The sequence below is a fragment of the Trachypithecus francoisi genome, unplaced genomic scaffold, assembly GCF_009764315.1.
Source record: "Trachypithecus francoisi isolate TF-2019V2 unplaced genomic scaffold, Tfra_2.0 Contig01461, whole genome shotgun sequence".
Lineage (NCBI taxonomy): Eukaryota > Metazoa > Chordata > Mammalia > Primates > Cercopithecidae > Trachypithecus > Trachypithecus francoisi.
Genome location: NW_022681433.1, coordinates 16,958,608 through 17,072,730, shown reverse-complemented (window position 1 = coordinate 17,072,730; position 114,123 = coordinate 16,958,608). Strand labels below are relative to the sequence as shown.

Sequence of the window (114,123 nt, the reverse complement as noted above, 5' to 3'; positions counted from 1 at the left end):
AGATCGAGACCATCCTGGCTAACACGGTGAAACCCCGTCTCTACTAAAAAAATACAAAAAAAACTAGCCGGGCGACGTGGCGGGCGCCTGTAGTCCCAGCTACTCGGGAGGCTGAGGCAGGAGAATGGTGTAAACCCAGGAGGCGGAGCTTGCAGTGAGCTGAGATCCAGCCTGGGCGGCACAGCGAGACTCCGTCTCAAAAAAAAAAAAAAAAAAAGAGCAAATAGGGGTCTCCCATTATTTATACCCAAGGATTTTGAGTGTTTGGGAGTGACAGTGCATTCTACCAGTCTCAGTGAAGGACATGAGCACACACTACAGTAGTTGGAATCTTAGTCATAGGTGAAATCAGGAAAAGCAACTCTTCTTGTGTTTACTTTTAGTAGTGTCATAAGAATGAACTAGTTCTTCCTGTGTGACCACAGATGCTCCTGTTTGAGAAAATGCATACCCACCTGGAAGAGCAAAGCACAGGGAAATCTGTTAGGAGCACTAACACCCAGTGAACATTCTGGTGACAGAGACGAAGACTCCAACTGGATTGGATATATTGGATACATCAGCCAGGCAAGCAACTGGGGCAAGGAAAGTGGCAGCTGTGATGAGGGTGCGGTGACGGAGTGGTCTGCAAACCCGGCCATATTAGAACTACTTAGGGATATGTTTAAAAATATCTATTTCTGGATCCACAGTTGCTTTGTGGGGAGCTGGATGTCGGTGTGTGCTTTTAAAAGCTCTCCCAAGGATCCCAAGGTACATGATGTCCTACACAGAAAACTGCTGTCCTACAGGATGCAGCCTGGCTAGGGCTATGTCAGTCTTGCTCTTTTGACCAACTTGGGCACTTGCTAAGACTGTAAGGGGGCAACTGTTCCTCTCTATGTGGCCGAGCAGTGGCCTCATGGGCCCCTGGCTTCCTTTCCTTACCACTATTGGAGAGGAGCAGCTCTGGAGATGTCTGAATCTTGAAACTAACACTTGTAATTGGAACCCAGAAAAGTAATTTACAAAACTGAAAATGTGCTGGGGGATGACACATAATATTACATTTGGTAAAGACTCCATCATGCTGGAAACATCCCTGTCTTAAAACCTGGATGATTTAAATAGGTTTTCAAAGTGGTTTGCACACGTTTAAATAAATAATAAGACATTCCCAGAAGTGTCAATTCATTGGTAAGCACAGTGTCCTCTGGAGGAGCAATCTTATAATCATTTCTGAAAGTAGTTCAGGCACTCAGTGTAACTCACTACAGAAAGCTAACAAGTGTTCCTGTCCTTCTGTAACTCTTGATCTTGATAGGCTGAATAAGAGAGTGGCCACCCTCGAATAATACATTCCGATTAAAACACAGCACATCAAGCTAGACAAACACTATTTCCACCCACATGTATCTAAGGTTTATCGCTTGGCTCATTAATGACAATGGATTTACTAGCAAGCCGCCACGCTCTTTGAAAGAAGAAAAATAAATTATACATGGAACTTGTATCCACATGTTATCTGCTGAATTATTAATTAAATGAAACGCTTCTGTGTGGAAAGAAGGCCAAGTGCTCTGCAACCTTCTCTGTACATTAGAATCCCCTGAGGATTTGGGAAAACTCGGAGTAGCCTCCCCAAGCACTAGACCAGCAGTTCCCCCAGTGAGCACCAGGAATTCACCTGGTGATGGCGGGGCCCCAGCTTGAGTTTCTGAGTTAGTGAGTCGGAGGGGGGTCCAACAACTGGCATTTCTAACAGCTTCCCAGGAGATGCATCTGTCAGAGGTGTTTGAACCACAGCGACTCCATCTTGAATAGGGGATGGGAAAATAGGGCTGAGACCTAATTGGCTGCATTCCCAGGAGGTTAGGCTTTCTAAGTCACAGGATGACATAGGTCAGCACAGGACACAGGTCATAAAGACCTTGCTCACAACACAAGTTGCAGTAAAGAAGCCACTAAAACCCACCAAAACCAAGATGGCGGCCGGGCGCGGTGGCTCAAGCCTGTAATCCCAGCACTTTGGGAGGCCGAGACGGGTGGATCACGAGATCAGGAGATCAAGACCATCCTGGCTAACACGGTGAAACCCCGTCTCTACTAAAAATACAAAAAACTAGCCGGGCGAGGTGGCGGGCGCCTATAGTCCCAGCTACTCGGGAGGCTGAGGCAGGAGAATGGTGTAAACCCGGGAGGCGGAGCTTGCAGTGAGCTGAGATCCCTCCACTGCACTCCAGCCTGGGAGACAGAGCCAGACTCCGTCTCAAAAAAAAATAAAAAATAAAAATAAAAATAAAAACCAAGATGGCAACGAAAGTGGCCTCTGATTGTCTTCACTGCTCATTATATGCTAATCGTAATGCACTGGCATGCTACAAGGCACTCCCACCAGCACCAGGACAGTTTACAGATGCCATGGCAACATCAGGAAGTTACCCTATATGGTCTAAAAGGGGAGAAATCCTCAGTTCCAGGAACTGCCCACACCTTTCCTGGAAAACTGAGGAATAATCCGCCTGTTGATGAGCATATAATCAAGAAATAACTCTAAATATTTCTGGTCAAGTAGCCCATGCTGCTGCTCTGCTTATGCAGTAGTCATTCTTTATTCCTTACTTTGCTAATAAACATGATTTCACTTTATACATTTGCCTCTAATTCCTTCTTGCACAAGAGCCAAGAACCCTTTCTTGGGGCATGGATTAGGACCCCTTTCATGTAACACATCTGCTGCTTCCTAGGACTGTGCATGGAGAGCCACTGTTTTAGGTCAAGGTCGTCACAGTCTCTTGATGGACACCGTTTATCAGTATTTCCCAACCCTTTGGGATTTCCTCCCTTCTGACTTCTTTTCCTCCTTCCTTCCCACTGTATCCGGAATTGGTGGGTTCTTGGTCTCGCTGACTTCAAGAATGAAGCTGCGGACCCTTGCGGTGAGTGTTATAGTTCTTAAAAAGATGGTGTGTCTGGAGTTTGTTCCTTCAGATGTTCAGATGTGTCTGAAGTGGTGGGTTCGTGGTCTTGCTGACTTCAGGAGTAAAGCTGCAGACCTTTGCAGGAAGTGTTGCAGCTCTTAAAGGCAGCACGTCTGGAGTTGTTCATTCCTTCTGTTGGGTTTGTGGTCTCCCTGGCTTCAGAAGTGAATCTGCAGACCTTCGTGGTGAGTGTGACAGCTCATAATGGCAGCACAGACTCAAAGTATGAACAGCAGCAAGATTTATTAGCTGCAAAAGAACAAGGCTTCCACAGCATACAAAGACACCCAACGAACCTGGTTGCCCCTGCTTGCTGGCTGGGGGGGTTGGGGGAGGGGGGCGGCCTGCTTTTATTCCTTTATCTGGCCCCACCCACATCCTGCTGATTGGTCCATTTTACAGAGAGCTGATTGGTCCGTTTTATAGAGAGCTGACCAGTCCATTTTGACGGAGTGCTGATTGGTGCATTTACAAACCTTTAGCTAGACACAGAGTGCTGATTGGTACATTTACAATCCTATAGCCAGACACAAAAGTTCTCCATGTCCCACCAGATTAGCTAGACAATGCTGATTGGTGTGTTTACAAACCTTTAGCTAGACACAGAGTGCTGATTGGTGCGTTTACAATCCTTTAGCTAGACAGAAAAGTTCTTCAAGTCCCCACAGGTCCCAGAAACCCAGCCGGATTCACCTCACTGGCACTCCGGGCTGCACCCTGCGGCACCCAGCCCAGGCTCTCCGGCAGCCCGGGTTCCAGACAACCAAGAGGAAAAGAAGGGAAGCGAGAAAGAGATGGAGACCCGCCATCGTGACCAACGACCCCACGAAGAGGGAATGGCAGTCCATGCCCCCGACCCAGCCTCAGACCAAGCCCAGCAGGCGCCGCCGGCTGGCAGCGCTGATTGCGGGCCCGCCAAGCCCACGCCCACCAGGAACCCGCGCAGGCCCCAGCGCGGCGCACAGCCCTGGTTCCCGCCCCTGCCTCTTCCTCCACACCTCCCCTCCAGCAGAGGGAGCCGGCTCCGGCCTCGGCCAGCTGCAAAGAGGGGCCGCCACAGCGCAGCTGGCGGGCTGAAGGGCTCGAGCGCGGCCAAAGTGCACGCGGAGGCCAAAGAGGCGCCAAGAGCGAGCGAGGGCTGCTAGCATGTTATCACCTCTCACCACTTGAGGAAAATGTCACTTAGAATCTCCAGGTGGAACTTTAGAGTTTTATAAAAGCACTCAGGTGTTTTTCGGAATAGCCATGGATGAAGGACAAGTGGTTCGGAAACAGCACGAAGCAGGAGGGAATGCCGGCGGTGAGAGGGGACTGCCTGGGGGAGCGGGGACAGCACCGGGCCTGGGTGTGGTGGGAAATCCATGAGGAAGGTGCCCTGAGCTCCGCGTGTGAGGAGGGCCCACGCTAAGCCATGCAAACAACCATAGTGGGAAAATGGCCGTCCCTTCTATTTTATTTTTAATGTTCTGATCATAAAAACATTTAGGACTATAAAAATGAGCAGATAAAAAAATATTCCTACTCCCTCTTAATGGAAGATGTGTGCGCATTTTAAATAGTCTCTTCCCCAAAGGGAGAAACCAAAGTTCTCTTTTTGCCAGGCCCATTTCCCTGCTTTTCATTCTTGACCTAATACCAGCAGGGAGCAGGATGGCTGGATCTGGCCTGAAGGGAATGTTTCTCCTCCAGGCCCACCAAGACGCATGCGCACGGGGACTTTCCGGAGCTGATTGTTTCTGCTGCATCACCCCAGCCAAGGCTCTGGGCGATGTTTTGGAATTTGTCAGCTTTTGTACATTAGTGAAATATGATTATGTCTTTCTCATTCTAAATAAATATATATATTTGTTTTTGAACCTAATCTTGCATTTATAGTTTTGTATTCTTTTCCTAAAAAGGGTCCTGCAACTACATAAAGTTTTGGCCTCACAAAACCTAGTTCTGACGTTTATCCAGAGGCCATATATATCATTTGGAAACCAGAGCTGTTTTCCTTTTCACAGTCTCCGAAGGAAGAAGAATGAGAGCTGACGTTAAGTGGGAGAACGGAAATCCAGGCCAGCAGCCTCCGCCACACCTGACGAAGATGCAGACCTGCTCCCAGGTCTTCCTACTGAACCTTTAACTGCCATTTACATTGAAACGGGGAGCTCAGAGGAAGCCTCCAGCTCTTTGCATTCCCCACTTTGATTCATCTTTCGGTAAGTCCTTACACCCCGAGAGTCTTGATGGGGGCCTGGAGGGAGCCCTCCATGGACCCAACAACTGTGAACTTTCCCTGGCTGGCTTCCTAATGAATCTGCGTCCTCAATACTCAGCCACGGCTGAGAATATGAGAAAGAGCTGGCATCTTGCAATTAACAGAGAATGTCTCCCTTTTGTTTCTTATCTGAGTTGCTTAAGAGTGCTTTACAAATTAAAGTTAATATGTGGTATACTGCAGAAACACATGCAGGATCTAAAAAACTACAAACTGGCTGAGGGTCTTCGCCTCAAGCAACAAGGAAGAATGTGAGGAGAAAAAACACTTAGCATTTTACAAACCTTTAGCTAGACAGAGTGCTGATTGGTGCGTTTACAATCCTTTAGCTAGACAGAAAAGTTCTCCAAGTCCCCACCGGTTCCAGAAGCCTAGCCGGCTTCACCTCTCACCGGCACTCCCTGTGGGAGCCTGCGGCACCCAGCCCAGGCACTCCAGCAGCCTGGGTTCCAGACAACCAAGGGGAAAAGAGGGGAAGCGAGAAAGAGGTGGAGACCCACCATTGCAGCCAACGACCCCACAAAGAGGGAACGGCAGTCCACGCATGGGACCCTATTAAATTTAAAAATAGTAAGTCTTGAAAATAATTTCTTCTTACACGTGAATAACTTAAAGCAATTGAATTTTTTTTTTCTGTTTCTCAGATGCATTCGATGCTATTCTGAGGTCATTCATTTTTATTTTTTTTTTATTTTTTATTTTATTTTTTATTTTTTTTTTGAGGTGGAGTCTCGCTCTGTCGCCCGGGCTGGAGTGCAGTGGCCGGATCTCAGCTCACTGCAAGCTCCGCCTCCCGGGTTTACGCCATTCTCCTGCCTCAGCCTCCCGAGTAGCTGGGACTACAGGCGCCCGCCACCTCTCCCGGCTAGTTTTTGTATTTTTAGTAGAGACGGGGTTTCACTGTGTTAGCCAGGATGGTCTCGATCTCTTGACCTCGTGATCCGCCCGTCTCGGCCTCCCAAAGTGCTGGGATTACAGGCTTGAGCCACCGCACCCGGCCTGTTCTGAGGTCATTCATGCTCTCCATATTATATTGGTTTTAGGATGGTATGGTTCTTGCAGAAAGCACTTACTCCTCTATTTAAATCCAGATATGTATGGCCTTTTACATTTCACACTGCCTATAATGATGCCAACAGCAGGAAATCTCAAAAGGGTAGAGACTGAAGCTCAGAGATAATGACTAACTTGCCTAATGCCCCACAGCTGGTTAAGCAGGAGACCTGAGATGCTCATCTATCTGATTTCCATGTCTCTGCTCTGGAACTGAACAATGTAACACTTTGGAGCGAGGCAGACTGAAGTTCCAGACTGGGCTCCACCAGTTAGTAGCTATATAATTGAAGGCAAATGATTTAAACTTGCTGGGCCACCATTTCCTTCTCTGTAAATGGGGATCCATGCAGTTATTCTTTTATTCAACAAGGATCTATTCACTATCTCCACATGGTATCTCGAAAGATTTAGTGCAACAAAGGAGCTCAAAGGTTTAACAGAGGGCCAAGCTCGCAGTATGTCCTCAGTAAGTATCAGTTCCATTTTGCCCATATTTATGGTTTACAATGGAGAGATGGAAGAAGGAATGGGTATCTGTTAGCATGTATAATTTAGCATGGAGTGTTAACTGATAAATTAGTTCATTCATCTGACACAATTTTTGTTGTGCACATACTATGTACTGGGCATTCTTCTATATGCTTGAAATAAATCAGTGAAGAAAAAAATGCTGTCATGGAGCTTACATTCTAGCAATGAAGACAGATAATAAGCAAGGGCATAATAAAAAGCTAATCATGTAGTACCCAAGAGCATAATAAAGAGCTACAAAGGAAAGAAAACAAACTGGAGATAGAGGGTGGGAGTTGTATAGAGCAGTGAGGGTGGGCTACACTGAGAAGGTGATATTTGGGCAAAGATGTCAAGAGAGTGAGGTGAGTCAAACCAAGATATGAGAGATTAGCAATCGAGGCAGAGGGTAGATCCAATGCAAAGGCTCTAGCATTCCTGGTACATTATGAGAAGAGCACAGAGGCTCGAGTGGAATGAAGGAAGAGCAAGAAGAGTGGGAAATGACACCAGGGAGGTAATGGAGCCTGGATCAAGGAAGTCCTTGCTGGCCACTGTAAGGGCTTTGGCTTTACTTTCAGTGTGATGGATAGCCATTGGATAGCCGAGTTTTGAGCCAAAACCTGATGTGCTTACTCTGATGTAATATACATGGGTTACTTTGGCTGCTGCATGGAGCTGCGGTGAAAGCAAGAAGACTTGTTAGGAGGCTGTCGTGGTAGTGAAGACAGAGATGATGGTGGTTCAGACCGCAGCGAAGTGGGTAAGAAGCAGTCCGGGTCTGAATACAATGTAATGGCAGAGCCAATGCAGTGGCCTAATGTGTGATTCATGGATTTTGGCCTGAGCAACTGGAAATATGGGGTTGTCATCAGCTGAGAGAGACAAAGCTGTGGATGGCACAGGCTTGGTGGAAGAGAAAACTTGGAGTTTGGTTTTGGACATGTGAAGTCTAAAATAGCTGTTAGATAACCAAACGGGGATACTGAATGTGTAGTTAGATGCTTGAATTTGGAATTTGAGAAGAAAGTGTGGGTGGGCTGCATATATAAATTTGGGGCTTATCAACATAGAGTTGATACTTAAAACCATGAGACTAGATGAGATTATCAGTGGCGTATAGACAGAGAAAAAAAAATTCGAACGGATCCGTAGGCCATTCAGATATTAAGAGATTGGGGAGAAAAGGAGGAAGTCAACCAAAATAAAAAAAGAGTGACCTGTGAGGTAGGAGGAAACTCCAAGTGTGGTACCCTGGAAACCAGGTAAAGAAATGTCCCAAGGGGGAGAAAGCCACCTACAATGTCACCTACTGCTGGTAGATCGATTGGGATGAGGAGCAAGAAGGGACCAGCAGATTTTAGCAACATGAAGGTCATGGGTGACCGACATCAGTTGAATGGTGAGAGTGAAAGCCTGAACATAGTGGATTTAAGAAAGAGTGGGAGAAGAGGAGCTGGAGGCAATGGACACAGATGCTTTTATCAAGAACTGCTACTGCAAGGGAGTGTAATGACATGAAGTGAAATCTAATGGGTAACATGTGGTCAAGAGAAAGTTCCACTTTTTAGGACAGCCTGTTGTGTGTGCTGGTGTGAATGATCCTGCAGAGAGTGGAAAATGGATGATGTAGAAAATAGGAGAGAATTGCTGGAGTGGTGTTCGCAAGAGTGGTTGGATTCGATGGTGCAAATAAGATGGGCTTTAGACAGGTGTGGATAGCAAAGCTGTGGGAAGGCAGAGCATGTGGGTAGTTATTCCTGGAAGGAGAGGTATAGTGAGAGCACAGGAGAGGTCATTTCTTGTTCCAGTTTCTCAGGGAAGTAAAAATTGAGGTCACAGTTGGGAATGAGAATGGGAGAGATGTAACCTAAATCCCTAAGATTCATGCTCTGCCTGATGTGTTCTTGTCCTGGTTCATTTTTCACCTTCTGTTACCATGCAGCTGTTTCTTCCTAAATGTGTCTAGGGAATTCAGAAAAGTGAAGTAGTGGGCATAGGGCAGGCTGCAGGAGCAGTGTGTGTATGTGTTTGTGTTTGTGTGCAACAGAGACATAGTGATCCATCCAAAGAGGCCTAAATCTCAGCAATACAAAAAAAAATCAATCAGATAACTTAGAATTTTAAAATTCTGCAACTTTCAGTGAACACCTTGGTCCCCAAAAAGACAGGGAGTAAGGAGGTCTTATTTCCAACAAATACCAGGTGTTCTTTTATTGTTATTACCTTTTTGTTTGACTTTTCTCTTTCCCAGTAAGGCATTCAGCATGCACATTGCCTAACTCAGCTCACACAGGGCCTCTGAGCCTTCTATTGAAGCACTTTTTAGAGGTATTGCTTATTAAAGGAGGGGGAATGGGGAAAATGAAATAACCTTAGAAAGAGCACCCATGAAAACTTTTTTACATACCAAAAAAGTGTATGTAAATTTTCTTTTGGTAAAAATTATTTGGAGTCAAACGCCACTTTTACCTATAAAATGGTATATTGGGAATCTGCTAGAGGATGTTGAAACATCAGGATTTCACATTTAAGAATTTTTTTTTTTTTTTTTTTTTTTTTAGTACTTGAAGTTCTAGGGTACTTGTGCACAACGTGCAGGTTTGTTACACATGTATACATGTGCCATGTTGGTGTGCTGCACCCATTAACTCGTCATTTACATTAGGTATATCTCCTAATGCATCCCTCCCCTCTACTCCCTTCCCACAATAGGACCGGGTGTGTGATGTTCCCCTTCCTGTGTCCAAGTGATCTCATTGTTCAATTCCCACCTATGAGTGAGAACATGCGGGGTTTGGTTTTCTGTTCTTGTGATAGTTTTCTGAGAATGATGGTTTCCAGCTGCATCCATGTCCCTACAAAGGACACAAACTCATCCTTTTTTATGGCTGCATAGTATTCCATGGTGTATATGTGCCACATTTTCTTAATCCAGTCTGTCACTGATGGACATTTGGGTTGATTCCAAGTCTTTGCTATTGTGAATAGTGCCGCGGTAAACATACGTGTGCCTGTGTCTTTATAGCAGCATGACTTCTAATCCTTTGGGTATATCCCCAGTAATGGGATGGCTGGGTCAAATGGTATTTCTAGTTCTAGATCCTTGAGGAATCGCCACACTGTTTTCCACAATGGTTGAACTAGTTTACAGTCCCACCAACAGTGTAAAAGTGTTCCTATTTCTCCACATCCTCTCCAGCACCTGCTGTTTCCTGGTTTTTTAATGATTGCCATTCTAACTGGTGTGAGATGGTATCTCATTGTGGTTTTGATTTGCATTTCTCTGATGGCGAGTGATGATGAGCATTTTTTCATGTGTCTGTTGGCTGTATGCATGTCTTCTTTTGAGAAGTGGCTGTTCATATCCTTTGGCCACTTTTTGATGGGGTTGTTTTTTTTTCTTGTAAATTTGATTGAGTTCTTTGTAGGTTCTGGATATTAGCCCTTTGTCAGATGAGTAGACTGCAAAAATTTTCTCCCATTCTGTAGGTTGCCTGTTCACTCTGATGGTAGTTTCTTTTGCTGTGCAGAAGCTCTTTAGTTTAATGAGATCCCATGTGTCAATTTTGGCTTTTGTTGCCATTGCTTTTTGTGTTTTAGACATGAAGTCCTTGCCCATGCCTATGTCCTGAATGGTATTATTTAGGTTTTCTTCTAGGGTTTTTATGGTTTTAGGTCTAACATTTAAGTCTCTAATCCATCTTGAATTAATTTTCGTATAAGGAGTAAGGAAAGGATCCAGTTTCAGCTTTCTACTTACGGCTAGCCAATTTTCCCAGCACCACTTATTAAATAGGGAAGTACATATGCAGGTTTATTGGTAATATTGTGTGATGCTGAGGTTTGGGGTATGATGGATCGCATCATCCAGGTACTGAGCATAGGACCCAATAGTTTTTCAACCTGTGCCCTTTTCTGCTGAGCCCCCTCTAGAACTCCCCAGTGTCCATTATTGCCACCTTGATGCCCATGAGCACCCATTGTTTAGCTTTCACTTATGAGTGAGAACATATGGTATTTGGTTTTTTGTTCCTGCATTAATTTGCTCAGGATAATGACTTCCAGCTGCATCCATGATGCTGCAAAGGACATGATTTCTTTTCTTTTTTTTGAGATGGAATTTCACTCTTGTTGCCCAGGCTGGAGTGCAATGGCGCGATCTTGGCTCACTGCAACCTCCGCCTCCCATGTTCAAGCGATTCTCCTGCCTCAGCCTCCCAAGTAGCTGGGATTACAAGTGCCCGCTATCATGCCCAGGTAATTTTTGTATTTTTAGTAGAGATGGGGTTTCACCATGTTGGCCAGGCTGCTCTCGAACTCCTGACCTCAGGTGATCCACCCGCCTCAGCCTCCCAAAGTGCTGGGATTACAGTCATGAACCACTGCGCCCAGCCATTGTTTTGTTTTATTTTTTTATGAATGTGTAGTATTCCATGGTGTATATGTACCACATTTTCTTTATCCAGTCCACCATTGATGGGCACCTAAGTTGATTCTATGTCTTTCCTATTGTCAGTGGTGCTGAGAAGAGCATACAGTGCATGTGTCCTTTAGGTAGAACTTATTTTCCTTTGGATGTATACCCAGTAATGGGATTGCAATGTCAAACCGTAGTTCTATGTTCTCATATGTTTGTTGGCCACTGGTATGCCTTCTTTTGAGAAGTGTATGTTTATATCTTTTACCCATTTTTAATGGGGTTATTTGTTTTTTTGTTTTGAAAATACAATCAATTTATGATCCTGGGAGAGCAAGAAGCAAGGAGCCAGCAAGTCTGGACACATTCCACAGGCCACTGAGGGGTTTTATGCCCCGAGTCCTGGATTCCATCCAAGCCACGAAGGATTTTATGCCTGGGCTTAGGCTGTAGTGTGGTGGGGCAGCCTTCCACCCTTAAGCACAGAGCCTGGTGTTCCATAGGCCACAGGAGGTTTTAAACTCTGGACTCAGAACATGTTCCAAGGCTCTTTTCATATGATATCAGACTAGAAGTCTTGCCTCACTTTTTCTCCCAACAATTGGACTGATGGGATGCTCCACTGTGCACAAGCTTCATGGGTTCTTAAAACAAGGCCCTGCACAAGCACCAAATATGTTCCTGTCACCACAGTCCACCAGCCCTTCAACTATAAACATGCACAGGAGTCGCCTGGGGGCCTTGCTAAATAAAAATGCAGCTTCTGATTCAACAGCCTCTAATGGCCTGTCTTGATGAGCTCCCGAGTGAGGCAGACAATTCCAGTCCACAGACTCACACTTTGAGATAGGCCACCTGGGCCACTGTGTTCAAATGTGCTTGATAACCTGGAGCACTTATTAAATGTCCAAGTTGCCAGGACTTTCTTTTGGAAATCTTGATTCAGTATGTTTTGTTTGGAGCATTGGACGTTTGAGAAAACTAGAATTTCTTTCTCTCCCTTTAGACAAAAGTCAACTACTGTTGAGGCATCATGGGCTTAATAAATGTTGACTAAAATATCCAACTCAACAACCAATCCTGTATAATTTTCAAACTGTATCAGTAACTTGCCAGGTCCGACCTGACCCTGGCTGTGCAATGGATGAAGAAATGCACTCAGACACAGGTATCCCATAAAAGAGCAGGCTAGGGGACCTGGCAGCTCCCAGACGCCGAGGATGGTGCCCTAAAGAGTCAGCAGCCAGGGCCCTGACAGGCTGGTGGCTGCAGGCTTTTATTCAGTACGGATTTAATGACAAAGGTTTCAAGTAAACACCACTAGAGGGTAATTAACATTGCTGACCTCCCGAATAGAGAGCAGTCACGTGTCTGCAGATGATCAAAGGTGGGTCTTAGGACTACATGAGTAAACAAGCTATTCAGATAAACTCCTCTACATTCCTATGTATCTACGCCCTAAGCTTTTAAGAGAATTCAGCTGCCTTCAGCCAAATCATTTACTGAAGCTTTGCAAACGTCCCAGCCTTCCAAGAAGTTTTGTGTCTATTTCCTACAACTTAATTTTTGTAATTTCTCCCACCACCCTGAGAGATCCCCTACAAAAGGCCATGTTTCTTCCTTGCTTGCTCAGTCCAGCTGAGCCAGTTTTCCACTGGACTCCTGAATGTGAGAAGAACACAGGCTCCTAGGACCATCCACAAGCATCTCTCATCACCGTAAAGCTCTGAAACACTGGCTGGGTGCAGAGGCTCATGCCTGTAATCCCAACACATTCAGAGGCTGAAGTGGGAGGATCGCGTGAGGCCAGTAGTTCAAGACCAGCTGAGGTAGCATAACAAGACCCCATCTCTACCAAAAGTACACCCCAAAATTAGCTGGGTGGGATTACATGCCTGTAGTCTCAATTAATTGGGAGGCTGAGGCGGGACTATCCCTTGAACCCATAAGTTTGAGGCTACAGTGAGCTATGATCGCACCACTGCACTCCAGCCTGGGAGACAGATTGAGACCAACAACAGGCTGGCGCAGTAGCTCATGCCTGTAATCCCAGCACTTTGGAATGCCAAAGTGGGTGGATCACCTGAGGTCAGAAGTTCGAGACCAGCCTGGGCAACCTGGTGAAATCCTGTCTCTACTAAAAATACAAAAAATTAGTAGGGCGTGGTGGCAGGCGCCTATAATCCCAGCTACTCAGGAGGCTGAGGCAGGAGAATGGCTTGCACCCAGGAGGAGGAGATTGCAGTGAGCTGAGATCACGCCATTGCACTCCAGTCTGGGCAACAAGAGCAAAACTTTGTCTCAAAAAAAGAAAAAAATATAAAAAAAAAAACAACAACAACAAAAATGAGACAGAAAACTGAAATATTTTAAGTTTCATTTTATTATTGCTTGTTAGTTGTTTAAAGTAATTCTACTTCCACTTACTTCATTTTTAAGGACACTAATTTCGACACTGAATAAAACCTTAATGAAGTTTCATTATAAGTATCTATTATCATTTGATTATTTTATACATAGAAGCATGCAAAAAGCTTAAAATTCAGTTTCATTTGATTTAGCCTTGACTGTAATGAAGGACTCTATGAAGAGGGGACACAGTGTCTGTGGGCTGAGTCCCAGCAACTGCTTGGTGGCAGAGTCCCAGTCTTTCCCCAGTTCAAGCCATGGGCAGATAAATGGGTACTGTCCTTCAGTTCTTCTTACCCATTCACTTGCTTTCTTTATTGCCTCAAAAGCTGAGGGAATATTCCTAGATTTAAAAAAAAGTTTCAGATTTCAGAATATAATAACATGTGAAATGTAATGTGGTACTAAACCCATCACATGATATCAGACAAAATGATTCTGCCAAAAATTAAGATATTCAATGAAAGCAGTTTTCCTTGACATCTTACGGGACTTCTTCTACCCGTCTGATCTTGAGCGTATGCACTGCATTGTCAAGTGTCCCGTGCCCACCACTTCCTGGCTTCCGCGTGCCTCCAGGCATCCCTGCTGCCTACAGGACAGCTCGAGTTCCAGCCTCTCTACAGTTGTTTATGGTTGTCCCCTTTCCATGCTTCTCAATCTAAATCCTATCCATTCTTCACGCACAAACTCAAGTACTGTTTCACAAATGAGGCTTCTGTTTCTGTCTCCTTCCCACTGCACCAACTTGATTAGGTACCTTCAGGATATCTGAGAGTCCCCCATGAAACTGGCATATATTCAGTTGTGTCACGTAAAGCAGGAACGACTTGCTAGAATAAGCATATTGAGTCAAGTCTGTGTCCACTAAATGGTGTCAAATATTTGAGACTTGAATATTCAAGTCTATTCAACACTCAGAAAAATTCTGAGCTTGTTCATTAATATTAATTAGTTACTTCCTCATTTGTTCTGTCATCTGCTAGAACTTGTTAGTGAACAAGTGGCAACATACACCAAAGTTCTTCAGAAAATTCTATGGGGGAAACTTAATATTTTGAAAATTCTCTCCCTGTTCCTGATTTTTCCCTGTAAACTGGGAAAGGGCCGTCAGTATAGCGTGGTAGTTCAGAGCTGGGTTTGAGTCCTGACTCTGCAATCACATGATATTGGTCATGTGATACTGTGTGGTTTCATTCAACACTGGGAATCTCAGTTTCCTCTATTACGAGAATAACATGAGGTCCTATGGGTTTGTGGTGGAAATTACAAAGCTTATAAACTTAACATGCTTACTAGTTCCTGGTACACAGTAGGCACTCAATAAATGTTCACTGAATGTCATGATAGAATGAACATACTAAATAAGAAGCATGCCAAAGTGGGTAAAAGACCAATATTTCCTGGTAAATATTCATCTACTTATAGTTACTAACTGCTGAAAACAACAAAACTGGCTTTGAATATTTTCACTAATTCAGCTGGCCTCCTTCAGTCCAGTGGCCTCTACACTTTTTGGTTCACCGTTCCACTAATAAGAAAATCTTGTAACTACACCCCCATGTAATGTGCTCCTGCATCAATGTTACGTACATCTTGAAATAGAAAATATAGAAACAACTTCAAATATGCAATAGGGAGTAAAAAATATCTATTTATTTATTTATTTATTTTAGATGGAGTCTCACTGTGTCACCCGGCTAGAGTGCAGTGGCACGATCTCAGTTCACTGTAACCTCTGACTCCCTGGTTCAAGTGATTCTCCTGCCTCAGCCTCCTGAGTAGCTGAGATTACAGGCGCGTGCCACCATGCCTAGCTAATTTTTGTATTTTTAGTAGAGACAGCCTTTCCCTATGTTGGCCAGGATGGTCTCAATCTCTTGACCTCGTGATCTGCCCACCTCAGCCTCCCAAAGTGCTGGGATTGCAGGTGTGAGTCACCATGCCCAGTCTAAAATCATTTTGTCTTACGTACTAAAGTGCCAACAAACCATTTTGCTGGCACAATAGCAGTAATGTGGTAAGAGCAGTATGCTGGAATATACTTGATCAATTTTGAAAATCTTGCTTTAATACTTTTGTGATATTACAGTTCGAAAGCAGGTTCAAAGTTTATACTTGTTCTAACAGCTATGATATTAATAATTGGCAGTGATCTAAATAGAATAAGTGCCTCTTTGGATGTGCCTATTAAGTCAAATACTAATTTGTTAGTCCCATCTCCTAGCTGTTCAAAGTGTTTTTTCTTTGATATTTATTCAGTTAATCCTCTTGGCAAGTGGCACTGGTTTATTTTAAAATAAAATACAAAAATTAGGCTGGTGCAGTGGCTCAACTCCTGTAATCCCAGAACTTTGAGAGGCCAATGCAGGCAGATCACTTGAGGCCAGGAGTTCGAGACCAGCCTGGCCAACATGGCCCAAAACCTCATCTCTACTACAAGTATAAAAATTAGCTTGGCATGGTGGTGCACACCCGTAATCCCAGCTACTCAGGAGGCTGAGGCATGAGAATTGCTTGAACCTGGGAGGTGGAGGTTGCAGTGAGCCAAGATCATGCCACTGCATGCCAGCCTGGGCGACAGAATGAGACCTGGCCTCAAAAAATAAATAAATAAAAACAGAAAAAAGAAAACCCCCAAAATAGAAAAAAAAAAAAAACACATTCTCATCTTTCTTGGCAAACTAATGAGAAGGTATTGTTTTTTTAAAAATGGAAGTATACATTACATACAGTAAATTATGATTTTTCTTTGTTTTAGACAGGGTCTCACTTTGTCGCATAGGCTGGAGTACAGTGGCAGGATCACAACTCAATGCAGCCTCGACCTCCTGGGCTCAAGCAATCCCCCCACCTCAGCTTCCTGAGTAGTCACACACTACCACACTAGGCTAATTTTTAATTTTTTTGTGGAGACAGGGTCTTTCTATGTGGTCAAGGCTGGTTTTGAACTCCTGGAAGCAAGCAATCCTCCTGCCTTGGCCTCCGAAAGTGCTGGGATTACAGGTGTGAGCCACTGTGCCCAGCAATGCCTGGGTAATTTTAAAAAGTTTTTTGTAGAGATGGGGGTCTCATTGGTTACCTAAGCTGGTCTTAAACTCCTGGGCTTGATCTTGCTGGGCTTGATCTTGCTGGACTCAAGTGATCCTCCCATCTCAGCCTCCCAAAGTGCTTGGATTACAGGCATGAGCCAATTTGCCTAGCTCAGAACTTCCTGAACACCTGTTTTGTGTTTGAGAACTTTTTCTTAATCATGACACTTAAAAATTGTTTTAATTTTTAATTAAACAATTAATTAATTTTAATTTAATTAAATTTTAATTTAATTTAATTTCCCCTGTCTCATTTTTTTAAAATGCAGTGGGTTTTGTTCACATCAGGATCTAAACAAGGTCTACCCTTGCTTTTGGTTGATATGTCTCTAAAGGTTTATTTACAGGTTCTGATCCTCAACCTTTTTTTCTTTATTGCCATTTATTTCCCCACATTTCAGACTTTGCTGACTGCATTTGCATGGTGTCATGTAACATGTTCCTCTATTCTCTGATCTAATTCCAGTTTAGAAATCAAGGAGTTTCGTTTAACTTGATTTTATACATATTAGTTTCTAACAATATTAATATCTACCTTCCAAAATAGCAAATCAAAAGTATTAACACCATGGCTACTCCCAGTGAGATTTCTTCGTAATATTTTTTAATCCTTAGGTACTATCCCACTAGGGAGATATAGTCAAATTATGTACTAAGTCACCTTAAATTAATACCCAGGCCGGGCACGGTGGCTCACATCTGTAATCCTAGCACTTCAGGAGGGTGAGGTGGGAGGATTGCTTGAGCTCAGGAGTTCGAGACCAGCCTGGGTAACATGGTGAAGCCCCGTCTTTACAAAAATTACAAAAACTAGCAGGGTGTGGTGGTGCACACCTGTAGTCCCAGTTACTCAGGAGGCTGAGGTGGGAGGATGGCTTGAGCCCAGGGGGTGGAGGTTGCAGTGAGCTGAGATTGCACCACTGCACTCCAGCCTGGGCGACAGAGCCAGATGATCTCAATAAATAAATAAATAAATAAATAAACATCAATCTTATCCATTATTATGTAAAATATCTACATAGTTCCAAAGTCAAAACTGCAAAACAAAGCACACTAGGAGAAACCTAGCTTCCATCCTTGTCCCCTCTACCAAACCCCCCTTGCAATAATAATATTTTTATTAGTTTGATGAGTTTTCCCCTTATCTTGCCTTTAAAAGAACATAAGCCAATTACATGTGTATATGTGTATGTATGTACATATGTGTATGTATATACTTATATATATATGTATGTCAGAAGGATCCTGCTCTGGTCTGGTCTTGCCCCTGTCGCCATGGGGTGGGGGTCTGCAGGGACAAGAGAATGTGCCCACCCCAGAGCCCATATCCTCCTGTTTAGACCCTGCAACTCCAGCGTCCCTGACCACATGGCCCTAAGTCCACTTCCAGGGTCTTCCCTGGGTCTGTCACCCTGAGTTTGAACAGTACTGCTATCTCACTGGTGCTGCAAGGTGGCTGGGGTGAGGGGGCACTGGCATGGGGTCTGGATGGCATTTTGATGGGTAGGGTGGGGTATTCATGTGTGCATGCAAGGCCTCTTAGGGTCCTAGGGGTCAGCCAAGGGCCGAATTTGAACCTGGCCTTCCAGGTGGTTATGAAGTTGTATTTGCCAAGGTAGGAGATTAGAACACATTTAATCTAATAGTTTGCTGGTTTGATTTATAACTTTTAAATACTTAGACATATAGTATGTGGGTTTCCATTTGTATTCTTGTCTCAGGCCCTGCCATTGTTGGGAACAGGGCTGGGCCCAACAGTCATATTGTGGGTCTTATGGAGGCACCCAGGATCAGCGCACTGCAGCGAAGGGTACCATATCCAGAGCCAGAAGCGCCGAGCTCCAGCGCCCGGGATCAGCGCACTGCAGGGAAGGGTACCACATCCAGAGCCAGAAGCACCGGGCTCCAGCGCCCAGCCCAGGATCAGCGCACTGCAGCGAAGAGTACCACATCCAGAGCCAGAAGCGCGGGGTTCCAGCGCCCGGGATCAGCGCACTGCAGCCAAGGGTACCACATCCAGAGCCTCAAGCGCCGGGCTCCAGCGGGAGCTGCACTGAAACTCTCCGAGCCTGTTTCCTGTGCAGCCGCGCCAAGGTACAAATACCACATCAGCCCTGCCCACCACAGGAGACTGTGGGCAAGCTCTCACCTGCAAACAAACTCTCTTCCTACATACTTAGAAAGCAGTCTACACATGTAAGATAATTCCCTATAGCTGTTCGTAAGGTTTATTAAATAAATAGTTGAAAACATAAATAAGTTACATAATACTATAGTTAAAGCTACCTGGAAGTAGAAGCGTCATCCAGTTTCATCAGTGATTTGAACACTATTCCCTCTTTTTCCAACTTGGTGCGAATAAACTGTAGTACCAGCATTGTGGCAATTAGGTCCAGGAGACGTTCTCTTCCTTTTACACCTGAAAGGAAGAAAACTCCATTAAGTCTGTTGGAAATTCTGCATCTCAAACTGTGCCTGTTTATAAAATTCCCATTAAATAATTATAATATGGTTAAATCACAGTACATGAGCAGATCATGAAACTCTCTAATACTCTTCAAGGTCCTTAATTAGCTTGCTATTTAAATAAAAAATGAGGACGGTTGGAACCATGTGCCTATCATATTATCCTGATGGTTGTCAGGAAACTGAACTGTACCCAGAGTGCCCCTTGCTTGCCATCTTCAATACACAGAGAGCCATGAAGTTCAATGAAAGAAATCCAGTTTTCAGGCTCCTGTTACAAATAGCTTAGAAGAGTAAACCTAAATATTCAACAGATAAACAACAGATATGACCAGCTACACTGGTGTATCAAATTATTTCTAGTGGTTAGTACCTATAGGTATCCAAGATATTTTACTATATTACAAAATGTCAAAATTGAAAAATGAATGTTTACATGTGTTGAACTCAGAATTAACAACCCATTTTTATTTAAAAAATGCAAGCAGCTTTTTTTGCTTTTTTTTTTTTTTTTGGAGAGACAGCGGCTCACTCTGTCATGCTGGAGTGCAGTCGGTGTGATCAGAGCTCACTGTAGCCTCCAACTCCTGGACTCAAGTGATCCTCCTACTTTGGCCTCCCAAAGTGTTGAGATTATAGGCATGAGCCACAGCATACAGCCAAAAAATGGTTTTAGGGAAGAAAAAAAAACCCAAATCTCTGTCTTATAATTAAGAATATACAATTACTTTGAGTAAAGACAAAAGGACCTGGCAGAGTATGCACATATCTGCATATACACCATTAATTTTACATCGTTGAGGTAGCCAAAACTGCTCATAAGAGGGCTTTTATTGGCCGGGTGCGGTGGCTCAAGCCTGTAATCCCAGCACTTTGGGAGGCCGAGACGGGCGGATCACGAGGTCAGGAGATCGAGACCATCCTGGCTAACACGGTGAAACCCCGTCTCTACTAAAAAAATACAAAAAAAACTAGCCGGGCGACGTGGTGGGCGCCTGTAGTCCCAGCTACTCGGGAGGTGGAGGCAGGAGAATGGCGTGAACCTGGGAGGCGGAGCTTGCAGTGAGCTGAGATCCGGCCACCGCACTCCAGCCTGGGCGACAGAGCCAGACTCCGTCTCAAAAAAAAAAAAAAAAAAAAAAAAGAGGGCTTTTATTAAGTAATATAATGTTCTTAGTAGACAAAAAAGGAATTGAATAAATTTTTAAAAACACAATAACAAAACCAAGCCATTGTCCCACAAAAGAAAAATCAATGGCGACAAAGCAGTTTAATTTGCTGGATTCTTTTGTGGCTTATTTTTTGGGTATTATTTACAAAATGTTAGACTAATTTTTAAGCAATATTCATAATAAGCAACATACAACTCCAAGAATAATATAATAAAGAGTAAACTGATGAAATGCCTAATGTGGATCAGCGTCACTTAAAAAACAAATTCAGAAGAAGGGATGATAAAAGAGAAACGAAGAAGAGCACAAAAGACAAAGTTGGGTACAGATATAAAAACAAGTCTGAGAAAAAAATCAGACAGCTTGAGACTATGTAGAGGAAGAAAGGCAGAAAAACACATGCTTTCAGAAAAATAACACGGATAACACAGAGCAACACAGAGAAACACAGGAAAAGCCCATGGAAAGGTTACATCCATGAAATCCCATCCCCTTGCATCTGTGACTCAATTTTCTCCAGTTCTCCTCTTGTTTCTCAGTCCGCTCCTTCTCAGCGTCTTTGCTGTTTCTTGTCCAGTCTGAACACTAAACACTGTCGTGTGGCAGGCTGGTCCTAGCACCTGCTCTGCTCAGACTACCTTCTTTCTTTGGGTGACCTCATCCAGAGCTAGGCTTTAACTACTACTCACGTTGAGAATTCTCCCAGTCTTTTCCAATTCTGACCTCTTCCCTGAGCTCCAGCCTCACGTGACAATATATTTATCTTGAATTTTTATCTCACTCTGTCACGTGGGCTGGAGTGCAGTGGCACAATCGTGGCTCACTGCAGCCTCAACATCCCAGGGCTCAGGTGATCCTCCCACCTCTGCCTTCCCAGTACCTGGAACCACAGGTACACGCCACCATGCCTGGCTAATTTTTGTATTTTTGTAGAGATGGGGTTTCACCATGTTGGCCAGGCTGATCTCGAAATCCTGAGCTCAAGTGATCTTCCCGCTTTGGCCTCCCAAAGTGCAGGCATTACAGGTGTGAGCCACCGTGCCTGGCTTATCTTTGGTTTTCAACAGTTTGACTCTGGCCTATCTAAATGTGGTCATTTTTGTATTTATCGTGCTTGGAGTTCTGCTGAGTTTCTTGGATCTGGAAGGTGCTGTTTTTGGTCAATTTTACAAAAGTGTTCAAATATTTTTCTGTCTACCCTTTCACTTTCTGAAACCCTAGTTACACAAATGTGAAATCTTTTGATATCATTCCACAGTCTTGGCTCCTCTGTTCATTTTTCGTTCTATTTTTTTCTTTCTATATTTCAGTTTAGATAAGTTTACTGAGTACATTGTCAATTGAATTAAATGATTTTTTTTCCTGTTCTGTCCATTCTGTTGTTAAGCTCATTCAATGACCTTTTCATTGCAGATACTATATTTTCCAGTTCCAGGATTTTCATTTGGTTCTTCCTTATAGTTTCCATCTATTTGCTGAGATTCTGCCATTTATTCACCCATTCCATCCTTTTCTGGTAAGTCAATCCTTCACTATATTTTTAAAAGCAGTTTTAAAGTCTGTGTCTGCTAATTCTAACATCTGGGTCATCTGTGGGTCAGCATTTATAGCCCATTTTCCCCTTGATCACAAGTCATGTTGTCCTGCTTCTTCGTATGTTATTAAATTTTCATTCCATACTGAACATTAAAAATGACACCTTGTAGACTCTCAGCTATCTTACTCTAAAGAGTGTTCAGTTTTGTTCTGGTGGATCCTGTGTAGGCTTTGTTTTAGGTTTTATTAGGATGGGTCTATTTTGGATTATCCCTTTGTCCTGGGGTATAGTCCTTGATCATGAGATACGATGCTTATGACCCTTTTACGGTTTCAATGGAAAGATATTCATAAGTCTGATTTGGTGCAACTTGAACTCTAAACTCTGGCCAGTACTAGGCAGCAGCTGCAATCTCTGGTTAGCTCTGTAGCTTCCCAGCTGTTGCTTTTTTCTGGATTCCTTGAGGTTGCACTCTGTATACGTATAGGTTAGGAGAGAGCCAAGGATCTGAGGGGCATTTGGATGCAGATTTCAGAGCTCCCTGCTCTGCGGTTCCCTCCTTTATAGGATTTTAATCCTTAACTTCCAGCCACATTGGCAACCTCAAACTCCAACCCTGTGTCCTCATCCCAGAAAGACTTTCTGTTTTAGTTCAAACCTCCCACTGTGTCTCATGAGCTGAGAAATGCCTTTAGGTGACAAGCTGGATACACGTAGAGCCCACCTAGTTGGCTTGCTTTCTTTCAAAGATTATGTTCACTCTAGTTTCTGCCTGTTTTTGATTATTCTCCTGGCCTTCAAAGAATGGTTTTGAACATTTTATTCAAAGTTAATAACTGTTATTGGCAGGACAGTTAGTCAGATACAGGCTCTTCTATTATTCCAGGAACAAGCACTCACTCGTCAAGTAAATTGTCATCACCCCTTTTCAGCCCCATGCAGGTCAAACAGGTTATGCATTTGCCCACCCACTCAGTCTGGAATATGAAAACTCTGGCATTTTAGAGGTGATGGTGGGCCAGTGAGACACTGCTATTCTGTCTATCCATGCATATTGGCTAGTTGTTTAATAATGTGTATTTTATTTAAAAAAAAAATCTCCAGGCTGAGCACGGTGGCTCATTCCTGTAATCCCAACACTTTGGGAGGCCAAGGTGGGCAGATTGCTTGAGCTCACAAGTTCAAGGCCACACTGAACATGGCAAAACCCCATCTCTACCAAAAAAATACAAAAATTAGTCAGGCATGGTAGCAGGTGCCTGTAGTCCCAGCTACTCAGAAGGCTTAGGTGGGAAGATCCCTTGAGCCTGGGAGGTGGAGGTTGCAGTGAGCCAAGATAGTACCACTGCACTCCAACCTGGGCAATGGAGCCAGACTTTGTCTCAAAACAAACAAACAAACAAACAAACAGCTCCTGTCCTAGGGCTAGCATTTGACCTTTAAACCACTTGCTGGGTCAAGGGTGCTCAGGACTTCCTCACTATCCCCTTTGTTGTCATGAGAGGAAACATCCAGAGGTTGAACAACTGCTTCTGGCAGAGGCTGGCTAGGTGCTCATCAGAGCTGTTTTCTCCTCCTGGACACACAGCTTAACTGTACATTTCTCAGGCCTTCGTACATGGATGGGGCTATGTGACTAGTGTTCTTCCTCTTGTCTAGAAGGGGGACGATGCCAGGGTCATATTTGTTCTTCTCTCTTACCAGCATAATTTTAAAGACATATATTCAAGATGGTGGAGTCACAAGGAAGGAGTCAAGGTCTCTAAATCACCACATCAGTGGAACTTTCTTCCTGACTGATATTTTACTGTGATAGGGACAAGAAAGTCATCTTTGATTATGTTAAGCTTCTGAGATTCTTTTTATAGCAGTTGGTGCTATTTATGCTAATAAATTTGCTCAGATAATACCCTAATTAGTGGCAAAAATATGACTAGAAACCCATCTCCCATTTCCTTTGATGGTTAAATATAATTCCATTCAAATATAACTTTCATAATTATTACATTAGTATACTAGTTTACAAAATATCACAATTAGGAGCATGCTTATGAATGAGTGAAAATAATGACTTAATAAATGGAAAGAGAGTGACTTACCCAGAGATTGAATGCCTTTTTGTTTAAGAAAGCTGTGCAAAGCATTTGTATCAAGATTTAATATAAGTCCCAGTTCTGGTGTAAGTTTCCAGAAGCCATCCTACAAAATTAAGAAAACGAATGCAAGTTATGTTATTCACATTTTATCACATAAGAAGTTATGTAGTGGGGGAAGGAGAGAGGCAAGGGTTGAAAAACGTATGTTCACTACTTGGGCAACAAGATAATTAGAAGCCCAAACCTCAGCACCACACAGTATGCCCATGTAATAAACCTGTACATGTACCTCTGCATCTAAAATAAAATTTTAATGAATTAAATGAAAAAAGAAGTTATGTGATAAATATGTTTCCATTAATTTAATTTCAGTTAATCAAAGCGTTTCTAATATTTTTATTACTGTAAAATAAAGTTCTTCATACACTAGTGACACAGTGTATGTTGGCACCTCATAAATGCTATGAATACTACGTATCTGCGGGCATTTATAAAAAGTGTGGGAAGAGGCTCATGTGTAGAGATTGTTTTAAGTGGTACTTTTTTTTCTTCTAGCAATGCTTTATTTCATTTTTTATTGATACATAATACTTGTATGTATTTTGGGGTACACATGAAATTTTAATACATGCATAGAATGTGAAATAGTCAGGTCAGGGTATTTAGGATCTCCACTGCCTCGAACATTTATCATCTTTTTGTTGGCAACATTTCAAATATTTTCTTCTAGCTATTTTGATGTATTCAAGGTATTGTTAGCTATAGTCACCCTACTGCGTTGTCAACTAGCAATGAGCATTGAACTAGTATTTCTCAAACTTTTAAATAGCATGATTCCCTCTTTAAAAAAATCCCACTTTATTGAAATATGATTGACCTACAAAAAGTCACCAATATTTAATGTATACAACTTAATGTGTTTGGAGATAAGTACACACCCGCGAAACCACCAAACCATCACTTATCAATGCCATAAACTCAGCCACCACTGCCATAAACTCAGCCACCAATGCATAAACTCAGCCACCACTGCCATAAACTCAGCCACCAATGCATAAACTCAGCCACCACTGCCATAAACTCAGCCACCAATGCATAAACTCAGCCACCAATGCATAAACTCAGCCACCAATGCCATAAACTCAGCCACCACTGTCATAAACTCAGCCACCACTGCCATAAACTCAGCCACCACTGTCATAAACTCAGCCACCACTGTCATAAACTCAGCCACCAATGCCATAAACTCAGCCACCACTGTCATAAACTCAGCCACCAATGCATAAACTCAGCCACCAATGCATAAACTCAGCCACCACTGTCATAAACTCAGCCACCAAATGCAAAAACTCAGCCACCACTGCCATAAACTCAGCCACCAATGCATAAACTCAGCCACCACTGCCATAAACTCAGCCACCAATGCATAAACTCAGCCACCAATGCCATAAACTCAGCCACCACTGTCATAAACTCAGCCACCACTGTCATAAACTCAGCCACCACTGTCATAAACTCAGCCACCAATGCATAAACTCAGCCACCACTGTCATAAACTCAGCCACCAATGCATAAACTCAGCCACACCACTGTCATAAACTCAGCCACCAATGCCATAAACTCAGCCACCACTGCCATAAACTCAGCCACCAATGCCATAAACTCAGCCACCACTGTCATAAACTCAGCCACCAATGCATAAACTCAGCCACCAATGCATAAACTCAGCCACCACTGTCATAAACTCAGCCACCAATGCATAAACTCAGCCACCACTGCCATAAACTCAGCCACCAATGCATAAACTCAGCCACCACTGCCATAAACTCAGCCACCACTGCCATAAACTCAGCCACCAATGCATAAACTCAGCCACCACTTCCAGAACTTTTCTTCCACCCCTTTTGTTTTGTTTTGTTCCCTTTTGTGGAAAGAGTACTTAATATAAGATAGACCTCTTAGCAAATGTTTAAGTATACCATATCGGATTATCAGTCATAGGCCCTATATTGTACAGGCCTATGACCTCCAGCATGATTCCTTTTGTTTAACCTAAAAATGTACCCTGATGTAGTCTGAAATATGAAAATGACAGTTTTTTTCTAAGTATAAAATTGTTACATTAAACATGTAATTTAAAACTACCTTCCCTGCATCCCCCATCATCTGCCTGCCCCATCACATGCAGAGGAGGGTGTGCTAAGCCTGAGCTTGGGGGGATATTAACCTCAAAGGACACAGAATCCAGGCCCTAGGGAAACTAACACAGGGAGCAGAAAGCAGGATGTGGCCCTCCGCAGGTGCACAGGTTGAAGAATCTATGGCAATACCTTGAAAAATGACAGCAGTGATAGTATGTACCAACCCATAGAGAACTGGTACCAAGTGCTGTTCTTTTATATGTTTAGCCACTTCCTGCAGAGCACTATTGTTGGGAAAAAGCTGAGTGTTAGGAGGGAAACTGAGGCAGGGCTTGCATAATGTCCTCTGGAATGTGTCTAGACTTGCTGGCTCCTTGCTTCTAGCCTTCCTAGGCTCCTATTTCCATTATCTCAAGTAGCAGAACATGTTCCATATAAATGCTAAACCATCACAGGTGTAAATCATGTGCTTAATGCAACGTGTCCTTTCGACCTCCACATTCCCACCGCCTGTTTCTTTGTTGGATTACGAATAAATACTGTGGGCTCCCAGAGCTCGGGGCCTTCGCAGCCTCCATGATAGCGATGGCCCACTGGTGTCCCACCTTTCTCTCTCTGTCTTTTTCTCAATCCTTTGACTCCACCGGACTTTGTCACCCCCATGACCTGGTGTTGGGTCTGATCACCCCAACAGCTATTATCACACCCACACTGGAGATGAGAACATGGTGGCACAGAAAGGTGAAGCAATTTGTCTAAAGTCACATAGCTAACCAGCAGCAGAGCCAGGAGTGGCCATGGGATCCACACTCTTCACCACCGGCAGTATGCTCGCGGCAGGCTTGTGCATGCACTGTCTCAAGTAGGGAAACTGGGCAGCTGTCATTATCCTGTTTGAACCTCAAACCCACTCTGTGAAGTAGACACTATCATTATCTCCACTATATGGATGAGGAAACTGAGGCTCAGACAGGTTACCTGACTTGCCCTAAATCACAAAGTGGGCTGGGACTCACACTTACTTTTATGCTACATCAAGGCGTTTCCATTTCACTAAACTACTTTACATCAAAACAAATAATCGCAGGTGCAAGATTAGGTCTTAGTACCAGTGCAGAAGCCAAATCTACAGGGTGTTTATTAGCGTAACAAACGGAACGATAAGCTCTAACACAATATACATGCTGAACAACAGCTGTATTCCCATGACCTTATGTGAAAATATTTAGAGTATATGTACAAGTGCTTGTGCTCTACTTCACAGTGGGAAATTTAAATGGATTACAATCCATTAGTTCTAGAATCTGGGAAATTAAGATTTCACCCCATCATCTGTTCGGGGATGTTCATTTTCATGTGAGGAACAGTAACATTCACCAGCATGAGGTTCTGGTCTAATGTTGGTAGAGAAACACCAGCCAGCATCAAGCACACGGTTTCGTTCAGCTGTCTTTTGTTTTGTAGCAAGAGTTCCTCAATGAAAGCAGCAGTATGATTTAGACCCCAGTGCACAAGCCCCTTACTTCACTACAGACTGACGATAGATGGTTCCTTGACCGGCTGCTTTGAATAGCACTGTTCTAAACTATGAAGCCAGCTAATCACAGGTTTAAGGAAAAATAAGACACATACCTCTGTCTGTAGACTGAAGAGTTCTGTCCAAGGCACAGCATCCTGCCAGTGTTGTGTGCACACTATTTCATCCTCCTCTATTACTTCCGGAAAGCATGGGATACTGTCATCTGCTGTATCACATTTTATTTGTAAAAAGCAGCTGTCTAGAAGCACTTCTGATAGTTCAGGACTTTCTGTTTCAGAACTTTGAAAACCAAAGTCAGGGCACTGACTTCCTTCGAGACTGCCTACTGATTCTTCTAGAAGACAGAGATCTACTGGGGTAGTCCAGGACTGACTGCAAAGAGTCTTAGGTAAGGCAGGGGCTATTGGCACCCTACGGCTGGCAGTCAGAGAGGCTGCGGAAGGTTGAAAATGAAAAGGAGAGGAAACAGAGGGATGATAAGACCCAAAACCTCTGATGGGATCAGGATCTGTAGGAAGAGAGAAATGAAGCTGGGGAGAATCTAGGGCAGGGAAGGTGCCAGCAGAAGGCCTGGGGGTATAGCCTCCAGGAAGTGGTGGCGGCTGTGGAGCAGGCTGTGTGGAGCTCAGTGAGCCCTCTGAAAAAGCAAAGCCACAGAAGGGTACACAAGGTAGGTTCTGGGGAGGTCCTGTGGGACAAGACGCCGACTGTGGGATCCAGTCAGCACAACTGCCAGGCACAGGGCCTTGGCTGAATTGAGATGCATCCAACTGTCTGGGAGGAGGAGCAAAACCAAAACCAGCTATCTGACCATGTGAGGCAAAAAGCATGGGAGCAGGACTGTGAGGGCGGGCAGCCGGAGGAAGAGAGGAACCAAAGGCTGGAGCAGAAACACCAAAAAGGCTAGAAGTAGATGGTTCCAGTAGACTGACTTTCCGAAACAGCGGTTCCGTTGCTGTTGGTTTACATGACTCTGTCCAACTTAAATCCAACAGCTTTTCCACACTTCCACATTTCAAACTTGATGTAAAAGCTGGTAGTACACCTAAGCCATCCTCTTCAACATCTTCAAAAACTTCTGGCTGAGATAATTTCTTTCTTCTTTTAGCCCTAAGTTTTCGTTTGGATGAACGTACTTCTTGCCACTCAGAGGATGCTAAAAGAGACTGCCCAGAAGAGAGAATTATTAATGTAAGGGGAAAACACAGAATAAAAAGCACAGTCAAGCACACATTCTTCCTAGCACTTGACTTCCCACCCACCAGGCAGTTGCTCATCCAGAATCAGGATCATCGATGTGAGCTGGGATGCTGAAAATAACACTAGTGCTGGGTGCGGCGGCTCACGCCTGTAATCTCAGCACTTTGGGAGGCCAAGGAGGAAGGATCGCTTGAGGCTAGGAGTTTGAGGACAGTGTAGGCGACATAGCGAGGCTCCATCTTCACAAAAAATAAAAAATTAGCCAGGTGTGCCTCCCACCTATAGTCCCAGCCATCTGGGAGGCTGAGGCAGGAGGAGTGCTTGAGCGTGGGAAGCTGAGCCAGCTATGAGGGCAGATTTGTACCACTGCTCTCCAGCCTGGGTGAGAGGGCAGCACTCTGTCTCAAAAAAGAAAGAGAGAGAGAGAGAAAATAATGCCATGAGAGACATTCAAGATCATTTTAGTACAAGGCCCTCTTTTTCTAGACATGGAAGCTGAGACCTGGAGAGAATATCAGCAATCAATATATTGAAAGACCTTCTCTCGCAGTTCTTAGAATTGTGGAATTTTAAACACCCCTCATTTTACACAGGAGCGAACTGCGGAGCACAGAAGTGGCTTGCCCAAGATCTTACAATGAGCAGTATCACAGTGGGTAAGTTAGGCCTCAAATAAGACAGTCATGTGAAGTAAATTATTCCAGTCTTTTACACTGCTGTACAGCAATATTAAGAAAATGGAAGAACCTTCTCAAAAGCTTTATTTAGTTTTGAGACAGAGTCTTGCTCTGTTGCCCGGAGCTGGAGTGCAATGACGCAATCACAATCACTATAGCCTCAAACTCCTGGGTTCAAGCGATCCTCTCGCCTCAGCCTCCCCAGTAGCTGGGACTATGAGCATATGCCACCACGCCTGGCTAATTTTTAAATTATTCTTTTGTAGAGATGTGGTCTCATTATGTTGACCAGGCTGGTTTTGAACTCCTGGGCTCAAGTGATCCTCTCAGCCTGGCCCCTCAAAGTGCTAGGATTACAGGCGTGAGACACTGTGTCCAGCCAAAAGCTTTAAAGTAATTAAATGAACATATAATTATACCAGAATATGAACAATATGTATGCAAAACAAATTTTGAGGGATGCTGTATTGCTATTATTGTTTCAATGTAAATGTAAAGAGTGTTCCTTTAAAAGTTGCATGTATAAAATCCAGTTTTATATGGATGACAAGTCCCTGATATTTTTGAAATAATTAGCCTGTAATTTTACCTGTGAATATGAACTATTTAAAAAAGGAATAGTCCTTTCCCAACTCAGTCAAATTTCAAGTATACATCTGAATAATTAATATTATAGAACATATGAAAAGATGTATTTAAAAATAATGCTAACCAGAGGTTAAATTTTTAAAAATTAGAGAAGCAAACTGGAAAAGACTAATAGTGATAGACTAGAACTATCACATATTAAAGTCTCTTATAAAATTACAATAATTATAGTAGATGAATCAAGGAACAGAGTAGGTAAGTCCAGCAATAGCTCCTAAAACTGAGAATTACTACATTATGAAGGTGGCGTTTCAAGTCAATAGGAGGAAAAGGAGTAGCCATCTGGAAAAGAAAAACGTTGGTTCCATATCTCTTATCGTATGCCAGGAAAATTTCAATCGGATGAAAAATTAAATGTAAACATGAAAACATAAAACTATTTAAAGAAATAATGAGAAAAATTTTTTAAATACAATCTCTGACTAGGAAAGGTATTTCTAAGCATGATGAAAAGCAAAACAACACTAAAAAAGAAGAAACACAAAGATTAAAAATTTGACTGCATTTAAAAATCTGCATGACAAAAAGATAATAAGCAACATCAAAATAACATGTGGAAAACTGGGAAACACATTTTTACAACGCATAGCACAAAGGGCTAATTTCCCTAACATAAAAAGTTTTCCTAAGATAAATAAGAAAATGACTGAAATCTCAATACAAAGATAAAAGACATGAACAGATAACACACAGGGACACATAGGGCTGTAAGAATATAAAACATGCTCCTTTTCATTCATAAAGAAACAAAAACTTACAAGTCACCAACCAACACATGTTTCACCTGTAAGATTTGCAAAGATCAAAAATTTGATTAAGTCAGGTATTGTGGAGCATCCCAGCTACTCAGGAGGCTGAGGTGAGATGATCGCTGGAGGCCAGGAGTTCAAAGCTGTAGTGCTCTGTGATACAGCCTGTGAATAGTCACTGCACCCCAGCCTGTGTGACACAGCAAGATTCCATCTCAAAAAAAAAAAAAAAAATCATACTGAGAAATATGAGTTATTTTTGTTTAATTTTATAAAATTGCTTCTTGGATAGTATTTTGTATTTTTTAGTAGAGACAGGGTTTCACCATGTTGGCCAGGCTGGTCTTGAACTCCTGACCTCGGGTGATCCACCCACCTTGGCCTCCCAAAGTGTAGGGATTACAGGTGTGAGCCACCGTGCCTGGCCTCATTATGACTCTTCTATTTGCCAAAATCACTCACTTGCTTCCTCTTTCCCTTCCCCACCTTGATCACCTAAGGTGTGGCCCCCAACCTTTATCGCAGCAGGGACTGGTTTCATGGAAGGCAATTTTTCCATGGACAGAGGTGGGGCAGATGGTTTTGGGATGAAACGATTCCACCTCAGATCATCAGGCATTAGATTCTCAGAAGGAGCACCTAGACCCCTCCATGCGTAGTTCACAACAGGGTTCGGGGCTCCCATGAGAATCTACTGCCACTGCTGATGTGACAGGAGGCGGAGCTCAGGCGGTAATGCTCCCTCACTGCCCCTCACCTCCTGCTGTGCAGCCCGGTTCCTAACAGGCCACGGACTGGGGGTTGGAGACTCCTGATTTAAGGAACAGCGTGGGCTCTGGACCCTCAGCTTCAGTGCCTTCAATTTCTTGCTAAGAGTTATAGCATTGAATTTTACAAATGAGTTACTTTTAAAACTTGGATTAGGAGCTAGGTTTTAAAAATCTCTGCCTCTTGCTTCTTCTCAATGTGCTTTCATGAGCGGGAGGGAACAAAGTGGACTTGGGGTTGGTGCAGAAGACACTGAGCCTAAGTCCAGAGGTAGCTGCGGGAGGGCACAAGCCCCCAGCACAGAGTGCTGTTCTTGCTGAGCGCGTCCCAGCAGAAAAGGTGTTGCACTCCCTGGAAGGTCTCATTTCACAATGAAGACGTATCAAATAAGGAAATGCCCCAAGTTTCAGTGAGTCGAGAAGGACCAAACAGACCCGGTTGTCCCGGGCTCTATTGTGGCTGGCTTCTGTTACTGAATTCAGTGGCATGACTCCATGCGGAATGCTGCAGGTGCCACATTTTGGTAAAACAGATACCGAGGGACAGTAACAGAGGCTTGACATTTTTGCTAAATTAGATGGTCCATTCAAAAAAATTATTGCAGGTAATATAAACTTTCAAGTCATCAAGCTAATGGACAATATTTTTCATCTGATATGTTTGGATCTGGAAGTATTAAGATCCAAAGAATTTGCAAATGTAGTATGAAATAATTTATCACCACACTGTATTAAAATGTAAATTAATTTAGAACCAAATAACTTCAAAAATTTCTATAAACAGTCCAGGCATGGTGGCTCACTCCTGTAATCCCAGCTACCTGGGAGTCTGAGGCAGGAGGATCTCTAGAGCCCAGGAGGTCGAGGCTGCGGTGAACTATGATCGTGCCGCTGCACTCCAGCCTGGGCAACAGAGTGAGACCCTGTCTCAAAAAAAAAAAAAAAAAATTTATAAACAACACATGTGCACTATGAGAAAATTAGAAAATACAAGCAGACACAAGTAGACAGACACAAAGAAGAAAATAAACACCATACAGAATGTTGTATCTGATCTCTGGCATACATCCCTCCGGACCTTTGCTGTGAACAAAGTACTTATGTGTGTGGCAGAGTGTAGGGGACTATCTCTTACTTTGTTCATTTAATTTTTGTTGTGGGAAAAATGTATATAACAACGTTTGCTATTTTAGTCATTTTAGAGTTTAGTGGGACGAAGCACATTCACACTATTGTGCAACCATGACCATGTCCATTTTCAGAGCTTCTGCTGGGTGTGTGTTTTTGAAACACATATAAGGTAAGTATATATTTTCCAGGGCCCATTTTAATAGTAAGTCTCTCGTTTTAAGGACAAACAGTTGATTCTTAATTATACATCAGATTTTTTTTCCCCAAAACAAGGCACTCCAAGGGCCCCTTGTGCCGTCACAGAGAGGCCACAGGTCACAGCCCCTCAGCTTGGTCCCTCGCTTTCCTTCAAGCAGCCCTGAGCCCCGTTCTCTGGCTGACCTGGAAGTCTGAACCAGCGTGGGAGCCCACGATGTTGCCAACATCTGCCCTGCCTGTGGGTGAGCCTGCAGGGCTGCCTGAGCCTGGTTGAATGCACCTCCTACTACTCCTGATTCCCCAAACTCTTTGTTTGTGTTGGCTTAAAGTATTAGTTTTCTTTCATGGGCAATCCATGCCCATGGTTCGAAATTCAAAATATACAAAAGGGTGCACTGTAAGAAAGCAAGGCCGGGGGCGGTGGCTCACGCGTGAAGTCCCAGCACTTTGGGAGGCCAAGGCAGGTGGATCAGGAGTTCGAGACTAGCCTGGCCAACATGGTCAAACCCCGTCTCTACTAAAAATACAAAAAGAAGCTGAGTGTGGTGGCGCGCACCTGTAATCTCAGCTACTCAGGAGACTCAGGTACGAGAATTGCTTGAACCCAGGAGGCGGAGGTTGCAGTGAGCCGAGATCATGCCACTGCACTCAAGCCTGGGCGACAGAGCGACAGTCCATCTCAAAAAAAAAAAAAAAAAAAAAGCAAGTATCCCTGCAAATCCAAGGCCACTTGTCAGCTTTCTGCCCCATCTGTTTGGGCAACAGTACCCATTTCAGACGCCTTGGCGAATAATAAATACAGCTAATATTTATCGAATATCTGCCACGAGCTAAACGTGTGTTGTAATGGTCTTAGAACTCTTCATAACCACCTAAGGTGGATTTTATTGCTTTCCCCACTAGTGCATTAGGACTGAAGCACAGGGAAGGTCAAGTCCCACAGAGTGAAGTGCGGGCTGGGGTTCAGACCTGAACAGTTGGCCATAGCACCTGTGATCTTAACCACTATATTTTATTGCCTTTCAATCATCTACCTTTTGTGATCTTTGCCAACCTGACAGAGTTAAAAAATAAAAAGGAATCTCATGGCAGTTTACATTTTAACTTCTTTTAGCAACGAGATTGAACATCTTTCATATATTATTTTCTTATTTATGATCAAATCCTCGCTGTGTCACCCAGGCTGGAGTGTAGGGTGCCATTTTGGCTTAATGCAACCTCTGCCTCCTGGGTTCAAGCATCCTCCCGCCACAGCCTCTTGAGTAGCTGGGATTACAGGCATGCACCACCAAGCCCAGATAACTTTTGTTATTTTTTTTGTAGCGACAGGGTTTCACCATGTTGCCCAGGCTGGTCTTGAACTTCTGGGCTCAAGATATCTGCTGCCTTGGCCTCCCAAAGTGCTAGAACTAAAAGTGTGAGCCACTGCGCTTGCCCTAAGAAACTTTTTGTAGAGATGAGGTCTCCCTTTGTTGCCCAGGCTGGTCTCAAACTCCTGGGCTGAAGTGATTTTTCCCACCTCAGCTTCCCAAAGTGCTGGGATTACAGGCATGAACCACGGTGCCTGACCAGATTTTAGATTTTTAAATTTTGGAAATTTTAGTTTTTTTAACCTAGAGACCTAAGAGTGTTGTCAGCACTGCTTTGTTCCTTTGCTTTTGAATTTGTCTTTCAATTTTTATGTAAGCCACATTTTTCAATTTCTATTATATTTCTGGTTATAAGGGCCACAGTGTAAAGCACTATAGACTTGAAGAAATATTGGTGGTGAATTTAGATTATCAGATAGCACTTTATTGATAATTTCATGACAAACCTGTTATACCACCTAAATGACTTTAGCTTCCTGGCTGACAATCTATTTGCCCATGATAGAAGCGCAGCCACAGGTGTTCTCTTTTTGTACTACACAGCTCCATTCATACATTGTGAAGTCTGTCTACACAGCTCCATTCATACTCTGTGACGTCTGTCTACGCAGCTCCATTCATACACTGTGACGTCTGTCTACGCAGCTCCATTCATACTCTGTGACGTCTGTCTACGCAGCTCCATTCATACACTGTGACGTCTGTCTACGCAGCTCCATTCATACACTGTGACGTCTGTCTACGCAGCTCCATTCATACACTGTGACGTCTGTCTACGCAGCTCCATTCATACACTGTGACGTCTGTCTACGCAGCTCCATTCATACACTGTGACGTCTGTCTACGCAGCTCCATTCATACACTGTGACGTCTGTCTACGCAGCTCCATTCATACACTGTGACGTCTGTCTACGCAGCTCCATTCATACACTGTGACGTCTGTCTACGCAGCTCCATTCATACACTGTGAAGTCTCTGTAATGCAACATGATATCATTCAACATTTTATAAATGTGTGAATATTTTCCATCATCAGGGATACAACAACTCCATGTACAGGTATTAAGGGAGCTATTTTAGCAAAGGGTTCCCTTCATCTTCGTGAACAAACAAAAGCACAATATCAACTTATTTGGTGATCAGCGTTTACCTGGTTCGTGACGGCTTCTTGGGGCTCCCCCTGCCAGCTCATGTAGGGCAGGAAGTCTACATCTTCTTTGGCAATAAGTTCAGAAACTTTTGGAATATCAGGAAAAGGCGACTCATTCTCATCCTATATTGAATCACAAATAGATTAAATCAAACAGATGTTAACCAATGAAATGATGATTACACACTCTAAAGCCCGTGGGTGTTGGTATGGGACACGCTGGTGTGTGGGAATGGAGTGTGTGCCATGGGCCACAAGCGTGAGGGAAAGTGGGGAGCTGGAGTGGCTTTCCTCTTGACGGAGCGCTGGCAGGTGCTGGCCACTGTGCTGGACACGTTAGGTGAATTTTTCCTTAAACTTATGAAGGCGGAAGGGGCTCTCAGGGAACCCAGGCCTTTTCTATTTTTTGAGGGTCTTGGATTAATAAAAGATGATCAATGCCAAAACTGTAACAAAATTATAGTATATCTGAAAAACACACATTAGCTAATTACTAATGATTATAACATTAAAAATGATAACATGCTCAAGTCATTTAGAAAGATCACCTTAAGTCCCAACAGCGAAGCCCCCCATGACTGGGAGGCTGGGACTCGTGGGGTCTGCTGGCCTGTCTGCAACCCACGCTTCGCAGGCCCAGGGCGTGGGGGTCGTCATTAACCATCAAAGTAAGGGTAACTCTCTTAAAGGGAAAATATAAGTAAAATAATTTAATCTCGAATTAACAATAATACATACCCTTTTCTCAACTGCCACAAAGCTTGTAAATTGTGTTATGAGAGAGTTTTCTTTACTGAGTTTAATAATCAGAGATTTCAAGGTTTGTTTCTTCATCTAGGATAGAATAAAACATAAGTCATGTCCTGTTTTGTTTCTATTTAGCTATGTCAATAAATCATCTTAAGATTCATATATTTCAGACTGAATATTGAATTGCAGGTCCCATCTCAATCGGTGGCTCAATATTTCCTTTAAAATGAGATGAACCGACTTAGTCATATATACTGTCACTCTCCATTATTCAGCTCCCTGTAGTTCACAGAGAGCTCTTGCGGGCCGTGGGCTTCCTCATTCTTTCACAGTCTGTGGCTCCCAATTTAAAGCTGAGGAATTGGAAAGATGCAATGATTTGTTCAGGATAAAGGGGTCTTAAACAAAAGAGCACACAGAGGCTGCCAACCCAGGGGCATCTGAGGGGAATAGGGAGACCACCAGGTGACTGTCTGTCACTAGAACTGACTGTGGGGGTCTCCAAGGCCTGCTGTCACGCTGGCACCTTCTTGTGGGGATGGCATTGAGGACTAACGTGCGCAGCCTTGTTGAAGATCTCATCCCTGATAGAACAGTGGGCAGTCCCAATGGCCTGGCGGAGGGGCCCCTCTGCTGAGGTCTGGTCTGCACAGCACGGGGCAAGTCAGGTGGACTTTGGCAGGTCACTCCGCGTTTCACACTCAGGCCTCTTATCAGTAAGACGGGAATACTAACGTTACCACACAAGAGATCTGAGGTGACATCCACTACAAGCACTCAGCGAGTGTTCTCTGAGCCCTCCTCGGACTTTTTCTGATCAGTAAAACATGACAATTTTCTGGAAACCACTGACATCCACTCTTTTGTTAATTCATTCAACAAACATTTACCACACACCCCACATCCCAGGCACAGTGTCACAGATACAGTGATGAATGCCCTGATACCAGTCTGCACTCAGCTGACCTCACTTTCCATTCCCACAGATAAATCAATGTAAGAATGCTCAAGAAGAATGTCTAATAGTTTTTACAATGAAAAGAACAAACCTCATGACTGGTTTCATTTTCGTGAAGAACGCCATCTTCGTAATCTCTGATTAGAGCTCGGGCTGCCAGCTTGTGGATCATCTGTGTTTAAGCAGCAAAAGCAAAAAAAAACAAACAAACAAACAAAAAAATTCATATAGCTTCTAATAAAAGACTTGCAAAGAACATCATTTTAAAACTTGAGGTATAACCTGCATACAGTAAAATGCCCTCCTTTTAAATATACAGTTTGATGAGTCTTAGGGGATGTATACAGTTGTGTGGCCGCTGTTGGAGTGAAGGCACAGAACATTCTCTTTACCCTGAAAAGTTCCTGTGTGCTCCTGTGTAGCTTCCTCCAGCCCTGGCAGCTCCTCATCTCTTTTCTGTCCCTAGAGTTTTGCTTTTTCTATAAAAGGCCATTTTGCTGATTCATTTTATCTAAAAAGTTCAAAACTTCTTTTCTACCATAGGAAGAGCCACCTTGGTGCTGGGATGCCCATTCATGAACATAGTCTGCACTCTGCAGGGTGAGGACTGCACCACCAGGTGCTTCCTCTCCAACAACTGAGAGATGGAACTTTCCATAATTCCAACTCTTATAATCTTGTCATTGGTAAGGCTGCTTCTCACAGAGGAAGAACAACTTGCTGTGACTTTATGGAAAACGACCTCTTCCCAGGTAAAATTAGTTTACCGTCTTTCCCCCTTAGATCTAACTTCTAAAAATACTCTTTTAATTTATTCTCCCTTAGTGTTCCCCACAAAGATCTAATTTTTAAAGCAATATTGAGCTTAAGTTCTATACAGAAGTCACTGGCAACTAATAAGTCAGTGATACTGATTTAATGCTGAAAAGTAAGCAATATATTTTTGAAAAAAAAAACCCAGCAATGTCTGGGAAATGATTTCTCTGGTTATATTAACACTCCTTTGAAGAAAAAAACTACATAAATAGCATATATAGGCTAGGAACTTTCAAGGCTCAACTATAGTGGATTCAGTACCAGTGCAAACTTCTTGGTAACAATTTGTGATATTGTGATATGCAAAAAGCTAAAATAGGCCACCCCAAAAAGACACTTTCTTTGGCATATTTTGAGATGTTATTTAGAGGGACAGCAGACACAGGAGTAGCTCTGGAAAGCAGTCCTTCTGTAGGGAATATTTGCATCTGCAGAGGAATCCTGTCGGTGAAATAAACAGCAGATGCAAACAGGCTTTCCCTGAGACCCCCTTATCTGCCTTATCCAGATTTAGGAAAGATGAATTCCCAGGAATAAGAGGCTAAAGTCTGATACTTTAAAGGGATCATAGAGAAACTGTTACCAGAGGTGCTTCTATTCTCTCTGAGAGCTGCTGCCTGCCAGACTTCATTTGCATCACCAGAAAGCCTTTGCTCACCATGTGTTTCCTCCCCTCTTCCTCCCACAACCTGTCCCACCTCCCCCAAGGAGCCCCACACCCCTACCCGCCTCTGTACAGTATAAAACTTCACTCATCTGGCCCTTCTTTGAGTCTCATGTGGCTCTTGCACATATAATGAAATCTGCATGTCTTTTCCCCTGTTCATCTATTGTTGGATTATTTTATAGACCAAACATCGAAACTTCAGAGGAAAAGTTTGAATTTTCCTACAGACATAAGAAATATATGTATTTGCTATTCCTAATAGGACCCTTCAACCACACCTGAGTTTATGTTAATGAGGGGACCTTTAGAAAGGCCCTAGGATGAGGGCTGGTTGCTGGGGAACTAACCATATGATTAGAGGACTGGAACTTTCAGTCCCACTCCCCAGCCTCCAGAGAGGGGGCAGTTAATCACCAATGGCCAATGATTTCATCAACCAGGCCTTTGTAATGAAACCTGCCTTAAAAATCCCACCTAAAGGGGTTCAGGGAGCTTCTGGGTCAGCACTCATGTGCCAGGAGGATGGTGCACCCCAACTGTATGTCAGACAGAAGTTCCTGTGCTTGGACTATTCTGGGCCTCACCCTGTATACCTCTTCGTCTGGCTGTTAATTTGTATCCTTTATAATATTCTTTGTAATACATGAGTTAATACTAAGGTAAACATTTCCTGAGTTCTGTGAGCTGTTACACAAATTAGTGAACCTGAGAAAGGGTTGTGGAAACACTGACTTGGAGCTGACCAGAAGTGTGGGTAACCTGGGGATCCGCTACTTGCTACTGGTGTCTGGAGTGGGGACCAGCCTTGTGGGACTGAGCCCTCACCCTGTGAGGTCTGTGCCAACCCCAGGTGGCTAGTGTGAGAATTGAATTAAATTGTAGGACTGGTGTCAGAGAATTGGTTGGGAAAAACACATATCTGGAAACCAGAAATGTTGTGAGTACTGGGGAAAAAGGAATTTTTTTCTTTCATAATTCAGTTGCTTTTAATCAAAAAAGGAAAATAACCCACATCCTCAATATACAATATGATCTACCCTTAGTCCATTTATATATATATTATAATATAATTTCTATTATATTATAGAATTCTATCTATATCTATTATTCTATCTATTATAACCAGTATTTCTAAATAGCATCAGTAGGCCAGTGGCATGTAACTTTTACTGAGTCATGAACATCTGAGAACCTCTGTAGCAAAATTTCCATGCATAAATGCCATATTTTATTGCAGTTACTGCCACCCACTGATGCCCATATAGACACACCTAGACCCAACTACCCCAGATGCGGATGTGCTGCGTTAGAAACTGAAGGAAAGTATACTCATTTGTACATACAGCCCATCTCCATATTGTGTAATGAAATTTCAGCACAGGAAAATAACAAAGGAAGTACAGACAGCAGGGGTATCCAATCTTTTGGCTTCCCTGGGCCACAATGGAAGAAGAATTGTCTTGTGCAACACATAAAATACACTAACAATAATGATAGCTGATGAGCTGGAAAAAAAAAAAACTTGCAAAAAAATTTCATAATGTTTTAAGAAAGTTTACGGCAAGATGGCCGAGTAGGAACAGCTCCAGCCTCCAGCTCCCAGCGTGAGCGACACAGAAGATGGGTGATTTCTGCATTTTCAACTGAGGTACTGGGTTCATCTCACTGGGGCATGTCGGACAGTTGGTGCTGGTCCGCGGGTGCCACCCGACCAGCGAGAGGTGAAGCAGGGCGAGGTATCACCTCACCTGGCAAGCACAGGGGGAAGGGAATTCCTTCTCCTAGCCAAAGGAAATTGAGACACACAACACCTGGAAATTCGGGTAACTCCCACCCTAATACTGTGCTTTACCAATGGTCTTAGCCAACAGCACACCAGGAGATTATATCCCACACCTGGCCCGGAGGGTCCCATGCCCACAAAGCCTCCCATGCCCACAGAGCCTCCCTCATTGCTAGCAAAGCAGTCTGAGATCTAACTGCAATGCAGCAGCGAGGCTGGGGGAGGGGTGCCCGCCATTGCTGAGGCTTAAGTAGGTAAACAAAGCTGCCTGGAAGCTCGAATTGGGTGGAGCCCACCACGGCTCAAGAAGGTCTGCCTGCCTCTGTAGACTCCACCTCTGGGGACAGGGCATAGCTAAACAAAAAGCAGCAGAAACCTTGGCAGAGGTAAATGTCCCTGTCTGACAGCTTTGATGAGAGCAGTGGATCTCCCAGCACGGAGGTTGAGTTCTGAGAACAGACAGGCTGCCTGCTCAAGTCCCTGACCCCTGAGTAGCTTAACTGGGAGACATCCCCCACTAGGTGCAGACCAACACCTCACACCTCACATGGCTGGGTGCACCTCTCAGATGAAGCTTCCAGAGCAAGAATCAGACAGCAACACTCACTGTTCAGCAATATTCTATCTTCTGCAGCCTCCGCTGCTGATACCCAGGCAAACAGGGTCTGAAGTGGACCTCAAGCAAACTCCAAGAGACCTGCAGCTGAGGGTCCTGACTGTTAGAAGGAAAACTAACAAACAGAAAGAACACCCACACCAAAACCCCATCAGTTAGTCACCAGCATCAAAGACCAAAGGCAGAGAAAACCACAAAGATGGGGAAAAAGCAGTGCAGAAAAGCTGGAAATTCAAAAAATAAGCGCGCCTCTCCCCCTCCAAAGGAACGCAGATCATTGCCAGCAACGGAACAAAGCTGGACAGACAATGACTTTGACAAGTTGAGAGAAGACGGCTTCAGTCGATCAAACTTCTCAGAGCTAAAGGAGGAACTATGTAACCAGCACAAAGAAACTAAAAACCTTGAAAAAAGATGTTACGAATGGCTAACTAGAATAACCAATGTAGAGAAGTCCTTAAAAGAACTCATAGAAATGAAAACCATAACACGAGAACTACGTGACAAATGCACAAGCTTCAGTAACCGACTGGATCAACTGGAAGAAAGAGTATCAGCAATTGAAGATCAAATGAATGAAATGAAGCGAGAAGAGTAGAGAGAAAAGAGTAAAAAGAAATGAACAAAGCCTCCAAGAAATATGGGATTATGTGAAAAGACCAAATCTACGTCTGATAGGTGTGCCTGAAAGTGACAGGGAAAATGGAACCAAGTTGGAAAACACTCTGCAGGATATCATCCAGGAGAACTTCCCTAACCTAGTAAGGCAAGTCAACATTCAAATTCAGGAAATACAGAGAAGGCAACAAAGATACTCCTCGAGAAGAGCAACTCCAAGACACATAATTGTCAGATTCACCAAAGCTGAAATGAAGGAAAAAATGTTAAGGGCAGCCAGAGAGAAAGGTCGGGTTACCCACAAAGGGAAGCCCATCAGACTAACAGTAGACCTCCCGGCAGAAACTCTACAAGCCAAAAGAGAGTGGGGGCCAATATTCAACATTCTTAAAGAAAAGAATTTTCAATGCAGAATTTCATATCCAGCCAAACTAAGTTTCATCAGTGAAGGAGAAATAAAATCCTTTATGTGAAGGAGAAATAAAATCCTTTACAAACAAAGAAATGCTGAGAGATTTTGTCACCACCAGGCCTGCCCTACAAGAGATCCTGAAGGAAGCACTAAACATGGAAAGGAACAACAGGTAGCAGTCGTTGCAAAAACATGTCAAAATGTCAAGTCCATCAATGCTAGGAAGAAACTGCATCAACTAACGAGCAAAATGACCAGCTAATATCATAATGACAGGATCAAGTTCACACATAACAATATTAACCTTCAATGTAAATGGACTAAATGGTCCAATTAAAAGACACAGACTGGTAAATTGGATAGAGTCAAGACCCATCAGTTTGCTGTATTCAGGAGACCCATCTCACTTGCAGAGACACACATAGGCTCAAAATAAACAGATGGAGGAAGATCTACCAAGCAAATGGAAAACAAAAAAAAGCAGGGGTTGCAATTCTAGTCTCTGATAAAACACACTTTAAACCATCAAAGATTAAAAGAGACAAAGAAGGCCATTACATAATGTTTGTAAAGGGATCAATTCATCAGGAAGAGCTAACTCTCCTAAATATATATGCACCCAATACATGAGCACCCAGATTCATAAAGCAAGTCCTTAGAGACTTACAAAGAGACTTAGACTACCATACAACAATAATGGAAGACTTTAACACCCCACTGTCAACATTAGACAGATCAACGAGACAGAAAGTTAACAAGGATATCCAGGAATTGAACTCAACTCTGCACCAAGGGGACCTAATAGACATCTACAGAACTCTCCATCCCAAAGCAACAGAATATACATTCTTCTCAGCACCACATCGCATTTATTCCAAAATTGACCACATAGTTGGAAGTAAAGCACTCCTCAGCAAATGTAAAAGAACAGAAATTATAACAAACTGTCTCTCAGACCACAGTGCCATCACACTAGAACTCAGAACTAAGAAACTCAACCAAAACCGCTCAACTACATGGAAACTGAACAACCAGCTCCTGAATGACTACTGAGTACATAACGAAATGAAGGCAGAAATAAAGATGTTCTTTGAAACCAATGAGAACAAAGATACAACATAACAGAATCTCTGGGACACATTTAAAGCAGTGTGTAGAGGGAAATTTATAGCACTAAATGCCCACAAGTGAAAGCTGGCAAGATCTCAAATTGACACCCTAACACCACAATTAAAAGAACTAGAGAAGCAAGAGCAAACACATTCAAAAGCTAGCAGAAGGCAAGAAATAACTAAGATCAGAGCAGAACTGAAGGAGATAGAGACACAACCCTCCAAAAAAATCAATGAATCCAGGAGCTGGTTTTTTGAAAAGATGAACAAAATTGATAGACCACTAGCAAGACTAATAAAGAAGAAAACAGAGAAGAATCAAATAGACACAATAAAGAAATGATAAAGGGGATATCACCACTGACCCCACAGAAATACAAACTACCATCAGATAATACTATAAACACCTCTATGCTAATAAACTGGAAAACCTAGAAGAAATGGATAATTTCCTGGACACTTACACTCTCCCAAGACTAAACCAGGAAGAAGTTGAATCCCTGAATAGACTAATAGCAGGCTCTGAAACTGAGGCAATAATTAATAGCCAAGCAGCCAAAAAAAGTCCAGGACCAGACAGATTCACAGCCGAATTCTACCAGAGGTACAGGGAGGAGTTGGTACCATTTCTTCTGAAACTATTCCAATCAGTAGAAAAAGAAGGAATCCTCCCTAACTCATTTTACGAGGCCAACATCATCCTGATACCAAAGCCTGGCACAGACACAACAAAAAAAGAGAATTTTAGGCCAATATCCCTGATGAACATCAATGCAAAAATCTTCAATAAAATACTGGCAAACCGAATCCAGCAGCACATCAAAAAGCTTATCTACCATGATCAAGTGGGCTTCATCCCTGGGATGCAAGGCTAGTTCAGCATATGCAAATCAGTAAACATAATCCAGCACATAAACAGAACCAAAGACAAAAACCACATGATTATCTCAACAGATGAAGAAAAGGCCTTTGACAAAATTCAACAGCCCTTCATGCTAAAAACTCTCAATAAATTCGGTATTGATGGAACGTATCTCAAAATAATAAGACCTATTTATGACAAACCCACAGCCAATATCATACTGAATGGGCAAAAACTGGAAGCATTCCCTTTGAAAACTGGCACAAGACAGGGATGCCCTCTCTCACCGCTCCTATTCAACATAGTGTTGGAAGTTCTGGCCACAGCAATCAGGCAAGAGAAAGAAATAAAGGGTACTCAGGAAAAGAAGTCAAACTGTCCCTGTTTGCAGATGACATGATTGTATATTTAGAAAACCCCATTGTCTCAGCCCAAAATCTCCTTAAGCTGATAAGCAACTTCAGCAAAGTCTCAGGATACAAAATCAATGTGCAAAAATCACAAGCATTCTTATACACCAGTAACAGGCAAACAGAGAGTCAAATCATGAATGAACTCCCATTCACAACAGTTCCAAAGAGAATAAAATACCTAGGAATCCAACTTACAAGGGATGTGAAGGACCTCTTCAAGAACTACAAACCACTGCTCAGTGAAATAAAAGAGGACACAAACAAATGGAAGAACATACCATGCTCATGGATAGGAAGAATCAATATTGTGAAAATGGCCATACTGCCCAAGGTAATTTATAGATTCAATGCCATTCCCATCAAGCTGCCAATGACTTTCTTCACAGAATTGGAAAAAACTGCTTTAAAGTTCATATGGAACCAAAAAAGAGCCCGCATTGCCAAGACAATCCTAAGGCAAAAGAACAAAGCTGGAGGCATCAAGCTACCTGACTTCAAACTGTACTGCAAGGCTACAGTAACCAAAACAGCATGGTACTGGTACCAAAACAGAGATATAGACCAATGGAACAGAACAGAGTCCTCAGAAATAATACCACACATCTACAGCCATCTGATCTTTGACAAACCTGACAAACTGGATCCTTTCCTTACTCCTTATACGAAAATTAATTAAAGATGGATTAGAGACTTAAATGTTAGACCAAAAACCATAAAAACCCTACAAGAAAACCTAGCTAATACCATTCAGGACATAGGCATGGGCAAGGACTTCATGTCTAAAACACAAAAAGCCATGGCAACCAAAGCCAAAATTGACAAATGGGATCTAATTAAACTAAAGAGCTTCTGCACAGCAAAAGAAACTAGGCCGGGCGCGGTGGCTCAAGCCTGTAATCCCAGCACTTTGGGAGGCCGAGACGGGCGGATCACGAGGTCAGGAGATCGAGACCATCCTGGCTAATGCGGTGAAACCCCGTCTCTACTAAAAATACAAAAACTAGCCGGGCGAGGTGGCTGGCGCCTGTAGTCCCAGCTACTCGGGAGGCTGAGGCAGGAGAATGGCGTAAACCCGGGAGGCGGAGCTTGCAGTGAGCTGAGATCCGGCCACTGCACTCCAGCCTGGGCGACAGAGCCAGACTCCGTCTCAAAAAAAAAAAAAAAAAGAAACTACCATCAGAGTGAACAGGCAACCTACAGAATGGGAGAAAATTTTTGCAATCTACTCATCTGACAAAGGGCTAATATCCAGGACCTACAAAGAACTCAATCAAATTTACAAGAAAAAAAAACAACCCCATCAAAAAGTGGCCAAAGGATATGAACAGACACTTCTCAAAAGAAGACATGCATACAGCCAACAGACACATGAAAAAATGCTCATCATCACTTGCCATCAGAGAAATGCAAATCAAAACCACAATGAGATACCATTTCACACCAGTTAGAAAGGCAATCATTAAAAAATCAGGAAACAGCAGGTGCTGGAGAGGATGTGGAGAAATAGGAACACTTTTACACTGTTGGTGGGACTGTAAACTAGTTCAACCATTGTGGAAGACAGTGTGGCGATTCCTCAAGGATCTAGAACTAGAAATACCATTTGACCCAGCCATCCCATTACTGGGGATATACCCAAAGGATTAGAAGTCATGCTGCTATAAAGACACAGGCACATGTATGTTTATTGCGGCACTATTCACAATAGCAAAGACTTGGAATCAACCCAAATGTCCATCTGTGACAGACTGGATTAAGAAAATGTGGCACATACACACCATGGAATACTATGCAGCCATAAAAAAGGATGAGTTCATGTCGTTTGTAGGGTCATGTATGCAGCTGGAAACCATCATTCTTAGAAAACTATCGCAAGAACAGAAAACCAAACCCCGCATGTTCTCACTCATAGGTGGGAATTGAACAATGAGAACACTTGGATACAGGAAGGGGAACATCACACACTAGGGCCTTTTGTGGGGAGGGGGTAGTGGGGAGGGATAGCATTAGGAGATATACCTAATGTAAATGATGAATTAATGGGTGCAGCACACCAACATGGCACATGTATACATATGTAACAAACCTGCACATTGTGCACATGTATCCTAGAACTTAAAGTATAATAAAAAAAAAAAAGAAAGTAAGTTTACGAATTTGTGTTGGACTGCATTCAAAGCTGCCGTGGGTTGGACAAGCTTAACATGGAGCATTCCATATGGAAATATGACATCATAACTTTCAAACAATGGGTCGATAGTTTAGGTTTTGAATCTTACAGTTCCAGTTGTCTTCTGAAGCTCAGTAGTTGACACCATTGTACAAAATTCTTTCTCTTGAATTAGTGCGCACAGAGTTGCCTGAAATGGGGAAAAAAAAATAAATTCCTCATTAGCCTTTCCACTCTGCAGTGTCTTGGTTTAACAGAAATTCTTTTGGTGATTTCGTCTCCCCTTTCCATAACAATGAGAAGCCTCCCCAAAGCCCTGGCTAACCACCAGCTATGTTCCCAGAAGACGAAGATCTGCTGGTGAGAAGGGGAAGGAAGAAGACAGAAAAAAAATAGCAAAATATATTGGTCTGCCCATAGAATAACAACCTCTGCGCCTTCTTACCTGTGTGCAGTGAGGAATGAATCCGTAGACAAGGAGTTGATCGTTGCGAAACAAGGACGGCACCTGGGCTGGGGCCTGCAGGGCCTCAGGCGCATCTGGGTTGAGTTGCTGCCATTTGACCGAGACAGAGTGGCAGCTTGGAGAACATAGCCTCGTCATTTGGTCTTCTATCTGTTTATAAAAGAGGAATTATTTCTCTTTCAATGCTCCATCCAGCAAATAGTTACTTCACATTTAAAACAAAGTATACATTCAATTCTTTGGGAATTTTATAACTCTTCCGTACTTTCTCTCCCTCCTGCTACAGGGCACTTTCCCAAAAAGATTTTAAACATAATTTTATTTTATTTTATTTATTTTATTTTGAGATGGAGTCTTCCTCTGTCACCTAGACTGGAGTGCAGTGGCACAATCTTGGCTCACTGCAACCTCCGCCTCCCAGGTTCAAGTGATTCTCCTGCCTCAGCCTCCCAAGTAGCCGGGACTACAGGCGTGTGGCACCACACCCGGCTAATTTTTGTATTTTTAGTAGAGATGGCGTTTCACCATGTTGCCCAGGTTGGTCTCGAACTCCTGACCTCAGGTGATCCACCTGAGCCTCCCAAAGTGCTGGGGTTATAGGCATGAGCCACCATGCCCAGCTAGAATTTTAAATAATAGCATGATCACATCCTTTACATTTACAAAGCAACCTGAAATTATTCCATTAGCTAATTACTAATATGCAACCTTGGTAAGAGTAGATTCCAGTACTGGAATAGATATTTCTCCAAAGAAGATACACAAAAGCCAACAAGTGCATGAAAAGATGCTTGACGTCACTAGTCATAAGGGAAGTGCAAATCAGAACCACAGTGAGGTTCCATTTCACACCCAGTGGGATAGTTGTTATTAAGAAAACAAGTGCTGCTGGCTGGGTAGAGTGGCTCATGCCTGTAATCTCAGTACTTTGGGAGGCCAAGGCACACAAAACTGCTTGAACTTGGGATTCGAGACCAGCCTGGGCCCATGGCGAAACCCTGTCTCTACAAAAAATACAAAAAATTAGCCAGGTGTGGTGGTGTGGACCTGTAGTCCCACCTACTTGGGGGATGAGGGAAGAAGATGGCATGAGACCAAGATGTCAGGGCTGTAGTGAGCCAAGGTTGCACCACTGCATTCCAGCCTGGGTGACAAAGTGATACCCTGTCTCAAAAAACACCGACAGCAAACAAAAACCAAACAAACAAATAAAAAACAATAGGAAAAAAGTGACGGCATACGTCTGTAGTCCCAGTTACTTTGGAGGCTGAGGTGGGAGGATCACTTGAGCTCAGGAAGTCAAGGCTGTGGTGAGCTATGATTGTACCACTGCGCTCCAACCTAGATGACCGAGCAACACTGTGTCTCAAAAACCAAAACAAACCAAAGAAAAGCCAATTGATTTCAGTCAATATGGAAAAGAAAGGAATGATGAGTGTTGGTGAGGATGTAGAATAACTGGAATCCTGGTGCACTGGTGGTGGGAATGTAAAATGATGCAGCTGCTATGGAAGACAGCATGGCAATTCCCCAAAAAACTAAACATAGAACGACCATATGATCCAGCAATCCCACACTACGCACGTATCCAGAATTGAAAGCAGACTCACACAGACACTTGTATACCAATGGTCATAGCAGCATTATTCACAATAGCCAAAGGACAGAAAGAACCCCAGTGTCCACTGATAGGTGAACGGATAAGCAAAATGTGGTCTCTCCATACAATGGAATATTATTCAGCTTTAAAAAGAAGGGAAATTCTGACACATGCTACAACATAGATGGATGTTAAAAACATCATGCTAAGTGAAATAAGCCAGACATAAAAGAACAATGTCCTATGACTCCACTTATATGAGATACTCAGAATAGGCAAAGTCACAGAGACGGAACATACAGTCGTGGTTAGCAGGCGCTGGGTGTAGGAGGGAAAGTGGAGTTACTGTTTCATGAGTACGTAGTTTCTGTTTGGGCTGATGAAATAGTTCGAAGACAGTGATGGTTGCACAGCATTGTGAATGTAGCTAATACCACTAAATTGTACGCTTAAAAATGGTTAAAATGACCGGGCACGGTGGCTTACGCCTGTAATCCCAGCACTTTGGGAGGCCGAGGTGGGCGGATCACGAGGTCAGGAGATCGAGACCATCCTGACTAACACGGTGAAACCCCTTCTCTACTAAAAATACAAAAAAATTAGTCAGGCTTGGTGGCGGGCACCTGTAGTCCCAGCTAGTCGGGAGGCTGAGGCAGGAGAATGGCTCGAACCTGGGAAGCGGAGCTTGCAGTGAGCCGAGATGGTGCCACTGCACTGCAGCCTGGGCGACAGAGCGAGACTCTGTCTCAAAAAAAAAAAAAAAAATACGTGTGCATGTGTCTTTATAGCAGCATGATTTATAATCCTTTGGGTATATACCCAACATGGCACAAGTATACATATGTAACAAACCTGCACGTTATGCACATGTACCCTAGAACTTCAAGTATAATTAAAAAAAATAAAAAAATTTAAAAAAGTTTAAAATGCTAAATTTTTTTTTTTTTGAGACGGAGTCTCGCTCTGTCGCCCGGGCTGGAGTGCAATGGCCGGATCTCAGCTCGCTGCAAGCTCCGCCTCCTGGGTTTACGCCATTCTCCTGCCTCAGCCTCCCGAGTAGCTGGGACTACAGGCGCCCGCCACGTCGCCCGGCTACTTTTTTGTATTCTTTAGTAGAGACGGGGTTTCACCGTGTTAGCCAGGATGGTCTCGATCTCCTGACCTTGTGATTCGCCCGTCTCGGCCTCCCAAAGTGCTGGGATTACAGGCTTGAGCCACTGCGCCCGGCCTAAAATGCTAAATTTTATCATAATAAGGAAAATTAATTCCAGCAAAACATATTCAATAATTCACTTAAAAACATCAGTCCATTATTTTTATGAGCTGGGAGAATGACCTGCTGAGGAACTCCTGTGTTCCCACTGGTGCCGTCCTGAGGCAGGGCTCACACCTGCGGCAGCACTTGCCTCTTTAAGGCTCCCCTCGCACTCAAGGAAACACAGATGTTCCTATTTCTTAGCCTTGGAAGAATGTGAGATTTCCAAATGTAAATATAACACCAGATGTTTAAAACACATACCTGTTTTCTCCAACTGTGCTTGGATTTTGCATTAAAATATTCAAATACTCCGGCACCACACTGGGACAAAATCCTTAGGATGTGACGATTTGCTGTAGGACTGATTACATTTCACATGTTTTAATTTTTAAGACACTGGAGAAATATTTTTGAAGTACATGTTAACAGTGTTGAGAAAGCTCACAGCTCAATAGGAGAGACGTGACGTGGGGAAGAATGTATTCGTGTGTAGCTGAGGTTAAACAGAGAAAGAGATAATAGGAGGAAACATCTGAAAGTTTGGCTAATTTAAGCTCCCATCTATCAGAGGACTGACTTGTCCTTCAAACAGAAAAAATGTTGAAATTCTTGACTTTCAGTTCACTGAGGGAGGGAGTAGTTGACTCTAAAAACAACCCTATAAGGTATCAGAATGTTGACAAAGATATCAACTTAATTTCCATCAATAACAATATTGCCTGAATCTGATCCCAAAGGCCTAGAGCTGGCAAAGACTGAATAAAGTCTACCTCTTAAAATCTGATACACATCAACATAGCAAGAGGCATAAAGAAGCAACTCTCACTCCAGCAAAGGGCATCTCTGCCATTTAAATGACAAGTGCCCTATTACTTTTCTCTCTACAACAATTCTACAACTATCAAGAACTCCTTGCTTAGAGGAGTTCCTCCTGAAATATTAAAGAAAAGATCAATTATTTTTCAGAAAAAGAGCTTATGAAAATAATTTCCAAGATGTTTTTCAACCTATGGATAAAGACTGGACTTGTCTTTACCCTCTGTATTAACTGGTGATGATCATAACATTGACTAGAAGATCCTTAATATGGGTTACTAGTAGTTATAGCTTCTGTCCCTTAGCAGCCCGGTGAGGTCTGCCTGGAGGTCATGTGCTCTCAGCATGAGTCCAGCACAGCCAGTGAGGACATGTGCCCAGGCCAGTGGGACAAGCTAGAGATATGGATTCTTTTTTTTTTTTTGAGACGGAGTCTGGCTCTGTCGCCCAGGCTGGAGTGCAGTGGCGCGATCTCAGCTCACTGCAAGCTCCGCCTCCCGGGTTCCCGCCATTCTCCTGCCTCAGCCTCCCAAGTAGCTGGGACCACAGGCGCCGCCACCTCGCCCGGCTAGTTTTTTGTATTTTTTTTTAGTAGAGACGGGGTTTCACCGTGTTAGCCAGGATGGCCTCGATCTCCTGACCTCATGATCCGCCCATCTCGGCCTCCCGAAGTGCTGGGATTACAGGCTTGAGCCACCGCGCCCAGCCTAGATATGGATTCTTTTTTTTTTTTTTTGAGACGGAGTCTTGCTCTGTCGCCCGGGCTGGAGTGCAGTGGCCGGATCTCAGCTCACTGCAAGCTCCGCCTCCCGGGTTCACGCCATTCTCCTGCCTCAGCCTCTGGAGTAGCTGGGACTACAGGCGCCTGCCACCTCGCCCGGCTAGTGTTTTTTTTTTCGTATTTTTAGTAGAGACGGGGTTTCACCGTGTTAGCCAGGATGGTCTCGATCTCCTGACCTCGTGATCCACCCGTCTCGGCCTCCCAAAGTGCTGGGATTACAGGCTTGAGCCACCGCGCCCGGCCATTAGATATGGATTCTTATGCTAAGTAATAACATCTAATATCGATTTGGTGCTTTTTGGGTCAGTTCTGTTCTGAGTGCTTTCTATGTATGAGTTCATTTATTCCTCAGCAACCCTAGGACGTAGGTATTTTCATGATCATCTTGGTTTTACAGATGAGAGGTTAAGGAACTTGCCCCAGGTCACACAGCTGATGATTGGCCAACCCAGGTTCTGAGACTTAGGCAGTCTGGCTGGGAGCCCGGAGCCCCATCCCTCTGTGCTGTAAGGCTTCTGTATTCTAGTGTCAACTTCCAAGCTTGCAAAAGTTCTGTGCAGGCCAACAAGAAGACCTCCCCGTGGGTCTGGACTGTGTGACCAGCTCTCTGAGACTCACCCGATACCGCAGGCGAATAACCTGGTGTAGGGGCGGCTCCTCTTCACCAGCTGCAACGTCAGGCTCTCGTCCTGGAGGTGCCCATCAGATACCAGGAGGATGTTCCGTGACCCTCGAGCCGGGTACAATAAGCTAAGATATCGGAGCGTTTTCCAGAAGTCTGTGTTCCCCATGGTAGGTGTGGCCGACTGGAGGAAATTAAGTGAAAGATTATGTTCTCCTTGTTGGATACAGTCACCATTTGCTGTCATCACTGACACATCTAAGGACAGTGTAGAGAGATAGTGACACTGAAAATATTTTCTTTCCCTAATTATACACTTGTGAAACAACTAAACGTATGTCCTTTTAGTTTATTTGATGTCACGCAGTAGCTGTAATATTATCACCTCATGCTTATTTGATTTTTTACAGTTTCCAGAGGACTATGACGTCTACGGGAAGAAATGTCCCATCCAATCGGCCCTGGATTTGCCAGCCTGGCTGAGGCAGCTGGTCAGTCTCAGCTTGCTCAATTTTATTATTATTTTATTTTCTTTCTTTTTTTTCTTTGAGATGGAGTCTCACTCCGTCATTGCCCAGGCTGGAGTGCAGTGGCACATTCTCGGCTCACTGCAACCTCCACTTCCTGGGTTCAGGTGATTCTCCTGCCTCATCCTCCCGAGTGGCTGGGATTACAGGTGTCTGCCACCACACCTGGCTCATTTTTTGTATTGTAAGTAGAGATGAGGTTTCACCATGTTGCCCAGGTTGGTCTCGAATTCCTGACCTCAGGTGATCCACCCGCCTTGGCCTCCCAAAGTGCTGAGATTACAGGTGTGAGCCAACACGCCCAGCATTTCTTTTCTCTTTCTTTCTTTCTTTTTTTTTTTTTTAAATCTCAACCCTTTTAGATGAAGCTGGCTGCATTTTAAGAGGAACAAAACAAAGGACAGGAGAAAACTTCTCAAAGCTGTTAATGCTAGTTGCATTAGGGTGGTAGGACACGGGTGGATTTTTTCTTTCTGTTCTTTTTAATTTCCAATTTTTCCTTAATGAGTTTATTATCATTTTAATTAATGAAATAAAGACCCCACCAATATACAAAAACCACAGGACTAGGGGTGCTCTGATGGTGGTTTGAGGGGCCTAAGCCCTGGAGGTCCCCCTAAAGCGTGGTAGGAAAAGACCCAAGAGATACAGGAAGCCTCTTGCACTCACCATGATGAACTCTGTTGCCGCGATATTGCTTGTGATATGCTTAGGATACGAAAATAACTCCTTGTAACCTGTGTAATAAGATCAGCATGAGGTGCTGCTTCCACACGTTCACTTGCTTGACCACTAACAAACAATAATGTTACTTCATACCATCACGGCTGTTGTAAAGGATGTTATATATTTATGTGTGTACCTTCCTTTTTAGAAAACTGATAATTTTAACATACAAAAGATTCACCACAGGCCAGGCATGGTGGCTCATGCCTGCAATCCCAGCACTTGGGGAGGCCAATGTGGGTGGATCACCTGAGGTCAGGAGTTCAAGACCAGCCCTGGTCAACATGGTGAAACCCTGTCTCTGCTAAAAATACAAAAATTAGCTGGGTGTGGTGGTGGGCACCTGTAATCCCAGCCACTGGGGAGGCTGAGGCCAGGAGGCAGAGGTTGCAGTGAGCTGAGATGGCACTACCGCATTCCAGCCTGGGCAACAAAGCAAGACTCTGTCTCAAAAAAAAAAAAAAAAAAAAAAATCACCACAGTATTTTTCTAAATAATACATCATAGAGCATTCAAACTGTGGTGCTTTACTATGCAAAATGTTGAGTCGAATTCCATGTGTACACGCAGATCGCTTGTGCAAAGGTGCAGGGCATTGCAATGGCCTGAGTAGCTTGGCCGCTGGAAGGCCACAGTCTCTGCTCATGCCCTTTGCACTCCCCATGCTTATCCGACCTCGGTCCCAGCAGCAGCAGCAGACTACATCTCTGGGGAAAAGGGGCTGGGCCTTCTGCTGGATGGCACAGAGGATGAGAATCAATAGGACAGGACTGTCCCCTCAGTCCATTCTACGCACCTCTCATCCCCGAGGTGCTGCCTTCTGGTGGCTGAGACGTCCCTGGGCCCTACCTGGAGGGTGGCACTACCTCCCTTCTAGCGGTGCTGGCTGGATGCTTCCTGAGACCATTCCTTACAGATTTTCTATGACTGTGCTGATGGCAAATGTTTTGTCCTTAGACTGGGACCTCCTACTCAACAGACCAAGGGTTTTGCATTTGGTTCAGCTGCTAATGACAACAGTAGCATTTATAGCTCACTTACTGTGGAACAGGCACAGTTTAAAAATCCTTTACATATATTAGCTCAATCCTCCTCACAGCAACACTGAGCTAGGGACAATTATCCTCAGATCGCAGATGAGGAAACGGAGGCACCAGAAGTTCAAGTAGCACACCCAAGGTGACACACAGAGCCTGGGTACAGCTCCAGAGCTCTTGTTCTTCAGTTTCATACTAGGCTGCTCCTCACTGCACAGGCAGGGTCAGGCACCCACAGCTGTCAGTTCGACAGAGCGCGATTCACGTGTGGGAGAAGAACACGCAGGACCAGGGCCAAAGCACACTCACCTGTGCCGAACTGGATAATGTTTACTTTTTGCTTCTCACCCACCAAGGACAGCGCATGCAAGGCAATTTGCTTGGCTTGCAAAAATGTCACACCCTCCATGGAACTGGAGCAGTCGAGACAAATAATCACTTCACTCTCATTGGCTAGGTCAGGGAGGTCGACATCAAGATCGGGTTGAAAGACAAGCATGCAAGCCTGAAAGGAGAAAGAAGGTGCTGGACTGGAGCTTCTTGTCACTTCAACTGGAAAAGGTCTACTTAGAAAACTCCAAAACTTTCTAGTGAGGTAAACCTAATGCTATAAAAACAGAAAGAATAAGATGTAATTAACAACAAGATGGCCTACTAGGAGTTCCAATCAAAAGTAGAATGTTAGAACTGGGAGTTTCCAATGGAGAAGACATAAACTTCTGAGAGGTCAAGAATTAATATCTGAAAAATCATATAGCATCAACATTATGGAACAAATATATATATACACATATGTGTATCTCATACACACTATTCTAAGAGGAATATACAAGCCATTGTGATTACTAAAATACACACACATACCTTTTGTTCCCTTAATTAACCAATACTTAACTACTATCACGTAAGTTTCCTTTTTTTTTTTTGAGACGGGGTCTCCCTCTGTTGTCCAGGCTGGCGTGCAGTGGCACGATCACAGTTCGCTTTAACCTTAACCTCCTGGACTCAAGCGATCGCCCTGCCTCAGCCTCCTGAGAAGCTGAAACCACAGGTTTGTGTGACCACATCTGGCTAATTTTTTTTCTTAATTTTTTATAGAGATAAGGTCTCACCATGTTTCCCAGCCTGGTTTCAAACTCCTGGGCTCAAGTGATCCACCTGCCTTGGCCTCCCAAAGTGCTGGGATTACAGGTGTAAGCCACTATACACCTGGCCTAAGTTTCTATTTTCATTTTAACTTAGGAAGAGACTCTTTGTCACAGCCACACAAAATGATCTTATTACCAACCACAAGTAATTGCTTATTTGTTTTTCCAGTATCAGTATTTTAAAAGTATAAAAAGTACACAGAATACCCAACGTAATGTCTGATAGAACATGTTCTTTTGGTGGAGCTTAAGGTAAAAATGCCAATATGTACAGGCAAATCATCCATATGAGGGTTTTGGACGAAACGTCAGAAGTTTGGAATACTTGATATCATAAATATTTTTAGTTGTAGAATCTTGGGATGTGAGAGTTCATTTTGTAATGCTAGTTTTTCAAGACAATAATTTGCAAGTTTAACCAACTTATTCTGAAATGTTTTTTCAATAGCATCTCCTATTTCTAAGTAAAAAGGAGTATACCTCGCTTTCTTTTTCTGGATGTTTTTCAACCCACATTCTTGGGAGATAGGCATCAGACAAACCGATGTGAAGAGAAAATCCACTGCTGTCTAACGAGCTGCCTTCCATGGTGCTAATGACAGCTTTGCAGTCTGTGCGCTGCAAAACAAACAGCACCACAACAAGGTGAGAAATGGAGTAACACCATATTAGCAGTCTGCACTTACCTGTCACGGAGCAAACCCTTGCATAGCTTACATAAAACTCTATTAAGAATCAATAAAGTAGTGGTAAATTCCAAAATAATGAAATGTAGGCTGGGTGCGGTGGTTCATGCCTGTAATCTCAGTGTTTTGGGAGGCCGAGGCAGGTGGATCACCTGAGGTCAGGAGTTTGAGGCCAGCCTGGCGAAACCCTGTCTCTACTTTTAAAAATACAAAAAATTAGCCAGGCGTGGTGGCGGGCGCCTGTAATCCCAGCTACTCAGGAGGCTGAGGTAGGAGAATCGCTTGAACCCAGGAGGTGGAGGTTGCAGTGAGCCAAGATCGCACCCCTGCATTCCAACCTGGGTAACAAGAGCCAAACTCCGTCTTAAAAAAAAAAAACCACACACACACAAAACAAAACAAAAAAACCAAAATAACAAAATGCAGGTTTTAGAAGACCATGAGCATATCAGTCACCCTTCTGCAATCCGAAGGCTGATTCACACAGTCAAAATTAGGTACGTGTGAGACAGTCTCAAACTCCGGATCCAAAGATTATAGATCTGCCCATTCAGTTAGACTTATCTGGGTATAGCAGACGGCACATCAGATAATTAAAACCTAGAAGACTAATATAGAACATTCAGCGGAAATCTCAGAATTATACCTTATGTGTATATTTTCATGAATATAAAAAAGCTGTTGAAAATGTAAATAAGCCTTACAACAACAAATGCAAAGGCGTGTGCTCGAGAGTGACATGACCACAAAGTCTCTCCACTCCTGTGTGCGTGCCCCTTTGCAAGGTGACTCTTGAAGTTCCTCCTGCCTCGAGGGAGCAGCTATATTTCCACCCTTGAAACTGGAGTTGGTCATAGGACTTGCTGGGGTTGATGATATGCTGGCAGATGAGATACAAGTAGGGGCGTGAAAAGTGCCCATGCACCGGGGCTGGCACTCTCTTGTTGCTACGGAGGACTCCTCCACCATTATGTAGTGGCTCACGCCTATAATCCCAGCACTTTGGGAGGCCAAGGTGGGTGAATCACCTGAGGTCAGGAGTTCCAGACCAGCCTGGCCAACATGGGAAACCCTGTCTCTACTAAAAATAGAAAATGTAGCTGGGTGTGGTGGCGGGCACCTGTAGTTCCAGCTACTCAGGAGGCTGAGGCACAAGAATCGCTTGAACCCGGGAGGCGGAGGTTGCCGTGGGCTGAGATCGTACCACTGCACTCCAGCCTGGGTGAGAGAGTAAGACTCTGTCTCAAAAAAAAAAAGAGAGGCACTGCAGAAAGGCACAAGAGACAGGAACTTTTTTTTTAATACAACAAAATTTCTCAGAACTGAAGACCACCAGTTACATACAATGAATGAAAATCATATTATTATGAAATTTCAGAATATCAGAGATAAAGAGAAGGTGTGGAATTCCTGCAGAATTCTAAAAAGGAAAATAGGCGGGGTGTGGTGGCTCACACCTGTCATTCTAACACTTCGGGAAGCCAGAGCAAAAAGGATCTCCTGAGCGCAGGAGTGTGAGGTAAGCCTGGGCAGCACGGTGAGGCCCCGCTCTACAGTCTTTTCTATTTTTTCCATTAGCCAGGTGTGGTGGCACAGGCCTGTAGCCCTAGCTACTCAGGAGCCTGAAGCAGGAGGACTGTTTGAGCCAAGGAGGTCAAGGATGAAGTGAGCCATGACTGCACCATTGCACTCTAGTCTGGGTGACAGAGCAAGACCCTGTCTCACAAAACAAAACAAACAAAAAAACTCATCATAATATTAATCATTTCTTGGCTCAGTGGTAAACATCATTTACATAACAAACACTGACTATTGTGAGACAGGTCTTTTGGAATAAAGGGGAGAGGAAAAGTAGGGAGTGAGGTGGGTGGAGGGGGCAAGAGCTACACATCCAACTTCCATAACAGGAAGTCAAAAGACAATTTCTGAAACAGGTGAATCAAGAAAAATCATTAAAAATTAATATTTAAAAATTGGAGGCAAAATCAAAGAAACACCTCAAATATTCCAAGTGATTCACTGTCTCTGGAAACCGGTCTGGGGAAAATCAGGGGCAGGACTGCTGCTTCTTGTTAGAACCTTTGTTAGCATTATTTCACTTTGAAACCACGTGCATGCATTGCTTTGATAAGATAAAAGTAGTGTTAAAATAAGAGCTCTTAACAAATCAAAGGTGCACTAACCTTTTGTTTTAGTTCATGTGTATCACTGAAAATGAATTCAATCACATACGGCATCTCAACAGACATAGTCAAAGAGAAGCTACCAAAAATGAAGAGAAAGTTGTCTCAGTCTACGATCTTAAATTCTATCTGAAATTATTTCAAACAATTCTAAATGGAAATTTAAACCAGAAAACTAATATACATTGAATGAGTAATTGACAGGTTTTATATTTTAGGTACTCACCTTTGCTTTGTTCCTATTTCTTTTATACAAATCTTCGCTACTGTATCCTGTTAAAAGAAAAACATATTTGTATAACTAAGCATATATTAAGTTTCACAATGAGACTCTAAACTGAATGTAATCTTGGCAAGGCCACAACTGTCAGCAAGACAGCTGGTTTCACTTTCAAGTAGAGAAACACAGAAAGTTTGCTCATGGAATGACAGGAACTTCTAAAATACAACTGACCATTTTGACAGAGATTTAAAACTCTACATGTCTGTGTGTACACACACACACACACACATTTTATACATGTGCTGTACATACAAAGTAGGAAGTTTGGAGGGATATACCAAAGCATTAACTAGTAGCTATCTCTGGGCGATAGGATAAAGGATGGTTTTAATTTTCTTATTTTGGCTTATTTGTATTCTCTGTGCTTACCTAGTTCTTCATGATGAACATGCACTACAGATATAACATTTTTTGAGTGATTAAGCAGAATAAAAATATGCTTATTGATATCTGTATCTTTTATTCTTTTCACTTTATGCACATAATGTATCTAAATGCATAAATGTCAGTAAAATTGACTTTATGCCTAAAAGATTATTTTACATGTTTTTCTCCCCATGCATAAATTCCTCCACAGCTCTCCACCACCCTCCCTCGACTGCCGCCAAAATGCTTCTTCAAATCTTATGCGTACAAACCTGAAGGTTTTCATTCAAAGCCTTGTCCTGTTGCCAGGGTGCTACGGTGGCGGGCATCAAAAAGACACCAACAGTGCCCAGGATGCTGAGTTCTGTGATGTAGGTAATTTTTATAAGAACCTTAGCCTTAGGGGGTAAGTTTCCAACACTTACAATAAAAATGTCCTGAAACAGAAACATGACTTAGTGTGCAACTTGAAAGCATACCCGTTATATGCCAGCTAAGTCCATGTACTTCTTAAGAAACTTGAATGACAACTTGCCAAGTTCTTCCTCAGAAAACAGTAATAAAAGCTAAAAGACACATTGGTGGGGCTAACGGAGAATCCTGAAGCCATTCACCAGTGGTGGGAACAGGGTGATGTCCGTGGCAGGCAGACGGAGAGGGGCCCCCTTAGCAGCTGAACTGGGAAGAGGCACTCATGGACTCTGCCCCAGGGGGCTCCGATGTGTGAGCTCCCTGCACGGGTGGGCCCTGCTGCACAGACAGCCTCCACAAAGCCCTTTCTTGAAGACCCTCCCTGACCTCCACGGCACCCAACACCACTTTTGCCAGAAGGTGCAGAACAGGGCAGTTTTTTCTAAGCTTGGCCCTTGCTTAATTATTTTACCCTATGGTAATTTCTCATGTTATTTTTATTTATGTTTTAGAGACAGGCTCTTGCTCCGTCATCCAGGTTGGAGGGCAGTGGTGCAGTCATAGCTTAATGTAGCCTTGAAACCCCAGGTCTAAGCCATCCCCCTAAGTAGCTGGGACTACAGACACCCACCACCATGCCTGGCTGATTTTTAAATAGTTTCGTACAGATGGGTTTGCCCAGGCTGGTCTCAAACTCCAGGCCTCAAGTGATCCACCTTGTGCTCCCAAAGTGCTGGGATTACAGGTGTGAGCTACCACACCCAGACTATCATGTTAATTTTTTTTTTTTTTTTTTTGAGACAGAGTCTGGCTCTGTCTCCCAGGCTGGAGTGCAGTGGCCGCATCTCAGCTCACTGCAAGCTCCGCCTCCTGGGTTTACGCCATTCTCCTGCCTCAGCCTCCCGAGTAGCTGGGACTACAGGTGCCCACCACCACGCCCGGCTAGTTTTTTGTATTTTTTAGTAGAGATGGGGTTTCACCATGTTAGCCAGGATGGTCTCAATCTCCTGACCTCGTGATCCGCCCGCCTCGGCCTCCCAAAGTGCTGGGATTACAGGCTTGAGCCACCGCGCCCGGCCATCATGTTATTTTTTAATAAAAAGTCTTCAGCTTTCTTTTATTGGGATGTTGATAATCACTATACAAGGCGGCAACCCCATGACTAGCTAGTGCAGAAAAAAGAGGCTAGACACATTTTTTTCTGATAACTACGCAGAGATCCTCTCAACATCCCCAACTATGTTCACCATTCTAATTGACCACACTATCATGAAAATTTTCTATATTTAGATTAGGATTAATTTAGGCTTAAAGGTTAAATTGTTACTTTTGACACCAAAGACATCCATTTACAGGATGGAAATAAATAATAAAGAGGTGATTATTAAATACTTAATGGTGCTGACCCTTAAAAGAAATGTATGTATAAACACCTGGGGTTCATTTGAGAGACTGCCACTTAATAGAGTGGGATTGCAGTTCTGTTTCTGGGTAGGATCTAGATGGATGCAGATAATGTCACTTCTGTTATAACACACCAGGCAATCTACAAAATCATAACTTGTCTTGAACGCATCAACCAAGAGAACTGAGTTCCAAAGAGGGGACAGATGGGACACAGGAACTGTGTGAACTCCTCCCGGCTGAGAGTGGGTGAGCTTGCTGGTTTAGAATTGGGAGCTCCTGACCCAAGGGGAGTTTGCATTCTCTCACAGGCATTTCCCCACATCCCCACAGCCTTCCACTGGGCCCACTGGAAAGGCTGGGCAGGGCAGGAGACCAAGGGGGAGCACCTCTCAGTGGAGCAGGTGTGGGGCCACTTCCCTGGATCCTTTCCTCACAGGAAGCAAAAGCCTCCAGCTGCTGGGGGAGGGGCAGCAAACTCTCACTTCCAGAGCTGCGGGGAAGGGGAAGAAATAAACCAGGGATCGATCAGAAGCCTTCCTTACTAGCCCCTGCCCAGGTGCTTGAAGAGTTTTCTTCATTTTCTTTTTCTGTTCCACTGCTTCAGAGAGGAACAGCCACCTCCGCCTGGGGCAGGGGATGACACCCTCCTAGGCCCAGGACCCTGCGCTAGTACAAAGCAGGGGTTGCTACAACTGGAGGAAAGGCAGGAAACTGTCCCCCAAACAACTCTTAACAGACACAAGGCAGAATTTGGCTGCCACTAAGGTAGGACGACGAACAGAAGTGCTAAGAAGTTCCCACCCTAAGGTCCAGGACTGCAGGCCCTGACTGAGACTGAGGCTGAACCAGAAGAATGCCCCTGCCCCACCAGGAGCCTCGTGCAGCACATCAAGCAACGGCAGCCTAGCACTGGGGGAGGGGAAGAGTGGCTGTAACCACCTCTGTCGGACAGTGTGCAGGGTCTGCTGAAAGCTGGGGGCAGAAAATGAACCTCAATGAGAATAGTTCTGGATCCAGGAACCAAGAGGCACAAGGTAGTGGCAGTCCACCACTAGAGGAGTTTGACACCGAGAGTAATAATAACAACAGAGAGTAATGATAACAACAGCAGAACTCAAACTCAGCTCTTCAACCCCTTCAGCTCTTCAACCCCTACACTAGTCTGAAAGAACAGGAGTTGCCATTTCTGGGCATAAATGCCATTTATTTCAGTCTCTCTTCTTTTACGCACAGTGTCCAACATTCAATCACAAATTCCAAAATACACACATTTTTAAAAAGCAAGGAAAAAATGACCCAATGTCAAGATAAAGCAATTAACAGGCAGATCCAGAGATAACCATGACACTGCAACAGACAGGACTGTGATTAATATATGAAAAAACATACAGAAAATGTGAGGAATACATATGAATAGATGGAACCTTTCATTAGAGAGACTGAATTATATTTTTAAATGTCAAAAATGCTAGAAACAAATACACTATCAAAGTTGAAGGATTTGACAAGCCTATCAGCTGACTGACAATAGCTGAGAAAAGAATGAATGAACTTGAAGCTAGGTCAATAAAATTTTCCAAAATAAAACACAACAAGAAATAAAAGTGGAAACACAGAGCTCCAAAAGCTGTGGTGCAATATCAAATATGGTCTAACGTATATGTATTGAAGTCTCAGAAGGAGAAAGAGACAGAGAGAATGAGGGAGAAGAAATATTTCAATAGATAAGGGTCAAGACTGTCCCAAAATGAATGTGAGACAATCCAAACTCAGAGAAATCCAAGCAAAATAAGCAATACATTTTAAAAACAACATATGTACATCACAGTCAAACCACTGAAAACCAAAGATAAAGAGATATTGAAGATAGCTTGAGAAAAAAGATACCTTCACATATAGAAGAACAACACAAGAATTAGAGCTGACTTCTGGTCAGAAACCATATAAGCCAGAAAACAATAAAGCAACATAATTAAAATGCTGAAAGGAAAACAATAAACTGTCACCTAGAATCCCATACTCAGCAAAAAAATATTTTTCAAAAATGAAGGTGAAAGATTCTGTGAGATAAAAGAGGAATGCACTCCTCGCTAGCACACTTGCACTAGAAAAAGAAAGAAAACTTTTTGAATAGAAGGAATATTTCTTTGTATCTATACAAAGAAATGAAGAGCACCAGAAACAGTAAAAATGAGAATAAATGTAGAGACATTTCCCCTTATTTTTAATTGCTTTAAAATATAGTTGATAATCACATAAACAGAACTAAAGACAAAAGCCACATGATTACCTCACTAGACACAGAATACGTCTTTGTACAATTCAACATCCCTTTATGTTAAAAACTCTCAGTTAACTAGGTATTCATGGAACATATCTCAAAATAATAAGGGCCATTAATGACAAACCCACAGCCAATATCATACTGAATGGTCAAAAGCTAGAAGCATTCCCCTTGAAAACCAGCACGACACAAGGATGCCTTCTCTCACCACTCCTATTCAATATAGTATTCAAAGTTCTGGCCAGGGCAATCAGGCAAGATAAAGAAAATAAAGATTATTCAAATAGGAAGAGAGGAAGTCAAACTACCTATGTTTGCAGATGACAAGATCGTATATCTAGAAAACCCCATTGTCTCAGCCCAAAAGCTTCTTAAGCTGATAAGCAACTTCAGCAAAATCTCAGGATACAAAATTAATGTGCAAAAGTCACAAGCATTCCTATACACCAACAGACAAGCAGACAAGCAAATCATGAATGAACTCCCATTCACATTTGCTACAAAGAGAATAAAACACATAGGAATACAGCTAACAAGGGAAGTGAAGGACCTCTTCAAGGAGAACTATAAACCACTGCTCAAGGCAATCAGAGAGGACACAAACAAACGGAGAAATATCCATGCTCATGGATAGGAAGAATAAACATCATGAAAATGCCCATACTGCCCAAAGTAATGTATAGCTTCAATGCTACTCCCATTAAACTACCGTTGACATTCTTCACAGAATTAGAAAACACTAGGTTAAAATTCATACGGAACCAAAAAAGAGCCTGTATAGCCAAGACAATCCTAACCAAAAAGAACAAAGCTGGAGGCATCACACTACCAGACTTCACACTATACTCTAAGGCTACAGTAAACAAAACAGCATGGCACAAGTACAAAAATAGACACTTAGACCAACGGAACAGAATAGAAATCTCAGAAGTAACACCACACATCTACAACTGTCTGATCTTCAAAGTTCTGGCCAGGGCAAACCTGACAAAAACAAGCAATGGGGAAAGGATTCCCTATTTAATGAATGGTGCTGGGAAAACGGGCTAGCCACATGCAGAAAATTAAAACTGGACTCCTTCCTTAAACTTACACAAAAAATAATTCAACATGGATTAAAGACTTAAATATAAAACCAAAAACTCTAAAAATTCTAGAAGAAAATCTAGGCAATAGGCACAGTCAAAGATTTTATGAGGAAAACATCAAAAGCAATTGCAGCAAAAGCAAAAAACTGACAAATGGGATCTAATTAAACTAAAGAGCTTCTGTACAGCAAAACAAACAATCATCAGAGTGACCAGACAACCTACAGAATGAGAGAAAATTTTTGCAATCTATCCATCTGACAAAAAGGTCTAATATCCAGAATCTACAAGGAACTTAAACAAATTTACAAGAAAAAAAACAACCCCATTAAAAAGTGGGCAAAGGACATGAACAGACACTTCTCAAAAAAACACATTTATGTGGCCAAAAAAATAAGAAAAAAAACTCATCACTAATCATTAGAGAAATGCAAATCAAAACCACAATGAGATACCATCTCATGCCAGGCAGAATGGCAATTGTTAAAAAATCAAGAAATAACAGATGCTGGCAAGGCTGTGGAGAAATAGGAATGCTTTTAGTCTGTTGGTGGGAATGTAAATTAGTTCAACCATTGTGGAAGACAGTGTGGTCTTCCTCAAAGACCTAGAACCTGAAATACCATTTGACCCACCAATCCCATTACTAATGGGTATATACCCAGAGGAATATAAATCATTCCATTATAAAGATACATGCACGTGTATATTTGTTGCAGCACTATTCACAAAAGCAAAGACATGGAATCAACCCAAATGCCCATCAATGATAGACTGGATAAAGAAAATGTGGTACCTATGTACCATGGAATACCATGCAGCCATAAAAAGGAATGAGACCATGTCCTTTGCAGGAACATGGATGAAACTGGAAGCCATTATCTTCACAAACTAACCCAGGAACAGAAAACTAAACGCAGGATGTTCTTACTTATAAGTGGGAGCTGAACAATGAGAACACATGGACACAGAGAGGGGAACAATACACACTGGGGCTTGTTAGGGGGCTGGGGGAGGGAGAGCATCAGGATAAACAGCTAATGCATGTGGGGCTTAATACCTCGGTGAGGGGTTGACAGGTGCAGCAAACCTCCATGGCACACGTTTACCTATGTAACAAACCTGCATGTCCTGCACATGTATCCCACAACTTAAAAAAAAAGAATAGTTGAATATATAACAACACATTGTAGGATTTACAATATATGAAGAAATAAAATACATGACGACAATATCACAAAGGATATGGGAAAAAAGAAATGAACGTATACTGGTTGTAATGTAATGTATTCTGGTTGTAAGGTTCTTATGTATGTAGTAGTATAATATTGTAGGCTGTATGTGGTTAGTTAAAGATGTATATAGTAGTAAACCCTAAAGCAGTGCTGACCAGTGTAACTTTCTATGATGATAAAAATGTTCTATCTATGCACTAAGTAATAAGATAGCCACTGGCCACAGGAAACATTTTATTTTATACTTAAATGTAAATATCCACATATAATAAGTGGCTACCATATTTAACATATATTTAACATGTGGCTTTAGAGCAACAATCAAAACTTTAATTTTTTTATTTTTTGGGACAGGGTCTCACTTTGTTGCCCAGGCTGTGCAGTGGCGCCATTATGGCTCATTGCGGCCTCGACTTCTCGGGCTCAAGTAATCCTCCCACCTCAGACCCTTAAGTAGCTGGGACTACAGGCATGCATCACCACACCCAGCTAATTTTTGTATTTTTTGTAGATTTGGGGTTTCACCATGTCGCCCAAGCTGGTCTTGAACTCCTGGGCTCAAGTGATCCATCTATCTCAGCCTCTCAAAGTGTTGAGATTACAGGCATGAGCAACCACACCTGGCCAACAATCAAAACTTTTTAAGAGAGATATAACTGGCCGGGCGCGGTGGCTCACGTCTGTAATCCCAGCACTTTGGGAGGCAGAGGCAGGAGGATCACTTGAGGTTAGGGGTTTGAGACCAGCCTGGCCAACATGGTGAAACGCTATCTCTACTAAAAATACAAAAATTAGCTGGGTGTCGTGGTGTGTGCCTGCAGTCCCAGCTACTTGGGAGGCTGGGGCAGGAGAATCGCTCAAACTGGGAGGCAGAGGTTGCAGTGAGCCAAAATCACGCCACTGCACTCCAGCCTGGGTGAGAGTGAGACTCTGTCTCAATAAATAAATAAATAAATAAAAGATAGAATTAATAAGCCAATAATGGAGATACAATGGAATCATTTAAAAAACAATACAAGAGAAAGTAGGAAAAGAGAGGGAAAGGAACAAAGAACAAATGGTACAAATAGAAAACAACTAGCAAGATATAATATAAATATATATATAATTTAGATATAAATCCGACCAGATTAGTAATTGTATTACATAAAAATGACCTAAACAATACAAAGTGCAGAAACTATCAGATTGGATAAAGCAGCAAAATTCAACAGTATGCTATCTAGATAGTATAGGGTTATGGTGACAAGTCAGTCTAGATGTTTTGAAAAGGAGAAAATCATCAAATGGTCATATAAAATGAAGTCTTGGACACATTGCCATTTAATCTGGCAATGAGGAGGACACAAGTCGTCCTAGGCGGGCACTGTCTTCATCCTTGGTTTCGGCACCACAATTTTCTCTTTATTTTACCATTAAGTATCCTTTTCTGTTACTTCCACACTTAAATATTGGGGATTACAAGCTAGACCTCTATCTTTACAAACAGTATATTAAGAGTTTTAAGACAAATATGTCCAGGTGGCCATGGGAAAATGAAGCCACGGGTCTTTCCTGGGGGAAGGCAGGAAAACCTTAGATGGAGGGATTCCTAAGCTAAGATTTGTTTGTTTGTTTAGAGACAGGATCTTACTCTGTTGCCCAGGTTGGTGTGTAGTGGTGTTATCACAGCTCACTGCAGCCTCAAACTCCTGGACTCAAGTGATCCTCCCACCTTGGCCTCCCAAAGTGCTGGGATTACAGGTATTGTTATGCACCTGGCATATATGGTATTTATATAACAACACATGAATACCATATATTATGATATGACAACATTATAGTCACAAGATGTCAAACACATTCTGGGAGACCTGAAGGTTTGGGTTAGCAACAGTTCTGATCGGACTTTACCCGCAGGTAGTATCTCTTGTGAAGACTGTTTTCTTGTGGACCATATTCCTAGGGAAATATGTAAGTATTTAGGAGGAAACATTTACCAACTCACATAGGAGGACAACCTGATAATATTAAGTGGCAGCCTCTCAAATGAACCCCAGGCTTCTATACACACAGTTTGGCCATACATAGAGCTAGCACTGTTAACTGTTCAATCATCACCTCTTCATTGCCTATTCCCATCCTGCAAGTGGTATCTTAGATGTCAAGACCAATAATTTACCCCTTAGATCTATATTAATCTTGAATGTGCCCCTAGCCCCAGCAAACATTAAATTTTCAAAACACCATGGCCATGTGTCACCCTCGGAGGCGATACTCAAACATATGGCCCCATCTGCAAAAACAACTAAAATACCTGCACTAGAGTTAGACACTGACTACACGCAGTCTAGCACCTGCCAGAGGCCTCGTGAAAACACCCGATATTGAAGGAAAGTAGTCCAGTCGACCTGCCAGCTGTTCCCGCGTCCACGCTGTCCAGGTCACGTCCCTGCTAAAGCCAATCACCTAAAAGCACAGGAACTGGGCCCAAGCAGGATCCGGCAGAAATGCCTCCCTGCTTTATGACTGGACCATCTGCTGGGTGAGATTACTTCCAGGAAAACTGTAAATATATCACACTCTTCTTTTTTTTTGAAGCGGAGTTTCGCTCGTCGCCCAGGCTGGAGTGCAATGGTGCAATTTTAGCTCACTGCAACCTCTGCCCCGCGAGTTCCAGCAATTCTCCTGCTGTAGCCTCTCCAGTAGCTGGGACTACAGGTGCCTGCCACGACGCCCAGCTAATTTTTATATTTTTAGTAAGATGGGGTTTCACCAAGTTGGCCAGGCTGGTCTCGAATTCCTGCCCTCAGGTGATCCGCCTGCCTCAGCCTCCCTAAGTGCTGGGATTAAGGCGTGAGCCATTGTGCCCGGCCAATGCATCACATTCTTATCAGACGATGAAAATTATATACCTCAAATGTTATCATTTTCTCTATCATTCTTTCTGGAAAACTTGGTTCCCAATGACAGGCCTAGCTCTTCCTGTTTGTCTGGAACTATTGATACCGTTTCCTCCTTGGTTCAGATAAGTCAAATGGGTCTGACTGGCATGGCTTCCCCTTACTTAGAGCAAGTGAAACTCTGGGGCCTACAGCAGTGTAAATTATCTCAGCCTCTAGCATGAATTTCATATTTCAAATCCTGTTCTAACTCTCTTTCCCTTTCCTGTATGCACATGGCATGCACACCAAGCCATACCGGAGCATCCTGACTCATCAGGTAAGCGCCATGGCCCTGGGTCACAGCTTCTCGGTACTCTCGCTGGGCTTCTTCCTTCTCTTTAATCTGGAAAAGATGATTTTTAAATCATTCCTTACATGGAGAGTGACTTCAGACTTTAACGAAGAAAACAACATCAATGTTTATTAAAACTCAGGCAAAAACTAAAAACTGAGTCTAAGGTGAATGGAAACTTAAATAAAGTGATCATCGAAATGTTCTGGTAAGAACTTGAACCAGGAAAGGCCAACTAAAGAGAAGTCTCTTTCAGTTGTGATCAAAACATTTCAGAATCAATAGTGAAAAAATTTTTTTTTGGTTGGGAGTTTATGTGGAACAAAACATAATTACTTTAAATTTAGGAAATTGTAGTTTATAATTTTAACTGTGCACTAATCCTTACAATAAACAAAGAATTAATCAACTGTTGTTTCTTTATTTTTTTTAGAAAGTTATAATAGCTTTCATTTCAGCTCGAATCCCTGACCTCAAGTGATCTGCCTGCCTCAGTCTCCCAAAGTGCTGGGATTACAGGCATGAGCCACCCCACCCAGCCCTCTTAAACTTTTCATGCTGAAATCACTCTTGGCACTGTATGCCAAGGCAAAGAATGTGCAAGACACTGACGACAAAGACTGGACAGATGGGGTAGAAACCCTTCATCAGGGAGAGATGTTTAAGGGAGGCTCACTGTGCAAGAATTGGTTCTTCAAAGAATATTCTTTTTTTTTTTTTTTTTTTTTGAGACGGAGTCTTGCTCTGTCGCCCAGGCTGGAGTGCAGTGGCCGGATCTCAGCTCACTACAAGCTCCGCCTCCTGGGTTCACACCATTCTCCTGCCTCAGCCTCCCGAGTAGCTGGGACTACAGACGCCCGCCACCTCGCCCGGCTAGTTTTTTGTATTTTTTAGTAGAGACGGGGTTTCACAGTGTTCGCCAGGATGGTCTCGATCTCCTGACCTCGTGATCCGCCCGCCTCGGCCTCCCAAAGTGCTGGGATTACAGGCTTGAGCCACCGCGCCCGGCCTATTCTTGTTTTATGATAAGGCTGCTACTCAAGCTTATAGCCATGGGGACTCTGGAAACAAAGATTCTGGGAAATGGAAGCTGACTTTGAAAGCAGAGAGCGGGCACGATGCATCTTCTCGCCTTACCTCTCCAACTATGTGCTTCCCATTGATGAAGGCTTCGAAGCCACACACAGCGGCCTTGTCATCCAAAGGAAAGATGTATTTTGCCTCAATGGGCACATGACTTTTATTTGTGTATGTCTGAAAAACAATGACCTGAAGAAGAAAAAAAGCCATACATCTGATGAGACCACATGGACTACATGTGCAGGAACAAGGACGAATGAAAATGATTTTGCATATTTATTTGAATTTCCTTGAATTTGTATCACGTCCCTCAAATTCCCAACCCTCGCTTCACTTCTGCAATGGAGAGCCAGTGTCATGTGATAAAAGGCACCAGTTCCACGGTTAGGCGGTTCATATATGTCCGACTGGAATAGAAGCCACCTGAAGTGTGTCTTACCAACACTGACTTAGCACAAGCAATATAGCTCTTGTTAAGACGGCTGGAAAATTGCCCCTTTTGACTTGTGGACTTTGATGTCTCCTTAGTGGCATCACTCCTTGGCTGGAAACGATTCCAGAATAGTCCTTCTATCCTATCGGCTCTCAGGACTTGGCATTTCCTCCTGGGGACCCCTCTGTGGCTTTCCCTCTCTCCATACAGCCCTCATCTAGCTCCTCATCTCTCTGAGCCTTGGTTCTTCCAGAAGCAAGTCTTCTCCACTCCTCTCTGTTGTCTGTACTATCTAATTAATCTTTCCAACAGACTGTTTTCATCACTCCTTCACTCAGGAAAAGGCGGGAGTCTTTAAATATTTGAAAATTAAGAAAAAACTCAGAAAATTAATAAACAGTAAGATTTTAAACATGTGACAATAATAAGGCAAAAATATTTAATGATCTGTAATCAATAATCCAGGGAAGAGACAAAACTGAAAAACTAAAAGAAAATCTAACTTATTTGAAAACATTGTCCACACCTGGATTTGCTGCAAGCTGGGCTGCCCCTAGGGTGTGTAGGGTGCCAGGCAAAATTGTTCAAGGAGTCCTTGTTAATATAAGCAATTTGAGTCTCCCCAAATCAGCAGGTCAGCACCCTCCTGGAGACAGAATCTCCTGCCATCCTGCAAACGAACACCTCGCTGGCCAGTGGGTAGGATTCCTGGAATCCCGGTCTGGCCAGCCACCCAAGATGAGGCAAAGGTGTGTCCTGGAGTTTCCCAGTGATCTGGGCTACGCTGCATGCAATGAATGGTTAGAGTGTGCCTGGCGGGGAGGCCCCGGGACTGGGGCCCACCTAGCACTCACTGGGAGGATATCAGACACTGTCCCCTTGACTGTGCATGGAACTCCTTCTCCCCCTCTCTTGGATTTCCCCAGTTTTACCAAACCCTCAAAGGCACGTATGCTTGCCCTGAGTCTGATAATCAGGATCACTATCTCATTGTACTTGGTGGAGACTGATGTTTCTTCATTTGCAGTAGCTGTCCTGCCTGTTCTAGTTAGCAGACCTGCCTTGCGCGCGAGTCCCCAGACATCAGGCCTGTGTCAGCTGCACCTCTTTGTATATCACACTGTGTGGCTAGGCACTCACAAAGGTCAGTAATTTTAGATAATGATAATAAAAGCATTTTTACCTGGGCTTAGAACAGAAACTAATATAATGTAACAAATTTTGACATCTTAATTTTCTTCTATGAGATAAACCCATTATGTAACTAAGCTTAACATTATTAATTTATTCCAAGAAGGGTCAAAATGTATGTGCCATGCACATATAAGAATCTACACCCCAGCCTCTGCTTGGATACTCAAGCTCAGTCTACAGTCTGGCTGTTTCATCATAAAATGAGTGAGAAATTCACTGCTAAATAGAGAGTTATTTTGTGGCAAACTTCCCCAGGAACAGGCCTCTTCGGGTTTGAAATAACAAATGGTACAAGTTATGTAATCCCAAATAAGGCATGGAGCACACACGCCTCTCCATGTAACCTAGTTATACTTTGTCTTGCATGTAAAAACAATGCCCTAAGTCCTTTAAATTTATTAGATCCAATAGCCACAACACTGATGGGCAGGTATTATTGTTTCCATTTTACACATGAGGAAAACGTGGCAAAGAAGTAACTTTCCCAAAACTCACAGCACTAGAAAGAATAAGCAGGAATTCAAAGCTAAGCCTTACGAACTCCAGACCCTTTGCTTTGTATGATCTACCACGCCGCACTACGGTGTACTGGTTAAGAACCCGGACGCTGGAATCAGAATGATCTGAGTTCAAATTTGGGCTTTATCGTATTGTTTGTCCCTGAGCCTCAGCTTCCTCATCCAAACAATGGGCATAATTATAGCACTTGGCTCATGGAGTCTGAGAGAATTAAGTACTGCATGTGGAAAACTCAGCTGAGGGCCTGACTCTCAGGACGTGGTAACCATTATGTTTACCAATCCTAAGTGGTGCCAAAGGGATTGGCAGAAATAGAATATGTCCCACAAACGCACCACAAACCCACAGCTGGGTCTTTTCAAAGTCTACGATGTTGCTCTGAGCTGCCTTGAGGATGTGCGTATGGGTCAGAGTGGGCCCAGGGGTGGAGGTCAGCTAGATCCAAACTGCTCTTCTCACCTGACACCCCGTCTCCCCAGTTTAAGGTGGTCACTAAAATGGAACTAACTTCCCTCTACAGGGATCAGAACACCACGGCACTGTACTTGAATGTTCTCAATCTCCTAAAAGGCCTTTATGGTTGTTCAATACAATCTTCAGTGTCAAAAGCCGATGACGAGGCCAAATCTTAGCAAACCAATTCAATTTTAGAAAACTGAAAACTTTCCAAGCTCTACCACTGCATCTGGCCACCTGGCATCCCTGGCGCTGCCTTCCATCCTGCGACTGTGGATGATGAACCTGCTGTGAGCTCCTGGCTGGCCACCTGGCATCCCTGGCGCTGCCTTCCATCCTGCGACTGTGGATGACGAACCTGCTGTGAGCTCCTGGCTGTGGCCCCAGCACCTGCATTAAATAACCCTGCTGCGATGCTTGTCTTTTTGCTTTGACCAGTTCTTTTTCACTTGGTATTTAATGCTCTTTGTGAGCTTTAGTGCAGATAATTTAATAAGGTAGGGTTTGTTCCTTCTCTTTCAACAACCTGATTTTTTTGGTTGGTTGGTTGTTTTGAGACAGGGTCTCCCTCTATCACCCAGGTTGGAGTGCAGTGGTGCGATCTTGGCTCATTGCAACCTCTGCCTCCTCCAACCTGCCCTCCTGTGACTTTGCCCATTCTAGTAATGGCAAGTCATCCTCCCATCTCAACCTCCCAAGTAGATGGGGCTACAGGTGTACACCACTGTGCTCAGTCAATTTTTGTAGAGATGGGGTTTCTCCATGTTCCCCAGACTGGTCTGGAACTCCTGAGCGGAAGCAATCCTCCTGCCTCAGCCTCCCTCCCAGCGTCCTGGGATCACAGGCATGAACCACCGCACCCGGCCACCACCCTGGTATTTATGATAGCAAAATGTTTATATTTTAATAGCTAACAAAGATTTGGGAGAACAGTAGAATTCATTTCTCTCTGGGAAGAAAGTGCTTTGATCACTGCCTGGCACAACATAAGGGCAATATACATGTTTATTACATAGAAATGTTAAATAAATAAGGGCATAATAAAGTTCTAAATTGAGTCTTCAGAGATATTTCGATAAAAGTAAAATTCAGAACGGTTTACCAGGAAAGTCTTTTCAACAAGATTTCCTATTTATGCAATAAAACATAGAGAAGGATGTAGAGAAGGAAGCAGTTCCAGCCATTCCCCTCTCCCAGGTCACCAGGCTTCCCTCCTGCACTGACTCCCGCATATGGTGGTGTTTCTTCCGTCTTCAACCCCCACTTCTCTTCAGCTGCTGTCTCATCTCCCCTCTGTCTCCCAATTCTTCCTCCCATTCTGTCTTGAATTTACTCTGATCAGCCTTTCATCCCCACCACACCATCAAAAGGCAAACAATCTCATTGCTAAATCCAATGGTCTCACTGCTAAATCCAGTGGTCAGGGCTGGGTTGTTATTCATGAGACCCACCAGCAGCCTTTTCTCCCCTCCCTGTTCAGCTGCCCTCATGTGTCTCCACAGCCGCCCTCCTGGTCTCCATGGCTGACCCAGTCTCCTCCCCTACCTCTCCATGTTGGCTTCTGTTATCTACTGATTCTCTGGGTGTTTAATCTGGGCTCTTGACTTTAAACACTACCTGAATGCTGCTGACTCCCCGCTTGTAAGTCCAGCTTGGGTCTCCTCCCTGGTCCTATGTAGTCACAAGACCTGCTTGGCCAAAGATAAACTCCGGCTGGCCCCCAACCTGCCCTCCTGTGACTTTGCCCGTTCTAGTAAATGCAAATATGATCCTTCTAGTTATTCAGGGCAAACACCCTGCTGTCATCCTGGGCCACTGTCTTTCTCTCGTGTCCTGTCCCCATCAGCAAATCTGACTGGCTCTGCCCTCAGGCCTTGGCAGACTCCATCACTTCCTACACCCCCACTGCACACATTATTCTCCACATCACCAGGTCCCTTAACTGAATTCTGTCAATCAATCATCTCCTCTACATGATGTGACGTTGCGCCCGCTGTGTCCCCTTCAGAACTGGGACTGCTAGGAGTGTCACCTGTGGAGCGCCTCCCCAGGAACCATCCTCAGCCAAAGACAAACTGCCTTAGCCAAGGTTCTGACTCCTCCCTGGAGCAGCCCATATCCCAGGACTGGCCCCAGTGGGGCTACAAAGCCCAGCCCCCTTGCCTTGATTCAGACCTTCTCTCAAGGACCACTCTGGCCCAGAGCTTCCCCCAGGATCATCTGAGGACTCTGCTGTCTCCTTGGCCACAACCTGCCTCCCTCACTCCCTCACAGGTGCAGCTCCCGCAGGCTTCCTGAAAACAAATTCCATCCAGAGTCTGCTTTCCAGGGAACATGACCTAACAGTTCTCCCACTGGTCCTCTTCCTACTGTTCCCAACATGGTGGCCAGAGTGAGCCAGTTAAAACAGGTCTGTTCATGTCATTCCTCTGCCAAACATCTAGAAGCTTCCATTTCACTCACAGTCAAGACAGCATGACCTGTGTGCTGATGTGAGAGCCCCTCACCTCTCTGACTCAGTCCTCATGCACTCTCCCCTTTCCACCCCACTGAAGCCACAGTGTGTCTCCTTGGCGTGCCTGGACCAGATCCGCCTCCTTCCCACCTCAGAGCCTTGGCATGTGATGTTGCCGCTGCCTGGAATAAGCATCCTCCGATGTCCACACGGTTTAGCCCTCACTTCCTTCAGGTCTGTATGCAGGTGTCACCTTCTCAGGGAGGCCTCCTCAGCCATTCTGTTTACAGGTTCAAAGGCCTCGCCTTTCACAGCTCCTATCCCCTCCTGCTTTCATTTTTCTCTTCAGCCCCTGTCACCATCTAACGTGTCACATGTTTCACTCTTTCATCATGGTTACTGCCTATTCCCCCACACACTGTGTGCTCCACAAGGGCAGAGCTCTGGTATTGTGCATTGCTGGATGCTCAGAGCCTAGCTAGGCCCTGGCACGGAGTGCTCAGTGAATAGCTTTTGAATAAATGAATTTTAGAAATGTATCTATTCCCTTTAGCTCATGCAACTGCAATCAAATTCTCATGTATGGTTTACATCCATGTAGTTTAAGTGTCATAAAGCCACAGAAAACATACCTGGGCTACAGTGTCTATGATTCTCCCCTTGATGTTGACATCTTCCAGAGGAACCAAGTTCCCAGAGGCGTCCTGGAGGCCGGCCTTGGTGCTGCTGGAAGTTTTGGCATCTGGTAACTGGTAATCTAAACGTTAAAATTGTTACCATTAGCTTTCAAAACCATCCCTGTCTATGTTTGTTGTCTTGATCTTTATTCCTTCTCCATGCCTTCATGCATTATATTTTAGGGAAATTGGACAAATAGCATTTTATGATTTTCAATAGCCAATTCTGAAAAGCAAGTGAACCCACATTAGAAAAATGGGAGGTGCCTTCTTTTTTTTTTTTGAGACAGCGTCTCACTCTGTTACCCAGGTGGGAGTGCAGTGGCACAATCTCTGCTCACAGCAGACTCATCCTCTCCGGCTCTGGTGATCCTCCCGTCTCAGTCTCCTGAGTAGCTGGGACTACAGGCATGCACCACCATGCCCAGCTAAATTTTTGGTATGTTTTATAGAGATGAGGTTTAGCCATGTTGCCCAGGCTGGTCTCGAACACCTGGACTCAAGGGATCTACCTGCCTTGACCTCCCAAAGTGCTGGGACTATGGGTGTGAGCCACGATACATGCCCTGCCTTTTTTTTTTTTTTTTTTAAAGACCCTTCTGCTTAAATTCTTTTTTTCTTCTTTTCTTTTTTTTTTTGGTAGAGATGGGAGTCTCACTATGTTGCCCAGCTGAACTCTTATGCTCAAGTAATCCTCCTGCCTGAGCCTCTCAAGTATCTGGGACTACAGGCATGTGCTCTTCTGCCTTTTGAATGTAGACTTTGGGGTGTCCTATTGAAAACATAGCATTACTTGACATGCATTTAAACACACACACAAATACACAGAGGTCTTCAGACTGTCTCAAGTGTGGCTGAAGCCTGAATCCAGGTGTCTGCATTCCCTGGCTTGTAGTGTGGAAGGGCTCAGTCACTATTATTTATGGTGCCACACAAGCATTTTGGGATGGCATGAAACAACATAGATTTTCAGTCCAAGGAAGACTGAATCAACTCCTACGGCGCATATTGAAAAACGTTCACATCCTATTCTAAAGTGGCACAAACATACAGAGAAGGTTAGGAAATAAAAATACACAGTGTCTTGCCAGATGTTTCCCTTAATGACTCCCAGAGAAAAAACTGGAGTCACCTCTGAACACACATGCATTTCTGACAACAAATAATTTGAGCACGGTCAAAAATGTTACTGTGTTCTTACAGTCCTACTAATTAACACCGTAATTGTTTGGGCTCATGATACTCTGAGAAGTTTATGCTGGCACTACTACGGCTAACACGTACACCACGCATGACAATTTACTCAGTGCCTCCAGTTTCCCCTTCCGCCCTTACAGCAATTCTGTCGTGCAGGTACTGCTCTCATTCCCATCGGAGAGAAGGTGGAGCGCAAAAGGTCATGCAGTTTCAAGACTGCAGGGCGGCAGGGCGACACTGAAACCCCGGGCTTCCTGACTCTACAGCGGCTCTGCTGTCTGTTCTACCCACCCCATTACACTTTCTGCACCATGACATCTTAGCAAGGTTCCACAGGATTTAGCCGTGGCTATTCCTGAAGGGAATAAGCTCAACTTCAGTGTGTTAATAAAGTCACATGGAATTTTGAGATCGCTTAACCTTCCTCAAGCATCCTGGTTTTTATGTATGCAAGATAAAAAAGGAAATGAGGCTGGCCATGGTGGCTCATATCTGTAATCCCAGCACTTTGGGATACCAAGGCAGGAGGATTGCTTGAGGCCAGGAATTTCAGGACAGCCTAGGCAACACAGTGAGACCTTGTCTCTAAAAAAAAAAAAAACAAAAGTCATGGAGAGTAGTCTTAACTACTCGGGAGCTTGAGTCAGGAGGATCATTTGAACCCAGGAGTTTGAGACTGCAATGCGCTTTGATCACACACTGTACTCCAGCCTGGGGGACAGTGTGAGACTTTGTCTCAAAACAAAGAAGAGGGCCGGGCGCGGTGGCTCAAGCCTGTAATCCCAGCACTTTGGGAGGCCGAGACGGGCGGATCACGAGGTCAGGAGATCGAGACCATCCTGGCTAACACGGTGAAACCCCGTCTCTACTAAAAAATACAAAAAATTAGCCGGGCGAGGTGGCAGGCGCCTGTAGTCCCAGCTACTCGGGAGGCTGAGGCAGGAGAATGGCGGGAACCCAGGAGGCGGAGCTTGTAGTGAGCTGAGATCCGGCCACTGCACTCCAGCCTGGGCGACAGAGCGAGACTCTGTCTCAAAAAAAAAAAAAAAAAAAACAAAGAAGAGAAGAGAAGAGAAAAGAAAAAAAAGAAATACATATATTTTAAAATTAAGTGCTTTATTTTGACATTAGGCAGAGGAGTTTCACTGATGTTAACACTGAGAGAAATTTGTGGGAAACTATTCTGAGACTGAAAGGAAATGAAATACTTATGGATGAGTTCATAGATATAACAAATGCAAATATACATTCCATTGAAAATATAACATTTGAGGTCTATAAACATAATAACATAAAACAGCATTCAAGAAAATTGTCCTACCTTCAACCTTTGAAAAATCTGAAAACTCAGGCCTGTATTCCTCTAATTCAGTACGATTACTAGGATGAAAGTCCTTTATTTGATCTCCAGGCATGGAAAATTTAATAATATATTTCATTTTAACCTGATTGGTTTTATAGACAACAAATTCATCATCCTAGAGCAAACAGAAACCAGTAGGTGATTAACAACAATAGCAACAAAAAACCTGTTTTGGCAGATGTTTTCATAAAAGCATGTTTGCTAATTTAGAAAATGTTGAATTCATACAGTAAATATTTAACAATTATTTAAACTTAAGCATATTTAATGAAAACAGGAGCAAAAAACTGAGGCTCCTCTTAGAGCATTCAAGACCCTCTTTGCTTGTTCCTTAATATAAAAATACCTCAAAGTCTGTGGGGACAGAGGCTGTTTGTGAAACTCCATGCACACTGTCGTAGCCTGGTGGAGCTTCAGTGAAGGAAAAGTCCTTCTTGTGTAAGTCCATACACTTTCCGAGGGCTACGTCACAAATGAGCAGGAGTCTGGTGCCATCTGTCTCTCCCGGGTGTGAGTACTTGACACTTGTACTGAATGCGAAAGGAAAGAAACACATATTTATAGCTTACAGTGACTTGTTAATAACATATTATTGCATCAACAGGAAATATTATTGAAAAGACTTTCCTGGTAAACTGTTCTAAATTTTCCTGTTATTGAAATATCTCCAAAGACTCAATTTAGAACTTTACTATGCACTTATTTCTTTAATATTTCTTCTATTTTTAGACAGAATCTTGCTCTGTTACTCAGGCTAGAGTGCAATGGCACGATCATAGCTCACTGCAGTCTCAAACTACTCCTGGGCTCAACTGATCCTCCTATCTCAGCCCCCTGAGTAGCTGGGACCACAGATGTGCACCACACCTAGCTAACTTCTAAAATTTTTTGCAAAGATGAGGTCTGACTATGTTTCCCAGGCTGGTCTTGAACTCCTTGGCTCAAGTGATCCTCCCTCCTCAGCCTCCCAAAGTGCTGGGATGACAGGCATGAGCAACCATGCCTGGCCTATTTCACATTTCTATGTGAGAAACCTGTATATTGCCCTTAGGTTGTGCTAGCTAGTGCTCAAAGGCCTGTTTCCAGAGGGAAATGAAATCCACTATTCTCCTAAATCTTTGTTAGCTACTAAAATATACACATTTTGCTATCATAAACACCAGGGTGGTAAAGAGAAAGAAAACTCACCACCTTATTAATGAGGAAAAAGTAGATTTAATTATCTGCACCAAAGCTCGGAAGGGAGTAAGAACTGTGGGTACCAAGTGAATAAGAACCGGTCAAAGGGAAAGACAAGCTCTCACAAAGCCTCCTGAATGGAAAAACAAACATTTTAAATGACATCCAAATGAGAAACGCTGTTTTATCTTTCTTCAGGAATCAGCAGCTTTAATAAGGCAACTCTTGCTATTGGAAGCACAGACGAGGACACGCGTTTGGGTACAACATTTTAGAGATGCAGCTCTGTTTTTAAAGATTAAGTTCAAGTATGGCCAGACGACCCTTCTTTGTTTCACTCACTGAAAAAAAAAATCAGTCCCCCCATTCCTTCTATAACCCTCTCCCCCTTTGGAAGGCTCTTTTCCTGCAACTTACAAGCATGCTTCCTTCCTTTTCGTTAAATCCCACTCTGGACTTCTCCGTGGAGCTCTCTCTATTCCTTCCTATCTCACCACGTTCTGGCAGAGGGGGGCTAGCGACCGTCTCTTCTGGCTCATTTACTCCTCAATCCAGTGCTATGTGGCTCAATTCACATCTAAAAAATTTTACTTTGATATATTGTGCATAGCAAAACACATTTATGACATACATATTTAAAGACTAATAAGATAAATCTCCATATAGCTACCACTCAACTTAAGAACTAGAACATCCCTAAAACTTCTATGCTGCCTCACAGCTCACCTTCTCTCCCACCCAGTGGTCATTTGATCACTATCTTGATTTTTGTGTATATTATTTTCTCTTTTTTTCCCATGTGGAATTTATTCCATAAGGAGCCACAGAGGGGATCCTGGGTAGGTTTGAGAGATTTTACTGTGTTCCTTTTTATAACAGTTTTCTCGTGTGTGTGTGTGTGTGTTTTTTTTTGAGACAGAGTCTCGCTCTGTCACCCAGGCTGGAGTGCAGTGGCCAGATCTCGGCTCACTGCAAGCTCCGCCTCCCAGGTTTATGCCATTCTCCTGCCTCAGCTTCCTGAGTAGCTGGGACTACAGGTGCCCACCACCGCACCTGGCCAGTTTTTTTGTATTTTTTAGTAGAGACGGGGTGTCACCGTGTTAGCTGGGATGGTCTTGATTCGTGATCCACCCGTCTCGGCCACCCAAAGTGCAGGGATTACAGGCGTGAGCCACTGCGCCCGGCCGTGTGTGTGTGTTTTGAAACAGGGTCTTGGACTCTTTCACCCAAGTGCAGTGGTGCAATCACAGCTCTCTGCAGCCTCAGGCAATCCTCCCACCTCAGTCTCCTGAGGCTGGGCCTACTGGTGTGCACCACTGTGCCTGGCTAATTTTTTAAAACATTTTGGTAGCTATGGGGTCTCACTGTGTTGCCCAGGCTGGTCTTGAACTCTTGGCCTCAAGCAATTCTTCCACCTTGGTCTCCCAAAGGGTTAGGATTACTGGCTCGAGCCACTGTGCCTGGCCTATTTTCTTTCATAGTATTAATGCAAAGATTTATGTCTCTCAACAATGTAATGTATACTTCTGCTTGTTTTCAAGCCTTGCACATACAGGCATACCTTATTTTATTGCACTTTGCAGATATTCCCCCCCTCCTTTTTTTTTTTAAACAAATTGAAGGTTTGTGGCAACTCAACCTTGTTGAGCATGGTCTACTGGTGCCATTTTTTTTTTTTTTAACAGCATGTGCTTCCTTTGTGTCTCTGTGTCTCATTTTGGTAATTCTCTCAATGTTTCAAACTTTTTCATTTTTATTATAGTTGTAATGGCAATATGTGATCAATGATCTGTGATGCTACTATTGAAATTGTTTTGGGTGCAACGAACTGTGCCCACATAAGGTGGCGAGCCTGGTAAATGTTTTGTGTGTTCTGACTACTCCAATGACCAGTGGTTTCCTCATCTCTCTCCTTCTTCTCTGGCCTCCCTATTCCCTGAGACACAACAATATTGAAATTAGGCCAATTAATAATAACCCTACAGTGGCCTCTAAGTGTTCAAGTGAAAGAAAGGGTTGTACATCTTTCACTTTAAATCAAAAGCTAGAAATGATTAAGCTTGGTGAGGAAGGCATGCTGAAAACCAAGACAGGCTGAAAGCTAGGCCTCTTGTGGCAAACAGTTATCCAAGTGGTGAATGTAAAGAAACAATTTTTGAAGGAAATTAAAAGTGCTGCTCCAGTGAACATAGGAATGATAAGAAAGCAAAACAGCCTTATTGCCGATATGAAGAAAATTCTAACGGTCTGCATAGAAGATCAAACCAGCCACAGCATTCTCCTAAGCCAAAGCCTAATCCAGAGCAAGGCCCCAACTCTGTTCAATTCTATGAAGGCTCAGAGAGGCGAGGAAACCACAGAAGGAAGGCTTGAAGCTAGCAGAGGTTGTCTGAGGTTTAAGGAAAGAAGCCATCTCCATAACATAACAATGCAAGGTGAACCAGCCAAAGCCGATGTAGAAGCTGCAGCAAGTTCTCCAGAAGATCTAGCTAAGATCACGGATGCAGGTGGCTTCACTAAACAACAGATTTTCCATGTAGACAAAACAGCCTTCTATTGGAAGAAAATGCCATCTAGGACTTCCACAGCTAGAGAAGTCAATGGCTGGCTTCAAAGCTTCAGACAACAGGATAACTCTTGTCAGGGGCTAAGGCAGCTGGTGACTATAAGCTGAAGCCAGTGCTCACCTACCATTCCACAAATCCTAGGGCCCTTAAGAATTGTGCTAAATCTACTCTTTCGGTGCTCTATGCATGGAACAACAAAACCTGGATGACAGCACATCTGTTTACAGAACAGTTTATTGAATTTTAAGCCCAATATAGAGATCTACTGCTCAACAAAAAAGGTTCTTTTCAAAATACGACTGCTCACTGGCAAAGCGCCTAGTCATCCAAGAGCTCTGATGGAGAGGTACAAGGAGCTTGTTGTTTTCATGCCTGCTAACACAATTTCCATTCTGCAGCCATGGATCAAGGAGTAATTTCAGCTTTCAAGTCTTATTATTTAAGAAATACATTTTGGGCTGCACGGAGTGGCTCACGCCTATAATCCCAGCACTTTGGGAGGCCAAGGTGGGCAGATTACCTGAGGTCAGGAGTTTGAGACCAGCCTGCCCAATATGAGGAAACCCAGTCTTTACTAAAAACACAAAAATTAGCCGGGCGTGGTGGCAGGCACCTGTAATCCCAGCTACTCAGGAGGCTGAGACAGGAGAATCGCTTGAATCCAGGAGGCAGAGGTTGCAGCGAGCCGAGATCATGCCATTGCACTCCAGCCTGAGCAACAAGAGCAAACTCCATCTCCAAAAAAAAAAAAAAAGAAAAGAAATACATGTTGGTCAGGTATGCCTGTAATCCCAGGAGTCTGAGGCGGGACGATCACTTGAGTCCGGCAGTTTGAGGTTCCTGGGAGCTATGTTCGCATCTTACTGTACTCTCACCTGGGCAATAATGGAGCAAGACCCCCACCTCTAAAGAGAAAAGAATACATTTTGCAAGGCCATAGCTGCCATAGGCAGTGATTCCTCCAATGGATCTGGACAAAGTAAATTGAAAACCTTCTGAAAAGGACTCCCTATTCTCCTTGCCCTTAAGACCATTTGGTGAGTTATGAGAGGAGGTCAGCGTATCAGTGTTAACAGGGATTTAGAAGAAGTTTATTCTAACTACCTTGGGTGACTTTGAGGGGTTCAAACTTCAGTGGAGGAAGTCACTAGAGATGTGGCAGAAGCAGCAGGAGAACTGGAATTGGAATTGGAGCCTGAAGATGGGACTGAATTGCTGCAATCTCAGATCAAACTTGAATGAATGTGGAGTTCCTTCTTATGAATGAGTGAAGAAAGTGGTTTCTTGAGATGGAATCCATTCCTGGTGAAGATGTTGTGAACATTGTTGAACTGACAACAAAGAATTCTGAATATTATATGAACTAGTAGATAAAGCAGCAGCAGTGTTTGAGGTAACTGACTCCAATTTTCAAGGAAGTTCTACGGTAGGTAAATGCTATCAAATAGCATCTCATACTACAGAGAAATCTTTCATGAAAGGAAGAGTCGATTGCTGAAGCAAACTTCATTGTTGTCTTGTTTTAAGAAATTGCGGGCTGGGCGCGGTGGCTCAAGCCTGTAATCCCAGCACTTTGGAAGGCCAAGATGGGCGGATCACGAGGTCAGGAGATCAAGACCATCCTGGCTAACACGGTGAAACCCCGTCTCTACTAAAAAAAAATACAAAAAACTAGCCGGGCGAGGTGGCGGGCGTCTATAGTCCCAGCTACTCGGGAGGCTGAGGCAGGAGAATGGCGTAAACCCGGGAGGCGGAGCTTGCAGTGAGCTGAGATCCAGCCACTGCACTCCAGCCTGGGCGACAGAGCGAGACTCCGTCTCAAAAAAAAAAAAAAAGAAAGAAAAAAGAAATTGCCACAGCCACCTCAACTTTCAGCAACTGCCACCCTCATCAGTCAGCAGTCATTAACACTGAGACAAGACCGTCCACCAGCAAAAAGACAATGGCTCACTGAAGACTCAGATGATCATTAGCATTTTTAGTAATAAAGTATGTTAAAATTAAGGTATGTACATTCGTTTTTTTAAAACACAATGCTGTTGCACACTTAATAGACTAGAGCGTAAACCTTTTATACTCATTGGGAAACCAAAACTGTGCGACTCACTTTATTGCAATATTTGCTATATTGCAGTAGTGTGGAATCAGACCCTCAATGTCTCCAAGGTATGCCTGTATACAGAATCATCTAGTAACGTTTGCTCCACTAAGGTCCTAAGGCTCATCCATTTGACATGTGTAGCCACAGTCCACTTGTTTAAACTGCAGGGTAGGACTTCGTGTGGGACTCCACCAAAACGTACGGGTCCATTCCACCGTCGATGGACATCTGCATGATTTCCAGTGTTCTGTTGTTACAGTGCTTTTTCCTTTTTTTTTTTTTTGAGAGATTGGGTCTCACTTTGTCTCCCACACTGGTGGTAGTGGTTCAGTCATATCTCACTGTGGCCTTGTACTGCTGGGCTCAAGCAATCCTCCTGCCTCAGCTTCCTGAGTAGTTTGGACTACAGGTATATGACACAATGCCTGGCTCATTTTAAAAAGTTTTTTTAGAGATGGGGTCTTGCTGTGTTGCCCAGGCCAATCTCAAACTCCTGGAGTTGAGCAATCTTTCTGCCTCAAACTCCTCAGTAGCTGGCACTACAGGCGTGTGCCATTGCACTCAGCTCGTTTTTTGAGACAAGAGTCTTGCTCTGTCACCCAGGCTGGAGTGCAGTGTTGTGATCTGGGCTCACTGCAATCGCTGCCTCCTGGGTTCAAGCGATTCTCGTGATACTCAAGAGTCCACCCTCTCGAGTAGCTGGGACTACAGGTGCATGCCACCATGCCCAGCTAATTGTGTATTTTTAGTAGAGATGGGGTTTCGCCACATTGGCCAGGCTGGTCTCAAACTCCTGGCCTCAACTGATCTATCTGTCTTGGCCTCCCAAAGTGCTAGGATTACAGGCATGAACCACTGCACCTGGCCCCAGCTCGTTTTCTTTGCTATTAAGTTTCTATTCAAGTCTTTTGCACATCTGCTTACAGCGTTGCTTATCTTTTCCTTATTGATTTGTAGGAACTCTTTTAAATATCTTGGATCATTATCCTTTGTCCTGGGCCTGAACCCAGTCTCCACCCTTTAAGTAGCTCTGCAACCTTAGGCAAGTTCCCTGACCTCCCTGAGTCTGTTTCCTTGCATGAAATGATGTCACAATACCAATTATGAGGTTGGCAGATGATGTACATGGAGTTCTTCTCACTGTGTTGCCCACGCTGGACTGCAGTGGCATAATCATAGCTCATGCCAGCCTTGAACTCCTGGAATCAAGTGATCCTCCTGCCTCAGCCTTCTCAGTAGCTAGAACTATAGATTCTATTAGCACCACCATGCACAGCTAATTTTTAAAATTTTTTGTAGAGATCGGGTCTCGCTATGTGGCCTAGACTGGTTTTCAACTCCTGGCCTCAAGCGATCCTCCCGCCCTGGCCTCCCAAAGAGCTGGGATTACAGGCGTGAGCCACCGTGTCTGACCCAAAAGCAGATTTAAACATTATCAAGGATGTTGAAGATGAAATAGTATTCTAGGCATACTGAGGTCATATATAATAGATAAATCTGTGTTTTGGTTGAGTAACTCCCTCACCAAGGAAAGACAGAAGAAAACACACAGCAAGTACTCAGTAACAATTCTGTGATTAAGGATCGAACATACCTGAGCGAATCACTGAAATAAATCCCACTTCCAAGGTTTCCGACGTCTGTTCTTTGCACACCATGATCTTCCACTACTTTGGGTAAAAGCAACCCTCTGAAAAGAGAAGGGCAGGATAAGGTGTAAGCCCAACGCTGACTGCCTCTCTCCCTCGCTCAGAACTTTGGCAAGTTCCTACTGAACTTCTGACATTCAGAGAACTCTGCAATCAGGGTGAAACCATGGTTGTTTCTAGGAACACAAGTAAAGGGAGATTTCTGCCTTTTATTATATAAACATCTATTGTTCGAATTTCTTTTTTTTTTTTTGAGATGGAGTCTCGCTCTGTCGTCCAGGCAGGAGTGCAGTGATGCGATCTCAGCTCACTGCAAGCTCTGCCTCCCAGGTTCACAACATTCTCCTGCCTCAGCCTCCCAAGTAGCTGGGACTACAGGCGCCCGCCACCACGCCTGGCTAATTTTTGGTATTTTTAGTAAAGACAGGGTTTCACCGTGTTAGCCAGGATGGTCTCGATCGCCCAACCTTGTGATCCACCCGCCTCGGCCTCCCAAAGTGCTGGGACTATAGGCATGAGCCACCGCGCCCGGCTTGTTTGAATTTCATATTAGGAGACTGAATGAATTTCGTAAAACAGCTTTTGGGTTTTGGTCCTACTTAAAAAGTTCATACCTACTTAAACATTATTTTTAAAAGATTCTCCCATTTTTCATTTAGTATACTTTTATGGTTTAATTTTAAATATTTAAATATTTCCTCTATCTGGAGTTTACGTATGAGAAATGAGGTAAGAGTCCGACTTCATATTTTTTCCTTGTGGTTACCCATTTATCTCCATAGATAGTATTGGAGACCTTGTCTTTCTTCCACAGAGATAAGATCTACTTGTATCATATCCTAAATCTTCTGTGTTTTTAGTTCCTTTGTGTTTAATATAATGTCACCCTCATTATGCTTCTTTTCCACAATTATTCTGGTAATTTCAAAATTAAAAAAAATACATGTTGTAGAATCAGCTTTTCACTTCTTTAAAAAAATCTTATTGGTAATTTTATCATGTTAGCACTAAATCTATAGATTAATCCAAGAAAAACAGGCATCCTTCTGATTAACGCAAGTTGTCTTTTGGGTCCCTCAGTAGCAGTTTAATGGGTTTTTGTTTTTTCTTTTTTTTCCCCAGGTAGATCTTGTATGTTTCTTTTTAAGTTTCTTCTGAGTAATTAATGGATCTACATTTAATAATATTTTCTCCTGCTCCTGTGACTTGTCTCAGCCCCAATATTAAGTAGTAATTCAAAGCAAACAGAATCTTAGAGTTATGTTTCAAATAAACAGCTCATGTTGTCTGGTGCGCACTCTAATTTCTGGATTCTTCTCTTTAAATATTGGGCTATCCCTAGATTAGAAACACACGGAAGAGTGATGAATATATAATCACTTTTCTTCGTATGACACAGTGTTCAAGAAGCAATTCATACCTATGTACTACATTTTAAAAATAATAAATACGTAATTTTTCAAAACAGAGATGAGATCTTGCTGGTTTTCCAGGCTGGTCTTGAACCCCTGGCCTCAAGTGATCCTTTTGCCTCAGCCTCCCAAAGTGCTAGGATTACAGGTGTGACCCACCATGCCCAGCCATAAATATGTAATTTACATCACACACTTCATTATAAACTGTGCAATTCTCTCCAGAATGCAGTAAGCTAGCTGATTTTAACTGAAAAGACCCATGTAATATAGGAAAAATGTAGGGGGAAAAAAAAAAGTAAAACACTTTACGTTTGTGAGGCTGAAATTTTTGAAAAATAAAGATGGCTACTCTTACCGACACAAGATTCCTACGATGTTTCGTACAGGAGAACCATGCAACAAGGGCCTCACATTGCCAAATCTGCTCAGAAACTCTGTGGTTTCGATCACTCTGCCAATTCTAAATATCTGCAAGATATCCACTGGGCTCTTACTGTAAAAATTAGAAGAAAAGCCTTTAGATTACATAATTGGAAACAAAACAAAAAGTCATCATAGCAGAAGAAATCCCAAAAGAGTCCAGATGTCCATTATCAGGAAACTGATTCAATGAGTCACAACACAACATATCTTAGAAGTATTATGCAGGTATTAAATCAAATTCTTTTTTAAAAAATAAGGATATGTAGTAAAGCATACAGTAAAATATAAAATTTAAAAGTAGATTACAAAACTTTATACATAGTATGACCCCAATTTTGTCAAATATATAATAATATATGGAATATATAATTCTTGTTCTGGGCAACAGAGCAACACTATGTCTCTTAACAAAAAAAAAAAAAAAGAATGCAACTTCTGGCTGGGCGTGGTGGCTCAGGTCTGTAATCCCAACACTTTGGGAGGCCAAGACAGTTGGATCACTTGAGCCTGGAAGTTTGAGACCAGTCTGGGCAACATAGTGAAACCCCATCTCTCCTAAAAATACAAAAATTAGCAGGGCATGGTGGTGCACACCTGTAGTCTCAGCTACTCAGGAGGCTGAGAAAGGAGAATCACTTGAACCCGGGGCAGGGGGTGGTGTAGAGGTTGCAGTGAGCCGCGATCATGCCACCACACTCCAGCCTGGGTGACAGAATGAGACTCTGTCTCAAAGAAAACAAAGTTATCGGCTGGGTGTGGTGGCTCACGCCTGTAACCCCAGCACTTTGGGAGGCTGAGGCAGGCAGATCACAAGGTCAGGAGATGGAGACCATCCTGGCCAACATGGTGAAACCCCGTTTCTACTAAAAATACAAAAATTAGTGGGGCATGGTGGTGCACACCTGTAGTCCCAGCTACTCAGGAGGCTGGGGCAGGAAAATTGCTTGAAGCCGGGAGGCAGAGGTTGCAGTGAGCCAAAATCGCACCATTGCACTCCAGCCTGGCGACAGAGCAGGACTCCGTCTCAAAAAAAGACAAAAAAAAGTTATCAAATGCCTTATTTTTAAGTGCTGTTTAGGAAACCAACCAGTTTGGAGAGAGGGTTGTCAAGAAAGGCCTCTCTTGGGAGGTGACATTTATTGGAATGTGGCACCATAAAATGTCTATTTGAAGACCTCACTGGTTGTTATGGGGTGGATGGGGCAGGAGTGGAGAGAACATCCGGAAGGACGTTGTAGACGGGATAACGTGACCCGGAGTGAAGACGGCGGCGGGGTGAACGGAAGTGAGCCCAAGGATGAAGGACACTTGGAAGGCAGAATTGACAGAACACGGGTATGTGGGGCTGAGGGAGAGAGAGACCCCACACTGGCTCTGAGTGGGTAGCTAAGATGCGGCAGTTGTGGGGGAGACTGGGGTACGGCTGAGGGCAGCTGTGGTGGGAGGAAGGGCACATCTCCCCAACCCCACGTCCAGTGGCCTCAGGTCAGTACATTAGCTATGCTGGGAGTATTTGCTTCCCAGAACTCAGCAAATATTCCAGACCGGGGCTTTTCCTTCACGGAGCTGGCTTACCAGCACCCCCCGGGGTGAGCAGCATCCAGGTGATGCAGGCTGGGTTATGTTCTACACCCAAACGTTAACAGTGGTTACATTATCTCTGGGTTGTCTCTGGGTGCTGAGATTCTGAGTGATTTTTAATTGTCTTCATATTTTTAGATATTTTCTAAGCTTTTATCAAAGAACATGAGTTTTATAACTAGAAAAAAGTAATAGAAAGAAATCATGATTAGTGAAATGAAATGAAGAAAATCTAACTCTTCACAGCAACAGGAAGAAGCTTCTTTCCCTAGGAAGAAGCCCACTTTAGTTGTGTGACTACTTTTGTACTTAGAGGGTGGGGTGGCTGACCAAGGGCTTGCTCAGGTAGCCCTGGAGGGCTGAACTGCAGCTGCCACTCCCGGGGCTTGATATGGCTCTTCCTGTCTTCCTGGAGAAAGCTTATTGCCCTCCAGATTCTACCTTCCATTTCACTGGACTCTTAATAAGTATAGAACTCAGTGGACACCTAGGGGAGGGTCAAAAGGCAAACCAAAAGAATTTGATTACATATAAAAACAAAATCTGGAGAAGTCCTGTGGAAATGAATGTTTTTGAGACAGAGTCTTGCTCTGTCTCCCAGGCTGGAGTGCAATGGCACGATCCTGGGTCACTGCAACCTCCACCTCCTGGGTTTAAGTGATTCTTGTGCCTCAACCCCCCGAGTAACTGGGACCACAAACGTGTGCCACCACGCCTGGCTAATTTTTGTATTTTTAGTAGAGACAGGGTTTCACCATGTTGCCCAGTCTGGTCTCAAACTCCTGACCTCAAGTGATCTGCCTACCTTGAGCTCCCAAAGTGCTGGAATTACAGGCATGAGCCACCAATCCCAGTCCAGATTTTTTAAAAATTAAAGTGAAATTTAAAAAAGATAAAATTAACTATTAAGTGTATAATTAGGTGGTATTTAGTACAGAACATTCAAAGTGTCGTGTAATCACCACCTCTAGTTCCAAAATTTTTATTTGCCCAAAAGAAAACCCCGTACCTTTTGACTATGAGTCCCCATCCCTCCCTCTAATGGCACCACACAATTTGCTGTCTCCGTGGATTTATCTATTCTAGATATTTCATATAAACAGAATCATACAATATGTGGCTTCTTTCACTCAGCATAATATTTTTGAGGTTCACCCATCTGTAGTATGTGTCAGTACTTCCTTTCTTTTCATGGCTGAATAATATTCCATTAGATATATTTATCATGTTTTGTTTATCCACTTCCCTGTTGATGAACATTTGGGTTATTTCCACTTTTTGGCTGTTGTGAATAGTGTTGCTATGAATATTCATGTACAAGTACCTATTTTAGTACTTGCTTTCAAGTCCTTTGAGTATAGAACTACAAGTGGAATTGCTGGGACTTATCATCATCATATGATTAATTTGTTGAGGAATCATCAGAGGCTGCATCATTTTTCCCTCTCATCGTCAATGTGTGAGGCTTTCAGTCTCTCTATATCCTCACCAACATTTAGAATTTTCCATTAAAAAGAAATCATAGCCATCTTAGTAGATGTGAAGTGGTTTGGGGAATGGATTTCGAAGATGATCAAGGAAAGTAATAATTTTAGATGGGTCTGAGTCAGGCCATAAGGTAAGAGTGGCTGGGTGTGGTTTTAGAGGGGCTCTGGAAAACCAGCCCTCTAAACAGCAGCAGCAACGCCCCCGCACAGCCCTGATTTGCGCATTTGCTGATTTCCATGGTGCAAATCCTCCCCGTGTCCAATTTCAAGCTACCCATGGTTTAACAACCAGCTCACCGCATCTCTTAAATGTTGACAACTGGCTCTCATGAGCTGGTATATGCGGCTACAACTCACCACCATTCGTTCTAAGCGCTGTGCCAAGCTGATGAAGAGGAGCTGCTGCAATGGAATGAACCACCAGGTCAACAAGAGTCAGTCCCATGCTCCAGAACAAGCACAAAATGGAGTTTCCAAACCGAGCAGCTGGGCACAGACTCAGCCGCGGTGACTCTCGGGTGCTGATACCCAGTGAGGGCTCATCTGAGAAGGTGGTGCATCATGTTTGTGCTACTGGAGAATGCCCATCAGCACAGGACCCTGGGTATGCATAGTGAGTGAGGGCACAAGTGTAACTGGTCTTTAGGAACGTGTTTTCCAGGTTTTCAGGTGCAGTGTTTCATGCCACAGAGAGGCCACGTTAGAAGACGCCATACCCATATTCCTGCACGTTTAAATCTTCGTGTAAGTGGCTTTTTCTCTGTAATAACCTACAAAATACCAACTCAAACACCTTTCGATTTAAAATGTTTAAATTTAACCCTCAACAAGATTAGGTAACCTCGAAATCAGAGTGGAATACAGAGGGTATTTTCAAGCAGAGAATACTGCCCCAGGCACCATTACCAACGGAGAAAAAAGTAACTTGTCATCATACCAGGCTACTGTGGCTTGTTGCTGAAGATTCAATTATCTAGGTAATTACTGTAATCAGCTCTTTAACAGACTCTCGAAGAGCATTATATCAGAACAGATCCTGAGATATTTCCTTTATGCTTACCTGTGATGACTCTGCAAAACCTCTTTTCTAACCCTGAGAAATTCTTCAGTATTCTGTTCAACATGCTCAATTTTGCATCTCAAAGCTCGGTATTTGGCCAGGGATGGTGGGTTGGGTTTGGATAAATTCGTTTCACAGACATTAACCATGTCTCTTATTAGCTGTAGGTGGAAATCACAGACAGATGTCAGAATCACCACATATCAAAATTAATATTTATATTACATTAACACTCTCTCAAAAAGATGGGAAAAGTCCATTTTCCCCCAAAGCTTGCTTTACTTTATTTATTTTTGAGTTGGGTCTTGCTCTCACCCATGCTGGAGTGTAGTGGCATGACCATAGCTCATTGCAGCCTCAACCTCCTGAGTTCAAGCGATCCTCCTACCTTAGCCTCCTGAATTGTACTTGAATGGGCACTATACATTCCCTCTTAGCAACACTGATGATTGAGATTTTTTTTTTTTTTTAAAGATGGAGTTTTGCTCTTGTTGCCTAGGCTGGAGTGCAGTGGCACGATCTTGACTCACTGCAACCTCTGCCTCCTGGGTTCAAGCAATTCTCCTGCCTCAGCCTCCTGAGTAACTGGGATTAAAGGTGCATGCCACCACATCTAGCTAATTTTTTGTATTTTCAATAGAGATGGGGTTTCATCATGTTGGCCAGGCTGGTCTCGAACTCCTGACTGGTGATCCAGCTGCCTTGGCCTCCCAAAGTGCTGGGCTTACAGGCGTGAGCCACCACGACCGGCCAACTGAGATTCTTTATGTTTGATATTAGGTAAATCACAGATTTTTAAATTTGGAAGGGTCTTATATTTTCTCATTGATCGGTTCTTTCCGTATTTTGGATTACTGATTCCTCTGGGAATCTGTTGAAAGTGATTATTTCCCAAACATGCAAAATTTCACATCTATAAACTCCTCTGAAGTCTAGGACACAAATCTCTGATCTTGGCCTAATCCCTGCATGCCCAGATGAGGCAACACGGACCAAGAGAGTGACTTCAGCCTTGTCTAGGGCAGGATTGGCTGCTGTGGCTGCCTTCCTCTACTCACTGAGCCTGCTTCTCTCCTGGCAGCTCAGAGGAGATGGCCCATTTCTGAGCAGCCACAGTGGCTCCAATCTCCTCGCCAGTGACTGGCTTGAGATTGTACACATGACTTCATTCTGACCAGAGAACTGTAAGTCTGCCAGGGGCTTCCTCTACATGACACAAAAAGAACTGTTATAGATGGGATACTACGAACTACTGCAGCCATATGCAGATCATGAGGGAGCTGGACTGAGAGCAGAGCTGTCACTCTACAGGAAGTTCAGAGGGATGGAAGGAGGCTGAGACCCTGATGATGACACTGACACACTGAGTCTCGGGGTGACCTGGGCCAGGAGGCAGCCCACAGCTGGACTTCTTACTGTCCGAGGTCGTAAATGTCCTCAGTGTTTAAGTCAGTTGCAGTTTCCCACTTCTTCTGCAGAGAGGATCCGAACTCATACCAAGGTCTGAAAAGTTAGTTGACAAGATAGCAATTCTAAACCTATTTCTGCATTTATGTCACTGTGCCAACATATTCACATTTGAAAATATGGTTTAAGTAACTTTCATAAGGATCCAGGGGCCGGGCGTGGTGGCTCAAGCCTGTAATCCTAGCACTTTAGGAGGCCGAGACGGGTGGATCACGAGGTCAGGAGATCGAGACCATCCTGGCCTACACGGTGAAACCCCGTCTCTATTAAAAAATACAGGCCGGGGCCGGGCGCGGTGGCTCAAGCCTGTAATCCCAGCACTTTGGGAGGCCGAGACGGGCGGATCACGAGGTCAGGAGATCGAGACCATCCTGGCTAACACGGTGAAATCCCGTCTCTACTAAAATATACAAAAAATTAGCCGGGCGAGATGGCGGGCGCCTGTAGTCCCAGCTACTCGGGAGGCTGAGGCGAGAGAATGGCGTAAACCCGGGAGGCGGAGCTTGCAGTGAGCTGAGATCCGGCCACGGCACTCCAGCCTGGGCGACAGAGCAAGACTCCGTCTCAAAAAAAAAAAAAAAAAAAAAAAAATACAGGCCGGCGCGGTGGCTCAAGCCTGTAATCCCAGCACTTTGGGAGGCCGAGACGGGCAGATCACGAGGTCAGGAGATCGAGACCATCCTGGCTAACACGGTGAAACCCCGTCTCTACTAAAAAAAATACAAAAAATTAGCCGGGCGAGATGGCGGGCGCCTGTAGTCCCAGCTACTCGGGAGGCTGAGGCGAGAGAATGGCGTAAACCCGGGAGGCGGAGCTTGCAGTGAGCTGAGATCCGGCCACTGCACTCCAGCCCGGGCGACAGAGCGAGACTCCGTCTCAACAAAAAAAAAAAAAAAAAAAAAAAAAAAAAAAAAAAAAAAAAAAAAAAAAAAAAATACAAACAACTAGCCGGGCGAGGTGGCGGGCGCCTGCAGTCCCAGCTACTCGGGAGGCTGAGGCAGGAGAATGGCGTAAACCCGGGAGGCGGAGCTTGCAGTGAGCCGAGATCGCGCCATTGCACTTCAGCCCGGGCGACAGAGCGAGACTCCGTCTCAAAAAAAAAAAAAAAAAAAAAGGATCCAGGACTTTCTAAACTGGTTCAACAATTTATTTTCTAGCACAACTCTGGAGACGATTTCATGATTTTTAAAGACCCCCACCCTCCACATATTTTATAATAAATTGAATTCTATATTTCAGAGGTTTACCTGGCAGAGGTCTGCTTTCTTAGCCAATAGTCCCAGGTTCACTTCTTTGGGCGTTGTGCCTTTGTGAGGTATCAGTCTGTAAAACTCTGTCATCATCTTTTGCAATTGCTCTGCCGTTTCTCCATTTTTCAGTGCTCCCTTTACTAGAAGGAGAATCCCCTCTGCCTTGCTCACCTTTCGAAAGAAGATCATACATGCTTATTGAAATGAAATCTTGATACAGAAATTAAGGAGCACGCACAAAACTACATGAATAATTGTTGGACACGTCAAGACTATTCATTTTCTCCTGGACACGCATCACAAAGCAAATGCTCATCTTTATTGGAGACGCATCTAGTTGTGACAATGATGCCATGAGGGTTACCGCAAAACTGGGCTTGGTTTTACTAGAGAAAAGAACCCGAGTCCTATATTTCTATACATATGTGGATACATCTACATACATATACACAGAGAGAGAAACACTAACGCAACTGTGATAGACTTGCTTTTCCCATGAGACATTTAGAAAGCTCAGAATCAGACCAGAGATAAAAACCTCCTGAATGTGCTTCTCATTACACAGGTACTTCATGGGCTTTACCCCAGTTAGCCATTTTCTCCTTGAGATAAATTAGTTTGATTCCACAGAGGAAAACTGACTGTATTATTTCTTTTTTTTTTTTTTTTTTGAGACGGAGTCTCACTCTGTCGCCCAGGTAGGAGTGCAGTGGCCGGATCTCAGCTCACTGCAAGCTCCGCCTCCCGGGTTTACGCCATTCTCCTGCCTCAGCCTCCCGAGTAGCTGGGACTACAGGCGCCCGCCACCTCGCCCGGCTAGTTTTTTGTATTTTTTAGTGGAGACGGGGTTTCACCATGTTAGCCAGGATGGTCTCGATCTCCTGACCTCGTGATCCGCCCGTCTCGGCCTCCCAAAGTGCTGGGATTACAGGCTTGAGCCACCGCGCCCGGCCTTGTATTATTTCAATACAACAATGCAGTTGCACAAGTTGTACCATTGGGAAGATCTTATTTTGTCTGCTCTTTCCACTGCAATTATGCTTAATCAAGAAGGCAAGAACGTTTTCCGGCAGTCTGGAGGCATGCCTGCCTCTCCTAAGACGGGCAGAAGGTGCGAGACTGTGGAGTCACTAGGAAATGGGTTGGGGTCTGGGCATCTGACTGGGGACCAAGACCACCCATATCCCTTCAGCTTCCTGCAAACCTCTTGGCACAGAGGATCAGGCCTCGTAATTGGCCAGCACCAGAAGCCTGCCTTCGGTCAGCTCGAGGCTGACATTTTACAGACAGCGATGTCTAGGTTTCTCAGAAGGTTTTCTCCTTAGTGCTGTTAGTGGTCCCTTTCATCAGGATACAAGGAAAGAACATTTAGGAATGAAGGCCAGAGCAGTCAGACCAGCATGCAAACACACGTGTTATTGCTGAAACCAATCAACCAGGAGGCAGGTTTCTCACACTCTGTTTCAGCAACACATCTACTTACATCGTTGAGGCTAATCCTGTTCACTGGCTTGAGAAGTGTGTGTTCCAGGTGGCCCAGCGCCTCTGCCCAAATCATCTCTACTAAATCGCTCACCTCTTGGCTCAGAGTGCTTGAATTCATGACTTCCTCCAAAAGCAACTGCAACAAGAAAATAGAAACGCCACCAAAAAGTCATCATGTGTGAGTTTGTGTAGAACTCACATGGGCCAACGGACAGAGGTGTGAGGAGAAATAATTAATTAGAACCCAGGAGAGTCATCCCCAGCCAGGTAACTAAATCATGTCTCCACTGGATCCACCCTCTGTCTCCCTCCATTCTCTCTTCTCTGATTCCCTCCTACCCCCTTTTCTTCCTGTCCTATTTTTTCCTTCACCCTGCAAGCTCTAGGCCTGTCAGTGGCATTCCACACATGCAGTCAGGGTTAAGGACCCTTGACTCACGGCCTAGGTTGTAAAGAGGTCTCCCAAAAGCTGGGAGCGTCTGCTGCTGAAATGGGCAATACGTCTCATGGCTTGTCCTAAAACGCATTCCCCACTCAACTTCCATGCCTTTCTGTGAGTTCACATTTCCTTTTCTGAACTCCTCCTCTTCCCTCCTGCCAGTTATTTATTTATTTGAGACAGGGTCTTGTTGTATCGCCCAGGTTGGGGTGCAGTGGCATGATCATAGCTCGCTGTAACCTCAAACTGCTGGATTCAAGTGATCCTCCTGCTTCCGCCTCACGAGTAGCTAAGACTATAGGCACACCACCATTCCTGGCGAATGTCTTTCAGTTTATGTAGAAATGGGTCTCTCCATGTTACCGAGGCTGGTCTTGAACTCCTGGCCTCAAGTGATCCTCCTGCCTTGGCCTCCCAAACTACTGGGATACAAGCATGAGCCACCAAGCCTGGCCCAGTTTTTTATTTGTAATAGAGAAAACATTTCTATTAAAAATATAATAACAAAAAACTATAAATCAATCTTACTGCTTGCAATTGTTCAGATGCTAATTGGGTTGCTTCAGGTGTGAAATGTTCTCTTAGTAGAAATCCTTGTTTCTTCAGTTCTTCGATGTAATTTTCGTAGTATTCACTTGCATCTTCAGAGGTTTTCTTTATAGCAAACTGTCTTCTAGTCTGTAAATTATGGTGTATAGCAAAAGTACAGTAATTATTTACATATCTAGTTTTATTGAACATAAATAAAGCATTAGGTCCTTGACATGAAGAAGCTTACAAATTAGTTTTTTTCAAAGAATTACTTAAATTTTAAATTCTTTTTCTTTTCTTTTTCGAGACAGGGTCTCGCTCTGTTGCCCAGACTGGAGTGCAATGGCACCACCTCAATTCACTGCACCCTCCACCTCCTGGGTTCAAGCAATTTTTCTGCCTCAGCCTCCTGAGTAGCTGGGACTGCAGGCAGGTGCCATCACGCCTGGCTAATTTGTTTTGTGTTTTTTTGGTAGAGACGGAGTTTCAAGCACGTTGGCCTGAATAACTCCTGACCTCAAGCAATCTACCCGCCTTGGCCTCCCGAAGTGCTAGGATTACAGGCATAAGCCACCGTGCCCGGCCAGAATTACCAAAATTTTAAACTCTTAATAGCCTAAAACCTGGAGGTAACGGCAAAAAGCTTGAGAATGCACAGCAGACAGAAAAGCTCATTTGTTTCACTGGAAAGTCACTCAAAGCTTCCTTCCAAGTCTATAGACTCTTTACAAACCATTCTGATTAGCTTTGAAATCTGGCTTTCCAGTTTTTTGGAAATGAGAAAAAAAAAAATCAGGGGAGGAGAGGAACAGAAAAATACTTCAGAAAGGAAGAACTGTTAGAGACAGGCACCCAGCGAAAATGAAATCACAGTCAGTAGACAGGCAGGAAAGTTATTAAATCGCGCATGTGTTCAAGGCTCCAGCTCCTCCCTCATCCCAAACTGCCTATGGAGGTGGCACTTTCTGCTCTTCTGGGAAACTCCTGCCCCTGCAGTGGGCAGTGACGCTAGCATTAATCCCAGGAGAATCTGGGAGAACTTGCCCCAGCTCAAAGCCCTGGTGTCCTTGTAGGTGGTGGCTGAGCCCCTAGCTTGGGGGTGTGGCCCCCTGGGAAGCCACACTACTCAGGATATCCACAAGCCGCCCTCCCAGATGGCGGGCTGCAGGACGCCTCTGAAACCTGGAAAAAAGAAGGGCCTGCTGAAGTCACTCTGTTGAAGAAGGTAGAGTTTAACGTCATTTTGGAAGCTTCCCATCAAAATGGTTTTATTAAGCAGAAGGGCAAGCTGGAAAATCCTCTTCAGCAGAACCGCGGGCTAAGGCTCACTGTTATCAAGGTGGACAGGCTTCTCTGTTCAGCAAACCAGGCTCACCCAAGGGGTGCTCTACACAGACTCGGGCTTGCTAAGGGAGGAAGGTACCCTGAGGGATGTCCTGGCCTATACAATGCTACAATTTTCTTTCTCAATGAAGAAAGCAATAACACATTCTATCATGTTTTTCACCTTCATTTTTACTTACTTCTTACCCAAACAACTAAATCCTTTGCAAAATACAGTATACATTTCAGGGTACAAGGTTAACAAAACCCCTTCTCCTTCTTGGACATATTTGACCATGGATTAGCTTTCTAGCTCTGTTCCCGTGGAAATCTGATAAAGATGGCATGTCAGCTGTAATAGTAGGCAAAATTGCTTATGTAATTGTGGCCTCTCATTGATAAATTGCATTGAAACTAGGGGTTCAATGGTGGGAAACCCAAGCTTTGGGCTTGTCAGAGAGCAGTGACTCGTATAATTGGGTATGTCCCTTGAGGGCATCCGGAACCTAATACAATGTTACAAGAGCTATGGGCTCTTGTGGGGTAGGGCTTCCAAGCCAAGTGGATCTCACATCCACCTGATATGAGTCTCTTCCTCTTGTACCTGAGCTGACACTCAGAGTGGGAACAAAGGGAAAAGTTCCTGGAGCCTGTGTGGACCTCTGTGAGGGCCACTCCCACGGAGAAGTGACTGTTTCCTGGCCCAAGATAGATCTGTAGGCAGGGCGCGGTGGCTCATGCCTATAATCCTAGCACTTTGGGAGACCAAGGCAGGCAGATCATGAGGTCAGGAGTCTGAGACCAGCCTGGCCAACATGGTGAAACCTCGTCTTTACTAAAAACACAAAAATTAGTCAGGCATGGTGGCGCATGCCTGTAATCCCAGCTACTCGGGAGGCCGAGGCACGAGAATCGCTTAAACCTAGGAGGCAGAGGTTGCAGTGAGCCGAGATCACACCACTGCACTCCAGCATGGGCAACAGAGCTAGACTCTGTCTCAGGAAAAAAGAAAAAAAAAGATAGATCTGTAACTCTGAATGTCTACTTGAGAAGGCATCCTGGTGGGTGTTGCAGCATTTTATTTGAACTTCAGGCATTAATTCTAAATTTATTTGTGTTTCATGATTGCTTTAGATTGGACTGTGCTCTTGACCTGATACTGACCTAGGGCAAAGGTCATGGCCTCTGCCGGGCCTCCCTTGTTGCTCCCAGGGTTCTGTGACCTTGAGCCCTCAATACCTCATATATATATTCAGGACTAGAACTGTCACAGTGGATTGTAACGATGAGTGTTATTTCTTTCTAGACAGTGATTTCTGAGGGCCAGGATTGAAGCTATATGTAAGTGTCAGCCCTAGTTGATTGCTTGGTACATAGCAGGTGCTTAATGAAGTGTATCAGTGGAATGCTTTCAGAGCTGTAAATATTAGGAAAATATCCCAGAAGTGATGTAGAACAAGAACAGAAATGCCATACACCCTGCACCCAGTAAACATTCCCTTCTAGTGGGACCCTGTGCTGATCTACTCAGGGGGTGAGGTCCTCACCTCCCACACTCCAAAAGAGAACACATTTCCCCTTTGCAAAATTATTTACCAGGTGTTATGGCTGAACTATACCCCTACAAAATGCATATCCCGAAGTCCTAACTCCCAGGACCTCAACAATGGGACTGCGTTTGGAGACAGAGCCTTTAAAGAGGTAATTGATTAATTGAGATCACAGGGGTGGGCCCTGATCCGATATGACTGCTATCCTCATGTAAAGAGATGAGGACACAGAGGCCCACAGGTGGAAGACTGGAAGACCATGTGAGGACACAGCAAGAAGGCAGCCCGTCTGTAAGCCAAAGACAGAGGCCTCACCTCAGAAGAAATCAACCCTGCCGCACTTGGACCTTGGACTTCCAGCCTTTAGCACTGTGAGAAATGAATGTCTGTTGTTTAAGCTCCCTAGCCTGTTGCATTTATTAACAGCTGCCTGCGCTAAGACACCAGGTAAGAAGAAAAAGGTTGGGAGGCGGGCTGGCTCATTGAAATGAGTTATGAACAGAGGTCAATAAACACATAGGAATCAACATAAACAGCATTACCTGCATGCCATCAGCCAGGAGGAAGTGTGAGGATATCAGGAAAGGACAGTCCCTGGAGTCCCGCGAACACTGCAGCTCCACAACCACAGCTTCCTGGCCTCCCTCCATTCCCACCTGGAACACAGGATGCGCTTTCAGAAGCTGCACTCGGGAAACATCAAACTACATGTGCCATTTGAAAATGTTGATTATAATTATAAAATAATATATGTTCATTTAGAGATATAATTTAGAAAATACAGAAAAGTATCAAGAAGAAAATTAAAATCACCTAAAATCCTATGACAGCAATATAATCACTATTAATATTTTGATATATTTCCCTCCTATATTTTTGCCATACCATAAATAGATCTGTATATGTTTACACCATACCATTTTTCATGTTTTATCAAAGAGGGAAATGTTATTTTCAAATTACATTTTATTCACATGTCTAAAAATACAAATGGAGCATCACTTTGAAGGCTAGAGTCGATTTAGATCTAAATATATATTTTAGAGACAGAGGTCTTGCCATGTTATCCAGGATGGCCTCAAACTCCTGGGCTCAAGAGATCCACCTGCCTCAGCCCCCTAAGTAGCTGGGAGTATAGGCGAGTGATGCCACACCAGACACTAGTGTTGATTGTCATTTGTACTGACTTTGTGGGGAAAAAAAAAAAAAAGATTTTGTTTTTCTAACACATAAAGGGATGGAAATGCAACATAGTGTAAATATTTAGTGTCAAACCTTACCTTTCCAAATACAAGAAACTATTAATAACAGGGAAGAGGACTTTCATTTTTAATGCTATATTGATATTTTGTACTGTTTAAAATTTTTGCTATGAACATGCATTACTTTTATAATATAAATACTAAAAATTTAAGCATTAAATTATAAACATAAACATTTTCTTGACTATTAAAAATCAGGTCCAGATGCAGTGGCTCACGCCTGTAATCCTAGCACTTTGGGAGGCTAAAGAGGGAGGATGGCTTGAGCCCAGGAGTTCGAGACCAGCAACATAGTGAGACTTTGTCGCCACAAAAATAAATAAATAATATATAAATAAAATCAACTCATATTTTAAGGAATATATGATATTCAGGATATGCCTAATTTTTCAAAACTGAGAAAATGATCAAATAGGAAAAAACTCAGAAGATATTCAAACAGGTTTTTTTTTTTTTTTGCTAACTAGAAATCAGATTCTTACTTTCTCCAAGAAATTTTGCAATTTCAAAATCTTGAGGAAGATGAGAAATTTCAGCATTCTCTGTACCAAACCTGAAATTTGTACAGTGTATAATTAAAATTTTAACATTAAATGGATTTTAGACTAAACAGAATTTCATAAATTTTTTCTTGTACATCTTTACAAAATACATGATAGATTCCTTACAAAATACATGATAAGTCCCTAAGGACTCCTTAGCTATTCCAGAAATTGTTAAAAGATCATTTGAAATGAGCTAGATGCCTCCTCTGCGTAATTCTCCAGCTCAGATACCCAGTACTGTAGCATCTGTGCAGGAAGATGGTGTCCACGCAGCACAGGCAGAGGTAGAAAGAAGTGGGCCACACACTCTGGGAATGGGCTACTTGTGTTCGCTTTGGATCTGACTCTTAGAAGCTATGTCACTCCTCTCCAGACCACAGTCCATTCCTCTCTAAAATAAAGGAGTCAGACTTCTCACAATGTGTGCTTTTCATTTTGGATTTTCTTCTCTTTAAACACTATTATTAACAAATATAACAAGATTGAATGTGATGCTTAATTAACCCGATGTTTTGGGTATGCTTTAAGAAGCCATATAGAACTCCCATACTCCATTTGAGGATGACTGTTGTTATTTCCATTTTTGAAAATATCAGGCAAAAGTAACAAACTGTCTTTACTCTAAAGGCTGCTCAGGAAAGAAATAAGATGAAAATAGTTTTTTTTTTTTTTAATCTAATAATTGTACCCAATCTCATTTAATACTGAGAATTTAAAATAATGATCACTATACTAGTTGAAGAAAAAGACAAATAAAAAATCACTAAAGCCGGGCGCGGTGGCTCAAGCCTGTAATCCCAGCACTCTGGGAGGCCGAGACGGGCGGATCACGAGGTCAGGAGATCGAGACCATCCTGGCTAACACGGTGAAACCCCGTCTCTACTAAAAAATACAAAAAACTAGCCGGGCATGGTGGCGGCGCCTGTAGTCCCAGCTACTCGGGAGGCTGAGACAGGAGAATGGCGGGAACCTGGGAGGTGGAGCTTGCAGTGAGCTGAGGTCCGGCCACTGCACTCCAGCCTGGGTGACAGAGCAAGACTCCGTTTCAAAAAAAAAAAATCACTAAAGAGTTATATACACGAAATAAATTAAAATACGAAAAAGTCTAGAAACATAATTTTAATACTGTGCTTGAGGTTTACACAAGGTTTGCAAACTCTGTAGAGTCCTGGGGATCAGAAAGAAGTAAATTACTCAGTGAGTTCCACAGTGTCTTCCTCCTCTGTGGCATTGTCTGGGCATAGACCTTCCGTTTTCACTTCTAGAATTAAAGCAAACAGCACACTTGTTTACTGCCCAAAGGCTTATTATAATTAGTTAACCTAAGTGCTGGAATTGTTAAGATTCATAAATAAATTAGTTATAATTTTGGTGATCTACGGATAACCCAGTGGGAAAAGAGGACGGTATAAAAACAGGAAGGTATAACATTATAAGATAGTGAGAACATACTCTAATTCTATCTTAATAGGCATATCAGGAGAATTCTCATCTGTTATTTGAAACTCACTGACAGCCATACACTTTTCAATGGGCACTTTCCTCTTGAAGTGTACAAAGTGCACAGGATTAGAATGAGTTCCTGAGAGTCAGCACATCACGAGTGGAGGGGCTGGAGATGTTCTAGCTGAGAGGAGGGAAAGTCAAGGGCTCTACATGAGCTTTTGCTTCATACTTGTTGTACAGAGAAACAGTAACACTATCTATAGCATTGGGATATACAGGAATAACTCAATGTGAGGACTTCTTTCCAGTTTTAATTATACTGTCAAGATTCCAAAGATCATCAGTGTATTTGTAGTAATCTGGAATCTGAGTAAATTATGCTGGCTGTCATACAATGTTTTCAATGTGAAAGGAGTCTACTATTTTGTCTATTTCTGTTGTAACTATCATTTGCTGGGACATGTGCTGGGACTGCAGCAGCCTTTCTGGACGATTGTCTAAGGAGGCTCTACCCTGCCAAGTCCTTACGGTATCTAACACATACCATGTGCTTACTGTAAGTTAGTATTTATCAGAACTGGTCGATTTTTGATGTGACTGGGAAGAGTACATTTCTCATGTCCAAAGGCTTTCTTCTTGGCCAGTTTCCAAAATAAAATCTGGGTTTATAAAGAAAATACGTTTCTGTTGAGGAAACAATCTTTTGTTTGGAAAGAATTTCTTTAGCAAAATGCTGGTCCTCACATTTCCAGTCATTAGGTTGTAGTAATCACTGTTTAACACAAAGGCTTTTCCCCAACCTAGCTAAAATCACAATCAGGTTTTCTGAGATGATCAGTGTTTTGTGGCCATTTTGAATCTGACCATACTAGGCTGGATATCAAGAAATCTGTTTCTATTGCTAAAGTAGTCTTTTGTCCTTTGTTATTTTTCTGTCCATTTGCTGAGGTAATGAGAAGTCTGTTTTTGTAGTATTTCTGGTCAATTCTCTGTGTATGATATCTTTGATAAACCCAAGTGTGTCCTATAGTACCTATGATACATTAAACGCTTATTATGAGATACCTACCAGGACCGCTCGCCTTCTGATCAGGAGGTGGTGTGATGTCCAGGGGCTTATTAGGATCATAATTCTTTACATCCAAGAGTTTCTTTTCTCTGATAGATTCCCATATAAAATCTGGGTTTACAATATGAACGTGGTTCTTTTGGATAGAATTCAGCTGGTACTGACTCAGAACGTCAGCATTGTCTAAGATTACATGTGTGCACTAAGGAAAAAAAGAGTCAATCCATTATGCATCAGGAAAAACAACATTTCAGTAAGTTTTTTATATCTGTAATCTTCACCCTTAAAAAGTCTTATTTTAAGGTAGTTTGTGATAATTTTTCTCAAATTTCTAAAAACCTCTATAAATAACAAAGTTTCTAGTTACACAAACATTTTAAACATCAACTGTTTTTAAAGAATATGGATACGAATGTACCATAATTGATTAACCCTAGAGGTTATTTGTAAATTTTCATTATTGTAAACAATGCTGTGATGACTATCCTCATGTACACATCTTTGTGCACTTGGTCAATTATTTTCTTAGTAGTGGAAATGGAGGTTCAGAGGTTACTCATTATTTATTTTAATTTGTAATTTTTACAAATCTTCTTTTTTTGTAGAGATGGGGTCTTGCTATGTTGACCAGGCCGGTCTTGAACTCTCAGCCTCAAGTGATTTTCCAATCTCAGCTGGGTTTACAGGCATGAGCCACTATGCCCATCTTATAATTTTATTTATTTTTTAATAAACAGTAAATTCACATTGTAGAATAGCTAAAAAATAAAATAAAAATGATGACATGTTAACTTCATCCTCACTGTTGTTCCCAGTTCCTCTCTGCAGAGGCACCTGCTGTCACTTGCTCCTCACAAATCCTCTAGAGCTACACTGTGCATAGACACATGGCAGCGTGCTACTCAGCCTCTTCCGTGCTGGCTTTTCCACTGAATTTATCTTGGCAATTGTTCCTCATCATTACATATAGAGCTGCCTCCTTCTCTACGGGAGCTGGGATGCACATTTCACATGTTTATGTACATGGACTTCCACAAGGTTGCACTCACAGTATGTGAGTTTCTAAAGAGGAGAGATCACGTTGGCAGTTCTCCACACAGAAGACAAACTGAGAAGGGAGAGCAGGCATGAATTATTCATCTGTCCACAGAGATGGTGAGACAGTTCAGTGTGGGAAGCCATATAAGGGAAGTATATACAATTCTACCTGAATTGGAAGTAAACAGGGACATTGCATTTCTGGTATTCAGCTGAAGCTGAGCACGCTTCACAGACCAGATGAGGCTCACTCTGGCCAAGCCCCAGAGCTGAGGCCCAGGGAGGGGCAGGCTGAGTCAGCTCATCAGTTCGTCAGCAGAGGGAACAGCAGAGGACAGGGACAGACCAGTCTGGCACTTAGAGCCTTTGGATTTCTATTTTTACTTCTTATAGTGAGGTGGTTTAAAAAAGAGGTTAGACTGAATTATTTCCATGATTTCATCCAGCTGTAAAATCCTATTATTCTGAACTGCCAGGCTTACAAGTTCCAGAGGCAGAAGGTAGATTCCTGCAGCCTTTAAATGAACAAAACAAACAGCACAAGCTACATTGCGAAGATGAGTCTACACTGCATGTCTTTCTTTCTGCCCCCAGGAACCTGGCTTACCAGTGGATCACTCCAGCGCTGACAGACTGGTGAGTGGCGACAGTGCACTTTTTGCAAATCCTGTGCGCTATGACTTTTCTCCTTCAAGAATAGATATGGCTGGTCTGAAATTCTATTTTCATATTTGGCTGTGCTCTAGTAATATCCTGCTTCACAGGACATATGGGACTGTCCTGCAGTTCAAGGAAGAGAGAGAGGACAGGGCTGGGCCTCCTCCGCCTCTCGGGGCCCAGCCTCCCAATGGGCGATGTCACAATCTCTCCTGATGAACTTTGAGTAGCTCACTCTCTCCTGCTGCTAATCTCTGCTTCCTTTTCTAACCAAGACCCCGTTCCCCAAATGCGCGATGTTTTATCATACTGTAGTTTGTGACATTTGGAAATACCTGAGGATTTAATGAAAAGGAAAACTTTCCACCGTTTTCCTTAATGTCAGTTTGTAGCTTTTTCTTCTGCTGCCGAGGTAAGTACTTCACTTTCAAACAGAAGATACAATTTGCAAAGATTCCCATCATCATCCTGTAGGAAAAAAGTTTTTAAGGACTCTCTCTTAAGTAAATGTAATTGACAGTGAATTTAGATTATACAAGCAAACTGTGGGAAAATTGGGCATTATCTTAAGAAAGATATTATAATTATGTTACCAGTTGAACATTGCAAAAGCTGAATAATATCCTAGCTTGCAATATGTGTTGGTTTAAGAATCATTTCTAGCTTTTATGATTGATATTACAACACCAAAAATCCCTTTGTACAAGCTCATAATATACATCTTAATAAAAACATGACAGATGTCAGTTACAGATCAAGTGTGTGACTCCAGAACATGGAACCATTTATTTCTAAATAAAAAATTAACATTATTTGATAGTGAAACCCTGGGTTTTTTTATACATAATTCTATGCATTCAAAAAGACTCTTTATGTGAGTTTCTGTTAGGCCATTCTGGGGAAAAACTGGACAACTGGTAATAAAAATATACAACTATGTTTAAATGGAATATGTATGTGTATGTATACACACATATATATTCTGCATTTGGGTTCTTTTTTTTTGGGAGACAGAATGTCACTCATGTCACCCAGGCTGGAGCGCAGTGGTGCAATCTCAGCTCACTGCAACCTCCACCTCCCCGGTTCAAGTGATTCCCCTGCCTTAGCCTCCTCCTGCCTCAGCCTCCCGAGTAGCTGGGACTACATGTGCACACCACCAAACGTGTCTCATTTGTGTATTTTTAGTGGAGACGAGGTTTCACCATGTTGACCAGGCTGGGCTCAAACCCAGCCTCTCAAAGTGCTGGGATTACAAGTGTGAGGCACCACACCCAGCCTGGGTTAATTTAATTCATTTCCTATACCATGCATTCTCAATTTTGAATTGAAATATGTATTTAACAATAAATTAATACATGGTGAAAAATTGGGTTTAATTTCCACTAAGTATTTGTAAATTTTTTTTTTTTTTTTTTGAGACAGAATCTCGCTCTGTCACCCAGGTTGGAGTGCACTGGTGCAATTTTGGCTCACTGCAACCTCCACCCCCTGGATTCAATCGATTCTCCTGCCTCAGTCTCCCAAGCAGCTGAGATTACAGGTGTCCACCAAGACGCCTGGCTAATTTTCGTATTTTTAGTAGAGACAGGGTTTCACCATATTGCCCAGACCAGTATTTGCCAATTTTTAAAAGCAAGGAGTCACGTCTAACAGGCTCCCCCAAAGTAAGCTGCCGTTTCGCGATAGCCGTTCCCAAGTCCTGTACTAGTTTGAGGATCGCGGTTCCAGGTCCTGTGTTAGTTTGGGTAGGCAGGCCAGGCTCTCTGCTGCCGCCCCACGCGTCTTGGGACTAAGCTGAGTCGCTGCAAGCCCACAGCCCTGCACCGCGATTGGGCTCCGCATTTCTCCTTTGCTCTGCCTGCCCTTTTACCTCCTGTTCCCACAGGCCGGAGGCGCCGCCCTACCTAGTACCTTTGCCCTGTGTTGGAGCCCATTCCCTGGGCTCCCAATTGAGGACCCAATGCCAGTGCCCCCGTGACACCTCACTTCTGGGTCTCCTTGGTACCACAGAGGCGCCACGTCCCCAGCCTAGGCCTCCTCGTCCCCTCTTGGCTGGAGACAACCACTGGGTGCTATTCTTGACTCCCTGCACCCCAACCTCCTTCTGCCAGTTGTATCTCTTCCATCACAGCCCCGGATACAGCCCCAATCTATAGAACTTGTCCCTCCTGCTGCCATCCTGGCCCAGGCCCTCTCATCCTGACTGGCTCCCACTCCTGTTGCGCCTGTGGTTCAATCTCTTCTCCACGTTGCAACTTAAGGAATCTTGGTTTTTGGTTTTTGTTTTTAAATTACATTTCAGATAAAATACAAATTGCTTATCATGGTTCAAGGCCAGCAGCTATCTCATTCCCTCCTGGCCACACCAGCTTTTTCTTCAGGAGGAAGAAACCCACAGCTTCCCTCCAAGTCTTGACACATGCTGTTATATCTTACAGTTCTTCTCCCTGGGACTCCCAGCCCTTCCTCACCACATGCTGTCTCCCCCATCCAGGACACAATGAATGGACACATTAGGGATTCATATTTTTTCATCTTTCTTTTGAGGTCCAGTTAAACTGAAGTCTCTTGATGTAATTCTGCCTTTCCATAACATTAGCTTGTAAAAGTTTCATTTGTTGACTGCCTCTTACATTCAATAATTAGCATCTGTGCATAGATAGGAGGGATGAAATGAGGGGTACTGTAAAAGAGATTACACCACATTATTTAGGTTAATCTATGCTAGTCGATGTAATCTCTGACAATTAAAAACAACACACACAAAAACCACTAAAAGCCTTTAATGACTCTAATAATTTCCAGGACAGTCTCTATGTGATATTGCACCCCCACCTATGCTGCCAAGGTTGGCTGACATTGGAGTGGCTGCTCAACCCTACCTTCAGATGGGTCCTGGATGTGTAAAATCCTCTGACCTGTTTAAAAAGTGTTTCCTGGAAAAGTGATTCATGGTCACTGCTGAAAATGTGAAAAATACAGAATTGTATAACAGCAAAACAAAACAAATCTCAAAACCTAAGGCTACGTTAGCATCTTGTTTTGCATTTTTCTTCCGGGCTTTTTTCTAGGTCTATGTTTATAACACTTTGTTTTTTTTCAGACAGTCTCGCTCTTGTCACTTAGATGGAAGTGCAGTGGTGAGATCTCGGCTCACTGCAACCTCCGCTTCCCGGGTTCAAGCGATTCTTCTGCCTCAGCCTCCCGAGTAGCTGGGATTATAGGCACCTGCCACCATGCCTGGCTAATTTTTGTATTATTAGTAGAGACGGGGTTTCACCATGTTGGCCAGGCTGGTCTCGAACTCCCAACCTCAAGTGATCCACACGCCTCAGCCTCCCAAAGTGCTGGGATTATAGGCATGAGCCACTGCGCCCAGCCGCAGACTATATTTTTTATCAAAACTGAAATCATACTACCTATCTTGCTGTTATCAGTTAGCATCTTTAGCATTTTGTCATTAAATGTTATTGGAAAACATTTTTAATTGAGACTATCAGATATGGACCGTAAATGAGTTATTGTTGGAAAATTAAATCATTTCTAATTTTTGGTATCATAAAAAGCCATGATGAACATCCTTATGTGCAAATCCTTGTTTCCATCTCCAACAGCCATCTTAGAAAATAATACTTAACTAGAACTATTGAATCAAAGTTTGAACAATTTTTTTGTATTAAAAGTTAATCACGCCGGGCGCGGTGGCTCAAGCCTGTAATCCCAGCACTTTGGGAGGCCGAGACGGGCGGATCACGAGGTCAGGAGATCGAGACCATCCTGGCTAATACGGTGAAACCCCGTCTCTACTAAAAATACAAAAACTAGCCGGGCGAGGTGGCGGGCGCCTGTAGTCCCAGCTACTTGGGAGGCTGAGGCAGGAGAATGGTGGAAACCCAGGAGGCGGAGCTTGCAGTGAGCTGAGATCTGGCCACTGCACTCCAGTCCGGGCGACAGAGCGAGACTCCGCCTCAAAAAAAAAAAAAAAAAAAAAAAGTTAATCACTATGAAGAAAAAATAAAAAGCACCTAATATGATGGGAATGCTCAAAACTAGACTGCGGTGATGGTACACAACTTGCTAAATTATTAAAAATTTTTGAATTGGGCCAGGCAATGTGGCTCATGCCTGTAAACCTAGCACTTCGGGAGACTAAGTGGAGCAGATCGCTTCAGACCAGGAGTTTGAGAGTAGCCTGGCCAACATGGCGAAACCTTATCTCTACAAAAAGTACAAAACTTAGCTGGGCATGGTGGTACATGCCTACGGTCCCAGCTACTCAGGAGACTTAGGTGGGAGGATCACTTAAGCCTGGGAGGTCAAGGTTGCAGTGAGCTGTGATCATGCCAGTGCACTCCAGCCTGGGCGACAGAGATCCTATCTCAAAAAAAAAAAAAAATTACAAAAAAAAGTATTGAATTATACAACTAAAATGAGTGAATTTAATGGTATGTAAATTATACCCCAGTACATTTTTAAATAGTACTTTTCGGATATATAATAGTTGTACATATCAATAAAGTTGTTTTTAAAAAAGCACCTGATCCCTCCATCCAGAAATAACCCCACTGTTGATTTTGTTTGTTTTTGAGCCAGTCTCCCTCTGTCACCCAGGCTGGAGTGCAGTGGCACGATCTCAGCTCACTGCAACCTTCTGCCTTCCAGGTTCAAGTAATTCTTATGCCTCACTCTCCAAGTAGCTGGAACTACAGGCACGTGCCACCATGCCCAGCTAATTGTTGTATTTTTAGTAGAGAGGGGGTTTCACCACGTTGGCCAAGCTGGTCTCGAACTCCTGGCTCAAGTGATCCACCCACCTCTGCCTCCCAAAGTGCTGGGATTACAGTCATGAGCCGCTGCACCTGGCCCCCACTGTTGATATTGTAATATTTTTTCTGGTATTATTCTTTCTTGTATCATTGTATTTTCTAAATGAATATTCTATATTTAATGTTATAGCCAGTTGCTCTTATTTTACTTTTTAAATAGGACTTTCACCTTCACAGCTTATTTAGCTTTTAGTGATATCCTCCCTATGTCAGTAAATATTCTTTGAAGGTGTTTTTAGTGGTTACATAAGCTTTGCGTTTATTTCATCGTTCCCCAAGTCATCAGATACTTGGTTACTTAAGTGTTCACTATTAGAAATACACTTTAATTAAAATGTTTGTACATATATTTTTTGGCCACATCTCTGTCATAGTTTCCCTAGAGTTGATGACCAGAAGTGGAATTACTGAATCAAGGAGTATAAACATTTTTTACCTTTTTAAACACTGTGGTAAAATATGCAGAAGATAAAATTTACCATCTTAACCATTTTAAGTGTACAGTTCAGTGGCATTAAGTACATACACACAGTTGTGAAATCAAAGTATAAACATTTTATTTATTTATTTATTTATTTATTTTATTTTTTTTTTGAGGCGGAGTCTCGCTCTGTCGCCCGGACTGGAGTGCAGTGGCCGGATCTCAGCTCACTGCAAGCTCCGCCTCCGGGGTTCACGCCATTCTCCTGCCTCAGCCTCCCGAGTAGCTGGGACTACAGGCGCCCGCCACTTCGCCCGGCTAGTTTTTGTATTTTTAGTAGAGATGGGGTTTCACCGTGTTAGCCAGGATGGTCTCGATCTCCTGACCTCGTGATCCGCCCGTCTCGGCCTCCCAAAGTGCTGGGATTACAGGCTTGAGCCACCGGGCCCGGCCTAAACATTTTATTTTATTCGAGGCAGGGTGTGGCCGTGTATCCCAGGCTGGAGTGCAGTGGTGCGGTCACTGTCACAGCTCACTGCAACCTCAACCTCCCTCCCAGCAATCCTTTCACCCCCGGCTCCTTAGTAGCTGGGACTCCAGGCCTGCACCACCATGCCCAGCTAATTTTTGGAGTCAGGGTCTTACTATGTTGCCCAGGCTGCTCACAAAGTCGTGGGCTCAGGCGATCCTCCTGCCTCAGCCTCCCAGAGTGCTGGGGTTATAGGTGTGAGCTGCTGTGCCCGGCCCAGAGTAAAAACATATTAAACATAAATCTGCAGTCTGCTCTTAGCACCTGTGGCTGCGTGGGAGGTATGGAAAGGCACACTTTCGGTTTCGTGAAATCTCAAGTCAGGCCTTGACTTCTCTCTTTCCACAGATTCATCTCTAGTCTCTCTAAAAAGCCAGGCGTCTTCTGGGTTAACAGCTCCTAACGGACATGCGACACCAGTTCTTCCTTGTTTCAAAATGTTGTCTAAACACAGAGTTAGTTCATGTTTTCATCAGCGCTGATTACGTAGACATGAGATGTGGCAGACACCGGGCTAGGGGCTGGTTATTCTCTAAGGCAAATCTGCAGTCACTCCAGCCTGTCCCTCTTCCCAGCTTCTTCCCAAAATAGCATTCACAGACAGCAGGGCACAGCCCCGGTTCCTAAGAAACCCTCAGCACACCCCCTCACAAACTCCTGGCTGCTCTATCCACAAACCATTGGTGTAGGTGGAATCAAGGGGCTTCCTGCTTCACAGGTCTTTGTCTTTAGCACTGGCAAAACCCCGAGGAGTCCCTTTCTGGGTAGCCTTGATTCTAGAGCCTCCGCCTTCCAAAGTGTGTGAGTCACCGCACGCTAAGATCACTTTTGATATACAGTGGGCATTCAATAAAAGCTTGCTTACTAAAAACTCTCACACGCATCCATTAAAGCCCAGGATTACCGAAAAGCCTTCTGACACTATTTGCATTTTGGACCCAAATGGCATCAGTAATGCACCTCCCTAATGGGATTATTAAACACTTAAACAACAAAGGTACTACTTTTATTTCCACCGCTATGACCTACAGTAGCTCTACGCACACAGACAGGACCCAATGTGTACTTAACAAATGATCAAGTCAGATGTAATGAAAGAATCTGCAACACGCACATACTCAGAGCGAATTTCCCCTTTATCATAGCACTGTGCTTGGCTATTGTCATTCAGCAGTCCAGAATCGAAAGGGCTTGGGCTTGAATATTTAGCAGCGCCTTGGTTTTCTAGAAGCTGAGATCTACCAACTCGACCCCTGGGTGAATCATTCGGCCCTGCCACCTGGAATTACTTAACTGAGTTAGAGGTTTTCAACTTTGGACCTCAACAAACACATTGTTTCTATCACGGTGTTCTCAATGACTCACGATGTCAGATGGTACTTCCTGATTACTCACCAAACCACCTTACTTTTGCACCATTTGAAACCTAACTTTAGGAAAGAAGGCCATTTGGCATAAAGGAAACAAGAAACAGCATAGTCTACCGCGAACCGCACCGCCCGGGGCCCGGAGACTTGGTGTGAGTGCCGGCTCCGGTGGGCGCCCCCCACCGCACCCAGTTTCTCGTCACCTGGGTTGCGCTGCGGAGCTGAGTGGAACGACCGCAACATCCCTCCCCGAGAGCGCTGGCTGCACTAGCTCGTCCACCCCACGCCTCACAGCGCCATCAGACCCACAGCGCCGACGCCGTGCAGGACAAGGGCGCAGCCACTGGCGGAGAAGGCGCCGCGCAGAGCACACGGGGCACTTCCTGGCCAGGACGACAGGGATCATTGGCAGACCCCGACCCCGCCGCGCCCACGCACCTGCCGGAGGATCCCGCCGGCTCCCGGCGCTCCCGGATTCCGCGCTCCTCGCACTCTGTGCTTCCGGATTCTAGGCTCTCCCTGCCCCGGGGGCTGGGCGGGCGCCACTGCGCCGGAACCCCGCCCCGCACCAGGCGAGCGCAGCGTCCCAAGCAGGGCCGGTCACCAGAACGCGCCTGGAATCGGGTCCGCCCGGTGGGGAGCGGGACCCGGCCTCTGGCGGGGTTTCTCTTCCAAAATCAGAGGGAGGGTTCAGGGCTTTGTTTCACTTTCATATTTCAGGAGGGATTTGGCCAATGAGGATTAATACAGAGCTCGGCTTTGGGCGAGGTGGGTGGATGGTGCTGTCCTTTAACTGAGAAATGGAAGGGATTCACAAGGGCGGGAAAGAAAAACATTTCGGGAAAGTTTGGGGAAACAGGAGAATAAGATAATAAATTTACTTTAAGCACACACCTGTGGTCCCGGCTTCCTGGGAGGCTGAGGCAGGAGGAACACTTGAGCCCTGGAAGTTGAGGCTACAGTGAGTTGTGATTGTGCCAGCCTGGGTGATAGAGTCATCACATCTAAAAAAAAAAAAAAAAGTGTAATAAAAACCTATAGAATGCTTGAAAAACCATCAAACTACTATGTAATTATTGCTGTTTTTAAAGAAACCAAAAATACAAGTGTGAAAACTATTATGGTATTGCTCTACTGTTATCACATCAAAGGATTCAAGCTAGAAATCCTTTACTATCTATTAAACATCATTGGTCAGGCATTCTAGAATGT

The 114,123-nt window shown here is 43.6% G+C and overlaps 1 protein-coding gene and 2 long non-coding RNA genes across 3 annotated transcripts; 2 read left to right on the top strand and 1 right to left on the bottom strand.

Annotated features, from left to right (window-relative positions):
• Nucleotides 1–4,053: 4,053 nt before the first annotated feature.
• On the top strand, nucleotides 4,054–18,548 carry LOC117098375. The gene is made up of 3 exons (XR_004443389.1): nucleotides 4,054–4,260; nucleotides 4,964–5,161; nucleotides 18,429–18,548. It is a non-coding gene; the product is annotated as an uncharacterized LOC117098375 (long non-coding RNA).
• LOC117098378 lies at nucleotides 11,841–13,687 on the top strand. The gene is made up of 2 exons (XR_004443390.1): nucleotides 11,841–12,374; nucleotides 12,800–13,687. It is a non-coding gene; the product is annotated as an uncharacterized LOC117098378 (long non-coding RNA).
• On the bottom strand, nucleotides 13,567–113,793 carry PARP4 (poly(ADP-ribose) polymerase family member 4). The gene is given in 34 exon segments (XM_033236866.1): nucleotides 13,567–13,822; nucleotides 13,825–13,958; nucleotides 18,994–19,126; nucleotides 23,982–24,081; nucleotides 27,752–28,825; nucleotides 35,550–35,672; nucleotides 36,288–36,383; nucleotides 37,349–37,429; nucleotides 46,836–46,916; nucleotides 47,172–47,342; nucleotides 50,312–50,411; nucleotides 52,266–52,453; nucleotides 53,466–53,533; nucleotides 54,869–55,064; nucleotides 56,188–56,325; nucleotides 58,577–58,655; nucleotides 58,803–58,849; nucleotides 59,498–59,662; nucleotides 68,831–68,917; nucleotides 70,004–70,135; nucleotides 75,636–75,760; nucleotides 78,199–78,355; nucleotides 78,587–78,770; nucleotides 85,682–85,777; nucleotides 87,507–87,644; nucleotides 91,703–91,863; nucleotides 94,417–94,590; nucleotides 95,903–96,040; nucleotides 96,872–97,021; nucleotides 100,290–100,403; nucleotides 101,492–101,562; nucleotides 104,071–104,272; nucleotides 106,101–106,233; nucleotides 113,350–113,793. Coding segments are annotated over 33 exon segments (5,094 nt in total). The 5' UTR covers nucleotide 106,233; nucleotides 113,350–113,793; the 3' UTR covers nucleotides 13,567–13,763.
• Nucleotides 113,794–114,123: the final 330 nt, after the last annotated feature.